General features: G+C 36.6%; 1 protein-coding gene across 1 annotated transcript; it reads left to right on the top strand.

Moving 5' to 3' along the window:
- Positions 1–24,045: 24,045 nt before the first annotated feature.
- On the top strand, positions 24,046–140,637 carry Fut9 (fucosyltransferase 9). The gene is made up of 2 exons (XM_051198666.1): positions 24,046–24,131; positions 139,548–140,637. Exon 2 carries the CDS (start codon positions 139,556–139,558, stop codon positions 140,633–140,635), a length of 1,080 nt encoding a protein of 359 aa, XP_051054623.1. The 5' UTR covers positions 24,046–24,131; positions 139,548–139,555; the 3' UTR covers positions 140,636–140,637.
- Positions 140,638–144,179: the final 3,542 nt, after the last annotated feature.

The following is a 144,179-nucleotide window of genomic DNA, read 5'->3' as shown; positions in this document are numbered from 1 at the left end:
GTGGTATAGATTTAAGGTATATACATTGGTGTTTTGTAAAATGATTACCATAGTCAAGCTGATTAAAATAGATTCTTAATTGTATTACATGTTTAAAATACTTATTTCCAAAGAACCTCAATGCCCTGGTAGCAGGACTTGTGGAAGAAGACTAATACATATTTTGTAGCAGACATAATTTAACCCTCAATAGGGTACTCATTGTATGTGGACATTTAGCAGTAAAATCAGTTACTATAATTTCATTTCTATTCAGTTGGATAAAACTCTAGTGTTCATTAAATATGAACTTTAAAGATGTTCATTAAATGTCCAATGATTTTTGTATGGCATAGCACATAATTACTATAGTGTAGGGACCAAGACATGTTATATCTTCTTGGATTTTTGTCTGCTCTTTTTAATTGATAAATAAATATGTGTATTTTACAGTATAATTCAATTATAGAAACAAGCTATTCACAAAACTATCACCTTATTAGTACTGTTTTTCTGATAGGAATTGGAAGTATTATAAAGTTGAAGTACACAGTGTATTAGAGCATATAAAGTGTTTGTTCAGATTCCATATTATATGTACTGTGGTATACAACTTTTCTTGCTCACATATGTTATAACTGCCTGTTTCTTTAAGATTTTATTTTTTTGAAATTCACATGTATATGGTATCTCATAGAACTTGTCTTTCAGAAGCTAGTATTTTGCACTTAATACAATGCCTTTGGATGATATCTATGCACACAAACACACACACACACACACACACACATATGGTTTGATGAATCACATGATTTCATTTTTCTCTCTTTGTCATACTCCATTGTAATTGTATACCACATTTTATATCTATATTTCATGAATAAGGACCATACTTGAAAAATATATACAAAATCATAGAAAATGATAACAGATTTTGATAACAGAAAACTACATACATGCAAGTGCTAAGGGTCAGGTTTGACTTTTTTTTACCTGAATATTTCCTACAAATGAATTTTAAGAATAAAGTATATTTTTTTGAGGTTTATATCAGGTAACCAACTTCCCTCCATGCTTAATCACTAGTCAATATCCATTAACAGTTTTGGCACAATGAGCCTTTGAAAAACTAATGCAAGAATAATGCTTAAAATCCTTATTTTATGCAATTTAAATCCTGATTTCAAGTCTCAAAATGTTTCAAGGGCATATAACTGCCCATAAAAATATTGCTTTACCCTCTCAGCTTTGATACATGGTGGGGGAGGGATTGTTCCTGTCTCAACATGGTATGCCAGATTTTCTTGATTCCTCAAGGTAGGCATTAGCCCCTCAGTAGTAGATGGTGGTAGTATAGGAGTGAGGCCTGGGGAGTGGAAGAGAGGGAGGGGAAACTTAGGTTGGTATGTAAAATGAAAAAAAAATGTACAACTTTTCAGTAAATAATGCAATACATTGCTTTTCTTAATGTTCAATGAGTTAGAATAAATCTTTGTATTAATCTTGCTCTACATTGTAAACAATAGAACATGTTTCAACTTTTTAAAATTTTTACTGTGAATTATATATGATCAACACAGAGTCCAAACCATCAGATTTAAAAGTTTAAATTAAGATAATATTGATATGGACATTTTTTCTCTACCACATTGTTCAAAACCCCAAGTTTTAATAGTCTTCATCAGTAAGAAAAAACAACTGTACATGAGAGGAAATATACAAAATTAACTTGGCTTAATGGTTACAGAGCATATAATTAAAGTTTCTATTAAAATCAGTGTATTTTTCTTTATAAATAACAGGAAAATATTGTATTAAATTGAATTTTTATTTTCTTAGCTTTTAATAATTGCTGTCAAGCCCTATAAGCATTATATACACTATACCATACCATGTACTTTAAAAATCATTTTGAAATAATGTGCCAAATTTTGTTCCAAATGAAAATTCTATAATGCAAAATATATAAAAATTGATTTAATTATGTGTCACACAAAGTATATAAATATAAGTACTAAAGTATTAAAATGAATCTTTCACCCAACTATTCTTTAAATGTCCATTTAATCAATCAATTGTTATGAGCAGTTTCCTGCCAGCACTTGTCCCAGGGGTTCATCAGTCCCAAAATAACACACAGAGACTCTATTAGTTATAAGGCTGTTTCAATGCCTAGAGATTCCTATTGGCTACCTGTGACTTAAACATGGTAACATTTCTATGAATCTACGTGTTTCCACATGGTCGTATCTTACCAGAGAAAGGATTTGGACCTCTTATTTCACTCATGTCCTGCATGTTGATTCCTCTCTACTGTATCACCCAGAATACTCCTTGTCTCCTCGTCCTGCCTACCTTGCTTTCCTATTGGCCAACAAGGCTTTATTCATTAACCAAAGAGAGAAACATATTTACCAAATGATATCTACCATCATCTCTTCTTTTCTGTCCAAAATAAAAAGGGCTTTAACTTTAACATAATAAAATGTAAAATAAAACAGTTATAAAATAAGAACTATAGTAGACAATATTTACTCCATTAGCATTTAACAAGGTTTAAAGAAAATATTCCATCATCTATCTTTGTGAGTCTAAAGAGTATTTTTAAATTTTTTTCTTACATATGTAATTATCCCAGTTCCCATTACCTCATATCCTACCATGCCCCCTAAGCCCCCTCACATCCAATTCTGCATCCACACTACAAGGAGGGTGAGGCATTCCAGGAGGGATCATCAAAATGTGTCACGTCATTTGGAGTGAGGTATAGGCACTCCCTCCTCTATCAAGGTTAAGGAGGATCCCTCCATGGGAAATGTGCTGGCAAAGTCCATTCTTGCACCAGGGATACAGCCTGGTTCCATTGTCAGAAATCCCTTAGACTGTTCATGCCTTCTTACTGAGAACCACTATCGGGGTTCTGAGTCAGTATATTACTGATTTCCCAGCTATCAGTCTGGGAGTCTAACAGCTCCCAGTTGATCTGGTCAGCTGTCTCTGTGGGCTTCTGTAGCCTGGTCTTGACCCCCTTTCTCATCAGTCCTCCCTCTCTGTACTGGATTCCAGGGTTCATCTCAGTGTATAGCTGTATGTCTCTGGACATTTCTCTATAGTCAGCTTTCTCTTCAAGCAATAATGGCTCCCTATATTATGGCATCTCATTTTTTACTCTTCTCTATTTGGTCCCCTACTCTGTCTTCCTGGTTCCACATGTCCTCCTAACGTCCTCTCTGCTCACTTATTAAACCCTCAACTGTGCCCAATATACTCAGGACATCGTGTCCCTTTCCATTTCTGTAAGGGACCTTGTATGAATCTAGTTTCCCTGGCAGTGTGAATTGTAGGCTGGTGATCCTTTGCTTTATATTTAAAGTCCATACCTGAGTGAGTAAATATCATGTTCCTGTCTTTGTGACTGGGTAACTTCCCTCAGGAATTTTTGCTCAAGTTCCACCCCTTTGCCAGGAAATTTTAAGATTCCATTGTTTTTTTTTCCTGCTGAGTAGTATTCCATTGTGTAAGTGTACTATATCTTCTTTATCTATTTTCACTTGAGGGGCATCTAGCTTGCTTTTGGGTTATTGTTATTACTCATAATGCTGCTATGAACATAGTTGAATAAATGTCCTTGTTGCATGGATGTGGATAATTTGGGTACATCCATAAGAGGGGTGTTGCCAGGTCCTGTGATAGACTGATTCCAATTTTCTCGAGGAACCACCTTACTGATCTCCAAAATTGATGTACAAATTTGTACTCCTAACAGCAGTGGAGGAGTGTATGAACCACTTTCTCCAAATTTTCTCCAGCATAAACTGTCTTTGGCATTTTTTATTTTACTAATTCTGACAAGAGTAAGATGGTATTCTGGGTCTTTTGTTTTTCCTATAAAGTTGATTATTATCCTTTCAAGATCGGTGAAGAATTGTGGTATGATTTTAATGGGGATTGCATTGAATCTGTTGATTGCTTTTGGCGAGATTGCCATTTTTACTATGTTTATCCTACCTATCCAGGAGCATGGGGGATCTTTCCATTTTCTGGTATCTTCTTTAATTTCTTTCTTTAGAGCCACAAAGTTCTTATTATATAGGTCTTTTACTTGTTTGGTGAGCGTTACACTAAGATACGTAAAGTTGCTTATGGCTATTGTAAAGGGTGATGTTTCTCTGATTTCTTTCTCTGCCTCTTTGTCGTCTGAAAAAAGTAGGGCTACTGATTTTTTTTTTTTTGAGTTTCTCTTGTATCCTGTTAATTTGTTGAAGGTGTTTATCAGCTAGGAGTTCCCTGGTATAGTTTATTGGGTTGCTTATGTAAACTATCATATCATCTGCAAATAGAGACAGTTTGACTTCTTCCTTTCCAATTTGGATCCCCTTTATCTCCTTTTGTTGTCTTATAACATTAGCTAGAAATTCTAGTACGACATTGAAGAGATATGGCAAGAGTGGGCAGCCTTGTCTTCTTCCTGATTTTAGAGGAATTGGATTAAGTTTCTCTCCATTCTGTTTGATGTTGGCAGTTGGTTTGCTGTATATTGCTCTTATTATGTTTTGGTATGTTCCTGTTATCCCTGATCTCTCCAAGACCTTTATCATGAAAGGGTGTTGAATTTTGTTGGAGGCTTTTTATGCATCTAGGGAGATAATCATATGGTTTTTCTTTTTCATTTTGTTTATATGGTGGATCACGTTGATAGATTCTCGTATGTTAAACCATCCCTGCATTCCAGGGATGAAGCCTACTTGATCATGGTGGATGACTTCTTTGAATTCGGTTTGCCAGTATTTTATTGAGTATTTTTGCATAGATGTTCATCAGGGATATTGGTCTGTAGTTTTCTTTCTTAATCGTGTCTTTGTGAGGCTTGGGTACCAAGGTCATTAAAAAGACTTTGGCAATGAACCTTCTGTTTCTATCTTGTGGAACAGTTTGAGGAGTAGTGGTATTAGTTCTTCCTTGATTGTCTGGTAGAATTCTGCATTGAATCCATCTGGCCCTGGACTTTTTTGGCTGGAAGGCTTTCAATGACTGCTTCTATTTCATTGCAGGTTATAGGTCTTTTTAAGTTGTTTGCCTGTTCTAACTTAATTTTGGTAAGTGATAGCTATCCAGAAATTTGTCCATTTCCTTTGAATTTTCAATTTTTGTGGAATACATATTTTCAAGGTATGACCTGAAAATTGTCTGGATTTCCTCTATGTCTGTTGTTATGTTCCCCTTTTCATTTCTGATTTTGTTAATTTGCATGTACTCTCTCTGCTTTTTCATTAATTTGGATAAAGGTTTGCCTATTTTGTTCATTCCTCCACCCCCCCCCAAAAAAAAAAAAAACAAAAACAAAAAACAACTCTTCATTGCATTGATTTTTTTTATTTTATTTTATTGTATCTGTTGAGGTTTGTTATGTTAACTAGTATGTGGTCGATTTTAGAGACTGTTCCTTGTGGAGCAGAGAAGAAGGTATATTATTTTGACTTTGGAAGGAACATTCTATAGATATCTGTCAACCCCAGTTGAGACATAACTTCTGTTAATTCTTTTGTTTCTGTGTTGAATTTCTGATTTGTGGTCCTGTCTAGTGTTGGGAGTGGTGTACTGAAGTCACCCACTATCAGTGTGTGAGGTTTTATATGAGCGTTGAGTTTTAGTAGTATTTCTGTTACGAATGTGGGTGACTTTGGATTGGGGCATAGATGTTCAGAACTGAGATTTTTTGTTGATGGATTTCTCCTGCAATGAATATGAAATGACCGTCTTCATCTCTTTTGACTAATTTTGGTTTGAAGTCTAACTTGTTAGATATTAGGATAGCTACTTCTGCTTGCTTCTTATTTCCATTTGATTGGATAATCTTTTCCCAACCCTTTACCCTGAGGTAATGTCTTTCTTTGAAGATTAGAGGTGTTTCTTGTATGCAGCAGAAGGATGGGTTCTGTCATCTTTTAGCCTTTGTCTTTTTATAGATGAGTTAAGACCCTTAATCTTGAGGGTGAGTAAGAACCATTGATTGTTGATGCTTGTTTGATTTGGGTTTGTTGTTGGCAGTGGTATTGTGAATATATTAGTTCTGCTTTCGCCTTGGTTTCTGATGTAGTTGGATTATCTGTTGCCTACATTTTTGTGGGCATAGTTACCTTCCTTGGGTTGGTGTTTTCCTTTGAATACTTTCTGTAGGGCTAGATTTGTAGATACATATTGGGAAAATCTGGTTTTGTCATTAAATATCTTGTTTTATCCATCTATAGTGATTGAGAGTTTTGCTGGATATAGTAACCTAGGCTGCCATCTGTGTTGTCTTAATACTTTTAGAACATCTATCCAGGATCTTCTGGCCTTGAGGGTTTCCATGGAGAAGTCAGGTGTAATTTTGATAGGTCTGCCTTTATATGTTACCTGTCCTTTTTCCTTCGCTGCTCTTAATATTCTTTCTTTATTCTGTATGCTAGGTGTTTTTATTATTATATGTTGAGGGGTCTTTTTTCTTTGGTCCAGCCTATTTGGGGTTCAGTATGCTTCTAGTACTTTCATGGGTATGTCCTTCTTCAGATTTGGAAACTTTTCCTCGATGATTTCGTTGAATATGTTTTAGGCACCTTTGAGCTGGGCTTCCTCACCTTCCTCCATGCCTAGTATTCTTAGGTTTGGCCTTTTCACGGTGTCCCACATTTCCTGGATGATTTGTGTTAAGGATTTGTTGGATTTATGATTTTCTTTGGTCGATGAATCTATTTCTTCTAATTTAAATTCTGCTCCTGAAATTCTCTCTTCCATCTCTTGAATTCTGTTGGTTATGGTTCTGTCTGTAGTTGCCGATTTTTTGCCCAGTTTTTCTATTTCCAGCATTCCTTCAGTTTGTGTTGCCTTTATTTTCTCTATTTCAATTTTCAAGACTTGAAACATTTCCTTCACCTGCTTAATTATTTTTTCTTAGCTTTCTGTACTTTATTTTCCTTAAGGAATTTGTTCATTTCTTCCACTTTTTTGTTTGATTTTTTTTCCTCCATTTCTTTAAGGGATTTTCTCACATCTTCTTTGAGGGCCTCTATCATTTTTATGATGGTAATTTTTAAGTCATTCCCTTCTGCTTCCTCTGTTTTGTTGTTGTGTTCCATTCTAGTTGGTGCAGATTCCCTAGATTCTGGTGGTGTCATCCTTGTCTTTCTGTTGTTAGGTGTTTTCTTGTATTGCCTTCTTCCCTTAGCTTCTTCCAGTAGGTGTTAGTGGGGTCTCCCCCTCTCTCTATGGTACTTCCCCGATGGGCTTATGTGGGTCTGAGATTCAATATCTGTAGCTCTGTGTGGTCCAAGCTCTCTAGGAGATTTCTACACAGACAGGGACCCAGGGATGGGGTCAAGGATGAGGATCCAATAGAAGATGCCACCAGGTAATCCCATTGGTCCCGCAGAGATAGGTGGATCTCTGGGAGGGGTCTGGGGCTCCAGCAGAGGTCTGGAAGTGGGGTCAGAGACCAAGCAGGTGGAAATGACAGGTGGTCCCGCATGGATACTCTGGTCTCCTTTGTTCAGAGTTGCTCCGAGGAGACTCCGAAGTATGGTGGACTGTTGGCTCCACCCTCTGTCCCAGTGCTCCACCAGAGCGGCAGGACCGTGGGTAGGGTATGGCACAGGGTAGGGGGCCAGGCTCGTGGTGGGGATGGGTGGGGGTGTATCACAGCTCCAAGGGTGCTCTCGATGGGAACAGGAGACAGGAGCAGCAGGATCAGGGGCCAACCCAGGGAGTTTAGGCAGGGTGGGGGAGAGGTTGTAGGGGACAGGCAGCCCCGATTGTGCCCAGACTCACCTCTGGCCAATAGCTGGCAGAAGAGGACATGTGCTGAGCTGAAACTTGGGAACGTTTTGCAGGATAGTGGGATCTCACTGGAAGCTGGAACTCTCCAGCTGAGGCCTCTTTCTTTAGCAGAGGCCCGGATCAAGGATCTTGTCCGCAGCAACTCAGAGTGGACCCACAGAGATAGGTGGATCTCTGGGAGGGTCCTGGGGCTCCAACAGAGGAATGGAGGTGGGGTCAGAGACCAAGCAGCTGGAAGTGACGGGTGTTCCTGTGTGGATAGTTCAGGCGGGGGGGGGGGGCGAGGTTGTAGGGGACAGGCAGCCCCGATTGGGCCCAGACTCACCTCTGGCCAATAGCTGGTGGAAGAGAGCTCATATGACTTTCCTTATTCAGTTTGATAATATGGTGGATCACATTGATAGATTATCATATGTTGGACTATCCTTGCATCCCTGGGATGAAGCCTACTTGGTCATGTTGGATGATTTCTTTGATGTGTTCTTGGATTTGATTTGCCAGTATTTTATTGAGTATGTTTACATCAATGTTCATGAGGGTTATTGGTGTGTAGTACTCTTACTTATTTATGTGTTTGTGTGACTTGCTTACCAAGGTAATTGTAGCCTCATGTAAAGGGGTTGGTAATGAACCTTCTGCTTCTAATGTGTGGAACCATTTGAGGAGTACTGATATTAGCTTTTCTTTGTATTTCTGACAGAATTATGCTCTGAAGCCATCCTGCTCTTGGTTTTGTTTTTATTTTTATTTTTTTTGTTTTGTTTTTTTGTTGTTGTTTTGAGGTGTTTGATGGCTGCTTCTATTTCATTAGGGGTGATATGTCAATTTAAATCACTTATCTGTCCTTGATTTAATTTTATTAAGTAATAGCTATCTAGAAATTTGCTCATTTCCTTTGAATTTTCAAATCTTTTGGAGAATAGATTTTCAATATGTGACCTGAAAATTGTCCTTAGTGTTTGTTGTTATGCCCCCCTTTTCATTTCCAATTTTGATGATTTGCATGTTCACCCTCTGCTTTTTGGTTAGTGTGGATAAAGGATTGTCTATCTTGTTTTTGTTACATTGATTCTTTATCTTGATTTTCTTGTTTCTACTGTATTGATTTCATCCCTCTTTCCTAGCATCTACTACTATGGGGTGAGTTTCCTTCATTTTGTTCTAGGGCTTTCAGTTGTGCTATTAATTCTCTAATGTGACTATCCTCCATTTTCTTCATATGGACACTTACTGCAATGAACTTTCCTAAAAGCACTGCTTTCAAAGTATCTATTACGTCTGGGTATGTTGTGTCTTCATTCTCACTGTATTCTAGGACATTTTAATTTCTTTATTTCTTCCTTGACCCAGGAATGGCACAACTGTGTATTGTTCAGTTTCCATGAGTTTGTAGGGTTTCTGCAATTTGTGTTGTTGTTGAATTCCAGCTTTAAAGTATGGTATATCTGTTGAGTTTTGCTATGTTTCTTAGTATGTGGTCGATTTAGAGAAGTTTCCATGTGGAGCTGAGATGAAGGTATATTGTTTGGTGTTTGGATGGAATGTTCTATATATGTCTGTTAAATCCAATTGGGACATACTTCTCTTTGTTCTTTTGTTTCTTTGTTAAGTTTCTGTCTGGTGGTTCTGTCTAGCGGTCAAAGTGGGGTGTTGAAGTCTCCCACTATCAGTGTTTTATGTGAGCTTTGGGTTTTAGTAGTGTTTCTTTTATAAATGTGAGTGCCTTTGTATTGTTGGCATAAATGTTCATAATTGAGAGTTTGTACTGATGGATTTCTCCTGTCATAAATATGAAATTACCTTCTTCATTTTTTCTTCATAGATTTTTGTTTTAAGTCTAACTTTTTAGATATTAGGATAGCTATACCTGCATGCTTCTTGGGTCCATATGATTAGAAGATCCTTTTCCAACCCTTTACTCCGAGGTAATGAAGCTTAGATGTGTTTTTGTATGCAGCAAAAGGATGAATTCTGTCTTTTTATCCATTCTGTTAGCCTGTGTCTTTTTATAGGCAACTTAAAACCATTAATATTGAAGGAAATGAAGAACTATTGATTGTTTTTGTTTGTTTTCAATTTATGGTTGGGGTGGATATTGTGAGTATATTTGCCATGCTTTTTCTTCAGCGTTCTGGTAAAGTGGAATTATCTATTGCTTATTTCTTTTAGAGTATAGTTAACTACTTTGGCTTGGAGTTTTGCTTCCAGAATTTTTCTGTAGGGCTGGATTTCTGAATATGTTTTGTGAAAATCTGCCTTTGTCATTGAATATCTTGTTTCTTTCCATCTATAGTGATTGAGAATTTTGCTTAGGATAGTAACCTGGGCTGACATCTGTGTGAACCTCTATCCAGACTTTCTTGCCTTGAGAGTTTCCATGGGGAAGGCAGGTGTAATTTTGATAGGTCTGCCTTTATATATTACCTCGGGTTTTTAAAATTTAATTTAATTTTATGTATTTATTATTTTTAATTATTCATTATTATTTATTATTATTCTCTCTTTATTCTGTATGTTATGTATTTTGATTATTATGTGGCAGGGGAACTTTGTTTTTGGTTTGTTTGTTTGTACTGTTTTCTGTTTTTTGTTTTGGTTTGGTTTTTTGGTTCAGTATATTTGGTGTTTGGTATGCTTTTTGTTCAACAGGTTCACTTTGAAATCACAGATATTTGCTTGCCTATATCTCCTGAGTTCTAGGATTAAAGGCATGCACCACCAATGCACTTTTTTTAAAACCAAATATCCTTTTTATTTTTATCTCCCAAGCTTATGCATATTTTTGAACACATTATAAAACTCTTTTAGGCTTTACTTTATCTGATTTTGACCTTACACTATATCTCTACCTTTTTTCTAGCCAGAAGACAGGTATATGTTGTTGTTCTTTTGTGGCAGCTAATGCCTAAGAAACACAAACACGAGACTTGGCGCCCATGTGGAGTTTATTGAGAGAAAGGAGAGAAAGAGGGGGTAGCTGCTGGCCAACCGAAAGCAGGAGAGAGAGGGGGTTGTGGGGCACTTGCTTTAAAGGGGGGGCTTGCACATGTGTAACTGAGTCCTCCTGCAGCCAGGTAAAGCTGGAGCTTCCAGGTAAGGCTGACATAGCAATGACACGGCTATGAGCATCCTGTCCATCATCGGGGGCAGGGGTCAGCTGGCTGCTAGTTCCTAACATATGAGAAACAGCATTGCTAAAACTAAATCAATGGCTGTTTTAATCATTTTTTCCAATATGGTGGTGGTACATTTACCACTAGCACTGAGAGCTGTGCTCATCATAGCAATGAGAGCTGGGCTCATCACTTTGTTCTATGCTGACATCGACTATCATGCTGATGACTTGGAGATGTGGTCACTGCCACTGCCAGCTGTTGTATACATCATTCAATTGTTATCAGGGCCACTTAAAAGTGCCCCATTTTTTGTTTGTTTTGTTTTGTTTATTTTTTTTCTGCTTATGCCATATTAGGAAACCTCCTTTAAAGGAGCTTCAGGAGTCTCAGCAAAACAGAGCCTGCCTGAGAAAAAATGCTGCTAATAAGAATACTTGCTTGTCCCAGTTCTTTTGTTTCTAAAACTCCCTTAAATTTTTGTCAAGTTTTAAGTGGAAGTTCTTAGTACACACATTGCAGGTGCCATTTTGCTACAAACACTTTTCCGCCAGCCTGATCCTAGATCCATGTCAACCTGAAAATATCACACAGAGACTCTTTTATAAAGTTGTTGGCCCATTAGAGCTTATTATTGGCTAGCTCTGTCTTAAATATTAACCGATTTCTATCAATCTGTTTCCACATGGAATTGCCGTACAGGAGAAAGGGTCTGAAACTCTTCTGTCATGTCCTACATCTTGATTCCTCTCTACTACATCTCTCAGAATCATCTGTGTTTCTTAGTCCCACCTATTTAGCTTTCCTATTTACCAACATGGCTTTATTCATTAACCAATAAGAGAAACACATTTACAGAATGGCATGTATGCTCTGGGCCTAATCTACTAATTTTAATAGCATGGTCCCCAAATTACATTCAAGTAAGTCTCCTGGGTAGTAGATGGATTTTTTAAAGTATACGTGTAATGGTTCATACATCATTCTTAATTATCAGATTCTCCTTAAATATACTCAATGAATGTACACTTTTAATAAGCCATCCTTAATTCTTTTCTTGTTTGTTTGTTGTTTTGTATGTTGAGATAGGATTTCTCTGTATAGTTTTGGAGCCTCTCCTGGCACTTGCCCTGTGGACCAGGCTGGCAGTGAATTCATAAAGATCCACCTGCCTCTGCCTCCCAAGTGCTGGGATCAAAGACATGTGCTACCCCTGCCGAGCAACCATTCTTAATTCTTAGGCATATTACAAATTTTCTATGTCAGTATTAAAGAAAAACCCATTAGATATTCTTTCAACAATACCAATCTCTAGGACCTGCTTTATTACTGCTACAACTTGCTCAGTATTGACAGTATTCAGATAAAATTTCCCAAAACCCAGAAAAGTCCAAACTTTGTGTTACAGAAGCCTGTCCAAAGCCTACAGGTAGTATAAGTCAGCAGCACCAGGGAGCTCCATTGCTCTGTTCTCCTCCCTTCATCTTACATTCTTTTCTCTTCTCTTTCCTTCCTTATGTCATTTCTACTTTCTTCTTTCTTCTTCTCAGTAGATTTCCCATTGTTAAAAAAAATATGGATGAAAGTTTTTCAAAGTTAATCATAATTAATTAGAAATTCAACAAAAATAAAGATATTCTAAAAGAAAGTGCTTTTAAAATGAAGGCCCTTAATTCTTTATACAGAATGAAAATGCTCACCCATAAGATCAAAGACTACACAACAACTCCCTGAGACCAAACATCAAAACCTCTCTTCTACTTGTTTGTTGAGAGAGAGGCCTATTACCATTGCTTTTTGTTGCTTCCTAGAATTTGAAGGTAAAATTCTATTGCTGAAGATACCATATACTTAGGACACAGGACTTGGAGAAATTTAACTGGAACTGACCTACAAGCCTCCTTCCTGAGTACCAGTTCTCATAGCATGTTAGCTGCCAAGAGAGAAAATCAGAAAATCAATAGTCCTAAAAATCTGTGAATCCTATAAAACACAATGATGATCTTGCAAGAAACCTCCAATAGTGGCACTTTTATCTTGGGCATAACTAACCACTGTCTAATTGCACTTAAGTCCTGTTCAATCAGGCTGAATTTATGCCTGACACTGCAAACCAAGGCAACTGCCAGTGGCTCAAGTGGTCAAAACCTTAGAGAAGTTACTACAGGGCATTTCCTTGAACAAATATAATTTCTGGTTTTATTTGAAAGAGTGTTTTTTTTTTTTAATCTACAAGTGAGTGAGTCTTTCGTCTTCTAATCAAAGAAATAACTTCAGAGCTGTTGCAAAACATTACAGAAATTCTTGTTTGATCAAAATGAAAAAAATAAGTGACTATAAGGTACCTAATTATAATGACAACATCTACACTCAACCCCCAGCTCACAGGCTAAGAGAACATCATAGAATCCAGAGGACTAGATCACATGCTATGAGATAGTGTCTTTTATATTAAACAGGAAATTTGGACCCCTGAAATTTCAGCAATATTTTTGCCTAAATATAGCCCAAATAATAAAAAAACATCCACATGCTAATGTACATGGGGACAATTCACAAACCCGCTACAGTAAGGATTCAGATAATATGCTTGCCTGCCCCATCACCTACAGAATGCTGCTGTACTCTGGCCAGCCCAGATGCAAAGTACCCCCCCAAAAAAAGACTGCTTCCCATTTATAATCTCTTTCTACTGTCTCTTTCCACTCTTTTCTCTTTCCCGTTCCACTCATTTTATTTTTTTTTTCCTGTTGTTACCCAGGGACAGACAGCACATTTCCTGTCTCTCTCTTCTCTTCTGTTCTCTCTGTCTTTGTGCTTCTTTACCTGTTTTCTTTTTTCCTTCCCTTTCCCTCCACTTTCTAATAAAACTTTTCACTTATGCTCTGTCTGCCTGCCATGTTTGTCCCTCCACCTCGGTCAATCTCACCTGCCATGGAATCTTCCCAGATACCACATGCTAAAGTTCCATACTCTTTATTCTATTAACTACCCTAGACAATGGCAATAAATAGATAATGAACACACACATGCATGCACACAAACACACACACACATACACACCATTTCTTTATTTTCATTTTCCAGTCTTAATATCCAAAATTATAAATTCAAGAATCATATAAATGAAGAGGAAGTGTCCTTTAGTCATTGTGTGGAGACACTTCAGCTCAGCCTAACCACCAGCCCATTTACCAGAAGCTCCAGGACTACAGACAAATCTACCTCTCCCAGGCCTATTTCATCGGGATTCTATACCTATCCACTCATTTAAACAATTCCTCAGAGATATAGGACAAAAAAAGAGTGTTTAGTTTTTTGTTTTTTTTTTTTACCACTTACTTTTAGAAAATACACCCTCTACCTTATGAGAGATGTAACCTCCTGTATTGTGTGCACTATATGCTGTTATTTCAGAAGAAAGTTATTTCCTTGGTTCCTTGAATAAAGCAGATGACTTGGAAAGATTCTTGTAATATGCTGTAAACCCCAGAGAGAGGAAGCTCATTGACTTAGTTTTGTGCTGTTATGTTAAATACTATGAACAAAAGTGACTTAGAGAAGAAATAACTTACTTCATGTTACAGTTATAGGTAATAATCCATCATGATAGGAAGGTAGGGCAGGAGCGTGGAGAAAGGAATAAAAGCAAGACTCATGTATAAATGTTTATTTACTGGTGTGCTCTCAATATTCTTATCTTCCAAACACCCACAGAAAAGCACATAGATATCTGAGATTTCAACGGCTTTTCTACCCTAGAGTTTCAAAATACTTTTCTAGTCTTCCACAAAAAAGGTTATATTTGTGATAGCCAAACCCCATTTCTAATATGGATTTGTGTTTTAATTACTGCCTCTGTTGTGATATACCATTGTGACCAAAAGAAACTTGAAGAAAAAGGGATTTACTTTAGCTTACAGTTCCATAGCACAGTCAATCATTGATAGAAGAATGAGAACTCATGACAGGAACCTAGTGGGATGAACTGATGAAAACCAGGCTATTTCATAGCTTGCTCAGCAGCCTTTCTTATAGCACCCAGTAATACCAGTCCAAGGTTGCCACTGTCCACAATGACCTGGGCTCTCCCACACCAATGATAAATCAAGAAAATGTACCACAGGTTTGTCCATAGGAAAATCTTGAGGTTGTATTTCCTATTGTGAGTTTTCCTCTTCCAAAATGACTATAATTGTGTCAAGCTGATATAAAATTAGCCAGCTCTCTCCTAAATTCTCTTTTCGAGTTCATCTTAAAGGACAATAGCATCCCTATCATCTCCAGAATCCCAGGCAGAACTTCATTGTGACAATAAACTGTATGTGCAAATTCAGACTAGTCAATTTGAAATACTTATTGCAACAATCACTTACCTGTGTCTGAACAAAATTGTATGTCTTGAAGTCATAGATGTTTGGAAACTTCTTATTGCTACTGCTTTCCTGTCTCCAGCAGTGAAGTACAGAATTTATCCATATTCAGAGATGCCTTTCTCTGGAGTTTCAATACTATTCCCCTGGTTTACAGGCATATTGAACGAATTTATCTTCTTTATTTATTTTTATTTAAACTTTTATTCTTCTCTAACATACTACATGTTGGCTACCGTTTTGCTTCTCTTCAAACCTTCTAGTTTCTCCCCCACATATCCTGTCTCCCATATCAATGCCTTTTCCATTTACCTTTAAAAATGAGCAATCTTTTGGAGCTGAACTTTTTTTTTCAACCATCAGTTCCAAAGTAACTGAGTGGAAACTCAATATTAAGTATACATGCTCCCAGGGATATCCACCAAACATGGTCTAACAGGTTACTATAAAACAGGGAACAAATACTGATGTCAATGCTGGACCAGACAACCCAGTAGGAGGAAAACTATCCTAATCATGGGCAAAAGATTCAGACACCCCCTCTCTGCATTCCTATTATTGGAATTCCCCCAAGAACACTAAGCTATGGAATCATCAGGTATATGAAGAGAACCTAGCTCAGACATATACTGGGTCTGATTGTCACTTCAGTTTTTGTGAGCCCCTATGAGAGCTATGCTTCCTTGATTCTGGTAGTTCTCTTAGTATATTTATTACCTCTAGCTCCTATAATCCTTCCTAACCATCTTCTCTGTAGTTCCCTTATCATTGCTTAGTGTTTTGTTATGGGTCTCTGCTGTTGGTCCCATTGGTTGTTCTATGATATTCCTCTAATGACAATTGGGCTAAGCCCCATCTATGAGTATAACAGAGTATCACTAGAAATCTTTATTATTTTGTTTTGTCTTTCACTCTCTCTCTCTTTATTTTTTATTAGTTGTTTGCTTGTTATTTGGTGTTTGCTTCTATCTGGGGTCTCTAGGCTGCCTATCTCTGGTTCATGGCTTGCCATATAGTGTCAAGCACAGACTTGCTGTCTTGCCTTGAGTCTCAAGTTGCACCAGTCATCATTGGTTAAGCACTCCAACAAGTTTTGTACCACTATTACCCTAGTATACCTTCCAGACAGACAGAATATAGGTCAAACATTTTGTGTCTAGATTGATGTCCTAGTCCCATGGGTAAAAGCCTTGCCTAGTTATAGAAGATAGAAAACTTTGCTAGGGTCACTCTCATAGATTCCAGAGATCTTCCACTGCACTAGGTTTCTACATTGCCCCCCCCCAATGCCTCTAAATCCCAGTCATCTCTCTCAGTACTCTCTCCCTCTGTCCATCTCACCTGCTGCCTTATCCGTCCTGTATCCATACCCACCTGTTCCCAACAAAATCTATTCCACTTCCCCTTCTTATAGAGACCCACGCTCACCAAGAATGAAAGAGCGTTCACCTTGATCCACATGGCCCATCACTTATGTTTTATGTCTCGGTAATTCTGACAGTTATAAGATGGAATTTCAAAGAAGTTTTGATTTTCATTCTCCTGATTGCTAAGGATATTAAACATTTCTTTAAGTATTTCTCAGCCATTTAGGATTCCTCTGTTGAGAATTCTGTTAAGAACTATCCTATACCTCATTGTTTGTACATTGAATTATTTGGTTTGTGGATATCTAATTTCTTGAGTTCTTTATATATTTTTGATATTAGCCATGTATCAGATGTGGGGTTAGTCAAAATCTTTTTCCATTATGTCTCCTTTTGGTTTTTACTAGGGATAGTGTCTTTTGCCTTTAAAAAGCTTCTCGATTTCATGAGGTCCTATTGTTCTTAGTGCCTGTTTATTTGATCTTAAGTTAGCTTTGATAAGTGGTATCTATTGAGAATAATATTAATTTCTTTTATATTTTCCAATTTTGTATTACAGATTTTTAAAAGTAAACTTTGACCTAATTATCTCTGGGTTTCCTGGTTATATGTTGCTATCTTGCCTTTTTGTTTCTGATTTTGTTAATTTGGATAGTCTTTTTCTCCCTTTTAGTTAGTTTAGATAATTTTTTGTCTATCTTGTTATTTTCCATCAAAGCCAACTCTCAGTTTCATTGATTCTTTATATTGATCTCTTTATTTCAATTTTACTGATTTCAGTCCTTCTTTCTACTCCCCTTGGGTTAGCTTGTTCTTTTTTATTCTAGGAATTTTCATGTGTGCTGTTGAGTTGCTTGTATGAGATCTCTCCTTTTTTTTATGCAGGTACTTAGTGTTACAAACTTTCCTATTAGCACCACTTTCATTAAATTCTATAAGTTTGGATATGTAGTACATTCATTTTCATTAAATTCTAAGAATTCTTTAATTTTTCTTCATTTCTTTCTTGACCCAGAGTCATTCAGAACAGAGTTGTTTAGTTTCCATGAGTGTATTGGCTGCCTGTAGTTTCCATTATTGTTGAAATCCAGTTTTAAATTGTCTAATAAATTGCAAGGGCTTATTTAAATCTTAATATATCTTATAGACTAACATTGTGACCATGTATGTGGTCAGTTTTGGAGAATATTCCATGAGGTACTGAGAAAAAGGTGTATATTTTTGTGTTTCGGGGAAATGTTCTGTAGATATCTACTGAGTCCATTTGGTTCATTATATTTATTAACTCTAGTGTTTCTCCATATAGTTTTTGTCTGCATTGGTAAAGTGGTATTCAAGTCACCCATGGTCAGTGTGATATCCTATGTGTGAGTTAATCTTTAGCTGAGTTTCCTTTACAGACATGCATTTTGGTCATAGATGGTAAGAATTGAGATGTCATCTTGGTGGCTCTTTGATGGGTATGAAGTGTCCTTCCCTGTTTCATTTTGTTAATTTTGGTTTGAAGTCTATTTTGTTAGATATTAGAATGGATAGATCAACAAGTTTCATGGTACCATTTGCTTGGAATACCTTTTTCCAACTCTTTTCTCAGTGGTGATGTCTGTCTTTGACGTTGAGGTGTGTTTCCTGATGTGCAGCAGAAGAAGGAAAGTTGTTTTTGAATCCCTACTGTTAGCCTGTGTCTACTTTGGGGAAAATTGTTTCCATTGATATTGAGAGATATCAATGACCCATGATTGCTATCCTCTTTGTATTGTGGTTGTTGTTGGTAGTGGATATGGGTGTGTGTCTGTCTGTTTGTCTGTCTGTGTCTATTTAGGCTTCTTTTTTTGGGGGGGGGGTGGGTTTGCTTCTATGAGATAATTTACTTCCTGTATTTTCATAGGTGTAGTAAACCTCAAGTTCTTCTTCGGGCTGAATTTGTGAATAGACATTGTTTAAATTTGTCTTTGTCATTGAATATCTTGTTTTCTTTATTGATGATAATTGAAAGTTTTTCCATACATACTAGCCTAGGTTGGCATGTGTGGTTCCTTAGAGTCTGCAGAACAACTATCTATTCCCTTCTTGTTTAAGAGTTAAATTCTAATAGGGGGTTAAATTCTAATAGCTCTGCCTTTATATGTTACTGGGATTTTTCACCATGTAGATTTTAATCATCTTTAATTCTTCTTTATGTAGTGTTTTTATTATTATATTCCAGGTGTGGTGCAATTGCACATTGTTCAGTTTCCATGAGTTTGCAGGTTTTCTGCTATTTGTGTTGTTGTTGAATTCCAATTTTAAAGCATGGTGGTCTGATAAGATACAGGGGACTATTCCTATTCTTTTGTATCTGTTGAGGTTTGTTATGCCACCTAGTATGTATTCGATTTTCGAGAAGGTTCCATGTGGATCAGAGAAGAAGGTATATTCTTTTGTTTTTGGATGGAATGTTCTATAGTTGTCTGTTAACCCCAGTTGAGACATACCTTCTGTTAGTTCTTTTGTTTCTGTGTTGAGTTTCTGATTTGTGGTCCTGTCTAGTGTTGAGAGTGTTATATTGAAATCTCCCACTATAAGTGTGTGAGGTTTTATATGAGCTTTGAGTTTTAGTAGTGTTCCTTTTAAGAATGTGGGTGCCTTTGTATTAGGGGCATAGATGTTCAGAACTGAGAATTTTTGTGTTGATGGTTTTCTCCTGCAATGAATACAAAATGCGCATCTTCATCTCTTTTTATTAAGTTTGGTTTGAAGTCTAACTTGTTAGATATTGCTTCTTGGTTCTCTTTGATTGGAAGATTTTATCCCCAACCCTTTACCCTGAGGCAATGTCTATCTTTGAAGCTTAGATGTGTTTCTTGTATGCAGCAGAGGGATGGATTCTGTCTTCATATCCATTCTGTTGGCCTGTGTCTTTTTATAGGTGAGTTAAGACCATTAATGTTGAGGGTGAGTAAGGACAATTGATTATTGATGCTTGCTTAATTTAGGTATCTTGTTGGCAGTGGTATTGTGAATATGTTCGTTCTGCTTTAGCCTTGGTTTCTGATGTAGTTGGAATATCTGTTGCCTACATTTTTGTAGGTATAGTTACCTTCCTTGGGTTGAAATTTTCCTTCGAATACTTTCTGTAGGGCTGGATCTGTAGATACATATTGGGAAAATCTGTTTTTTTTTCCATTAAATATATTGTTTTCTCCATCTATACTGATTGAGAGTTTTGTTGGGTATGGTAGCCTAGGCTGGCATCCATGTTCTCCTAATACTTGTAGAATATCTACACAGGACCTTCTGGCTTGAGGGTTTCCATGGCAAAGTCAGGTGTAATTTTATAAGTCTGCCTTTATATGTTACCTGTCCTTTTTCTTCACTGTTCTTAGTATTCTTTCTTTATTCTGTATGCTAGCTGTTTTGATTATTATATGTCGAGGGGCCTTTTTTCTTTGATCCAGTCTATTTGGGGTTCGGTATGCTTCTTGTACTTTCATGGGCATGTCCTTCTTCAGATTTGGAAAGTTTTCCTGGATGATTATGTTTTCGGCACCTTTGAGCTGGGCTTCCTCACCTTCTCCTATGCCTAGTATTCTTAGGTTTGGCCTTTTCATGGTGTCCCACATTTACTGGATGTTATGTGTTAAGGATTTTTTGGATTTATGATTTTCTTTGGTTGATGAATCTATTTCTTTTAGATTATCTTCTGCGCCTGAGATTCTCTCTTCCATCTCTTGAATTCTGTTGGTTATGCTTGTGTCTGTTGTTCCCTATTTTTTGCCCAGTTTTTTTATTTCCAGCTTTCCAGCATTCCTTTTCTTTGTGTTGCCTTTATTTTTTCTATTTCAGTTTTCAAGTCTTGAACCATTTCCTTCACCTGCTTAATTGTTTTTGTTTGTTTGTTTGTTTTGTTTTTTGTTTTTTGTTTCTCTGTTTTGTTTTTTGGCTTTCTGTACTTTCTTTACTTTCCTTAAGGAATTTGTTCATTTCTTCCACGTTTTTGTTTGTTTTTTCCTCCATTTCTTTAAGGGATTTTCTCACATCTTCTTTGAGGGCATCTATCATTTTTATGACGGTAATTTTAAAGTCATTTCCTTCTGCTTCCTCTGCTTTGTTGTTGTGTTCCATTCTAGTTGGTGTAGATTCCCTAGATTCTGTTGGTGTCATGCATGTCTTTCTCTTGTTAGGTTCTTGTATTGCCATCTTCCCACAGCTTCTTCCAGTAGGTGTTGGTGGAGTCTCTCCCTCTCTCTATGGTACTTCCCTGGTGGTCTTATTTGGGTCAGAGATTCAATATCTGTAGCTCTGGGTGGTCTAATCTCTATAGGATGTCTCTTTGCAGACAGGGACCAGGGATGGGGTCAGGGCTGAGGATCCAGTAGAAGATGCCTCTAGTCAATGGCTCTAGCCAATGGCTGGTGGAAGAGGACAAGGGATTCACTGAAACTTTGGTAGTTTTTGCAGGATAGTGAAATCTCCCTGGAAATTGGCACTCTCCAGCTGAGGTCTCTTTGTTTAGCAGAGGCCCTGCTTTGGCAGTCAGGGATCTTGCTGGCGGGAACTCAGAGTGGACCCGCAGAGATAAGCGGATCTCTGTGAGGTGCCCAGGCCTCCAGCAGAGGACTGGAGGTGGGGTCAGAGATCAAGCATGTGGATATTACTGGTGGTCCCGCGTGAATAAGCAGGTCTCCTTTGTTCAGATTTTCTCCATGAAGTCTCTGAAGTAAGGTGGACTGTTGGCTCCACCCTCTGTCCCAGTGCTCAACCAGAGCAGCAGGACAGTGGGCAGGGTAGGGCACAGGGTGGGAGGGGCAGGCTCACGGTAGGGATGGGTGGGGGTGTATCAGATCTCCAAGGGTGCTCTTTATGGGGACAGGACACAGAAGCAGCGGGATCAGGGGCCAACCCATGGAGTTTGGGGGGGGGGGAAGAGGTTGTAGGGGAGAGGCTGCCCCACTTCAGCCCAGACTCACCTCTAGCCAATGGCTGGTCAAAGAGGACAAAGGCTGATCTGAAACTTGAGGAGGTTTTGCAGGATAGTGGAATCTCACTGTAAAGTGGCACTCTCCAGTTGATGTCTCTTTCTTTAGCAGAGGCCCTGCTTTGGGTGTAAGGCCAGAAGCTTCTAAGTTTTAAGAGGTTCCATTTGTTTATTGTTGCTCTCAGTGTCTGTGCCCATGGAGTTATGTTCATGATATGGTCTTTTATACCTATTTGTTCAAGGGGCCCTCCTAAGAGGTTAAGTATGGCTGGATTGATGTTGAGGTCTTTGATTTATTTGGACTTTAGTTTTGTGCATGGTGATAGACATGGGACAATCTGCAGTCTTCTACACATCATCATCCAATTGTGACAGCATGATTAGTTGAAGATGTTGTCCTCTCACCATTGTATTCTTTTAGCTGTTTTGTCAAAAATCAGGTGTTAATAGGTGTGTGGGTTTATATCAGGATTTTCGAGTCAATTCCATTGGTCTACCTGTCTATTTTTGTGCCAATACCAGGCTATTTTCAGAACTATAGCTCTGTAATAAAGGTTAAAGTCAGGGATGGCGATGCCTCCTGAAGTACAGGGTTGTTTTGGCTATCCTGTGTCTTTTGATTTTCCATATATAGTTGATTATTATCCTTTCAAGGCCAGTGAAGAATTGTGCTGGGATTTTAATGGGGATTGTATTGAATCTGTAGATTACTTTTGGCAGTATTGCCATTTTTACTATGTTTATCCTACTTATCCAAGAGCATGGGAGATCTTTCCATTTTCTGGTATCTTCTTTAATTTCTGTCTGTATTTTTCAGATGATATGGTAGTCTACATAAGTGACTCAATAACCTCTGCCAGGGAACTCCTACAGATGATAATCATCTTCAGCAAGCTAGCAGGATACAAGATAAACTCAAAAAAATCAGTAGGCCTACTTTTTTCAGACGACAAGGAGACAGAGAAAGCAATCAGAGAAACTTCACCCTTTGCAATAGCCATAAACAACATAAAGTATCTTGGGGTAATGCTTACCAAACAAGTCAAAGACCTATAGAATAAAAAAATTTGTGGCTCTAAAGAAAAAAAAAACTTTTCTAAGACTACTGAGACTACTCTATGACTACTGTTAAGATTATGACAGCCATAACACCCTACATAAATGTTGCAAACTATGAACTGACACATTTCATTTTCTCATACATTTGATAAAAAAAAATTGAAAAATTTCATTTTTATAAACAGACATATCTTTCTTCATATTTGTATTTTCTTAAAATATGTTTGGGTATATATTAAAGGGTAAGTTATCCCTGTCCTTAGTATATATAACTGAAGACTTTGTATATTTCCTCACTAAGATCAGATGTTTTTTCAATACATTAATTTTAGGGGTACAAAGTTTAATATTTTGTGAAAAATGAATTCAAAAATCAGATGGTGTGTATATGTGTAAATGTAAACTCTACTCATGTATGTGTATGAATGTGTACATATCTGGATGTGTATGTAATGTTTGCGTTTGTGTGTGAATGTATATATGTGCAAGTATAAGGGTGCAAGTAATGTAATAAATAACTTTAATGGTCTCTAAGGAGAAACAACTTAATGATTGTGTAAAAAAGATATATTTTAGATATAACCTAAATTTGTGTGATACAATTTAAGGAGCTATTATGTGGAGGTGAAATCTGAATCTTTCTCCAGATATGTGTGTTGTGATAAATTGGTGGCATATACCAGTAAGCCTAGTGCTGTGGTAAGAGAGATGTTGAAGCAGAATTATATTTGAAGCTTCTCATAGCTAATCTATCTATTGTCTCTAAATTTTAAAAAGATAGTGGTTGCTTTCTCGTGTGGTTGAAATCACGCAAGTAAATTTCCCATTTTTAAATTTTTAAATTAATTGTAATCTTATTCACAATGAAATGAATAAGTCAAAAATGTGAACACACTTTCCTTTACTTATAAGAACCATGTAGTTTTGTTGACAAATATTAGCTTGTAAATGAAAGATTGTTATGCAAGTAATCGAGATATTTGGCATTTATTTTACTAAATATCCATACAATGAAAACATTCAGACAATTTAGTAACTTTCATTTATTTCATGTTTTCCTTTGGATACAATTTACACTATTAGTAATGTACATAATAAAAGCATACTGTGTGAAATGTAAATGTTATCAAGATTTCCTATTCCCTTAGAGTTTTACAATAAGTGTAATTTAAATATTATATACATACCAATTGCTGTTGGCTCCTGTTATTTTCCATGTGTTTAAAAAATGAGTAAGAGACAGAATAATAGTATAATATGCTATGAAACAATAGCTGTTTCTAAAGTAAGGTAACTGAACCATAACCATTTTTTTTTATATTTATAAATATAAATAGCACACTCAGCACACTGAACTAATCTCTCTGACTATTTACCATTCAACAGATTTAGAATGTGACAACTCAAGTATCTTATAACACAGTGGAGTAGTTCTACACCCATCTCTGCTTCCCATGCTGTTCTCTCCAGTGTAAGTATATGTTCAGTTTTTCTACTCAGCTTGGTTGTGTGGAGATTTATCCAATTTGAAATTAGAAATATTGCATATTGTTTTGGAAAAATTATGAGCTACACACTATCCAAAATGTAACACTTAGATGATCTGATCTAAGGAGATGACATGTTGCAAGATTAGACTTTTACTTTTACTTGTAGCATGAAGTAATTGTTATATAAAAGTAATTTATTTGCATTCAATGACATGTGATATCTTCATATTTCTAAACATGCTGTATCTGTGTTCCTATGAAGAAAGACATAAGCATTATTTTTCATTAATTTTCTTATTTAAATTAAAACAATCTTATTTTACATACCAATCCTAGTTACCTCTGCCTTCCATCCTCCCATACCCCCATCAATGTCTCAGCCCACACCCCATCCTTTCCCCAGAGAAGGAGAGGCATCCCATGAGGCATCATCAAAGTCTGTCACATGACTTGGGTCAGGGCCTATGTGCACCCCCCCCTTTATCTAGGCTAAAAGTGTATTGCTCAATAGAGAATGTGCTCCAAAAAGTCCATTCATGTACTAAGGATAATTACTGCTTCCACTGCCAGGAGCCCCACAGGTTGCCCAAGCTCCCCAACTGACACCCACTTTTAGGGAGCCTGGTTTAGTCTTATTTAGGTTCTCCAGCTATCAGACAGAAGTCTGCAAGCTCCCTCTTTAGCCTATGTCCTTTTGGTATGAATGTGCATAAGATTGGAGTGGCTGGGTGTAAGCATCTTGTTAGTGAACTTGTAATGGTGACCACACCTCCTTGGGTGTGGCCTAAGGCAGATGGAAGCAGAGTGTAGTTTGAGGCATGACTTTCTATGCTGGGCATTATTGGGTAATCCATACCCTAATGGCAATACTTAGATCGAAAAAACTGGGTTAATAATTAAGAAAGAAGTAGAAAATAAGAAGGCATAGTCATTGGCTAACAGATTTATAATATTAAAAAGTCTCTGTGTATTCATTTGGGGCTGATGTGGTTGTGGGTCCAGAGTAGCTGGACACAGTTATCATAACAGCTGTGTCTTGAGGTAGATAGATTTCTATTTTCCTGAGAAACCACATACTAATTTCCAAAGTGGGTGCACCAGGTTGTACTCCCACCAGCAATGGAGGAGTGTTTCCCTTTCTCCACATAATTTACAGCATAAAGCTATCATTGGTAGCTTTTGTTTGTTTGTTTTATTTTAGCCATTCTGACAGGTGTAAGATGGTATCTCAGAGATGTTTTGATTTGTATTTCCCTGATGGCTAAGGATGTTGTTCAATTCCTTAACTGCCTTTCAGCCATTTGTGATTCCTATGTTGTGGATTCTCTATTCAGATCTGTATCATATTTTTAAATTGGATTATTTGGTGTTTTGGTGACTAGGTTTTTGAGTTCTGTGTATATTTTGGAGATAATCCCTCAGTTTGGTATTTTATTGACTAGCTTCTTGAGTTCTGTGTATATTTTAGAGATAATCATTCAGTCAGATGGGGGTGATGGTGGTCAAGATCATTTCCAAATCTATAGGCTGTCTTTGTCTTATTGAATGTGCCTTTTGCCTTAAAGAAACTTCTCAATTTCGGGGGGGGGGCATTTATTAATTGTCAATCTCAGTGCCTGTGCTACAGGTGTTATGTTCAGAAAATGTTTCTCTTGTGCAATGGGTTCAAGAGTATTTCCCACTTTCTCTTATAAAAGGGTCGGTGTGGCAGGGATTATGTTGAGGACTTTGATCCACTTGGAACTTAGATTTTGTGCCTGTTCATAGGTACAGATCTATCTGCAATATTCTACATGTCAGCATCCAGTTATGCCAGAACCATTTGCTAAAAATGCTTTCTTTTTTTTCCATTGTACAATTTTAGTTTCTTTGTCAAAAGTCAGGTGTTTGTGTGTGGATTAATATCAGATTTTAGATCAATTCCATTAGTACACCTCTGTGTTGTTGTGCCAATACCAAGATGTTTTCAGAACTATAGCTAAGTAGTAGAGCTTGAAATCAGGGATGGTGCTAACACCTGAAGTTTTTTTTTTTTTTTTTTTTTTTTTTTTTTATGGTAGAGGGTTGTTTTGGCTATGTGGTTCTTTTGTTTTTCTATATAAAGTTGAGTATTATTCTTTCAATGTTAGTGAAGAATTGGGCTGGGATTTGATGGAGATTGCATTGAATCTGTAGATTGCTTTTGGCAAGATTGCCATGCTTACTATGCTGAACCTACCTGTCCAAGATCAAGGGAGATCCTTCCGTTGTCTTTCTTTGAAGTCTCAAAGTTCTTATTCCATAGGTCTTTCACTTGTTTGAATAGCATTACCCCAAGATATTTTATGCTGTTTGTGGCTATTGTGAGGGGTGATATTTATCTGATTTGTTTCTCAAATTGTTTATCATCTATATGTAGCAGGGCTACTGATTATTTTAATTAATCTCATATCCTGTCACTTTACATGAAGTGTTAATCAGCTGTAGGAATTCCCTGGTAGAATTTTGGGGGGGCCACTTATGTGAAGCATCATATCATCTACCTCTAGTGAAAGTTTGATGTTTTCCTTTTCAAATTGTATCCCCTTCATCTGTCTTTGTTGACTTATTGCTCTACCTAGAACTTCAAGTGCAATTCTGAAGAGATATGGAGAGAGGAGACAGCTTTGTTTTGCTCCTGATTTTATTGGAATGACATTGAATTTTTCTATATTTAGTTTAAGGCTGGCTGTTGTCTTGCTATATATTGCATTTATTGTGTTTAGGTATGTTCCTTTTATCCCTGATCTGTCTAAGACCTTTATCATGAAGGAGTGTTGGATTTTGTCAAAGGCTTTTTTGGCATGTAGTATGAGGATCATGTGGTATTTCTTTTTCAGTTTGTTTACATTGTGGATTGCCTTGACAGATTTTTGTACATTGAACTGTCCCTGCATCTCTGAGATGAAGAATATTTGATCATGGTGAATGATTTTTTTGCTGAGTTCTTGGATATTGCTTGCCAGTATTTTGTTGAGTATTTTGGCATCAATGCTCATGAGTGAGATTGGTTTGTAGTTCTTTCTTATTTGTGTCTTTGTTTGGTTTGAGTACCAACATAATTGTAGGCTAGTAAAAAGAACTTGACAATGACCTATCTGCTTCTATTGTGTGGAACACCTTGAAGAGTATTGGTATTAGCTCTTCTTCGAATTTGGGGTAGAATTCTACACTTGCCTTTGGCTTTTTGTTTATTCTTTTGGTTGGGTGATTTTTGATGACTGCTTTTATTTCACTAGGGGTTATATGTGTATTTAATCACCAGGCCATGACTAGAGGTGAGTCTGGGACGAATTCTGGTGGAATCACTCCTATACCCTTCCACGGAAACTCCCTGGGTTGGCCCAAAATCTCGCTGCCCCTGTGTCCTGTCCACAATGAGACCGCTCTTCGAGCTCTCATACACCCCCACCCATGCCCATCAAGAGCTTTTCCCTCCCCCTACCCTGTACCCTACCCTTCCCACTGTCCCACCACTCTGGTTGAACATTGGGACAGAGGGTGCAGCCAACAATCCAGCCACCTTCAGGGAACTTCCTGGAGCTGTTCTGAGCACACTAGATCTGCCTATCCACGCGGGACCACCCGTAATTTCCACCTGCCTTTTCTCTGACCCCCACCACTGGTACTACTACAGCCCCTGAGAGAGATCCAACTATCTGCCCAGGACCACTGTGAGTTCCTGGGGGATGGAAGCTTGACCTCCATCACAGGGTCTCTGCCAAAGAGGTCTCAGCTGGAGAATGCCAGGCCCAGGCTAGATCTGCCTATCAGCTTAAGGAACATCCTGAGTCTCAACCTTCGAGATCTTTGACTCCCATTACCAGTCTGCTGCAGGAGCCTGATCTTTGACCACCATCACCAGGCCCTGCCTATGTAGAGACATTCTGGAGAGTTTGTACCACCTAGAGCTACAGACATGGAAACTCTGACCCACCTAAGCCCATCGGGGAAGTACCATAGAGAGAGGGAAAGACCCCACCAACATCTCTTGGAAGAAGCTATGGGAAGACAGCACTATAAGACAAAACCTAACAACAGACTGACAAGCACAACAACAACAGAATCTAGGGAATCTACACCAACTAGATTGGGACAGATGAAGCTGAAGAGAACGACTTAAAAATTATCATCATAAAAATGATAGAGGCTCTCAAAGAAGATGTAATAAAATCCCTTAAAGAAATGGGAGAAAAACAAAGAAAAAAATTGGAAGAAATGAACAAATTTCTTAAAGAAAGTATACAAACCCAAGAAAAAACAATTAAACAGGTGAAGGAAATGGTTCAAGACTTGAAAACTGAAATAGAGACAATAAAGAAAACACATACTAAAGGAATGCTGGAAATAGAAAAACGAGGCAAACAGTCGGGAACTACAAATGCAAGCTAGACCAACAGATATCAAAAAATGGAAGAAAGAATCACAGTCATGGAAGATAAGCTAGAGAAAATAGCTTATCAACCAAAGAAAAATTGTAAATCCAACAAATCCTTAACAAAAAACATCCAGGAAATGTGGGATAACGTGTAAAGGCCAAACCTAAGAATAAAAGGCATAGAGGAAGGTGAGGAACCCCAGTTCAAAGGTGCCAAAAATATATTCAACAAATCATTGAGGAAAACTTTCCCAATATTAAGAAGGATATGCCCATGAAAGTACAAGAAGCATAATGAACACCAAATAGAATAGACCAAAGAAAAAAGACACTACGACATATAATAATCAAAACACCCAACATAAAGAATAAAGAAATATTAAAATCAGTGAAGGAAAAACGACAGGTAACATATAAAGGCATACCTATAAAAATTACATCTGACTTCTCCATGGGAACCCTCAAGGCCAGAAGGTCCTGGATAGATGTTCTACAAGTATTAAGAGTACATGGATACCAGCCAAGGCTAGTATAACCAGCAAAATTCTCAATGATTATAGATGGAGAAAACAAGATATTTAATGACAAAGCCAGATTTTCAGAATATGTATCTACAAAGCCAGCCCTTCAGAAAGTATAAAAGGAAAACTCCAACCCAGGGAAGTTAAATACGTTCACAGAAATGTAGGCAACAGTTAATCCCACTTCACAAGAAACCAAATGTAAAGCAAGACAAATATATTCACAATACCACTGCCAACAACAAATCTAAAACAAGCATGAACAATCAATGGTCCTTATTCTCCCTCAACATCAATGGTCTTAACTCACTTGTACAAAGACACAGACTAACAGAATGGATACGACGACAGGATCCATCATTCTGCTGCATAAAAGAAACACATCTAAGCTTCAAAGATAGACATTACTTCAGGGTAAAGGGCTGGTAAATGACCTTCCAGTCAAATGAACCCAAGAAGAAAGCAGACATGCCTATCCTAATATCTAACAAGTTGGACTTCACCAAAATTAATCAAAATATATGAAGATGATCATTTCATATTCATTGCAGAGAAATCCATCAACACAAAGTCTCAATTCTGAACATCTATGCCCCAAATAAAAGGCACCCACATTTTTAAGAACTACTACTAAACTCAAAGCTCACAGAAAACCTCACACACTCATAGTGACAGAGTTTAACACACCACTGTCACCACTAGACAGGGCCAAAAGGCAGAAACTTAACAAAGAAATGAAAGAACTAACAGAAGTTATGTCTCAATTGGCTTTAACAGACATCTATAGAACATTCCATCCAAACACAAAAGAATATACCTCTTCTCTGCTCCACATGGAACAATCTCTAAAATTGACCACATACTAGGCAACATAACAAACCTCAAAAGATACAAAAAAATTGGAATAGTACCATGTATTTAATCAGACCACAATGCCTTAAAGTTAGAAATAACCACCAAGACAAATCACAGAAACCGTGCAAACTCATGGTTACTGAACAATGCGCAATTGTACCATACCTGGGTCAAAGAATAAATAAAGAAATTAAAGACTTCCTAAAATTCAATAAGAATGAGGACACAACATACCCAAACTTATGTGACACCTTGAAAGCAGTGCTACAAAGGAAGTTCATTCACTAAATGCCCATATGAAGAAAACAGGATACTCACATAAGAGAATTAACACCACAACTGAATGACTTAGAAGAAGAAGAAGCATACTGTCCTAGAGGAGTAGATGCCAGGAAATAATCATTTTGAGCACTGAAATCATGTAAAATTGAAACCAGGAAAACAATACAAGAAATCAATGCAAAATAGTGTTGATTATTTTTTTTTTGAGAAAACCAACCAGATAGACAAAACTTTATCTAAATTAACCAAAAAGCAGAGAGAGAACATGAAAATTAACAAAAACAGAAATGAAGGGGGACATAACAATGGATACAGAGGAAATCCAGGCAAATTTTAGGTCATAATTTGAAAAGCTGTACTCCACAAAATGTAAAAATTCAAAGGAAATGGACAAATTTCTGGAAAATATCATGCACCAAAATTAAATTAAGAACAGACAAACAACATAAATGTACCTATAACCCCTAACTAAATAGAAGCAGTCATAAAAAAGCCTTCCACAAAAAAAAAAAAACAAAAAAACAAAAAACTCATGTAAGATGGCTTCAGTGCAGAATTCTACCATATATTCAAAGAAGAGCTATTACCAATACTCCTCAAATACTTACACACAATAGAAACAGAAAGTTTATTACCAAACTCAATTTATGTGGTCATAGTCATCTTTATACACAAGCCACACAAAGACATAATTAAGAAAGAAAACTACAGTCCAATATCCCTGATGAACATTGATTCAAACATATTCAATAAAATACTTGCAAGCCAAATCCCAGAATACATCAGAGAAATCATCCACAATAACCAAATAGGCTTCTTCCCTGTGTTTCAAGGATGGTTCAATATACAGAAGTCTATCAATGTGATCCACCATATAAACAAACTAAAATAAAATAACCACAAGATTATCTCCCTGGATGCAAAAAAGCCTTTGACAAAATTCAACACCCTTTCATGATAAAGGTCTTGGAGAGATAAGAGATAACAGGAACATATCTAAATATAATAAAAGCAATATACAGTAAAACAATAGCCAACATCAAACTGAATGGAGAGAAGTTTAAGGTGAATCCTTTAAAATCAGGGACAAGACAAGGCTATCCTCTCTCTCCATATCGCTTCAATATTGAACTTGAAGTTCCAACTAAATCTATAAGACAGCAAAAGTAGATCAAGGGGATATAAATTGGAAAAGAAGATGTCAAACTTTCTCTATTTGCAGATGATATGATAGTTTACATAAGTGACCCAAAAAAACTTTACCAGGAAACTCCTAAAACTGATAAACACTTTCAGCAAACTAGCATGATACAAGATAAACTCAAAAAATCAGTAGCCCTACTTTACTCAGACTACAAATTGGCTGAGAAAGAAATCAGAGAATTATAACCCTTTACAATAGCAAAAAAATCAACCTAAAGTATCTCAGGGTAAGGCTTACCAAACAAGTGAAAGACCTACATAATAAAAACTTTGTGGATTTAAAGAAAGAAATTGAAGAAGAAATCTGAAAATGTAAAGATCTCCCATGCTCTTGGATAGGTGAGATAAAGTAAAAATGGCTGTCTTGCCTAAAGCAATCTACATATTCAATGCAATCCACATTAAAATCCCAGGACAATCCTTCAGTGATCTTGAAAGGATAATATTCAAATATATATGCATGTATGTATGTATGTATGTATGTATGTATGTATGTATGTATCTCCAGGATAGCCACAACAACTCTATACAATAAAGGAACTTCAGGAGGCATCACCATCCTCTACTTTAAGCTCTACTACAGAGCTATAGTCCAGAAAACAACTGGTATTGGCACAAAAATAAACAAGTATACCAATGGAATAGAATAGAAAATACTAATATTAACTCCCACATCTATGAACATCTGATTTCTGAGAAAATAGATAAAAGTATACCATAGGAGGAGGAATGTATCTTCAATAAATGATGCTGGTCAATTGCATGATGGTGTGCATGTCTATCGCCATGCACAAAATTCAAGTCCAAATGGATCAAAGACTGCAACATATATCTAGCCACACTGAACCTCATAGAAGAGAAAGTGGGAGGTACACTTGAACAAATTGTTACAGGAGACTGCTTCATGAACATAACTTCAGTAGCACAGACACTAGGATCGAAATTAATAAATGGGACCTCCTCAAACTTAGAAGCTTCTGTAAGGCAAAGGACACAGTTGAAAAGACCAAATGGCAGCCCACAGACTGGGAAACATCTTCACCAATCCTATATTTGGCACAGGGCTGATCTCCAAAATATACAAAGAGCTGCAGGAACTAGTCAACAAAACACCAAATAACCCTATTTAAAAATGGGGTACAGAACTTTATAGAAAACTGTCAATAGAGGAAATCAAAAGGGCTAAAAGCCACTTAAGAAAGTGCTCAACATCCTTTCCTATCAGAGAAATGCAAATCAAAACAACTTTGAGATACCTACCATCTTACTCCTACCAGAATGGCTAAAATTAGAACCACCAATGACAATTTATGCTGGAGAGGATGCAGAGATAGGGGCACACTACTCCACTGCTGGTGGGAGTGCAAACTTGTATAGCCATTTTTTAGATCAGTACAGTGGTTCTTCAGGAAAATGTGAATAAGTCTACCAAAGGACCTGGCAATCCCGCTCTTAGGCATTTACCAAAATGATCCACATCCATGCAATAAAATCATGTGCTGAACTATGTTCATATCAGCATTATTTGTAATAGCAAAAACCTGTAAGCAATCCAGATGCTCCCTAACTAAAGAATGGATAAAGAAGTTGTGGCACATTTACACAATGGAATACTGCTTTGCGGAAATCTTGAAATTTGCAGGCAAGTGGATGGATCTTGAAGAGACTATCCTGAATGAGGTAATCCAGTCACAAAAAGCATGTGGTATGTACTCGCTCATGTATTTTAGACCTAGAACAAAGGATCATCAGCCTATAATTCACACCGCCAGAGAAACTAGGATACAAGGAGAGTTCTAAGAGATACATATCTTCTCCATCACAGAAGGGAAAAGGGACAAGATCTCCAGAGCACATGGGGAGTGGGTGATCAGTGAGTGTATAGGTAACTGGGAGAAAAAGTAGTGGAGGAATAGAAAGCTTGTGTGACTAGGAAGATTGAGTAAGGAGTGGAATAGATGAGGGGAAAGAGAGAGAAAGAGAGAGAGAGGGAAAGAGAGACCATAAAATAGAGCCATTATACCTTTGAAGAGAAAACTGAACCTAGAGAAATGTTCAGACATCTAAAATACTGACTCCCAAGTAAAAATTTGGGCAACAGTGGAAAGGTAACATAAATGCCCTTTCCTGATAATGATATTGATGCCTAACTTAACAACCATCATGGAGCCCTCATCTAGTAGTTGATGGAAACAGAAGTAAACACCCACAACTAAACACTGAGCAGAACTGGAACCCAGATGCATAGAGGTGGGACAAGACCAGGCTGCAGTAACCCATAGAGACAGCTGACCTGAAAAAGTGGGAGCTAATGGGTCACCAGACTGATAGCTGGGAATCCAGCATGGGCCTGACTCCGACCCTCTTTAACATGGGTCTCAGCTAGAAGGCCTTGACAGTAGAAGAGACCTCAGACAGTGGAACCAGCTGGCATTCCTGGTACACAAAAGATTTTGGGGCACATACCCCATAGAGGGATACTCCCTTAAGCTAGAGACTGGAGAGAAGTCCTAGTTCCTATTCCAAATGACTTGACAGATGTAGATGACCCTTCATGGAGTGCATCACCCCACATGTGGATTGGGAGGGGATGGTAAGGGAGGGTGGTCTGGGGACATGAGAGAGTGAAAAGAATGGAAAGAGGGAGCGAGGGAGTGAGGGAGAGGGAACCGGGGTCGATATGTAAAATAAAATTAAAAAGAGAAAATAACACAATATGCATATGAATTATTAAATTTAAAATTGCATAAATATCAGATTTTCCCTTATATTTATATCTGGCTAACAACTACCTCAAAATATTTTAAAATAAACACCGAAATGAAAACTTGGTGCTAATCAAATATTAATAAGCCTTTAGAGTCATGATGACTTTCATTCACTGTTAAAAGAAATTCAAACTGGGACAGCTACTCTAGAACATGTTTATCATAACCTCTATACCAGTGTTTCTCAACCTCCCTAATACTGTGACACTTTGTTATATATCTTCAGGTTTTGATAACCTCCCTAACCATTAATTTAGTTTCATTGTAACTTCGTTAACTGTAATTTTGCTACTGTTCTGAATACTAATGCAAATGTCTGTGTTTTCCAATGGTCATCTTTTCAAAAGGTCTTAGGACCATTTTGAAATGGTTCAAAAGGGTCATCTCCCAGTGGTTGAGAACTGCTGCTCTACACTAAAACATGGTCAAAATTCAGAATACAGTTTCTAGTATCCAAATATTATTTTTAAACTGATGTAACCTTTCTATGATCACAAAGGGATATGTCATAAGTTAGAAATCACTTTTCACATACATGACCCAACAATTCCATTTCTATGTAAGAATACTCATTTTACTTGAAATGTTTATAAATATTTGTAGCACTGTAGGATTTATTCATAAAATTTAAAAAATAGCCAAAAATGCTGTTTGGTACAGTAACACATACGTATAAGTCTTGTACTCGAGATATGAGCAAGTGAAAATATCTGAGAGCAGTATGAAACTTCAAAATAAGATAGACTGATATAGTGCAATTTGGTCCAAAGCAAACAAACAAATGCTGTATTTAAATACTAAACTGAAGAATAAACTAGAATATGAGTAGCAATGCATACTTCTATAGAAAAGAACTATTGATTTTATGACTACAATAAACATTTGTCTTTTCAATAATGAGACATAAATCTAGTGCCATGTTCCTGGTAGATAAGTACTCTGCCACTGAGCTGAAATTACAGGCATCCATGTGTAAATCCTAAATGCATTTCTTCAAATAAAACAGTGAAGCCCCTACTGTCTAAGTACTGTGTGAAATCAAGTATGCAAATTCAAATAAAAGGAAAATATGAGACAGAAAGAAGCAGATCAATAGTTGCATAGAATAACTGCTTATAAATAATTTTCTTATTGCATGGGGAAATATGGGGATACAAGTCTGTTCTGTAGTCTTCAGCTGTTGGACAAATTGTAGTAAAGGCACAAAACTCTAAAATTCAATGCTGAGTAATACAGAATACAAATAAGGAAGTGAAGAGAATGTATCTTCAAGGCAAAGGGGAAAACTGACCTCTTGTGTAGTGAATTACAGATGTAAGTTATGATTGAGGGCTGCAGAGGAAGGATATCTAGTTTAAATAATTTTGGAAAACAGTACTTGGGTCAGACAAAATCTGAACAGAATTTTCAGGTATGGTTAATAAGGTATGGTTAACAGCATAGAGTAGTCGATATTTTCCATGCCTATTGATTTTTTTCCCTCAAACTAGTATAGATATATAGTCCTGAAACTATTTTTCATGTGTTTGATAAAATACATGAGTAAAGAAAACACTGGTATATTTAACAAGGTTAATCCTGGGAGAAGATATTACAAATATGAAAAATATTGTGGCTGCTTTATAAATATGCATTTAATGACAAGTGGCTATCAATTTTTAATATGGCAAGGAGTATACTGAACTGTTTGTGGTTGGAAAGGAGAAGTGATAAAAATATGTTGTAATAAAAAAGCTAAACAAAATTAAAAATATTAAAACTAAATCAAAAATAATAAATGGCAATGTGAACTCAATTTTATTTCAATATACAGATACAGAAATATAGCCATGTGCACATATGGCTACACATACATACCATTAATTATATCTATGAAATATTTTTAGAATCAGTGAAACTGCATGGTAATAGGTATTCTGCTTGTCTGAATTTCATGTTCTAAAAAATACTTCCCCCTATTAGCCAAGCAGATTGTCAGAAAATGATGGTTGATTACTATCTGAGTAAAGAAAAGTGCAAGATAATTCTGAAACATTGCAGAGCTAACAAAGGAGAGAGAGAGAGAGAGAGAGACAGAGAGACAGAGAGAGAGAAAGAGAGAGAGAAACTTGCTGGTTCATATCAGAAGTAAAAGGGCAATCAGTAAGTCTGAGTTTTTAGTAATTAATTCTCAAGTTCTTCAAAAATAATAGGAGATTGCAGATTGCAGTTTAGCTTAGAAAACACACTTTCTGAATTCACACTCATATAAATCAGTGTACAAATAAATAAGATTCAAGAAAAATATGCATTGCATAAAAGTTGCAATTATTTCATGCAAATAACTCATTCAGTCTACATGAATGAAAGCCTAAATCCACTCTGAGTGTAGTTCAACCTAACAAATATTTCATAGAGAACAAAATATTGAAGGAATTGCTGGGAGGCCTGGCAGGCACCATGCTTTTGTCTACGTTGTTATCAACATTAACAACTTTATTGATACACCCTGTTGAAACTTTCTAACCTGGTATGATAAGGTAAGGACATCAAACTTCTGTGCTATCCTGAGTCTTTTCATAACAACAACAACAAAAGTTAGATACATTTAAATTAAAGGAAATAACCACAAAGTGACTCACACATAGTCACCTGAATTTTCAAGGGTACTAACAGGAAGAACTAAATATCACAGCTGGAGGGCACAAATAAATAGCATCACTAAATTCAATGTCATATTCTGGTCTTGGCTCTGAAAGAAAAAATTAGTCTAACAGATACAGCTGACAAAATCTAAAAGAAGCTCCTTAGTATTATTGTGTTAATTAAATTTGATAAATGTGCTATGGCATGTTAACACTGTGAGAGGCTGGAAAGTGTAAGAGAGGATGGTCTATATCTTTTTACTTTAGTTAGGATTTGCATTGCTGCGATAAAACAACATGAACAAAAGCAATGTGGGGAAAAATGGTTTATTCCGTTTTACAGTTTCACATTAGGGGCTAAAACTGAAGGAAGTCAGTACAGGAACTCAACAGGGCAGGAACATGAAGGCAGAAGTGTTACAAGTAGGTTTCCCAACTGCTGGTCTTGGCCCACCACCATGCCAACCCCAAATAATACACTTAGTCTGTATATTAGATATAAAGCGGTTGGCCTGGTGGTAGTTTCTTGTCGGCTAGCACTTTCTTAAATATTAACCTATTTCCATTGATCTAAGTATTTCCGCGTGGTCTTATCTTACCGGAGAGAGGGGCTGGCATTCTGTTTTCTCTGTCTCCATCTGGGATCTTCTCCCTACTACTTCCTCTCTCCTCCAAGTCTCCTTGTCCTGCCTATCTCACTTTCTTATGGGCCAACAATGCTTTATTCATTATCCAATAAGAGAAACATATTTACAGAATGACATCTCCCATCATCTCCTCTTTTCTGTATAAATAAAAAGCATAGCATAGCAAAATATATCACACAACAGTTATCAAATAAGAATCATGGTTAATAATGTTTAGTCCATTAATATTAGCAAGATTTAAATATTTTGTCATCTATCCTATCTTAGTGAGTCTAAAGTCTTATATGTAACTTAACTTTAACTAAAGTGTGTGACACCACACCCATCTACTCTCTGTCTTTTAAAACCATTGTATCCTGTTTCTTTTTCTCTCCCAAACCTTTAGGGGTTTTTCTTAATCTGAATCTGTCTTTACTGTAAATCTTTTATCTTTTTCTATTCACAAGTCTTTTATTTTATCTGGTAAATAATATTGCTAAAATGAAATCCAGTTGTTTTAGCTATGGTCTAGCCAAGATGGTGGTGGATACTTTTTCCTACAGCAGTGAGAGCTGTGCTCATTGCCTTGGTCTACACTGCCATCAAGCAGCATGCTGCTGGCTTGGAGATGTGGTCACTGCCATTGTCAGCTCTCATATACACCATTCAGGGCTTGCAGAGCTCTTTAAACCTTGCAGGTTTTTTTTTTTTTTTTTTTTTTTTTTTTTGCCACTTATGCTGAGTCAGGAAACCTCCCTTAAAGGAGCCACACAAATCTCTGCTTATCTCTAGCAAAATAGTATTCATCTGAGAAAAATGCTGCTACCGAGAAGACTTGCTTGTCTCTGCTTTGTTTGTTTGTTTGTTTTTAAATCCCTTCTTAAGCTTTTGTAAAGTTTAAGGTGGAAGTTTTCAGGTTCACGGTCAGCATGATTTTGTTATGAATAGTTTCCTGAATATTTTCCCACCAGCCTGGCCCCCCAGCTGTGGTAGCCCCAATTAACACACAGACACATTATATTACATATAAAGCTGTAAGCCAGTTACTAGTTTCTTATTGGATGGCTCTGTCTTAATGATTAACCCATTTCTATTAATCTAAGTATTTCCCTTGGTCTCTTCTTACTGGAGAGAGGGGCTGGTGTTCTCTCTGTCCTCCAACTTGACACTCCTCCCTATGTCTTCCTCTCTCCTCCAAGTCTCCTCGTCCTGCCTATTTCACTTTCCTATTGGCCAACAGTGCTTTATTCATTAACCAATAAGAGAAACATATTTACAGAATAACATCTCCCATCACAGGAGTTGATGCAAAATCCATAGAAGGGTGTTGCTTACTGTATTGTTCCTCATGGATTGCCAAGTCTCCTTTGTTACAGAACTCAAGACCACCATCTCAGAGCTAATACTACCCACAGTAAGCTGGGCTCTCCCACATCAATCACTAATTAAGAAAATGTCATTAAAGACTTACCAGTATCATGGAGGCATTTTCTAACTTTAAGTTTGTGCTTGCAAAATGACTTAGCCAGCTTTAATATGAATGCACATCATGGGAAAATCAGCCAGGTAGGTGTATGTAGCCATGTGAAGTTGGAGTTGCCCCAAGTTCACCTATTTGATACATTTTGATCAATTGTGGATTTATGTAAGGGTTTCTATCTGCTGTAAGAAGAAAAATTTTTGATGAGGTGGTGAAATACACAGTTAGCTATGGGCATAAGGATAAGATTTTAGGATGGATTCATGATATATACACACAGTCACATATACATATATGAGTATATATATATATATATATATATATATATATGTTTTATATATTACAAAAATAATAAAACACACATATATACATATACACATATGTATACACACACATACATACATACATACATACATATATATATATATATTAATGCATCTGTACCCCTTCTTTGCATATGCCGAAAAGACTCAGCATCCTAATTTTCAGATACTTGTCTGTCCAAGTCCATTGCCTCATCATTTAGAAAGACTATTTAGAAGAGAAAATGGAAACACCCTAAATGATCTTCAGTGGATGGTGGATAATGAAAGTGTGGTACTATACAGAATGGAATTCTATTCATCAGTAAATAAGAATGAAATTTTGGAATTTTCAGATAAATAGATGGCTGGAACTAGAAAATACTATATTATGAAATGATATATTATTTATAATTTATTAAATCTTTCCCAAGGATTGAGAAAGTGAAGTCAGCCTCAAGCTGTAGAGATAAGGAAGTGGTAACGCACCCCTTTAATCCCAGCATCCAGAAGCTAGGAGGTGGTGGTTCACACCTTTAAACATAGGACTCAGGATTAAGAGATACATGAATCTCTCTGATTTTAAGGGCAGCCAGTGACACACAAGATTGAATCAGTCTAGAAGAGTAGCAGATAACATGTTTTTAATTCCAGCACTAGAGAGGTATAAAAGATAGAAGCAACATCTTCAGTAGTTAGTATCAGGTATTGGTTCTCCAGACACACTGAGTAAAGGCAGCATTTTGAGATTTGGTGAAGAGCTCTTTCATGAATCGGCACCTTCAGCTAGAGGTGAAAGCTAGTGTCCAACTTGCATTGCTTTCCTGATACTCCAACTAATTTGAACCCTAATATTAGTCTCTAAGAAATTTATTTTTCATGTTAAAATACTAAGTGTGGTTATATAACTACAATTCCAACTACTGTTGAGTCCCAGATAGGAGGACCACCTGTGCCCAGGTGCTGAGAAAGAGTCCACAACAGTCTTAAAAAAAGTTCAAATGGCCAAACAAACATGTACATTTATCAGAGCATGCAATGAGTTCTTACATACATTGAGGAAAGCATTGTGATTGCCCTTCTTCATGGTTAATAAATGTTCCTATCTGCATTAACTTAAAAACTGAAATTTCATTCAGTCTATGCTGAAGCCTTCAGGAATACAGATTTATATTTGCTCTTTAAAAGCCTTGTATGAAGATAAATTAAAATGTAAAAAAGAAACTATAAAGACAAATGTACTATGTACAAAGTGAAATAATACAGAATAAGGTATGTACCACATCTCTTTCATACATGTTTCTTTTTTTTAAGTGGATCTAAATGTGATGTTAAAAACAGATAAGGAGGAGGGACGATGAAGAAGACAAGAATAAGGCAGTATTTGGCAGAGATGCCAAGTATAGTGTCCACAGCCTGGTGTGGAGATTAGAGTTCACCATAGCCTATCACATATATTCTCCAAAGCAAAGCCATCATAAGAACAGAAGTATTAATTATGCTGACTTTAACAATATGGGTAATATGCTTGCACTGAGATATCACATTAGATTGGGTGAATTAGATTGGGTGAATGTGTATTAAGTTCTAAGCAAAATAATATTTTAAATGTTTCAGAAGGGAGTGTAAGTGACTCTGATTTTATAAATACCCCACCTCTCTCTCTCTCTCTCTCTCTCTCTCTCTCTATATATATATATATATATATATATATATATATATATATCATGGGGCAGTAAGATTCTGGAGAAACCAAGAGAGATACCGGGGAAGGGTGTAGGGAAGAATTCCCCCCTAATTAGTCCCAGACTCACCTCTACCCAAGGCCTGGCAATGGGTGACAAAGACTGGGCTGATATTTAAGGATGTTTCCACACCTATAGGCAGATCTAGGTGGGACCTAGCACTTGCCAGCTGAGGCCCCTTCAGCAGAGGTCCTGGGATGGGGGTCAAGGATACAGCACACAGGAACTCAGAGTAGTCCCAGGGAGATAGTCAGATCTCTGGTAGGGGCCTGGAACACCAGTAGAGGAGCAGCAGTGGATATCAGAGACTAGGCAGGTTGAAATTACAGGTGGTCCCACATAGATAGTCAGGTCTCTTGTGCTCAGAGCAGCTCCAGGAAGTTCCCCGAAGGTGGTTGAATTGTTGGCTCCACCCTCTGTCCTGGTGCTCAACCAGAGTGGTGGGAAAGTGAGGAGGGTAGGGTACAGGTTAGGGAGAAGGCAGGCTCTCAGTGGGGGTGGGTGGAGTGTGTAAGGTATCCAAGAGTTCTCTCTATGGAAACAGGACACAGGGGCAATGAGATCTCAGGCTACCCCAGGGAACTCCTGGGGAAGGATGTAGGGAAGAGTCCACCCGAATTGGTCCCAGACTCACATCTAGCCAATGCCTAGTGATGGGGGAAAAAACTGGGCTCATACTCAAGGATGTCTCTGCACCTAAAGGCAGATCTAGCTTAGAACTTGGCTAGAGGTCCCACACCACATCTTAGTCAAAGAAGAAATAAAGAAAGAAATTAAGGACTTGCTAAAATTAAACAAGAATGAGGACACACCATACCCGAACTTATGGGACACCTTGAAAGCAGTGTTATGAGGGAAGCTCATTGCAATAAGTGCCCATATGAAGAAAACAGAGAATACTCACATTAGATAATTAACGGTGCAAATGAAAGCCTTAGAACAAAAAGAAGTAAAGTCTCCCTGGAGGTGTAGATGCCAGGAAATAATCAATTTGAGGGATGAAATCAATAAAATAGAAACCAGGAAAACAATACAAAAATTCAATGCAACAAACAGTTGGTTTTTCGAGAAAACAAACAAGATAAGACAAACCTTTATCCAAAAGAATAAAAAAGCAGAGAGAGAACATGCAAATTAACAAAATCAGACACGAAAAGGGGGACATAACAATGGACACAGAACAAATCCAGGCAACAAATCCAGGTCATAGTTGAAAACATGTACTCCACAAAATTTGAAAATTCAAAGGAAATGGACAAATTTCTGGATAACTATCACTTACCAGAATTAAATCAAGAACACACAAACAACTTAAATAGATCTATAACCCCCAATGAAATAGAAGTACTCATTGAAAGCCTTCCAACCAAAAAATAAAAATAAAAAACCCAGGGCCAGATGGCTTCAGTGCAGAATTCTACCAGACATTCAAGGAAGAAGTACCACTAATACTCCTCAAGTATTTCCACACAATAGAAACAGAAAGGTTCATTACCAAACTCTTTCTATGAGGCCACAATCACCTTGGTACCCAAGCAACGCAAACACACAACTAAGAAAGAAAACTACAGACCAATATCCCTGATAAACATCGATGCAAAAATACTCAATAAAACACTGGCATACCAAATGGAAGAATAAATCAGAGAAATCCAGCATGACCAAGTAGGCTTCATCCATGGGTTGCAGGGGTGGTTTAATATATGAAAATCTATCATCGTTATCCACCATATAAATAATCTGAAAGAGAAAAAACATATGATCATCTCCCTAGATGCTGAAAAAACCTGTGATAACATTCAACACCCTGTCATGATGAAGGTCTTGGAGAGATCAGGGATAACAGGAATATAACTTAACATAATAAGCAGAATATACAGTAAACCAACAGCCAAACAACAAACTGAATGGATAGAAGCTAAGGTGATTCCTCTAAAATCAGGAACAAGAAAAGGCTGTCCTCTCTCTGTATATCTCTTCAATATTGTACTTGAACTTCTAGTTAAATCTATAAGACAGCAAAAAGAGATCAATGGGACCTAAATTGGAAAGGAAGAGGTCAAATTGTCTCTATTTGCAGATGGCATGACATAAGCAACCCAATAAACTCTACCAAGGAACTCCTACAGCTGATAAATACCTTCAACAAACTAGCAGGATACAAGAGAAACTCAAAAAAATCGGTAGCCCTAATTTATTCTCCAGGCAGAGAGGCTGAGAAAGAAATCAGCCAAACATAATGTTTTAAAATAGCCACAAACAACATAAAGTATCTTGGGGTAACACTCACCAAACAAGTGAAAGACATATATAATAAGACCTTTGTGGCTGTAAGGATAGAAATTAAATAAGATATTAGACAATGGAAAGATCTCCCATGTTCTTGTCTATGTCAGATGAATATAGAAAACTGGCAATCTTGCCAAAATCAATCTACAGATTCAATGCAATCCCCATTATAATATCAGCACAATTCTTCATTGACCTTGAAAGGGTTATATTCAACTTTATATGGAAAAAGAAAGGACCCAGGATAGCCAAAACAACCATATACAATAAAAGAACTTCAGGAGACATCACCATTCCTCACTTTAAACATTACTACAGAGCTATAGTGCTGAAAACAGCCTAGTATTGACACAAAAATAGACAGGTATACCAATGGAATAGAATTGAAAATCCTGATATTAACCTACACATCTATAAACTCCAGATTTTTGAAAAAAAAAACAGCTAAAACAATACAATGGGGCGAGGAAATCATCTTCAACAAATGGTGCTGGCTCAATTGGATAATGGTCTCTAGAAGACTGCATGATAGACCTATGTCCATCGCCATGCACAAAACTCAAGTCCAAAGGACCTCAACATAAATCAAGCCACAATGAACCTCTTAGAAGAGAAAGTAGGAGTTATCCTTGAACAAATTGGTATAGGAGACCGCTTCCTGAACATAACTCCAGGGGCAAAGACACTGAGAGCAATAATTAATAAATTGGACCTCTTCAAACTTAGAAGCTTCTGTAAGGCAAAGGACACAGTGCACAAGACCAAATGGCAGCCCACAGACTGGGAAAACGTTTTCACCAATTGTATATCTGACAAAGGGCTGACCTCCAAAATATACAAAGAATTCAAGAAACTAGTCAACAAAACACCAAATAACCCTATTAAAAAATGGGTTACAGAACTGAAGAATTCTCAGTAGAGGAAATCCAAAAGGCTGAAAGACACTTAAGAAAGTGCTCAACATCCTTAGCTATCAGGGAAATGCAAATGAAAACAACTGAGATACCACCTTACTTCTGCCAGAATGGCTAAAATTAGAATCACCAATAAGAACTTATGCTGGAGAGAATATGGAGAAAGGGGAACACTCCTCCACTGCTGGTGGGAGTGCAAACTTGTACAGCCATTTTGGAGGTCAGTATGGAAGTTCTGTAGGAACATGGTAATTAGTTTACCACAGGAACCAGCAATCCCCCTCTTAGGCATATACACAAATGTTCCACATCCATGCAACAAAGACATGTGCTCAACTATGTTCATAGCAGAATTATTTGTAATAGCAAGAACCTGGAAGCCCCTCAGCTGAAGAATGGATAATGAAGATGTGGCACATCTACACAATGGAATACTACTCTGTAGAAAAAATTAATGGTATCTTGAAATGCTCAGGCAAGTGGATGACACTAGAAGAAACCATCCTAAATGAGGTAACCCAGTCACAAAAATAGGAACATGGTATGTACTCACTCATATATGGCTTTTAGACCTAAAGCAAAGGATCACCAGCCTATAATTCACAGCACCAGAGGACCTAGGATACAAGGGGTAGTCTAAAAGATTTATATAAGGTCCCTCACAAAAGGCTGGAGGGATAAGTCTCCCAAAGCACATGGGAAGTGATGGGCCAGTGAATGGAGGGAGAACTTGAAGAAAGAGAAGGGGAGGAGAGCAAAGCACGTGCAACTAGGAAGATTGAATTAGTGTACGAATAGAAGACAGAATGGAGAAAGAGAGAGAGAGAGAGAGAGAGAGAGAGAGAGAGAGAGAGAGAGAGAGAGAGAGAGAGAGAACCTAAAAAATGGAGCCATAATTGGTTTGAAGAGAAAACTGAACCTAGAGAAATATTCAGAGACCTACAAGATTGATCCAAGTAAAAATTTGGGTAACAATAGAAAGGCTAACATAAATGCCCTTTCCTGATAATGAGATTGATGCCTAACTTATCAACCATCATGGAGCCCTCATCTAGTAGTTGATGGAAACAGAAGTAAACACTCACATCTAAACACTGAGCAGAACTGGAATTCAGATGCAGAGAAGGGGGACAAGACCAGGCTGCAATAACACATGGACATAGCTGATCTGAACAGGGAGGAGCTAATTGGACCCCCAGACTGATAGCTGAGAATCCAGCATGGGACTGACTCAGATCCCCTGAATATGGATCTCAGCTAGAAGGACTGAGCATTCTATGGGACCTCAGACAATGGAACCAGGATATATTCCTGGTGCACAAAAGGACCTTGTGAACACATCACCCATGGAGGGATACTCCCTTAACATAGAGACAGGAGAGAAGTCTTAGTCACTACTTAAAATGACTTGACAAATTTATATGACTCCACCTTGATAGCATAGCTATACATGTGGAATGGGGATGGGGGGATGGGAGGGGAGGGTATTCAAGGTGCAAGTGAAGTGAGAGAGAAGGAAGGGGGAGGGAGAGGAATCTGGGTTGACATGTAAAATAAAAGAAAAAGTAAAAAAAAAATTTCAAAAAAATCTGGTAATACTATGACTAGAAAGGTCATTGTGTGAAATATAAACCTTTCTACTCATCTCTAGAAATTGTTCATTTGCTCTGTTTACCATAGTTTCTTTACAACCTCTTGTTTTACTGTTTTATATAGGTGTTCCTTTGTGACTTAAAAACTAATAATTATTAATGGTATTCACATATGTCTACATTTTATCATATTGTCTAAACTATTAAAAATTTCTGGTTCCATTCCCCTGTAGTCCTCATGGCTCTGTATTCTTTGACAATTTTGGCCTTCTGGTCAAAGAGACACACCTTTAAAATCATCATAATTGCTATTCCCTTCAGTACAGTATAAGCAATGCATCCTTTGAAGAAAATGCAGCCCTTGAAACCTTTCATCTATAGCTTGAAAAGCTAGCAGGAGAAAGGAAACAGAAGTTCTACCTGGTCAGCCCAAATGCAAATTTTACCTACTGTCTGCCAAATGCAAAACATGCTGTGCAAATAATGTCCCCCAAACCTACCTGATAATGTATTTGAATGTTTAGAACTATCAGTGTTTTTGTTTTCACTCATTCAAGCCTCCATTTCCATATTAAAACTTGTTTCATTTTATTCATGTCTTTGTTTTGGTTTCATTAAGAAAGTGCATTTTGTACTGCACTTTCCTACTCTGCTGTCTGGTGGATAATATGTACTTAAAATACTTGTGTTGAGTTTCTAATCACAATGCTGAGGGACATTGTGTTTTCAGTTAAGAAAACTGGCTTTCTTAAAAAGATAGAAATTTCATGAGTGATTGGAACCCTGGGGAGGTCTTCAAGTATGGGAGTCCTATGGCTGATACTGAGTGTTCTTTGTGTATTAGAACATAATTCCTGTTATAAAACTAGGTGGATTCCAACATTTGTGAGGCCAACCTGGTCTCAGAGCTAGTTCTATGTCAGGCTCCAAAGCAATATAGATAAATGCTATCTTGAACAACCCCTCTGCAAAAAAAAATGTAGGTGGAGACACAGACAGATCCATAGGGAGGAGGGTGTCAGTCACCATGCTCCATGCATCCAACAATATTTGCTCAGCACAATGGATATTGATGGGATTTTCAGGACATAAATTTCAGTAAATATAGGCAATATTTGTAATTGGGACAAATTGGGGGAACAATGTGAATATTATCAAAACCCATTGTTTGATAACTCTCAAAGAACTAGTAAAATTAAATAACAAACAAATGAAACCTAAATAAAAACAGGAGAAACTCGTTGAAACTAAAAATCCTGAAGTCTGATTCATTTCATAAGTAGCGAGAAAATCTACGTGACAAATATATAGTTTTAAATCAATATAGTTTTAAGCAAAAGTGGAATATTTTTATCTGCTTATACTTTCTAAAAATAGCCATATAAAAATTCCCTTACATTGCTTTCCACAGTAGGGTTTGATGACTGTGAAGTGTGTTTTTGTCTCTTTATAGTATAGCTACTGGGAAGCCATATGGTTCTGTAAAATTTTAAGATGAATTTGAATTTGAAAGTAATAAAAGATAATTTCTGAATAATCTGTTGACTAGGCCTTTCTTTCCCTTGACATATATTATAAACCATAGACACTGAGGTACTTAGAGTTGACTACTAAAATAACAAAATATCATTGAATACATAATAAATAAAGTAAAACAATACAATAGGCAGGCCTTCCCAGCCACTTTTCTCTACATTTTTTATGCCTCAATAAAATAAACTAGTAATTTCTTCATGAGATAAAACATAAATTTAACCTTAGTTGACTACCAAATATTATAGGTTTTGTGGTGTTCTCTATCTGAAGCTTTGTTTCTTAACTTCTTTAAATCACCTTTACATATGTGGCTATGATTTGCTTGTGATGTGTGTGGTATAATTAAAAATCATGTGCTTCCACTTAGTGTCCAGTATTCTTTTGTCTTTTACCCTCTTTTCCATGGTAAGTTGTGAGTCTCTGTATCAAGCAGTCTATTTGTAAACAGAAACTTCTCAGAATAGAGTTCAGAAATATGTTAATCTATGGTTATAACTAAAAGTCACTAGCAGTCAGTTTAATACTATGTCCATTTAGGAGAACAATAGAAATAGGCCTTTCTCTAAGGCCAATGACCTGCCTGGTCACACCTTTGTGGGCCAAAAAAGGTGTCTGGTATTATGGGGTGTATCTTGTGGAGCAGTGATCATATCTATTTGGAAAGTAATGGATTATTCCCCTGATGTTCATCCAACTATTTCACCACTGTGCATCTCTTTATTATATTACAGTGTTAACAGCCAGATGATTATTTGTAGAACTATAAAAGCTAGCTAGTAGTGAGGAAGTATTAAGGTTCATACCAATTAAATTCACCCATGTTCTATGATTCAGCAATGGGGCTGACAGTCCATTTACTATAAAAATCACTGTGGATGTTCCCGGAATGCTAAAAATATGATCAAGGTATATCAATCCTGAATACTACCAAAAAGACTGTATATCCTACTCTCCTATTCTGTAGAGTTATCTGCTTGTACATTATTTCCTGTACTACTCAAACAGCCAGGAAAGGGAAATATAGTAGATGTCTATTGAATATTATGTAGCTACTACAAAAAAATTAAATGATGAAAGTTTCAGGTAGAAATAATCATTCTGAAAAAAGTGACTCTGACCCAGAAAATAAAAATGACCCAAAGTTTTAACTCAACTGTAGATGTTAATATTGAGTCTTCAGAAATGTATGCTTCATTTAGCATACCCATAGGTGTCATAAAATAAACTAGGAGCCATGGTGAGGAGATTTCAAAGAGTATAGATAGAACACATTGATGTAAAAGGTTAAGGGAAATCATGGAATTGTAAGGATTAAAATGAAGTTGCTACAAAGGGTACAGGATAGAGGGGGTAATAGAAGAGATTAAGTATCATTGTGTTGGTTTCTCTTAATCTTTTTTCTTTCTTTCTTAATTTTTTAATAATTAATGTATTTTATGTATTTTATATATCCATCCCAGTGCCCTTACATGCCATTCACCCATGACCCCCACCACCAGTCAAATTCCCCTATTATTCACCCACTCTCCAAGGTGGATAAGGCCTTCCAAGAGGGATCATCAAAATCTGTCAAGTCATTTGGGGTAGAGCCTAGGCCCTCCCTCTTTAGGCTAAGGGAGGAAACCTCCAATGAGAATGTGACCCTGAAGTGCTTTTCAGCTCCAGGGATACATCCTGGTTCCACTATCAGAGGACCCATAGACTGCCCAGGCCTTTTGAGAACCAAGTTCAGGGGGTCTGGATCAGTACTATTCTGGTTTCCCAGCTATCAGTCTGGGGGGTCCATTAGTTCCCCCTTGTTCAGGTCAGATGTCTCTGTGAGTTTCTGTAGCCTGATCTTGAACCCTTAACTCATCATTTCTCCCTCTCTGCAACTGGGTTCCAGAAGTTAGGATCATTGTTTAGTTATGGGTGTCTTCTTATGTTTCCATCAGCTACTAGATGAAACCTCTAGGGTGGCATATAAGGTTGTTAATCAATCATATTTTCAGAAGGGAATTTAACATAGCCTTTCCAGTATTACTCAGATTGTTAGGTGGGGTCATCCTTGTAAGTCTCTGTACATGTCCCTAGTGCCAGTTTTATCTTCAAACCTATAATGGCTCCCTTCATTATGTCATGTGTTTTCTTGCTATCCTTCATTCCTCCACTGACTCAATCATCCTGGTCCCTTTTGTTCTCCTCTCTCCTCCTTTTGTTATTTTCTTTATGCTAACTCCCTCTGCAGTTACTAACACCCCCAACCCCTGTTCCCAATATGCTCAGGAGATATTCTCTCTTTCCCCTTCTGTGAGGGACCTTGTATGTCTCTCTTATGGTTTTCCTTTTATTTTAGCTCCTTGGGAACTGTGAAGTTTAGGCTGGTGATCCTTTGCCCCATGTCTAAATTCCATATATGAGTGAGTAAATACCATATTATTCTTTTTGTGACTGGGTTACCTCACTCAGGATGGTTTCTTCTAGTCCCATACATTTGTCTTCAAATTTCATTATCCCAATGTTTCTTTTTCTGCTGAGTAGTACTCTCGTGTCAATTTTCCACATTTTATTTATCAATTCTTCAGGTATGGGACATCTAGGTCATTTCCAGGTCTAGATATAATAAATAATGCATACATGAACATATTTGAACATATGTTTTTGTTGCATGTATGTGGATCATTTGGGTATATGCCCAGGAGTAGAATTGCCAGATACTTTGGTAGACTGATTCCCATTTTCCTCAGAAACCTCCACCCTGATTTCCAAAATGTGAGGATTTTATTTAGAATTTTGGCATCAATGTTCATGAGGGATATTGGTCTTTACTTCTCTTTCTTAGATGTACATGTGATTGTGGGGTTTGGGTACCAAGAAAATTGTAGCCTAATAAAAAAAGAGTTTGGCAATGAACTTTCTGCTTCTATTATGTGGAACAATTTGAGGAGTATTGGTATTAGCTCTTCTTTGTATTTCTGGTAGAGTTCTGCACTGAACCTATCTGGCCCTGGGCTATTTTTGGTTGGAAGAATTTTGATGGCTGCTTATATTTCATTAGGGGTTATAGTTTTATTTAAATTGCGTATCTGTTCTTCATTTAATTTTGATAAGTCATACCTATCCAGGAATTTGATCATTTCGAATTTTGTTGGTTAGAGGTTTTCAAAGTATGTCCTGAAGATTCTCTGCATTTCCTCAGTTTTTCTTCTTTTCTCCTTTTCTTTTCTGATTTTGCTAATTTGCATACTGTCTCTTTGCTATCTGCTAAGTTTAAATAAAGGTTTGTCTATCTCGTTGATTTTTCTCAACAAACCAACTCTTTGTTACATTGAATCTTTGTATTGTTTTCCTTTATTCCTTTATTTCCTTATTGTTTCTACTTTATTGCTTTTAGCCCTCAAATTGATTATTTCCTGGAGACTACTCCTCTGGGGGTAGTTTGCTTCTTTTTGTTCTTGGGCTTTCAGTTGTTGTGTTAATTCTCTAATGTGACTATCCACTGTTTTCTTTATATGGGCTTTTACTGCAATGAACTTTCATGAGTTTGTATGCTTTCTCCAATTTGTTTTGGTGTTGATTTCCAACTTTAAAGCATGGTGGTCTGATAAGATACAGGGGTCTGTTCCAATTCTTTTGTATCTGTTGAATTTAGGTATGTTGTTGAGTATGTGGTCCATTTTAGAGTAGGTTCCATGTGGAGCAGAGAAGGTATATTATTTTGTGTTTGGATAGAATGTTCTAATGATGTTCATTAAACTCAATTAATACATGACTTCTGTTAGTTCTTTTGCTTATTTTGTATGTTTCTGTCTGGCGTTGCTGTCTAGTGGTGACAATGGTGTGTTGAAGACTTCCACTTTAAGTGTGTGATGTTTTATGTGAGATTTGAGTTTTATTAAAAATGTTCCTTTTATGATTGTGAGTGCCTTTGTATTTGGGGCATAGATGTTCAATATTGAGACTTTGTACTGATAGATTTTTCCTGTGATGAATATGAAATGACCTTCTTCATCTCTTTTGATTGATTTTAATTTAATCTACACCTGCTTACTTCTTTGGTCCATTTAATTGGAAGATCTTTCCTAACCATTTACTCTGAGGTAATGTCTATAGTTGAAGCTGAGATGTCTTATTGTATGGAGCAGAAGGAGGAGTTCTGTCTTTGTATCCATTCAGTTACCCTGTGTCTTTTTATAGACAAGTTTAGACCATTAATATTAAGGAAAAGTAAGGACCATTGATTGTTAATTCTTGTTTATTTTCGATTTGTTGCTGCTGGTGGTATTGTGAGTATATTTTCCCCTCTTTTTTGGGGGGGGTTCAGTTAAAGTAGGATTATCTATTGCCTATGTTTTTGTGAGGGTAATTAACTTCCTTGTGTTGGAGTTTTCTTTCCAGAGCTTTCTGTATGGCTGGATTTTTTTCATATGTATTATGGAAATCTGGTTTTGTCATAGAATATCTTGTTTTCTCCATCTATAGTGATTGAGAGTTTTTCTGGTTACAATAGTCTGATATCTGTGGACTCTTAGTGTTTTTCAATCATATATTCCAGACCTTCTGTCCTTCAGAATTTCCATGGAGAAGTCAGGTGTAATATTGATATGCCTGCCTTTATATATTACCTGGCCTATTTCCTTTGCTGCTCTGAACAATTTTTGTATGTTAGGTATTTTGAATATTATGTGGTGAGGGGACTTCTTTTTTTGGTCATTTTTATTTGCTCTTCAGTATGCTTCTTGTACTTTTATAGACATGTCCTTTTCCAAGTTGGTGAAATTTTCTTCAATTATTTTGTTGAATATGTTTTCTGTACCTTTGAGATGGGCTTCTTCACCTTCTTCTATGCCTATTGTTCTTATGTTTGTTCTTTTCATGGTGTGCCACATTTCCTGGATGTTTTGTGTTACGGACTGTTGGATTTAAATTTTTCTTTGGTCAATGAATCTATTACCTCTAGTTTATCTTCAGTGCCTGTGATTCTATCTTCAATCTCTTGTCTTCTGTAGGTCCTGGTTGTTTATAAAGCTTTTCTATTTTCTATTTCCAGCATTCCATTAGTTTGTGTTTTCTTGATTGTCTCTATTTCAGTTTTCAGGTTTTGAACTATTTGACTTGTTTTCTTCACCTATTTGATTTGTTTTTTGTTTTTTGGTTTTTGTTATTTGGTTTTGTTTTGTTTCTGTTGGTTTTCCTTGCTTTCTTTAAGAGATTTGTTCATTTCTTGCATTTTTGCTTCGTCTTTTCCTCTATTTCTTCCAATTTTTGTTTGCTCTTATTTTCTTCAATTTCTTTAAGGAATTTTCTCATATCATTTTTGAGGGCCTCTATCATTTTCATGAAGTTGTTTTTTAGTTCATTCTCTTTTGCTTCATGTGCTTTGGTGTGTTCCAGTCTAGTTGGTGAAGACTCCATAGTTTCTGTTTGTGTCATAATGGTCTTTCTATTTTTGAGTGTTTTCTTGTACTGCCATATTCCCATCCCTTCTTCAATGGATGCAGGTTGGGTCTGTTTCTCTCTAACTTCCTCTCCCTGTTGGTGTAGCTGTGTCAGGACTTCAATATCAGTAACTCTGGATGACCTGAGCTCTCTTGGAAGTCTCCCAAGCTGAGGCCTCAGCAGGGCCAAAGATGTGGAGAGGGCATACTCCAAGGTCTCAAGTATAAGACAAAGGGGCCCAAAGGTCAGGTGAGGGCAGGCTTCCAATGGTCCAGAGTGCCAGGGCAGGAACACTCAGTCCATTGGAATAGGGGTGTAAAGATGCAGAGCTGACCCAGGAAGTTCTGAGGAAAGGACATAAGGGTAATTGACCTGGGCTGGTCACAGACTCATCTCAAGCAAAAGGCAAAGGGGCCATAAGGTTGGTGTGGGCAGGCTATAAATGGTGGAGAGGCAGGTCCAGTATTCAAGGAGCCAACCCAGGAAGTTTCAAGGAGAGGGTCGGGGTGTTGAACTCAAGCTCTTCCCCAACACTCACCAAAAGCAATACGCCCAGCAGTGCCAAGGATGTGGGGAAGGGAGGCTCCTTTCTTTTTTCTTTCTTTTTAATAGCCATAATTTTCACTATTTTTCCTTGTATGACATTTTAAATTCACCTTATTTTTATGCTTCAAAGATTCAAGGATGAAAATTTATTTTACTACTTTGAATTAATGTTATTAACTCACTCTCTCCTAAAGGCTTAATGTACTGTATTTTACATGCCTGGGTTTCCAATTCTGCTTTCAAAGTAAATCACAATTTTCTTTTAGCCTGATGGAACACCATGCCAAGCTGTACTTATGTTCAGAGCCTACACTGAAGATAGGCAATTAAGTGAGAACATATGGTTGTCTTCAACAGGAAATTAGAGGTGCTAGTGAGACAAGAAGAGTTTTAGGGATATGATAATCTGTGTTCCATAGTAGCTTCTTTGCTGTGATGTGAGATCTTTGTGCTAAAATTTGAGGCCCATCTGCTAACCTGGTGTGTGTCTTCTATGAATGTTGAGGGTTTAATGAAAAGGAAGGTTAAGAGATAATTTTCATGTCCAGTCTAAGCAACCAGAGGGAAGAGAATATTTTTGTTGGATATTTTCAGGGAAGTGCCAAGAACCCTAAATAATAAGGAATCATAACATCCCTGCAATTCTCAAAAATCTTGTAGGACATTAGAACTTTTATAGAATTGGGATGTCAGTTAGAGTTATCATATTCAGAAATCACAATTCTCTTGTTGCAATTAGCCTGTTCTCAGGCTAATTGATACAACTATATTAGAAAAAAACTTGGGGGAGGGGCTAACAATGACAAAAAGTACAGAGAAATTTACACTAGGAAATTGTAGTGGTAGAGGTAGGCTTTCCTTAAGTCTTCTGATAGAAAATGCTGTGGCAGACATCAAACAGTGAAATGAATATAGAAAGTTACTACCCAAAACATAGAGCAAATAAGAAAAGGTAAACATTTCATAAATTAATAAAGTTATACAAGAAAATTTACTTCCTACTTTACTATAAGTGTACATAAGATTTTGTTTATGGAGTCACAATATAATATGTTTCACAATATAATATATTATATATATTCACAATATATTATATTGTGAAACATATAAAACATATCTCAATAATATAATATATATATGTGTTTCACATATAAGTTTCACAATATAGCCTTGATTTCAAAGACTTCAATTGTCAGCCTTGGAAAAAGGAGGGCTTACCTGGCTCTTTATCACTTGGGATAAGTTAACTATTTTTTCTTATTTGAGAGTAATAAAAATCCAAAATGAAAGACAACCATGGTAAAACAATATATAATTAAACCAACATAAACTGTTAACATGCATACTAGGCCTATGCAAGATAGTAACTAGCTTCAGGCTAAACTGAACAACTTTCTTGGGCTAATATTCTTATTATGTGTGCCAAGGATATGTAGCTTGGAAAGGGAGAGCGAGAATTGAATTCCTGTAACCTACCACCTCTGTGTCCAGAACTCTGAGCAGAACTAATAATCACAGTTTTGTTCTTTCCTGTCCACTATAAGTGATGCTTGGAAGTTACTGAAACCAGGTTTCCTTAATACTAAGTTCTTTTAAGAGGGTTTTATTGAGCCTTCTGAGAATGCTGTAGAGTCATATCATGCTTGCCCTCACTTGAGATTACAGTAGGTTTCTTTCCTATATAAACTATTTACCCTTTTGTAGTTTTGTTCTCAAAGTCCACATTAACAACAACACAGGCTGGAGAGATGGCTTCATGGTTAAGAGTCTTTCCTGCTCTTACAGAGCAGGTTGGGTTCCACAACCACACAGTACCTCACAACATGATTATCATTAAGGAAAAAAAAGCAATTTATTACTCCAAAGGATCCTAATAACTCAGCTAGTAAATTCAAAGACAATGCAATAGGCTAAATGCTAGGTTAAGATTTCAAAAGTTTCCTAGAAAAATTATGTATTCTCACAAATAAAACACAGACAGTCAGACAAATTCATTCTGGGAACAGAAGTAGAAAGTCAGCAATATAGAGAAAACCATCCACAAAATGAATGACAATATCATCAAAACAAATGAAACAACATTTACAAAGCTTAACATACATGACAGGAGAACAAATCATGATATGTGACACTGAACTTGCCAAAAATAGGAAGCAAAGAAAAATTATTAAGGGTGATAAAGGGACTAGCTGTGATAGCTCATGACTTTAATTATAGTCCATGGGAAGCAGAAGCAGAAGCAGGCAGATATCTGAGCTTGAAGCCAGCCTTGACTATAGAGAGACTTTTTTTCAGGACAGCCAGGTCTACAGAGACAAAGCTTGTCCCCAAAAACCAAAATCAAAAAAAAAAAAAAAAAAAAAAAAAAAAAAAAAAAGAAGAAGAAGAAGAAGAAGAAGAAGGATGGGAGTGAGAAAAAAAAGAGGAAGGGAGGGCAGATGGGAGAGAGGAAAGATGAAAGAAGGAAGAATGAAAAATGAAAGAAAGAAAGAATGGAAGGAAGGAAGAATCCTAATGCATCCAACGTCAAATGCATGAGAGTATCATCTCTCTCACTAGCAGCACTTGAAACAGAAGAAGTATGGGTCAATTCATTACAAGCCCTGAAAACATATAAATGCTAAACAAAATTGCCTTATCTAAGAAAACCAGAAGGGTATTTCAAGTAAGCACAAACTAAGTCATCATAAAAGTAGCCCTATATATAATAGGAAGGAAAACATTCTCAATCACAAGACCAGAGGAAAGAAAGTTCATAATAGTAATAATGTACAAAGGAGACTCAGGAGGCCATCATCTCAATCTTAGAAAGCCCATCATCCTCCAAATATTTACAGCATAGGAAGATACATATGTTTGCTGTTAACCTCATTAAAATCTGAATCAAATCAGACCCACACCATTGGATGAATCTGTAAAAGTATTCATGGATACATCTATACCCCAAATACCAAGGCAACCACATTAATAAAAGAAACAATAATAAAACTCAAATCTCACATGAAACCTCACACAATTAATGTTGAAGACTTCAACAACCCACACTCAGCACTACAGAGGACCATCAGACAGAAAATTAAAGAAACAAATGAACGAACAGAAAACATGTACCAATTGGGTTTAAAAGGCATCATTAATACATTCCATTCAAACACAAAAGAATACAACTTTCATTACCTCATAGCTCATAGAATCTTCTGTAAAATCAGCCACATACTCAACAACAGAGTAAACCTCAACAGATAAAAAAGAAAAAAAAAATTGGAATAGCCCTCTGTATCATACCAGACCACCATACTTTCAATTTGGCATTCAACAACAATGCCAATTAGAGAAAGCCCACAAACTCATGGAAGGTAAACAATGCACAATAGCACAATTAATGGGTCAAAGAAGAAAGAAAAAAAGTAGTTAAGGACCTCCTAGAATAATTTGAGAAAGAAGACACAACATACCCACACATATGGGAGGCTTTGAAAGCAGCGTTAGAAGAAAGTCCATTACCCATATGAAGAAAACAGAGGATAATCACATTAGAGAATTAACGACACAACTGAAGCCCTAGAACAAAAAGAATCAAACTCACCCTATAGGAGTAGATGCCAGGAAATAATCAATTTGAGAGCTGTAACCAATGAAGTAGAAACTAGGAAAACAATACAAAGAGTTAGAAAAGTAATAAATGAGACCTCCTGAAACACAGAAGCTTTTGTAAGGCAAAGGACACAGTAAACTGGCCCAAATGGCTGTCCAGAGACTGGGTGAAGATTTTCACCAACCCTACATCTGACAGAGGGCTAATCTTCAAATAATACAAAGATCTCAAGAAACTAGTCACCAAAACACAAAAAATAACCCTATTAAAAATTGTGGCACAGAACTGAATAGAGAATTTTCAACAGAGGAATGTAAAATGGCTGGAAGACTCTTAAAGTGTTCAACATCCTTAGCCATCAAAGAAATGCAAATCAAAACAACTCTGCCATACCATGTTACTCCTGTCAGAATAGCAAAAATTAGAAATACACATGACAACTTATGGTGGAGAGGATGTGGAGAAAGGAGCACACTCCTGCATTGCTGGTGGGATTGCAAACCTTTACAGCCATTTTGGAGATCACTAAATGGGAATCTGTCTACCACAGGACCCAGCAATTCTCATCTTAGACATATACCCCAATGACCCACATCCATGCAACAAGGACATCTGTTCAACTACTTTCATAGCTGCATTATTTGTAATAGCAAGAACCTAGAAGCAAACTAGATGCCTTACAACTGAAGAATGGATAAAGATGTGCCACATTTACACAATGGAATACTATTCATTGGTGAAAAAAACAATGGAATATTGAAATTCAAAGGAAAATGGATGGAACTTGAAGACCATCTTGATTGAGGTAACACAGTCACAAAAAGAGGAGCATGTTATGTACTCACTCATATATGGGTTTCAGACATAAAATAAAGGATCACTAGCCTATAACTCACTCTGTCAGAGAAACTGGGATAACAAGGAGGAAAGTAAAAGATTCATACTGGTCCCTCACAAAAGGGGAAAGGAACAAAATCTCCTGAGCATACTGAGAGTAGGGGCAGTGAGTGGAGAGGGAATTAGTAGGAAGTGTAGGGGTGGAGATTAGAACATGTGGTACTAGGAAGATTAAATTGGGGGGCAAATAGATGAGAGAGAAAAAAAGAGATATACCATAATAGAGGGAGACATTATAGGTTTGAAGAGAAAACTGACTCTAGAGACATGTCCATAGACCTACAAGGGTGACCTCAACTAACAATCTGAGCAACAGTAGAAAGACTACCTTAAATGCCCTTTATCTTGATAATGGTATTGATAACTAACTTATATGCCATCATAGAGCTCTCATCTAGTAGCTGATGGAAACAGAAGCAGATACCCAAAGCTAGACACTGAGCTGAACTCCTGGAATCAAGTTGCTGAGAGGGAGCTCTGATAATAAAAAGAGTCAAGAACAGGTTACAGGATCCCACAGAGACAGCTGACCCGAACAAGTTGGATTTCACGGACCCCCAGACACTGATAGCTGTGGCTCTTAGACAATATAAGTGGAGTCAAGTGGCCCAAATTATATTAAAAAGTGAGATGTTTCTAAATAGATAAAATGGGAAGAACCTGATGGGAAAATTAAATTTTCATTACTTTCTTCAACAGCTGTCTATTCCTGCCCACCATTCATCTTGACTGTCTGATTAGCACAAAGTGTATGTATCTAGAATCACTTTTAAGAATCAAATGGACACCCATTCCCTTTTTAAAATACTGTCAAAAGTTATTGGTTATAAGACACTAATGTAATGGAGAATTAATGCAATCAATAAGGACAGGTGAAACCCAGACACTTCAGCCTATCCATTGTTCAATATCCAACCTACATTGTTCCCCTTTCTCCACATCCTCTCCAGCATGAGTCATTATTGGTGTTTTGAATTTTAGCCATTCTGGCAGGAGTAAGATGGTATCTCAAAGTTGTTTTGATTTGCATTTCCCTGATAGCTAAGGATGGGGAGAACTTTCTTAAGTCTCTTTCTTCAGTTCTGTACCCCATTTTAATAGGGTTATTTGGTGATTTGTTGACTAGTTTCTTGAGTTCTTTGTATATTTTGGAGATCAGCCCTTTGTTAGATATAGGATTGGTGAAAATCTTTTCCCAGTCTTGTACACTGTGTCTTTGACTTACAGAAGCTTCTAAGTGTGAAGAGGTCCCATTTATTAATTGTTTCTCTATGTGTCTGTGCCCCTGGAATTATGTTCAGGAAGCAGTCTCCTATACCAATTTGTTCAAGGGTACCTCCTACTTTCTCTACCAAGAGGTTCAATGTGGCTGCATTGATGTTGAGGTCTTTGTTCCATTTGGACTGGAGTATTGTGCATGGCGACAGACATGGGTCTATCTGCAGTCTTCTACACATCCTCATCCAACTGTGCCAGCACAATTTATTGAAGATGCTGTCCTTGCCCCATTGTATAATTTAAGCTGTTTGTCGAAAATGAGGTGTTCATAGGTGTGGGGGTGAATATCAGGATTTTCAATTTGATTACATTGGTCTACCTGTTTATTTTTGTGCCAATACCAGGTTACTTTTAGAACTAAAGCTCTGTAGTAGAGCTTAAATTCAGGAATGATGATGCCTCCTGAAGTTCTTTTATTGTATAGGGTTGTTTTGGCTATCCTGAGTCTTTTGTTTTTCCATATACAATTGATTATTATCCTTTCAAGTTCAGTGAATAATTATGGTGGGATTTTAATGGGGATTGCATTGCATCTGTACATTGCTTTTGGGAACATTGCCGTTTTTACTACATTTATCTTACATATCGAAGAGCATGGGAGAGTTTTCCATTTTCTGGTATCTTCTTTAATTTCTTTCTTTAGAGCCACAAAGTTCTTATTATATAGGGCTTTTACTTGTTTGGTAAGTGTTACACCAAGATATTTTATGTTGCTTGTGGCTATTGTAAAGGGAGATGTTTCTCTGATTTCTTTCTCTGTCACTTTGTCTCTGAAAAAAGTAGGGCTACTGAATTTTTTGAGTTTATCATGTATCCTGCTAGTTTGTTGAAGGTGTTTATCAGCTGTAGGAATTACCTGGTAGAGTATATTGGGTCGCTCATGTAAACTGTCATATCATCTGCAAATAGAGACAATTTCACCTCTTCTTTTCCAATTTGGATCCCGTTGATCTCCTTTTGTTGTCTTATAGCATTAGCTAGAACTTCCATTACAATATTGAAGAGATATGGAGAGAGCGCAGCTTTGTCTTGTTCCTGATTTTAGAGGAATTGGCTTAAATTTCTCTCCACTCACTTTGATGTTGGCAGATGGTTTGGTGTATATTGCTCTTATCATGTTTAGGTATGTTCCTGTTATCTCTGATCTCTCCAAGACCATTATCATGAAAGGGCATTGAATATTTTCAAAGGATTTTTCAGCATCTAAGGAGATAATCATATGGTTTTTCTTTTTAGTTTATTTATATGGTGGATCACATTGATAGATTTTCATATGTTAAACCATCCCCGGATTCGAGAGATGAAGCCTACGTGGTCATGGTGGACGATTTCTCTGTTGTATTCATGAATACGGTTTCCCAGTATTTTATTGGGTATATTTGCATCGATGTCCATCAGGGATATTGGTCTGTAGTTTTCTTTTTTAGTTGTGTCTTTGTAAAGCTTGGGTACCTACGTTATTGTGGCCTCATAAAAAGAGATTGGCAATGAAACTTCTGTTTCTATTTTGTGGAACATTTTGAGGAGTAGGGGTATCAGTTCTTCCTTGAATGTCTGGTAGAATTCTGCACTGAATCCATCTGGCTCTGGACATTTTTTGGTTGGAAGGCTTTCGATGACTGCTTCTAATTCATTGTGGATTATAGGTCAATTTAAGTTGTTTGTCTGTTCTTGATTTAATTTTGGTAATTGATAGTTATCCAAAAATTTGTCCATTTCCTTTGAATTTTCAATTTTTGTGGAATACAAATTTTCAAAGTATGACCTGAAAATTGTTTGTATTTCCTTTGTGTCCATTGTTATGTTCCCATTTTTGTTTCTGATTTTGTTAGTTTGCATGTTCTCTCTCTGCTTTTTCATTAATTTGAATAGAGGTTTGTCTATTTTGTTGATTTTCTCAAGAATCCAACTCTTCATTGCATTGATTTTTTATATTGTTTTCCTGATATCTATCTTGTTGATTTCCTCCCTCAAGTTTATTATTTCCTGGTGTCTACTCATACGGGGTGAGTACTCTTCTCTTTGTTTTAAGGCTTTCAGTTGCATTGTTAATTATCTTATGTGACTATCCTCTGTTTTCTTCATATGGGCACTTAGTGCAATGAACTTCCCTCATAGCGCAGCTTTCAAGGTGTCCCATAAGTTCAGGTATGTTGTGTCCTCATTCTCATTGAATATTAGAAAGTCCTTAATTTCTTTCTTTATTTCATTTTTGACCCAGCTGTGGTGCAATTTCTCATTGTTCAGTTTCCATGAGTTTGCAGGTTTTCTGCTATTTGTGTTGTTGTTGAAATCCAAGTTTAAAGCATGGTCATCTGATAAGGTACAGGGGACTATTCTTATTCTCTTTTATCTGATGAGGTTTGTTATGCTACCTAGTATGTGGTCGATTTAAAAGAAGATACCATATGGCCCAGAGAGGAAGGTACATTCTTTTCTGTTTTGATGGAATGTTCTATATTTGTCTGTTAACCCCAGTTGATACATAACTTCTGTTAGTTCTTTTGTTTCTTTGTGAATTTCTGATTTGTAGTCCTGTCTAATGTTGAGAGTGGTGTGTTGAAGTCTCCCACTATAAGAGTGGGAGGTTTTATATGAGCTTTGAATTTTAGTTGCATTTCTTTTATAATTTTGGTACCTTTGTATTAGGGGCATAAATGTTCAGAATTGAGCCTTTGTGTTGATGGATTTCTCCTGAGATGAATATGAAATGACCGTCTTCATCTCTTTTGACTAGTTTTGGTTTGAAGTCTAACTTGTTAGATATTAGGATAGCTACGCCTGCTTGCTTCTTATTTCTATTTGATTGGAAAATCTTTTCCCAACCCTTTACCCTGAGGTAATGTCTATCTTTGGAGCTAAGATGTGTTTCTTGTATGCAGCAGAAGGATGGATTCTGTCTTCGTATCCATTCTGTTAGCCTGTGTCTTTTTATAGGTGAGTTAAGACCATTAATGTTGAGGGTGAGTAAGGACCATTGATTGTTGATGTGTGTTAGTTTTAGGTTTGTTGTTAGCAGTGTCATTGTGAATATATTTGTTCTGCTTTACCTTTGGTTCCTGGTGTAGTTACATTATCTGTTGCCTACATTTTTATGGGCATAGTTACCTTCCTTGAGTTGGCGTTTTCCTTCCAATACTTTCTGTAGAGCTGGATTTGTAGACACATATTGGGAAAATCTGGTTTTGTCATTAAATATCTTGTTTTCTCCTTCTATAGTGATTTAGAGTTTTGCTGCATATAGTAGCCTGTGCTAGCATCCGTGTTCTCTTAATACTTGTAGAACATCTATCCAGGACTGTCTGGCCTTGAGGGTTTCCATGGAGAAGTCAGGTGTAATTTTAGTAGGTCTGCCTTTATATGTTACCTGTCCTTTTTCCTTTTGCTGCTCTTAGTATTCTTTCTTTATTCCTTATGCTAGGTGTTTTAATTATTATATGTCGAGGGGCCCTTTTTCTTTGGTCCAGCCTATTTTAGGTTCAGTATGTTTCTTGTACTATCATGGGCATGTCCTTCTTCAGATTGGGAAAGTTTTCCTTGATGATTTTGTTGAATATGTTTTCAGCACCTTTGAGTTGGGCTTAGACATCTTCCTAGATGCCTATTATTCTTAGGTTTGTCCTTTTCATGGTTTCCCACATTTCCTGGATGTTTTGTGTTAAGGATATGTTGGACTTATGATTTTCTTTGGTTGATGGATATATTTCTTCTAGTTCATCCTCTGCACCTGAGATTCTCTCTTCCATCTCTTGAATTCTGTTGGTTATGCTTGTGTCTGTAGTTGCCGATTTTTTGCCCAGTTTTTCTATTTTCAGCATTCCTCAGTTTGTGTTGCCTTTATTTTCTGTATTTCAGTTTTCAAGTCTTGAACAATTTCCTTCACCTGGTTAATTGTTCTTTCTTGGCTTTCAGTACTTTCTTTACTTTCCTTAAAGAATTTGTTCATTTCTTCCACGTTTTTGTTTGTTTTTTCCTCCATTTCTTTAAGGGATTTTCTCACATCTTCTTTGAGGGCCTCTATCATTTTTATGATGGTAATTTTTAAGTTGTTCCCTTCTGCTTCCTCTGCTTTGTTGTTGTGTTCCATTTTAGTTGGTGTAGATTCCCTAGATTCTGGTGGTGTCATCCTTGTCTTTCTGTTGTTAGGTGTTTCCTTGTATTGCCTTCTTCCCATAGTTTCTTCCAGTAGATGTTAGTGGGGTCTCCCCCTCTCTCTATGGTACTTCCCTGGTGGTCTTATGTGGGTCTGAGATTCAATATCTGTACCTCTGTGTGGTCCAAGCTCTCTAGGAGGTTTCTACATAGACAGGGACCCAGGGATGGGGTCAAGGCTGAGGATCCAGTAGAAGATGCCAGCAGGTACTCCCATTGGTCCCGCAGAGATAGGTGGATCTCTGGGAGGGGTCTGGGGCTCCAGAAGAGGACTGGAAGTGAGGTCAGAGACCAAACAGTTGGAAATGACAGGTGGTCCCACATGGATACTCAGGTCTCCTTTGTTCAGAGTTGCTCCAGGAAGTCTCCCAAAGTAGTGTGGTCTTTTGTCTCCACCCTCTGTCCCAGTGCTCAACCAGAGCAGTGGGACAATGTTCATGGTAGTGCACAGGGTAGGGGGGTCAGTCTCCCAGTGGGGATGGGTGGGGTTGTATCAGAGCTCCAAGGGTGCTCTCGATGGGGACAGTACACAGGAACAGGGGGACCTGGGGCCCACCCAGGGAGTTGGGGGGAGGTTGTAGGGGAGAGGCCACCCTAATTGGGCACAGACTCACCTCTAGCCAGTGGCTTGGGGAAGAGGACAAAGGCTGTGCTGATACTTGGTGTGGGTCTGCACAGATAGTCAGATCTCACTGGGATCTGGCACTCTCCACCTAGGCCTCCTTTTTTTAGCCGAGGCCCTGCTTTGGGGGCAAGGATCTTGTGGGCAGGAACTCAGAGTTGACCCACAGAGATAGCTGTATTTCTGGGAGGGGCCCAGGACTCCAGCAAATGTCTTGCGGTGGGGGTGAGATACCAAGCAGGTAGAAATTACTGGTGGTCCCTTGTGGATAGGCAGGTCTCCTTGTTTCGAGTCGCTCCAAGAAGTCCCCCAAAGTAGTGTGGTCTGTTGGTTCCACCCTCTGTCTCAGTGCTCAACCAGAGCAGTGGGACAGTGTACAGGGTAGGACACAGGGTGGAGGGGCAGGCTCACAGTAGGGATGGGTATCGTGGTTAAATAAGGATCAGGATAAACAAATAGGCCAAATAGATGTTTATTCAGGGAGAAATAACTTACAACCTAGACAGATGAACACCAGGAAATTCAACCCGATCCTCTCCTGTCCGAGTCACCCCAGCAAGAGAGCTTTTTCCAGCTCTCCCTCCGACTTCTTTCCACAGGTCACTTCCGCCATAGCTCCACCCCCCAATGGGCATGGTCAGTGCCACAGAAGGACTATCTCACTTCAGATGGGTGTGGTTGTATTAGAGCTCCAAGTATGCTCTCGATAGGGATAAGACACAGGAGCAGGGGGATCTTGAGCCAACCCAGGGAGTTCTGGGGAGGGGAAGGTTGTAGGGGAGAGGCCGCCCCAATTGGGCCCAGACTCACCTCTAGCCAATGCCTGGCAGAAGAGCTCTAGACCTTTCTTTAGGTTCAGTTTTCCCTTCAAACCAATAATGGCTCCCTCTTTTATGTTTGTTCTCTCTCTCTCTTCTTCTCTCCTCTCTTCTATTCCTACCCCAGCTCAATCTCCCTACTCGTATGTGGTTTCCTCTGCTCTCCTCTTTCTCATACTTCTCTCTCCATTCACTGCCCCCCCAATTCCCATTTGTGCTGGGGGTCTTGTCCCTTCCTCCTTCTGTGAGGAACTTTATATGAATCTCTTAGAAGACACCTTGTATGCTAGTTACTCTGGTGTTGTGAATTGTAGGTGGTGATTGTCTCTGTCATTTCTAGAGTTTATATACTATCCTTCTGTGGTCTTTGATGGAGTTGAAGACAGATAGTTATGGTTATAGTTTTCCTTAGTTAAGCTTAAAGATAAACTACATATAGGACTTTAACTCACCAAGATAAAATAGATGATGGAATATTTTCTTCAAATCTTGCTAAATGTTAATGGACTAAATAGTGTTAACTGTGATTCTTATTTGATAACTGTTATGTGATATATTTTGCTATGTTAAGCTTAAAACCCGTCTTTTTATTTAAACAGAAAAGAGGAGATGATGGGAAATGCCATTATGTATATATGTTTATCATACTGGGTAATAATAAAGCACTGTTGGCCAATAGGAAAGGAAGATATGAGAGACAAGGAGGAAATAGGAAGTAGTAAGGAGGAGTCAGCATGGAGAGCCTGGAGAGAACAGAACTGCCATTCCTCCCCTCTCGGTAAGACCACTTGGAAATACATAGAAATGGGGTAATAATTAAGATAGAGCTAACCTATAAGAAACTAGCACCTGGCCAACAGCATAATATCGAATACAGAGTCTCTGTGTATTATTTGGGGCTGGCGCGGCGGCTGGACAAGAACAGGCGGCGGGTGGAAAAACCCGTACTCGTTACAGGTGATCCTTTGCTCTAGGTCTAAAATCCATATATGAGTGAGTACATGCCATGGTCCTCTTTTTGTTACTGGGTTACCTCATTCAGGATTGTTTCTTCTAGTGTCATAAAATTGCCTGCGAATTTCAAGATTCCTTTATATTTTTCTGCAGAGTTGTATTCCATTTTGTAGATGTGCCACATCTTCTTTATCCATTCTTCAGTTGAGGGGCATCTAGGTTGCTTCCAAGTTCTTGCTATTATAAATATGCTGCTGTGAACATTGTTGATCACATGTCATTGTTGCATGGATATGGATCATTTGGGTATATGCCTAAAAGGGATGTCTGGGTCCTGTGGTAAACTAATTCCCATTTTCCTGAGGAACCACCATACTGATCTCCAAAATGGCTATACAAGATTAAACTACAAGCAGCAGTGGAGGGATGTTACTGCTGCCCCACATCCTCTCCAGTATAAGTTGTCATTAGTATTTCTAATTTTAGCTTTTCTGGCAGGAGTAAGATGGTATCTCAAAGTTGTTTTGACTTGAATTTCCTTGATAACTAAGGATGTTGAGCACTTTCTTAAGTGTATTTCACCCTTTTTGATTTCCTATATTGAGAATTCTTTCTTAACTTCTGTACCCCATTTTTAATAGTTTTTTTGTTTGTTTGTTTGTTTTTTGGTGTTTTCTTGACTAGTATCTTGAATTCTTTGCATATTTTGGAGATTAGCTCTCTCTCAGATGTAGGATTGGTGAAAATGTATTCACAGTCTGTGGTCTTGTCCACTGTGTCCTTTGCCTTACAGAAGCTTCTATGTTTGAGGAGGCTCCATTTATTAATTGTGGATCTCAGAGTCTGTGCTTCTGGTGATATACTCATGAATCTGCCTCCTAAACTATTTTGTTCAAGGGTACCTCCTACTTTCTCTTTTAAGAGGTTCAGTATGGCTGGATTGATATTGAGGTCTTTGATCCTTTTGGACTTCTGTTTTGTGCATGGTGGCAGATATAGGTCTATCTGCAGTTTTCTACACACCATCATCCAATTGTGCCCACACCATTTGTTGAAGATGCTTTCCTTGCCCCATTGTATTTTTTTTTTAGCTTTTTTTGTCCAAAATCAGGTGTTCATAGGTGTGTGCATTTATATCAGGATTTTCGATTCTATTCCATTGGTATACCTGTCTATTTTTTGTGCCAATACCAGGCTGTTTTCAGAACTATAGCTCTATAGTAGAGCTTAAAGTCAGGGACGGTGATGCCTCTTGAATTTCTTTTATTGTACAGGGTTGCTTTGGCTATCCTGGGTTTTTGTTTTTCCATATATAGTTGATTATTATCCTTTCAAGGTCAGTGAAGAATTGTGCTGGGATTTTAATGGGGATTGCATTAAATCTGTAGATTGCTTTTGGCAAGTTTTCTATATTCATCCGACATAGCCAAGAACATGGGAGATCTTTCCATTGTCTAATATCTTCTTTAATTTCTATCCTTAGAGCCACAAAGTTCTTATTATATATGTCTTTCACTTGTTTGGTAAGTGTTACCCCAAGATATTTATGTTGTTTGTGGCTATTGTAAATGGTGATGTTTCTCTGATTTCTTCTCAGCCTTTTTGTTGTCTTAATAATGTAGGTCTACTGATATTTCTGAGTTTATTTTTTATCCTGCTAGTTTGCTGAAGGTGTTTATCATCTGTAGGAGTTCCCTGGTAGAGTTTATTGAGTTGGTTATGTAATCTAACATATCATCTGCAAATAGAGACAGTTTGACTTCTTCCTTTCCAATTTGGATCCCCTTGATCTCCTTTTGTTGTCTTATAGCTTTAGCTAGAAGTTCAAGTACAATATTGAAGAGATAGGCAGAGAGAGAGCAGACTTGTTGTGTTCCTGATTTTACAGGAATCACTGTAAGCTTCTCTCCATTCAGTTTGATGTTGGCTATTGTTTTACTATATATTACTCTTATTGTGTTTAGGTGTGTTCCTGTTATTCCTGATCTCTCCAAGACCTTTATCATGAAAGGTTGTTGAATTTTGTTGCAGGTCTTTTCAGCATCTAGGGAGATGATCATATGGTTCTTCATTTTCAGTTTGTTTATATGGTGAATCATGTTGATAGATTTTCATATGTTAAACCATCCTTGAAACCCAGTGATGAAGCATACTTGGTCATGTTGGATGATTTCTCTGATGTATTCTTGGATTCAGTTTGCCAGTATTTTTTGAGTATTTTTGCATCATGTTCATCAGGGATATTGGTCTGTAGTTTTCTTTCTTAGTTGTGTCTCTGTGAGGCTTTGGTACCAACGTTATTGTGGCCTCATAAAACAGTTTGGCAATCAGTCTTCTGTTTATATTGTGTGGAACAATTTGAGGATTATTGTTAATAGCTCTTCTTTGAATTTCAGGTAGAATTCTGCAATGAAGTTATGTGACACTCGGCTTATTTGGGGAGTGTGGTACACTTTTGATTCCTCCTTCTATTTCGTCGGGTGTTATAGGTCTATTTAAATTGCTATTCTGTTCTTAATTTAATTTTGGTAGGTGATACCGGGGAATATTCTACTTTTTTTTCCATCTGTTGACGTTTGAAGTTTGTTATGTTGCTGAGTATGTGGTCAATTTTAGAAAATGTTCCATGGGAGCTGAGAAGTTATATTCTTTGATGTTTGGATGGAATATTCTCTAGATGTGTGTTAAACCCAATTACAACATAACTTCTGTTTGTTCTTTTGGTTCTTTGTTAAGATTCTTTCTGGTTGTCCTATCTAGTGCTGAGAGTGTGGTGTTGAAATCTCTCACTATAAGTTTGTGAGAATTTTTGTGTGATGTATGTTTCATAGCATTTCTTTTACAAATGTGGGTGCCTTTGTATTTGTGGCATAGATGTTCATAACTGGTACTTTGTATAGTTGGATTTTTCCTGTGATGAATATAAAAATGACCTTTTTCATCTCTTTTGATTTATTTTGGTTTGAAATATAAGTTGTTAGATATTAGGATAGCTATACATGTTTATTTATTGGGTCATTTGTTTGGGATCCTTTCCCACCCTTTACCGTGTGGTAATGTCTGTCTTTAAAGCTTACATGTGTTTATTGTATGCAGCAAAAGGGTGGGTTCTGTCTTTGTATCCATTCTGTTAGTCTGTGTCTTTGTATAGGTAAGTTATGGCCATTAATATTGATATTTTCCCTGCTTTAGGAGGGATTTGATAAAGTAGGATTGTCTATTGCCCATGTTTTTGTGAGTGTAGTTTCCTTCCTTGTGTTGAAGTTTTTCTCCCAGAACTTTCATTTTCTGTAGGGCTTGTTTTGTGAATATGTATTGTGAATATCTGTCTTTGTAATTGGATATCTTGTTTTCTCCTTCTATAGAGTATGAGAGTTTTTCTGGGTATAGTAGCCTGGGCTAGCATCCGTGGACTCTTAGTATTTGTAGAACAACTCTCCAGGATCTTCTGTCCTTCATAGTTTCCTTGGAGATGTTAGGTGTAATTCTTTTAGGTCTGCCTTTAAAGGTTACCTGGACTTTTTCCTTCACAGTTCTTAATATTCTTACCTTGTTCTGTATGTTAGGTGTGTTTATTTTTAAGTGGCAAGGGGATTTTTTATGTTTTGGTCCAGTCTATTTGGTCTTCAATATGCTTCCTGTACTTTCATAGGCATGTCCTTATTCAGATGGGAAAGTTTTCTTCAATGATTTTGCTGAATATGTTTTCCACACTTTTGAGATGGGCTTCTTTATCTTCTTCTAAGCCTGTTATTCTTAGATTTGATGTTTTCTGGTCTCACATTTTCTGGGTGTATTGTGTTAAGGATTTCTTGGATTTAAGATTTTCTTTGGTTGATGAATCTATTTTCTCTAGTTTATCTTCAGTGCCTGAGTTTCTATCTTTGATTTCTTGTTTTCTGTTGGTTATGCTTGTGTCTACAGATCCTAATCATTTACCCAGTTTTTCAATTTCCAGCATTCCTTCAGTTTGAGTTTTCTTTATTGTCTCTATTTCAGTTTTCTGGTCTTATACTGTTTGAATTGTTTCCTTTATCTGTTTGATTCTTTGTTTGTTTTTTTTGCTTTTTTTTTTGTTTTCCTTGCTTTCTACAAGCAATTTGTTCACTTCTTTCATTTTTTTGGTTCGTCTTTTCCTTTATTTTGTCCAATTTTTTGTTCGTTTTTTTTTTTTCCCTCTTCAATTTCTTTAAGGGATTTTCTCATATCATCTTTGAGTGCCTCTATCATTTTCATGAAATTATGTTTAAGTCCTTCTTTTCTACTTCATATGCTTCAATGTGTTCAGGTTTAGTTGTTGGTGAGACCCTAGATTCTGGTGGTGTCATAGTGGTCTTTCTATTGTTGAGTGTTTGCTTGTATTACTGTTTTTCCATTGCTTCTTCCAGTGGGTACAGGCATATTTTTTCTTTCTCTCTACCCAGCTCTCCAGGTGGGTGTAGGTGAAGCAGGCATTTCATGTCAGTAACTCTGGATGATCTGAGCTCTCTTCGAGGTCTCTCAAGCAGAGGTCACTTCAGGGCCAATGATGTGGCAAAGGCAGACTCCAGATGGTCTCAACCACTCAGGCAGAAGGCAGCCAAATGATCCCAAAGGTCATGTGAGAGGATAATTCAGGTGGCCCTGAGTAGAGGAGCAGGTCCCGTATGCTTAGAGCTGTCTCCTGAGCACTGTACTCGCAGGGCCAAGGTTGAGCTGAAGGCAGGCTCTAGATGGTGGATGATCCAGCATGCCAGGACTCAGGCAGAAGACAAGCAAAGCAGCACAAAGTTCAGGTGAGTGGAGAATCCAGATGATCCTGAGTGGTGGAGTGGGTCTAGTATGCTAAGAGCTGACTCCTGACCACTGAAGCCAGCAAGGCCAAGGTTGAGTTAAAGGCATGATCAGGATTGTGGATGATTCAGCATACCAGGATTCAGGAAGAAGGCAGACAAAAGATCCCAAAGGTCAGGTGAGGGCAGGCTCTGGTTGGTCCCTCATAGAGGGGCAGGTTCATTATGCTCAGAGCTAACCAAGGATGTTCCAATAGGAGGGTGGGGGTGTTGAGCCCCTTCTCTGGCCAAGTGGTCACCCTAAGCAGTGGGCCCAGCAGGGACAAGAATGTGAAGAAGGTAGGCTTTGGGTGATGGATGGTCTGGGATATCAGTACTGGACCACTCAAGCCAAGGTTATAGGCAAGGAGGAGTTCCAGATGTGGAGCTAATCCAGGGAGTTCCTAGAAAAGAATGGGGTGGATTTGGCCTGGGTTGTTACAAGACTCACCTCAGGCAGAAGGCAGGCAAAGGGGCCCAAGGGTCAGGTGAGGGCCGGCTCAAGATGGTCCTATGTGAAGGGAAGGGTCCAATATGCACAGAGCTGACCCAAGAATTCCAAATAGATGGTGGAAGTGTTGGACCAGCACCCTGGCCAAAAGCTCAGCCAGAGCAGTGGGCCCAGCAGGGCCAATGATGGGAGGAAGCAACTTGTCATAATTTTAAATATAAAATATTGAGGGCTTTCCATCTACTAGATGCATATTCTCTTTGATATAGAAAGGTAAGCTATTCTAAGAAATAAATTTTTAAACTAATGGGATTTAGATTTTTCAGGAAAATGATATTGTTGAAGTTGATATGGTTAGCCAACAGTGACATTATACATGAACATTATAATCTATGGTTGTCTTTTATTATGGAAGAATTAGCTTAAAAAGGAAAGTAGACTATTAGTTGTTAAGAATTCTGGAATTGTTGACAACACAAAATACAGGAAAATAACAAATGGTAAAGTTGCAATAAAGAAGGTAACCAAACTGAAATTGTAAAAGCATCAACCCATGAATGACCTTCCCAAAGTGCAGAGCATTAACGAGAAAGAATGCTGAGGGAATGCTGAGGCAAGTAATCTACAGGACATCAAAGAACATGACCAAAATACATCAAAACAAAGGCAAGTGAACATAGAGCTACAGAGGAATGCAGAACTGTATGATTGAGTTCAAGATAAGGAGGCAATAGAAGAAAGGGATATCCAGGTGAAGGGAAAAAGAGTAGATGCTCATAAGCTTGCATTTGACATTGTGAACTGGAATAGTCTTCAAAAATAGTATTGAATATAATGCAGCAGAATTAGAACCCTATGAGATCTTGGGAGAAGGAAAAGTGAAAATGAAATCCTTTCTAGGACCTGAATGCATAGACATACTCCAACTTCCCTCTACTGGGCTCCTAGGTTTTTCTTGATGTGTCTTGAATAAGTGCTTAAATTTAATTTATTTGTAACTCTACTCTTTCTGTTTGTCAGATACACTCTTCTTCATTCTCATTTATCAATAAATCCTTTCCCTACCTACCCCCAACAGCTTTCTGAAATGGTTAGTTCTAACTTTGTCTATATTTTCTATTTGTGAAAGGTTATTTTAATGGCATTACTTGGAACAAGAACATTAGCTTATATACTTGAATATTTTACTTATAAAGTTGTCAAAGAAATTATAAGATTTGTAGAAAAAAAGTAATTTCTGAGATAAAATGTGATGTAGAAAATGACAAAATATCCTAATAAAATAAAATGTTTTAGATTTTAGGTAAGTTTCGAGGTCTTAAATTCTTGCATGTGGTTTCTTCTTATGTTAACAAATAAAACTTTACAAAGTGAGGTTAATCTGTACTGATACAATTACCTCTTTTTTTGGTCATGAATTTTAAAAATACCACAAAGGTCTACTTAATAAGAGTGATGGGAGACACGTTGGTGTAAAATATTTTGTTTTAATTATTACAATTAGTGCATGTACACATGTGCATGTGTACCCATGTTCATGGTTATGTGTGAATACCTATTAATGTACCGTAATGTACATGTGGTGTCAGATGAAAAATTTGGGTTTCACTTCTCTCTTTTGACCATATGGAGTCTAGCGATGGATGTCAGGTTATTATGCTTGGTTATACGTACCTTTATCCACCCACGAGCCACTCAATATCAAATTTTATATTTACAATGTGTGAGCATCAGAGGTCTTAATATTGCCATAAGTAAACAAGAGACCAAAGACCAGAGGCTCTGTTAAGAGAACTTATCATAGTAAAAGAAGGCTTGTACTAGGAGTGACTTAAGGGTTAATCATGAATGAACATAGAAAAACTTAATGACTGCTGTCATAGACTAGAGGATGTTTGTAATTTCACATTGTCTCAATGGAAGATGAACATAGTATGTACTATGGAGTCAATATTTCAGGTTATTAAGAAAATGTTTAACTAAAAAAGTCAATAGAACAACTGTGGTACGTTATTTTTCATGTGAATCCTCAAATGTCACTAAAGTACATTACATATAAAGAATCCTTTTTCATATTAAGTAATAGTTTATATTTTCTGATATTTATTTCTTCTTCTTATTTTAGTTGGTTATTATTACCCACAAAAGAACAGCTAGCCAATTGTGTTGGCACACAGCTGTAATTCCACTTCATTAGCTGAGGCAGGCAAATGAAGATTTAGACAACAAAAATCAGAGCATCAATGCTGCAATGATAATACTTATATCTGTTGGCAAGTAATACCTGTATAACTTAATATAAAGTCTTCAATTATATGAGGCTTATTCCTGGTATTGTGGACATAACAAAACTCCTATTGCCAGAGGGATCACAAGCTCTAGAGGAGAGGCTACTACTAAAGTAGTAGAATCGATTCTAACTGCTTTCTACATTCTTGCCCTTGTACCCAAAAGATAAATGCAGCCTCAACTTTCATCAAAGATGCTTCTCTTTGAAGGAGAGGATAATAGATAAGGAACTGGTCAATATTCAGATAATTAATGACCTTAGGGTACCCAGCCCCAAACGGGATATCTAAAATAAACCCCTTTACCTAAGGCTCAGGGAAAAACAAGCGAGAAGGACCAGAAAGTTTTGAATGGCCTGAGAACAGTGACAATTTTGGTAGATAATGTCTTCTGGAAGGACAAAGACATTGAACTCATGAATCCTAACAGCATGGCTGCTTGCACAAGACCAATGAACAATACACCAGTGATCATGCCAGCACAGATGCAGGGAGATTTTGCAAGGTCTGAATCCTAAATGGTGAGCTATAGGAAGTCAGTGGCTGTTAAGAGATAGAGAACCATTATTCTTAGGTTTGAGAACTCAATCCTAAGTGGTCAACTATGAACACATGTAGAGAAGGCCAACATTAATTGTATTCATAAGTATCTCTCTTTCTCAACAGAAATGTTCTATATACAAATATGTGTGTATAACAAAACTAATCATAGTAGAGAGATCATGAATATAAGAGGGGTAAAGGAAGGTATGAGAAAAGAAGAAGAGGGTGGAAGTAATAAAAATACTATGTATTTGCCTATGGCATTCTCAAATTAATTGTAGAAAAATAAGAATTGGATCATAATTGGCCACATGCTGAGACATTGTCTCAATAGCAGTGAAGGAGCAGAGCTATCTGAAACAACATATAATATCTCCATATTGAGTTAGAATGATTATTTAAATCACATGGTAGAATTTTTTTCTTATTTTACCTATCAATCCTAGTTCCCTCTCCCTCCTACACTCCTTCTCTCCCTCCCTCCCATGCCCCTCAGACCACCCTCCCATCCCATCTACCCCTCACTCCACAGTGAGGGTGATGCCTTCTATGAGAGATCAACAAAATCTGTCAAGTCATTTGGAGTAGGGATTAGGCCATCCCTCCTGCCTCTAGTTTAGGGGAGTATCTGTCCATGAGGAATGTGCTCCCAAAGTCCTTTCATGCACCAGGAATACATCCTTGTTCCACTGTCAGAGGTCCCTTAGATGGCCCAGGCCTTCTAACACAGACCCATGTTCTTGGGGTCTTAGTCGGTATATCATTCTGGGGGTCAATTATCTCCCACTTGTTCAAGTCATATGTCTCTGTGGGTTTCTGTAGCCTGGTCTTATCTCCATTTTCTTATCATTCCTCCCTCTCTCCATCTGGATTCCAGTTCAGCTCATTGTTTAGCTGTGGGTGTCTACTTCTGTTTCCATCAGCTACTAAATGAAGGCTCTGTGATGGTAGATAAGTTAGTCATCAACGTGTTAGAATTTTTTAATCATTTAGATATATCATGTGATCTACATAAGCACTTGTGCCTTTTGGCAAGCAAATAAATCACCTGCATTTCTGAGCAAAAGAAAAATGGCACCTCAAGAAAATACAGAACTGTTTTTGTCTGAATTCTTATGGTGCCAATTTGACAAATACACTGAAATCCAACAATTTTATAGTTCATGATATTTTAAGTGAGACCCTAGGAGTGAGGTGACAGTCAGAAAGGTAGAACCATCAGAAATCAAATTAGGATCCTTAAAGTAGGAATCTACTGTGCCTCATTTTGCCTTGTGATGCCATAAAAGAATGGTGACCCTACCAGACACCTAAACTGAAATGTTCTTGGTCTTCAACTCTTCAGTGACCATAAGAAGTAAATTTCTGTTGTTTGTTGAGAAGCAACAAAGTTTATGGCATGTTGTTGGAACAGTTCAAATAGACTGAGACAACAATCTCTTCTTGCTAACATAACTTGTAAGTGACTGAGTTAGAAAGAAAGCCCTGATCATTTAACTCTAAACAATAAATTCTTATCTACAACTTCCTCTTTAACTGCATATTCTTTGAAATTGCACAGCCCCTAACAAATTACTTTACTTTTCTGTATTTAAGATCCCTACCTGAAAATCCAGATGCTTATATGATTTTCTATGTATGTATTCATAAGGATGAATATTATAATAAATTTGATTGTTCATCACAGTGTGAAGTAGAAAAGAGGACCTTAAAGAACCATCTTGTTCAGCTACTTTTCACATGAAACATCAGGAATGCATGTGATATGCTGAAGAAATCCACCACAGACAATTTTATTTTTCTGTAAGCATATATGGTGGGCATTGCCTTCGGTATTGGGAAGCAAAAACATAAATCATAAGAGCTTTCTGATCCTAAGAATGAGAGTATTTGTGTAGAATAATACTCGCTGAATAACATTCAGTCATTAATTTTTTAACAGGGGAGTGTGATCTGGGAATGTCAAGAGGTTTAGGAAATATCCTCTGTAATGTGGTATTCCAGACAGGAAAAGTATGAGATGAAGCAATGAGAGACACTGACCTTTGATGTGCTTAGAAAGTTGAAGCTTATTTGACAAATTTTGATTTCTTGAAGATCATAGTATCATACTATATTTCCTCCTTCCTTCTTACTCCCACTCTTTCTTCCATTTCTCTTCTCCCTCCTACTTTCACTTCTTCTCTCCATTCTCCTCCTTTCTTGCATCATTTTTTTATTCATTTCTCAATCACAAACCCTCAGGAATTCTATATTCTGATTATATGTGAAGTAACTTCAAGGTACTTACTTATTTTTAGAACTATCAGAGTTTATCCAAAAAGGTCATTTTAAAATATTAAGATATGAACTTGGATAATGAGCTTAGAATCAAAGACCAAGTCATTATCTCTTTTGAACAAAATGGGAAAAGTGCCTTGTCACACACTAGAAATTCCTACGATACAGGGAAGAAGGAAGGATAATCATGTAAATTATTTAAGATGATCTCACAACCATCTACTTAGTTTTATGTTTGTTTGTTGTTTCTGCACCTGTCTTGGAAAGACAAAGTCTAATAGTGCCCTAAGCAGTCTTCCTTAGTAAAAAAAGAAATTTATTGTGTCATCCACCTGTTCTTTCTCTTCTCACTTCGTCTCCTGTTCACCATTCTCATTTAATACACTTAGCTGGTTGTATTCTCAAGATGAACTTGTGGACTACACACACACACACACACACACACACACACACACACACACACACCAGTGGGAGCCAGGTTATTATATAATTCATGATTATTGCTGTATAGGAAATTTCTAATTTCTTTTGGTTAATGTTTTCTTCAATTATTGAGTGATTGATATTTGTTTGTGGCTTCCAATATTGTCTACAAAGAACAGTAGGTTTTCATTCAGGAAGAGTATGTGATTGATGTTCTGCAAGGCTATAATGTATTTTTCTGCTGATTTGAAAGAGGATATGCCCAAATGAAACAACAGGAAAAACAGATTGCTAAATTAGAGGTGAAAATGTAATTAATGATCTTTACCCTCCAACTACTGTTTATTATTAGAATCATTTGAGCATGTACATAGTCCAATATTAGCTGGCCAAACCACAGAGTCCTTACATAAGTTAAATAGGTTTTTATTGAAGGTGATAAAGAGAGAAATCTGCTTATTAAATTGATTAAGAGTCTCTGTTGCTTCAGTAATTAAGATTCTAAATAGGAGGCAGTTAACTACAAAAGGATAAGTCAATTTCATATATAAGTTCTATCATAAAAATACTTTACTTTCTAATTACGGGCTTACTTATAACAATTATACATATATTTTCACAGTTTCTCAGAAAATAATACACTTCTGTATCAAATGGGAGGATTATAACAGAAAAGTAGTACACTATAAGTACATACTGTGAGAGAGACCGTTTTACAGGAAATAGACTGGAAGAACTTCCTACTGAAAGTGAGTAGAGTGCCCTTTTATCCCTTACTTTCTCCATGACTTATTCTAACAGGGTTATTACAAGACACATTTTGACTTTATGTATATTAGCCATCTAGATGTATATCTAGATACATACTATTAGCACATACTGTATGATATGCAATTTGAGGAAATTTTGGACATCTCAAAAATTCAGGAGACTTCATTTTAGAAAAGGAAGAGGTTAAAAGCATGTAAGTCTGATCTATAATATACTAGGCAGTATGGAAATTGAAGAAGAAACATACAGAGGTAATACCCAAAATATGAGTGGAGCTCATTTTAGAAACAGCGGTCAAAGAAACTCACTGAAAAGAACTTTAAATAAAGATCTGAATTATATGAATGGGATGACCTTGTAAAATCTGTAGAAAACTTTTTTTTTACCAGATTCGCTAATGTCCTGAGTCAATGGACATGAGAAAGCTGGAACTGAAAATGTAAATCACAAGAAAGTCAGGGATAGTACTCAGGAATGCTGTAGGCCAGACCCATACAAAGGATTCTGAATTCAAATCACACTTAGAAATAAATCATATTACTGGCTTTCAGCAAAAGAATGAATGGTTTCCCATCTGAGAGCTTCTAAATGGCATGCACTGCTCTGGACAATGTAGCTCTTTGTATTTTCCTACACTATGTGTCCTTACACAGCACCTCTGACATAGAGCTCAGAAAGACTACTTAAATAATTGCAAAAGCAACTACAATTTTCTTTCTTATTTGTAGTTATTATTTGTAGTTATAAACCATTCTTTTTGATATTTCATATGCCAAATCTAATATAAATATCTAATTTATATTTGACATACAAATTTTTATATTGAAAAGGAAGCCATGAAGGATTATATCTTTGCATTCCAGTATACACTCATATTTCACACACACACACAAAAAAAACAAAAATACAGAGAGTACACTTTGTGGTGACTGTCATGGAACCTTCCCCAGAGTTGATACAATGTCACTTTATTGGAGTATACTAATTCAATAAAAGAATTTAAAGTTGGTTTTGCAGAGTAAAGGGAGAAGACCTGAGAAGGGTTGGGGGAGGAAGAGAATATGAGTAAATATAGTGTGTGAAAAAGGTACCTTTTAATTTTTTTCCAAATTACTATAAAACAGCATTACAACTTGGTAAAAGTTTTACTCTACAGTACTAAAACAAATGTTGAATTTATTTCACAGTACATCCAAAGCCAGCTAAGTATGCTCACAGTTATGCTCCAGCCACAATTTCATTACTGTTAATTGATAATCCTAATTACATTGCAGTAAATTTGGAGATGAAATTTTACTATCTTTGAAAAGCAGAAATTTAATTAAGCTAACTTTAGCTTCCTTATTATTTCATAATGAAATATAAAGAATCTTATAACCAAATGCCTTTCTTCCAGACACTAAATAGAAAGCCAAACACTCACAGCCCAGAATAAAAGCCAGTGCAAATAAAACAGAAAGCAATGCAGGTCTCTTCAAATCCTTGTACTATAATAGTATATATCATATTATAGTACAAGGATATATATATATATATATATATATATATATATATATATATATATTATCACTATCCTTTTCCCAACTAGCATATATGCACAGTATTATCAGGCTGATTATAAAGAAAGTTTAAAACAGGGGGGATACTATGGGATACAAAATATTAACACTATTACTGTCTATTCATTTTAAGCCTAAAGACAGACATACACCTTCTCATGTTTCAGATCAACATAAAGCTTGCCATGAGTAGCAGATATAGTAAAGAGTTCTGGTCTTTTTACTTCCTTGCAGTTGGTTCATGTAGTGTCTCAATAAGTGCTCTTTTCCAGTGAAGAAATGTAACTACACAACTCATAAAATGAAAGTATTTAATTGGGGTTTACTTATATTTAGAGGCTATCCCATTATTGTCATAAGAGGAAGCATGGATACATACAGGTAGACATGGTGTTGGATAGGTAGATGAGTATTTACACACAGATGGGAATGTAGCAAGAAGAGAGAGAGAGAGAGACAGAGAGAGAGAGAGAGAGAGAGAGAGAGAGAGAGAGAGAGAGAGAGAGAGAGAGAGACTCTGGGCGTGGTTTGAGCATTTGAAACTCCAAAAACTCCTCCAGCAAGGCGACACCTCCTAATCCCCGTCAGTCAAGTATGAGTGCTCCCAATTGACAAAACATTTAAATATGTGAGCTTTTGGGGGTTATTCCTATTAAAACCATCACATCTAGTTAGGGTGGAATCTGTCTGTCTAATTAATCCTCAAATGTTCTCTGAAGATAGCAGGGGCACGTTGATAAAAGATATACAGGACCAAGATGAAGTCAATATTTTACAAGAATAAAGTACATTTAATACTATCCTACAGGACTATGAAGGTATAGATGTGCTGTGCATGGGATAAAGAATACTGGAGGGAAATGTAGTTTTAAACTCTACTATATGAAGACATCTTAAAAGAAATATTTGTGTTTTGAAAAAATAAGAAATTAATCAAGTACAGTCCACTAAAGGCCATTCCTGCATTAGAAGCAAATTTCAACCTTTGAAATAGCTTACAAACTGCAATAATCATGATTATTTTCTAACTGCTATTTGCAGCGAACTATTCACTGAGCTAGGGATGGAAAATTAGTAATAAATGATTAAATGATCTTTAACTCAGACCATTCATAGACTCAGATTCTTATCCACAGAACGGGAAAGGGGTGAACCACAAGAACTCTTACTGTTTCCAACATTCTTGGTTTTGTGGACTCTATAGATCTCTGGGTGATATGGATGACAGAAACCAGATAAAAGCTATCATTAATAATAGATATAAGCATGTAATCTGTTGTGGATGGGGTATTTAAATTAGTGAGTACTCAATAGGGCATCAAATCAACCCAAACTGCTGAGCTTTCAAACTTTATAGTTTTGCTTCCGTTAAAATTACACAGTAGGATGAGAATTGGAAACATACAATGAAGGATATTTATTGCTGGGTTTTCTACATTTATACTGGCCTTATTAATTCAGTTAAATATTCCAAAGCATGGAATTGGTATGGGAGAGTTTAAGTTGCAAAAATGTTATATTGCTCAATATATATGAGCTTTCATAAATATATTTTTAAATGTTTGAGATTATATAAAAATAAATATGGAAATCACGACTTAAATTTTAGTATAAGAAATGAAAATTAGAACATGTATTTTCATTGACTCTAAATATATACAAACCATCTTTTAAAAGTCAGTTATTTGCCTGAAATCAAGTATAACATTGTCTGATAAATATATACCTGTAGATTCTACCAAAAGTAAGCATTTTTACCTGAATTTTCACTAAATGCATGTGTCACACAAAAAATATATGATTTGTTAACATGAAACTTGTTCTCTGGATAGATAAGTCAAAAAACAAAACAAAACAAAAAACATATAGGAATAGGGAAATGTTATAAATTAAAGACTTAGATAAAGTCCTTTGAGAATTCAACAGATTTTAAATTCACATGGAGTGTCAAGACTATGGAAGTCATCATAGAGAAAGCAATCTTCTGATGCCTGAACTTTAAAACATGGAAGTTAAGGGTAGTGAAAGAAGAGTTGCACATGCCAGCAAAAGTGAGCAATGTGCATATGTAACAGAGTCTTTTAATGTATAGAAGGATATACTGACCAGTAGGCATTAGAGACAGTTTTGACTGCCTGGTGTAGACAGGCGTGGGGAAGACTTGCAGAACTTTATTTTACTACAGGGATAAGAGAACTTGGGCTGTTTTCAGTTTATTCTGGCAGCCTTGTTTATACATGAACTAAAGAAGGTTTGATTGCTTACACAACTCCTTAAAGTAGAGAAAACTTACAGCCACATGCACATATGCCATTGGAAGTGGACTGATCATTCCCCTTAAGTATATATAGCACAGGAAGACCATTCCCTCATTCTACAGGAACCACCTTCTGTGGAGAGTTAAAACATCTGGAAACAAGAGTTGGGTAGAGCTGGCCTCCTACACAGATAACTGTAAGGAAGACACAAGAGACCAGCATAGTGCCTGAATTCTCTCCGTATTCTCTTTTGCATCTTACACAGCTACTTAATTTATACAGAGGTGTGGATTTGGCTACTTGTGTACAGCAAGCAGAAATAGGAAAAGTGTCATTGCATATTTTAGTTTGCAGTTAGAATGCTACGTATATTTTGGAGGTATTATTTCCTAAGTTGTTAGACTTCATAACAACTACAAATGTTTTACTATAAAGTCACTTTGGAATGATATCTAAACAATTGTTAATTTTAGGCTATGAAGAAAAGCAAGGAGATCTCTGTTTGAGACTAAAATCCATTGATCAAGGTTGATAGTACTGTTAAGCCTTAAGGTAACTGCTACTTCATAGGCCAGATGTTTATAGTTGCATATAATAGAATCCACCAAATATACTTATACTGTGCAAAAGAGATAATCTTATTTTTAAAAAGAAAAGAAAACCCTGTCAAAAAGAATGTAAGAAATTCTATTTTATGTTATTTCTTTGCTGCCTAAGGTGAATTGAAATTGTTTGCTAGTTGTCAGATCAAGTTCACATACTTTGAGAAGATAAGCTTTCCTATCAGCCTGTTTTCCTACTTCCTTCACCTCTCTATACATGGCCTAAAAGCACATTCATATGGTTAGCATAATCATTTCCCACCATTAAGCAGAACAATGCTCCCTTAAATTCTCAGGAGACAGAAAGCTCTGACCAGCTTTCTGTACAGATTCTTAGTCCAGGTGGGATATTTTGGGCCTAAGGAATATATTATCTTTTCTCTTTCTGAGAGGGCAACCTTGCAATATAAAAGATGTAAATATAAAAGGAGTTATGTAATAAAGACATGGCTGTGGGCTTAGAGTATATTTTGCATCACCAGAATCAGCTTCTTTTCATAAGATGATCTCTCAGTCTCCACAATTTTGGGTGAAAAAGATAAGAAATTTAAGGAAATATAAGGAATGACTTTAGAAATTAAGAAATATTAAAATGAGGAACAAGAAGACACCTGATTAACACCTCCAACTGAATCGCAGGTCTGTAAGGGGAAAAGTAGAGATTTTTTAAAAAAAGTAAAAACAATTCACTGCCAGCCCCACCCTTCCCATAATCAAATAAGGAGAGATCACTGTGATATTGTGAATCACCACAAGGAAGGAGATTGTCACTTAAAGACAAACACTACACAGTATTCACCCACATCACTGGCTCTTCTAGTCTCTTATTTTTCACTGGGTTGCTTAAATAGGCACTGGTAATGCAAAACAAGACAACAGATTCAGCCAAGACATCCTTGCAGTTCAAATTTGAATAATGACCTAGATTTTACTGATGGACATCCCTCCTGCAGGCAACTGGCAGCAACCCTGGTTTCCAGAGTGTTTTGCTCCACTTTTAGCACTGAGTATATGCCTCTCTCCTTTCTCTCATTGGCCCAAAATCCCTGAGATACCAGGTCCATTTTGTTCTTTGCATGCCCTAATTTTATTACAAAACAAATATTCAGTAAATAAGCATTAATAAATAAACAAATAGAGTTTGTATTAAATAAATTTGGATAACTCACTATATTTCATAAAATGTCCTTCTCAAGCAATGTTTTTTTCTAGATACCATATTTGAGATGAAGAGACTGTATATCTAGTGTGCTGAGGCTCACAGTGTCTGATCTACCAAGTGGAGTAATTTTGCATGACATGCTATATTATTGTACATGATTTGCATATTATGCTAAGTATAAGTAATTCAGTATTATTGGTCATCTCATTGGGGGAGTTATAAATGTAAATGTTACAAAAAGAGTGTTGCCAAAAATTCATGTACCTTCAAAACCTGAAAAGCATAATATAAAATGTGTATATATTCCTACACATGAAAGCTGAGCTTTACTTCACATAGTACATGCAAAACACATTTGGCCAAGCAGTGAAGGGACTGTAGAAATCTAATTGGGAGCAGCACTAATGAGCACAAAATTTCTAGGTAAGAAAGGAGAAGCCATTAATTATTGTCATAAAGTGGGATGGCAACAAACAAACCCATCTTCTTCTTACTCACTTATACATGGATTCTAAACCGAGCCACTTCCAAAAGTCCTTGACTAAAATAAGTAATTGACAGGATATATTTTCTATTCTATAGTATAACACATGTGAACAATTTCTGATCAACATTGAATTGGACTATTCAAAGTGTGGTTCCTTTCATAGGCGTGTGATTTGTTCTGTCCTTTCATGGTACATGGCTTCACTTCTACCTGGCCCCTTTTCTTGAAGCCACAAGGGACATTAACAATTGACTGGTGTCACACATTGATCTATGTTTAGAAACTAATAAACTGATTATAGTTTACCTTCTCTTCACTCCTCCTAGTTCCTCATTTCCCAATCTGGCCTTTTCTATGTCTCATTAGAAAAGAGTAGGTTTCTAAGAAACAAGAGCCAAATATGACAATATAAAATATAATTAACCTGAAGCAAAAATATCATATTAAAGTTGGACACTGCAAAGCATCAGAAGGAAAAGTGTTTCAAGAGCAGATACCACTCATTCTCACAGTCAGGAGTCCCATAAAAGTACCAAACTCATAGCTATAATATATGTTCAGAGGACCTGGTGCACACCTGTGTAAGCCTGCACTTGCTGCTTCAGTCTCTGAGCTCATATGAGCCTTAATTAGTTGATTCAGAGGTTCTTCTCCTGATGTTCTTTATTTCCTCCACTATACAAACTTTCTGACTCTTCTGCAAGATTCCCTGCAGTCTTCATGGAAGAATCTTATGGAGATCTTCCATTTTGACTCACCATGCAATGTATGTCTCTAGGTCTGTTCCCATCTTTTGCTAAAGGAAGCCTTTTCTGATAAATGACTCATTAGGAGTCATTTAATTGATATTTTAAAGACTTGTATAATATAGCTTTATCCTAGGTTTCTGGGATGTCTAGCTTCTGGTTCTTGGTTACCCAGGCAGTGCTGGCTATAGGTTCCTTCTTGTGGAGTGAGCCTTAAAACAAATCAGGTATTGGTTAGTTACTCCCATAAGTTCTGCGCCACCATTGCCCTAGCATATTTTATAGGACAGATTGCAGGATTTGTGCTTACATTGGTTTCTATGTTTGTCTTTTAGTATCCTGTAGAATACTGTCACTCACCAAAGAGACTAGAATGTAAAAGTCAAGGCTCCACGTAGGCACTGGCTCAACTTCTCCAAGTTAAATGATTTTGTGTATATTTTCCTCATCAGTTGAGCCCTGCTTCCAGTTTGCAGAGAGCAACACTTTGTCTCCACAACAGCAAACTGAGTGGAACACAGTCCCACCACTACAGCATCTCCTAGCAAGAAGAGATGCCTTGTTGAGACTCCATTTCTCCCAAACTGGGAGTACTTATTAGGATCATCTTCATTGATAACAAGAAGTTTCCACTGTACTGGATTTCTACATCTTCCCACAAAGGCCACCCCAATTACAGCTGTCTTTTTCCACATTCTATCTCCACTTCCTTAACTCTTAACTCCAGTCTATATCTGCTCTCAGTACATTGATAAAATCTATTCTATTACCCCTCCCAAGGAGATCCATGTGTCCCCTGCTGACTCTTCCTCTTTAACTAACTTCTGTGGTTGTACAGATTGTAGCTTGGTTATCATTTATATAATGGCTAATATCCACTTATCAGTGAACATGTACCATAGGTATCTTTCTGGATGTGGGTTACCTCACTAAGGACAATATTTTTTCTTGTTCCATCCATTTATCTACAAATTTCATGTCACCAGTTTTAACAGATAAGTAATAATCCATTGTGAAAATACACTGCAATTTCTAAATCCATTCTTCTGTTGATAAACACCTATGATATTTCCAGTATGTGGCTATTATCAATAAATCTGAAAGAACTTTATTGAGCAAGTGCCCTTGTGCTAGTATGGAAAATTCTTTGGGTATATGACAAGGAGTGGTACAACTACATCTTGAAGTAGATCAATTCCCAATTTTCTGAGGAACTGCCACACTGATCTCTATAGTAACTGTGCAAGTTTATTCCTCCACCAGCAATAAAATGAATGTTGCCCTTATGTTTGACCAGCATGAGATGCCACTTGTGTTTTTCATTTTAGCCATAAAGATAGTTACAAGATGGATTCTTAAAGTAATGTTGATTTTCATTTTCTCCATGGATAAGAAGTTTGAACATTTCTCTAAGTGTTTTCAGCCACTGGAATTTTCTGTTTAGATCCATACTCCAATTTTTGATATTTACTTTCTTGAGTTCTTAATATTTTGGATTTTAGTTCTCTATCAGATGTGGTGTCGGCAGAAATATTTTCCCATTCTGTAGACTGCTGCTCTGTCCTATTGGTATCCATTTTCTTATAGAAGTTCTTCAGTTTCGTGAGATACCATTTATTAATTGTTGATATTGGTACCTAGGCTATTGGTGTCCTGCTCAGAAAGTTATCTCCTACACCAGTAAGTTCAAGGCTATCCCTGCTTTATTTTCTATCATGTTCACTTTATATGTTTTGTTTTGTACATGTTTTTTTGTTTTTCTTTGTTTTTGTTTTGTTTCTTTTCTTTCTTTTTTTTTTGGTTTGTTTGTTTTTGTTTTTGTTTTATTTTTTGGTTGAGGTCTTTGATCCACTTGCATTTAAGTAGTGTGCTAAGTATGAATGTACTTGCATTACTTTATATGAAATCATCAGGTTGAAACAGCACTATTTGTTGAAAGATGCTATTTCCAATGTGTATTTCTGGGTTCTTTATCAAAAATCAGGTGTTGATTTATGTCTGGAACTTCAACTTGATTCAATATTCAACATGTTTTTAAGCCAATAAAATGTAATTTTTATTACTGTTGCTCTGCAGTAGAACTTGAAATTTGGAAAGGTGATACCTCCAGAACTTCTTTTAATGCTCAAAATTTCTTTTAGCTATATCTTAAGTTGTCTTTTTCCTTTTTATTATTTCTTTTTCTTTTTTAGTTTTTTTATTATTATTTCTTTTTCTTTTTTCTTTTTTTTTGCATTCCTTATAATTTTGAAAAATTTCCTTACAAGATCTGTAAAGAATTGTGTTGGAATTTTGATGGGGATTACACTAAATTTGTAGATTGCTTTTGAGAGGATGGCCATTTTTACTATATTAACTCTACTAATACATGCACATTGGAGATCTTTTTTTTCATCTGATATCATCGTCAATTTCTTTCTCAAAAGGCTTGAAGTTTTTCTCATACAAATTACCCCAAGATATTTTATATTATTTCAGGTTATTGTGAAAGTGTTATTTCTCTCATTCTCTAATTTCTTTTTCAGTATATTTGTCATTTGTATATAGGAAGGCTACTATTTTTTGTATGTTTGTTTGTTTTTGTTTTTGTTTGTTGGTTTGTGTTTGTTTGTTTGCTAATCTTGTATGCATCTTCTTTGCTGAAAGTGTGTATCAGTTGTTGGTGTTCCACAGTGTAATTTTTTAGGTCACTTATGTATACTATCATATCATCTGCAAATAAATTTGCCTTCTTCCTTTTCAATTTGTGTCCCCTTGATCTCCATTAGTTCTCTTGTAACTCTAGCTACAACCTAAAGTACCATATTGAATTGATGTTGAAAAGAATTTAGTTATATTGCTTTGAATTTCTCTCCATTTTATTTGATGTTGGCTTTAGGCTGGCTGTCAATTACCTTCATTCTTTTCAAGAATATTCCTGCATTTCCTAACCTATAAGGCAATAATTTATCATAAAGAGGTGTTGGATTTTGTCAATGCTCTTTTCTGGACCAATTGAGATTATCATTTGATTTTTTTTTCCTTTCAGATGGTTTATATTGTGAATTACAATTACTGTTATATATTGACGCATCCATGGGATAAAGCCTACCTTGATCTTGGTGGATGATCTTTTTGATGTGTTCTTTGATTTGTTTTGGAATTATTATATTGAAAATTTTTGCATCTATGTTTGTGAGGGAAATTTTTCTGTAATTCTCTTTTATCTTTTATCTTTATGTAGTTTCTACATCAGGGTAACTGTGAACCCCTAAATTGAATTGGGCAAAATTTCTCCTGTTTACATTTTGTGGAACGTTTGAGGAGTATTTGTGTTACCTCTTCTCTGAAAGTTTGGTAGAATTCTGCACTAACACTATGTGATGTTGATCTTATTTTGGTTGTAAGATTTTTAATGACTGCTTCTATTAAAATTAGTTATCTGATCCTAATTTGAATTTGATAAGTCAAGTAAGTTCTATTGAGAAAATTATACATTTCTTTTAGGTGTTCCAATTCAGCCAAGTATAGATTTTAATGTATGTCCTTATGATTCACAATATTTCTTCACTATATGTAATGTCCACCTTTACATTTCTATTTTTTTTTTTTAAATTTGGATATTCTCTATTTGCCTTTCAGTTAGTTTGGATAAGTGTGTGCCTATCTTGTTGATTTTACCAAAGTACTTTACTCTTTGTTTGACTGATTCTTGGTATTGGTCCCTTTGTTTCTACTTTATTTATTTCAGGCCTCAGTTAGACTTGTTTCCCATCTACTAATTTTGGGTTCACTTATTTCTTTTGTTCTAGAAAGTCATTCATTTTTATTTCTGTCTTTACACATTTCTCTTTTGGTAGAGAGTTATCCAGTTTCCATGAGTTTGGAAGCTTTCTCTTGTTTCTGTTGTTGATATGTAGCTTTAATCCATGAAGGTCTAAGAGAATTCAGGGATAATATTTTAGTTTTCTGGTATTTTGTGTTAAGTTCCATGATGTGCAAATAAGATATATTCTTCAGTGTTTGGATGTAATGTTCTATAAACATCTGTTAGATTCATTTTGTTTACTAATTCTGTTAGCCCGAGCATTTCTACTTGAGTTTTGTCTAGATGGCTTGTCCATTGTTAACAATTGAAGTCACCCACTCTCGGTATATTAGGATGAATATACAATTTCAGGTGTAGGAGCATTTATTGTATAAACTTGGTTGCCCTTGTTTTTGAGGCACAGACGTTAAAAATTGAAATGTAACATGGTTGGATATTTTCGTTGATGTTTGTGTAGAATTATAACTTATAATATCTGTTTTAATTAGTTTTAGTTTAGAGTATGTTTGTTAGATATTAAATCTGGCTACCTGTGACCATCTACATGGGATATCTTTTCTAACCATTTACCCTGATGTCTATCCTTGACGTTGAGGTATGTTTCTTGGGCTCAGGAGAAAAACGGATCCTGTTTTAACACACATTCTTTTAATCTGTGTCTTTTGGGGAGGAAATTGAGACCAATAGTATTGAGAGATATAAATGACCAATATTTTATTATTTCTGTTTTTTACTTTTTTATTGCTGTTGTTGTTGTTGGGTTAGAGTTTTCCTTCTCAAACTTTCTGTAGGACTGGTTTTGTAGGTAGATATTGTTTAAAGTTAAATTTTTATGGAATATTTTTGTTTTCTTCATCTACAGAGATTGAAAATTTTGCAAGGTTAGTAGTCTGGATTGGCATCTCTGGTCAGTCTGTTATTACTGACACAAACCTTTAATCACAACACTTAGGAGGCAGAGGCAATTAGAACTCTGAAACCCAGGCCAATCTGTTTTATATAGTGAGTCCTAGCATAGGCACACCGAACAGTTGCATTTCTTGAGAAGAAGAAAAAGAAGAAGACGGAGAAGGAAAAGAAGAAGAAGAAGGAGAAGGAGAAGGAGAAGGAGAAGAAGAAGAAGCAGGAGAAGGAGAAGGAAGGAAGAAGGAGGAGGAAAGAAAGAATGAAAGGAAGGAAGGAAGGAAGGATGGAAGGATAGAAGGAAGGAAGGAAGAAAGAAAGATTATTCTCTAGCTGCTTGGATTCTTCTCCTCCCTCTATTCCACTTATTCTTAGTTTCAAACGTTTCATTATGTCATGGATTTCCTGAATGTTTTGTGTCAGGAGATTGACAGGTGTATTCATTTCTTCTATCAAATCTTCAATACCTGAGATTCTTTCTTGCATTTGTTGCATTCTGTTTATGAAGCATTCCTCTGTAGTTCCTGTATGAGCTCTTAAAATTTCCATCTCCAGAAATCCCTCAGTGTTTGTTTTGTTAATCATATTATTTCCAGTTTTAGGTATTGAGTCTTTGAGGAAATCTATCATCTTTGTTTTAAACTTAATTTATTATTTTACATGTACATCACAGTTCCCTCTACCTCTGTCCCTCCCTCTCTCCATCCCTCCCTCCCTCCCAAACTTTTACCCTCTCTGCCAACTCACATGCACCCTAACAATCCTCCCTTTCCATCCCCCCACCCCAATTCCATATGTAGGGCAATTCCATCTAGGTGGGGTCATGTAGATCTGACAGGTCATGTGACTAGGGACAGGGATTAGGGCTTCTCTCCTGTCTCTAGGTTAAGGCAGCTATCCCTCCATAGGGGATGTGTATGCAAGGTCCTTTTGTGCACCAAGGATATATCCTGGTTCCACTGTCTGAGGGTCCTTAGTGTGCTCAGTCCTTCTGGCTGAGACCCATATTCAGGGGGGTTCGAGTCAGTCCCCTGTTGGCTTCCCAGCTATCAGTCTAGTGGCCCTTAGCTCCTCCTTGTTCAGGTAAGCTGTCTCTATGTACTTCTACTGCATGGTCTTGTCCTCTCCCTCTGCATCTGAGTTCTACCTCGACTCAGTGTTTATGTATGGGTGTTTGCTCCTGTTTCCAACAGGCATTAGTTGAGGGCTCCATGGATAAGTTAGTTGTTGATCTCACTCTCCGGGAAGGGTATTTATGGTAGCCTTTCCACTGATGCTCAAATTGTTAGTTGGCAGCAGCCTTGCAGTTGCTAGACTATTCTTTGTGTTCAATATTTTCTTCAACCAAGATTGGCTCCCTCTTTTATGTTCTCTCTCTGCTCTCTCTGTCTCTCTGTCTCTCTGTCTCTCTCTCTCTCTCTCTCTCTCTCTCTCTCCTTTCTTCTATTCCTATCTGGACTCAACCTTCCTAGTCGCACGTGTTTTCCTCTCCTCCCCCTCACTTTCACTACGTCTCTCTACATTCGCTGCCCCCCCATATCCCCTGTGCGGCTGGGGGACTTATCACTTCCTGGTTCTGTGAGGGACTTTATATGAATCTCTTAGAATACACCTTGTATCCTAGTTCCTCTGGTGGTGTGAATTATAGGCTGATGATACTTTGCATTATGTCTAAAATCCAAATATGAGTGAGTACATACTATGTTCCTCTTTTTGTGACTGGGTTACCTTATTCAGGATGGTTTCTTCAAGTGCCAACCACTTGCCTGCAAATTTTAAGATACAATTATTTTTTTTTCTGCAGAGTAGTATTCCATTGTGTAGATGTGACATATCTTCATTATCCATTCTTCAATTGAGGGGCATCTTGATTGCTTCCAGGTTCTTGCTATTACAAATAGTGCTGCTATCAACATAGTTGAACATAAGTCTTTGTTTCATGGATGTGGATCATTTTGGTATATTTCTAAGAGGGAGTACTGTGGTAAACTAATTCCCATTTTCCAGAGGAACTGACATACTGACCTCCAAAATGGCATATGAGTTTGCAATCTCACAAGCAGTGGAGGAGTGTTCCCATTCCTCCACATCGTCTCCAACATGAGTTATCATAGATGTTTCTAATTTTATCCATTCTGGCAGGGGTAAGATGGTATCTCAAAGTTGTTTTGATTTGCATTTCCCTGATAGCTAAGGATGGGGAGAACTGTCTTAAGTGTCTTTCAGCCTTTTTGATTTCCTCTATTGAGAATTCTTTCTTCAGTTCTGTACCCCATTTTTTAATAGGGTTATTTTGTGTTTTGTTGACTAGTTTCTTGAGTTCTTTGTATTTTTGGGAGATTAGCCCTTTGTCGGATATAGGATTGGTGAAAAATTTTTCCCAGTCTTGGGCTGCCGTTTGCTCTTATACCCTGTATCCTTTGCCTTACAGAAGCTTCTAAGTTTGAAAATGTCCTATTTATTAATTGTTTCTCTCAGTGTCTGTGCTCCTGGATTTATGTTCAGGAAGCAGTCTCCTATACCAATTTGTTCAAGGGTACCTCCTACTTTCTCTTCTAAAAGTTTCAATGTAGCTAGATTGATGTTGAGGTCTTTGATACATTTGGACTTTTGTTTTGTGCATGGCAAAAGACATGGGTCTATCTGAAGTCTTCTACACACCCTCATCCAATTGTGCCAGCACCATTTGTTGAAGATGCTGTCTTCACACCATTGTATAATTTTAGCTCTTTTGTCAAAAATTGGGTTTTCATATGTGTGGATGAATATCAGGATTTTCAATTAGATTCCATTGGTCTACCTGTCTATTTTTATGCCAATACCAAGCTGTTTCCAGAAGTATAGCTGTAGTAGAGCTTAAAGTCAGGAATGGTGATGCCCCCTGAAGTTCTTTTATTGTATAGGGTTGTTTTGGCTATCCTGGGTCTTTTGTTTTTCCATACACAGTTGATTATTATCCTTTGAAGTTCAGTGAAGAATTGTGGTGGGATTTTAATGGGGATTGCATTGAATCTGTACATTGCTTTTGGCAAGATTGCCATTTTAATGAAAACATGTGGAGTCCTTCCAGATTAATGTGGTTTAATCAAGCCATACCACCTGAAACATAGTACCAGATGATCCTACATTCAAAACAGTTGGACAAAACAGCCTTACAGACTACAGTCAGGATTTCTGAATTTTCTTTGAATTACCCATGACAGCACCCCTTACCAGCAGGAAGTAGTTTAGAAAGAACAACGCCCAAATTCTGAAATATTGTCTATAAAGGTTTGTTTTCATTTAAATGGACTTGGTTATATAAAATAAATTAAAAAAGAAGGAAAAATAAAGATTGCCATTTTTACTACGTCATCCTACCGATCCAAGAGCATGGGAGAGCTTTGCATTTTCTGGTATCTTCTTTAATTTCTTTCTTTAGAGCCACACTGTTCTTACCATATAGGGCTTTTATTTGTTTGGTAAGCATTACACCAAGATATTTTATGTTGCTTGTGGCTATTGTAAAGGATGATGTTTCTCTGATTTCTTTCTCTATCCCTTTGTTATCAGAAAAAGAGTAGGGCTACTGATATTTTTGAGTTTTTCTTGTATCCTGCTAGTTTGCTGAAGGTGTTTATCAGCTATAGGAGTTTTCTGGTAGGGTTTATTGGGTTGCTTATATAAACTATCATATCATCTGCAAATAGAGAGAGTTTGAATTCTTCCTTTCCAATTTGGATCCCGTTGATCTCCTTGTGTTGTCTTATAGCATTATCTAGATCTTCTTATATGATATTGAAGAGATATGGAGAGAGAGGGCAGCCTTGTCTTGTTCCTGATTTAAAGGAATTGGCTTAAGTTTCTTTCCATTCAGTTTGATGTTGGCATTTGGTTTGCTGCATATTGCTCTTATTATGTTTAGGTATGTTCCTGTTATCCCTGGCCTTTCCAAGACCATTATCATGAAAGGGTGTTGAATTGTGTTGAAGGCTTTTTCAGCATCTAGGGAGATAATCATATAATTTTTTTTTTCTGATTGTTTATATGGTGGATCATGTTGATAGATTTTTTTATGTTAAACCATCCCTGCATTCGAGGGATGATGCCTACTTGCTCATGGTGGATGATTTCTCTGATGTATTCTTGAATTAGGTTTGCCAGTATTTTATTGAGTATTTTTGCATCGACGTTCATGAGGGATATTGGTCTGTAGTTTTCTTTCTTAGTTGTGTCTTTGTGAAGCTTGGGTACCAAGGTTATTGTGTCCTCATAAAAAGAGTTTGGCAATAAACCTTCTGTTTGTATCTTGTGGAACAGTTTGAGGAGTAGTGGTATTAGTTCTTCCTTGAATGTCTGGTAGAATTCTGCACTGAATCCATCTGGCCCTGAACTTTTTTTTCGTTGGAAAGCTTTCGATGACTGCTTCTATTTCATTGCGGGTTATAGGTCTATTTAAGTTGTTTGTCTGTTCTTTATTTAATTTTGGTAAGTGATAGTTATCCAGAAATTTGTCCATTTCCTTTGAATTTTCAATTTTTGTTGAATACAGATTTTCAAAATATGATCTGATAATTGTCTGGATTTCCGCTGTGTCCCTTATGTTCCCCTTTTCATTTCTGATTTTGTTAATTTGCATGTTCTCTGCTTTTTCATTAATTTGGATAAAGGTTTGTCTATCTTGTTGATTTTCTCAAAAAACTAACTCTTGGTTGCAAAGATTTTTCTTTCTTTATTTTTTCTTTGACCCAGGTGTGTTGCAATTGCACATTCTTCTGTTTCCATGAGTTTGCAGGATTTCTGTTATTTGTGTTGTTGTTGAATTCCAATTGATTAATTTTTGTTTGAAGTCTAACTTGTTAGTTATTAGGATAGCCACGCCTGCTAGCTTCTTGGTTCCATTTGATTGGAAAATCTTTTCCCATCCCTTTACCCTGAGATAATGTCGATCTGTGAAACTTAGATGTGTTTGTTGTATGCAGCAGAAAGATGAAATTCATCTTCGTATCCATTCTGTTAGCCAGTGTCTTTTTATAGGTGAGTTAAGACAATTAATGTTGAGGGTGAGTAAGGACCATTGATTGTTGATGCTTGTTTGTTTTAGGTTTGTTGTTGGCAGTAGTATTATGAATATATTTGTTCTGTTGTAGTTAGATTATCTGTTGCCTACATTTTTATGTGTGTAGTTACCTTCCTTGGGTTGGAGTTTTCCTTCCCATACTTTCTATAGGGCTGGAATTTTAGATACATATTGGAAAAATCTGGTTTTGCCATTAATATCTTGTTTTCTCCATCTATAGTTACTGGGAGTTTTGCTGGGTATAATAACCTAGGCTGGCATCCAAGTTTTCTTAATACTTGTAGAACATCTATCCAGGACCTTCTGTCTTTGAGGGTTTCCATGGAGAATTCAGGTGTAATTTTGATAGGTCTACCTTTATATGTTACCTGTCCTTTTTTCCTTCACTGCTCTTTGTAAGGTGTACTGTTTTTCCTCCCGCCGCCAGTCTTGTCCTGCCACAGCGCCAGCCCCGATTAACACACAGAGACTCTGTATTTCATGTAATTTTGTTGGCCTGTTACTCGTTTTTCATCAGCTAGCTCTGTCTTAAGTATTTACCCATCTCTTTGTATTTGCACGTGGTCTTACCAGTGAGAGGCGGCTGGCAGTTCTGCCTTCTCATCACTCTCCATGTTGACTCTTTCTTACTATTTCCTCTTCCTTCCTTTACTCCTAGTCCCTCCTATCTTCCTTTCCTATTGGCCAAAAGTGCTTTATTTATTAACCAGTATGACAAACATATACAGAATTGCATCTCCCATCATCTCCTCTTTTCTGTCTAAAATAAAAAGAAGGGTTTTAACATTAACAAAGCAAAATATATAACACAACACTTATCAAGTAAGAATCACAGTTAACAATATTTAGTCCATTAACATTTAGCAAGATTTGAAGAAAATATTCCATCATCTATTTTATCTTTGTGAGTCTAAAGTCCTATATGTAACTTATCTTTAATCCTAACTAAAGAAAAATATAACCATAGCTATCTGTCTTCAACTACTTCAAAGACCACAGAAGGACACATATAAACTCTAGAAATGACAGAGACTCACTGCCTGGTCACCTGAAGTTCTTTTGTAATCAATCATCTTTAGCACATAGGCCATAGTGTATCTTGCAGACTCTTTAGCAAAGCAGGAAACTTTAAACTGTCTTCTTGTATTGGAAGTTTGTCAGTCACTTTTCTGTGTCCTGCAGACTGTCTGGCAGACTCTTCCATGAAGCAGGAACTCTGTAGCAATGTCCATCTTATATCAGCAGTCACTTTTCTGTGGGTCCTGCATGTCCAGTTTATACAGCATAAACTCAAACAGTCCAGACAAGAGCAATATCTTGTCCAAATGACTAGTCTTGACATATTGGAAGTAAACTCCATAACGAGTTTCTTCGATGTCCATCTTCTTTTTTGAAGAAGATGGTGTTGTCAGGAGCATTTGTGCCTCATTGTCAAGAAAAACCCTAAACCATTTTAAATGCCATATTCTGTAGGTCTTTGAAAGATTTGAAGAATGTCTATTCACCTTAAATACATGTCTGTATATCTAGAAATCCTAACTAACTTAATTATAAGTTTTGACTATTATGGGTAGCTATCTAAAATCTGTACTAAATTATACATTACATTTCTAAATAACCACAATATCTAAATAAGAGGAGAAATATACATATCACAAAATTGACCATAAATTGTATCAATAAATGAAAATCCATTTCAAAAAAATATTCATATCTATACCATAATCCCTTTTTTACCTTTAAAAAGAATTTGAATGTGATCATTAACCATTTATAACCAACCCCATTTAAATGAAAACAAAGATTTATAAACAATATAAAATGTAAAATCTGCTGGCCTTCACAGAACAGTCTTGTGGAATACCAACTGTAAATTGCCACAGTTTAATTAAAAGATTTGAAAAATTTACATTAGCAGATTTCACTTAACAGAAATAAATATTTTTTTCTTTATTTTTTTCCTTTTTTTATTTTATTTAATTTTACATAACAAAGTCCAATTAAATGAGAGCAAACATTTATACACAATATTTGGGAATTTGGGCGTCGTTCCTTCCAAACTACTTCCTGCTGGTAAGGGGCACTGTCGTGGGGGATTCGAAGAAGATTCAGATATCCTGGCTGTAGTCTGTAGGGTTGTTTTGTCCAGCTGTTTTGAATGTAGAATCAGATTGTACTCTCTTTCAGGCGGTATGGTGTGATCAAACCACATTAATCTGGAAGGAATCCACATCTTTTCATTTTCTGAGGAAACAAAAATAGAAATCCTTTTCCCCAGTAACTTGTCCTTCAACTTAAATTTTTGGAGTCAAAGCATTTATTTTTAATTTAATTTATTATTTTACATGTCGATCCCAGTTCCCTCTCCCTCCCTCCTTCCCTCCCTTTTACCCTCTCTTCCCTCTCACATGCACTCTAAACACCCCCCCTCTCATCCCCCACCCCAATTCCATATGTAGGGGAATGCCATCCAGTTGGGGTCATGTAGATCTGGCAGGTACTGTGAAGTAGGGACTAGGGCTTCTCTCCTGTCTCTAGATTAAAGCAGTTATCCCTCCATGGGGGATATGTTCGCATAGTCCTTTTGTGCACCAGGGATACATCCTGGCTCCATTGTCTGAGGTCCCTTAGGCTGCTCAGTCCTTCTGGCTGAGACCCATATTCAGGGGAGCCTGAGTCAGTCCCATGCTGGATTCCCAGCTATCAGTCTAGTGGCCATTAGCTCCTCCTTGTTCAGGTAAGCTGTCTCTATGTGCTTCTGCCACATAGTCTTGTCCTCTCCATCTGCTTCTGGGTTCTAGTATGGGTGTTTGCTCCTATTTTCAACAGGCATTAGTTAAGGGCTCCATGTAGAAGTTAATTGTTGATCTCACTCTCCAGGAAGGGCATTTATGATAGCCTTTCCACGGAAGCTGAGATTGTTAGTTGGGAGCAGTCTTGTAGTTCTCTCGACCTTTCTTTGTGTTCAATTTTATCTTCAAAACAATATTGGCTCCCTCTTTTCTGTTCTCTCTCTCTGTCTTTCTGTCTCTCTTTCCTATCTTCTATTCCTAAACAGGCTCAATCTTCCTGGTCGCATCTGTTTGCCTTCCTCCCCATCATTTTCTCCTACTTCTCTCTCCATTCGCTGTCCTCCCCCATTTCACCTGAGCTCTGGGGGACTTGTCCCTTCCCAGTTCTGTGAGGGACTTTATATGAATCTCTTAGAATACACCTTGTATCCTAGTTCATCTGGTGATGTGAATTATAGGCTGGTGATCATTTGATCTAGGTCTAAAATCCATATATGAGTGAGTACATACTGTGTTCCTCTTTTTGTGACTGGCTTACCTCATTCAGAATGGTTTCTTCAAGTGCCATCCACTTGCCTGCGAATTTCAAGATATCATTATTTTTTTCTGCAGAGTAGCATTCCATTGTGTAGATGTGCCACATCTTCATTATCCATTCTTCAATTGAGGGGCATCTAGGTTGCTTCCAGGTTCTTGCTATTACAAACAGTGCTGCTATGAACATAGTTGAACAGATGTCTTTGTTGCATGGATGTGAATCCTTTGGGTATATGCCTAAGAGGTGGATTGCCAGGTCCTGTGGTAAACTAATTCCCATTTTCCTGAGGGACTGACATACTGATCTCCAAAATGGCTGTATGAGTTTGCACTCCCACCAGCAGTGGAGTAGTGTTCCACTTTCTCCACATCCTCTCCAACATAAGTCATCACTGCTGTTTCTAATTTTAGCCATTCTGGCAGGTGTAAGATGGTATCTCAAAGTTGTTTTGATTTGCAGAGAAATAAATAATTTTAAAGCCATTTGAGTTGTTAGAGAGACCAGGCCAGGAGGGCTGCAATGAAGTACCATACAGTTTGCATATCTTAAGGATCATTTCTAATGTGAAGAATGGCATCAGGACATAAAAATTAAAACTTGTGAATGGCCCAGTGGTATCACACTTTGCTATCAGTGATTAACTTCCAACCTCCAATCTAACTGCCTCTGAATAAACACACAACTCCTCAGTGAAAACAAAAAAGAATGGAGTCTTGAGAAAAGACCAGTTTTTCACCTTTGCTAGGAAATAACAGAATGGGTAGTACACACTGAAGAAAGATAACTCCAAGAGATCACCAGAAAGTTTGCTAAAATTCACAGTAGAGAAGCTGCCTTGATGATGCAGAGAAGATCTGCTAAGAAATGAAACCTCACTACAAATTTCTGTGATTTTGAAAAGGACCTAAGCCTCACCCTCCCTGAGCAGTAGATGGGGGATGAGGTGGGGCTATTGTGAGAGTAATGGGAGGACAGGAACAGGGATTAATATGTAAAATAAGATGTTTTTTAAGTTATATAAAAATTAATTAATTAAAAAGAAAAGGACCTAGATGTTTGATGAAAAAAGCAAACCAGAACCAACTTGCTTGTAGTAGAGATCACCAGAAGATTAACTCATTAATTAATTATGGACCTTCACAACCCAAATCACCTTCACAATACCCCTACCAGCTAGATACCTAAGAGGCTCTTGGAGGCATTTCCTGTGTAAACTGTATGAAGGAAAGAATGTAATGACTTCACTATACCCAAGATAAATGATAAGTGGGTGTTAATTGGGAAACACACAGAAAAATACAAAGAATCTCAGGCGCATTTCTCTGCCCTTCCACCCAGATCCACTGGCCCACCAGAAAGAGCCCACAAAGGAAAGATTCCCAAGCTTTCTTCTTTCCATTTCCATCTCCCTGAGGCCAAGCCCAAGGGGTGTGTGGCCACTGTTAAAAATTCACTACAAGACAATGAGACTGGAATGGTTGTTTCTAACTGTTCTCAAGAATCAGGTTCAGGTCAACATGTAAAATAATAAATTAAAAAAAAAAAAGAATCAGGTTCAGGACCAGCTCTCTGACAATAACTTCTAACGTTCACCTCTCTTATATAATATGCCAATAGTATTTGAATAAAATTCATGCACACTGTCTTTTATATTTTCATTATGCCTGGATAATTTACAGCTAATACAGTGTTTATGTTTTTGAGTCAATGAAAATAACATGCAATCTTTTCCAAGGATTTCTTAATCTTGATTGGTTCAATGTGGAATCTGTGAATATAATGACTGATTTTCACAAATTCTGTGCGTAATCTATTTTACACACATCTAGATATAAGGGGAAATTTGGTGGGAGGTGGGCTTAGAAACTTGAGCATGTCTGTCCATGAGAATGAACAGGAATTGCCTCTCTTTAAACTTCCAGGACATGCCAATATAACCAATGTTATTTTGTATATCCAGACCAGATATACTCATGATACTTAGCAGTATGAAATATAAGTGATTAAAGAAAAAAGCAACATGGAGGGATTTTAAATTTCATGGAATAGTATAAGAGTTTTCAGATTATTCTTCATGGATATGACCTTGGTGTTGTACAAGATATAAAGGAGGTTAAATAGGTCTAGCATATGGAATGAGATTCAATTCCACTATCACATTTTGATCAGCAAGTAACTAAGACCCTATTGCTCAATACAGAGGGCACTAGCCACAGGTGTTACTGTATTCAGGCTAATTAGATTGTTAACAGTTTCTACTTGTTTTCTCACCTGTTATTGAAGCAGGAAAGCTAATGTCTCTGACTGCATGAATGGTCATGTCTGTTTTTCCCTAGCAAACATTGCCTTATGTACTTTGATGATCTGTCATTGCTTACATGTGTAATTTTTTTAAATTATGGTATAGACATGAATACTTTATTTTGGAATGGATTTTCAGTTATTGATACAATTTAAGGTCAATTTTGTGATATGTACAATAGCTCACTTAGAAATGTAATATTGCAGTTAAATTAGAATCAGGACAAACAAATAGGCCAAATAGATATTTATTTAGGGAGAAATAACTTACAACCTAGACATATGAACATCAGCTAGTTCCACCGGATGCTCTCCTCTCCATGTCCTGCCAGCAAGAGAGCTGTGGTCACTGCCCTGGTCAACGCTGCCATCCAGCAGGCATGCTGCCTGCTTGGAGATGTGGTTATTGCCATTGCCATCTCTCATACACACCAATAAATTGTTAGTAGTGTTATTTAAAAGTCTTCCAGTTTTTTGTTGCTTATGTTGAGTCAGGAAATTTCCCTTAAACGCATAATTATTTGTTGTCTCTAGTAAAGCAGAGTCCAACGAAGAAAAATGCTGATACCAAGAAACCTTGCTTGTCCATGTTTTTTTTTTGTTTGTTTGTTTGTTTTACCCCCCCTTTTTAAGCTTTTGTCAATTTTTAAGTGGAAGTTATTATTAGCCACGTGGGCGCCATATGTAAGGAGTAAGTTTTTTCCTCCAGCCGCAGATCTTGTCCCTCCACCACGCCAGCCCCAAATAACGCACAGAGACTCTGTATTTGATATTATGCTGTTGGCCAGTTACTTGTTTCTTATTGGATAGCTCTGTCTTAAGTATTAACCCATTTCTATGTATTTCCACGTGGTCTTATCTTACCAAGAGCCGGTGTCCTGCTCTCTCCAGACACTCCATCTTGACTCCTTACTACATCCTCTTTCCTCCTTGTCTCCTAGTCCCTTATATCTTCCTTTCCAATTGGCCAACAGTGCTTTATTCATTATCCAGTATGAGAAATATATATACATAATGGCATCTCCCATCATCTCTTCTTTTCTGTGTAAATAAAAAGAAGGGTTTTAACCTTAACATAGCAATACATATCACACAACAGTTATCTAATAAGAATCACAGTTAACAATATTTAGTCCATTAACATTTAGCAAGATTTAAGAAAATATTCCATCAATGTAATATATAATGTAGTACAGATTATAGATAATTACCTATTGTAGTAAACTTAGAGTTAAGTTAGTCAAGTTTTTCAAGATACACAAAGATGTATTTGAGATAGATAGGCATTCTTCAAACTTTTCAAAGACCTACAGTATATGTCATTTAAAATGGTTTAGGGTTTTCTTAACAATGAGGCACAGTTGCTCCTGGCAACACTATCTGCGTCAAAAAGGAAGATGGACATTGAAGAAACTCGTTATGGAGTTTACTTCCAATATGGCAAGACTAGCCATATGGACAAAATACTGCTCTTGTCTGGACTGTTTGTCTTTATGCTGTATAAACTGGATATGCAGAACCCACAGAAAAGTGACTAATGATTCAAGATAGACATTGATACAGAGTCCCTGCTTCATGAAACGGTCTGACCATCAGCAGGACACAGAGAAAAGTGACCGACAAACTGCCAATACAAGAAGACAGTTTAAAGTTTATTGCTTTACTGAAGAGTCTTCAGCCTGTGGGCTGAACACAGAAGATTACAGAAGAACTTCAGGTGACTGACAAGGCAAGATGTCTCAGTCATTTCTAGAGTTTATATACTATCCTTCTGTGGTCTTTGAAGGACTTGAAGACAAATAGTTATGGTTATAGATTTCCTTAGTTAGGCTCAAAGATAAGTTACATATAAGGCTGTAGATTCACAAAGATAGGATAAATGATGGAATATTTTTTTCAAATATTGCTAAATATTAATGGACTAAATATTGTTAACTGTGATTTGTTAAGGTTAAAACCCTTCTTTTTATTTTAGACAAAAAAGAGGAGATGATGGGAGATGTCATTCTGTAAATATGTTTCTCACACTGGTTAATGAATAAAGCACTGTTGGCCAATACGAAAGCAAGAGAGGAGGGACTAGGAGACAAGGAGGAAAGAGGAAGTAGAAAGGAGGAATCGGCATGAAGAGACTGGGAAGACCAGATGCAGGCCCCATTACCCATGTATATCTATGTATGTATATCCATACATAGATTACCAGAAATGGGTTAATACTTAAGACAGAACTAGCCGATAAGAAACTAGTACCTGGCCAACAGCAGTATATCAAATACAGAGTCTTGATGTATTAATTGGGGCAGGTGCAGCGACAGGACAAGACCAGGGGTGGGAGGAAAAACCATACTCCTTACATGTAATATTTTTTTTTTAAATTGGGTTGACTCAATTGTGCAATGTTAATATACTACTTCACATGTTTTGGGTTTTTTTAAGAATATTGCATTTAACATAAAAATAGATGTTTTGGCCTCATATTATTCACAGTGAGCATAGCTTGTCTTTATAATTTTAATTTTAAAACACTCGCATATTTATATTTAAATTAGAATTTAAAAATTGAATTAATATTTTATAAGAAGTATTGTAAGCACATTATTTCCACTCATTTGGTCCTTTCAACTATTCCTGCCCTGACCCTAACTGCCATTCATGTTGTGACCTCTTCTTCTATAATCATTATTGTTATGTACACATGAACACATGGTATGCTTTTTATGAAATTGAGTGTATTAGAATTTAGTGCATATATATTTAAGATTATAGTGTCTTTTTGCCTAATTGTTCTACTAATGAGAATGAAGTGTCTTTACCTGTTTTAATTAATTTAGCTTGGTATAAATCTTTTATGGATATAATGATAGTAGCACCTTGTTATCTTATGGTCCCAGGTACTTACACTACCTTTTCCTCACTCCTTTCACTATAAAGTGGTTCCTAACTGTGGAAGATGACAATCTTGTAGACAGCAAAAATAGAAATTTTATTTCTAAGTCTACTCAAGTAATTGTGTCTTTTGATTAGTTAGCTGAAGACGTTAATCTTAAAATTATTAATGAAGGCCCAGCTACGGTGGTGCATATTTTTAATCCCAGCACTTGGGACATACAGGTTACACCAAGAAACCCTGTCTCAAAAAAGCCAAAAGAAAAATATTGAAAAGAATGAATTGATTGCTGTATTTCTTATTGTGCTCATAGTTCCAATGTGTGTTTTAGTATTATAGCTTCATTTTTCCCCCATTTGGTCTATTTAATATTATTAGACTAGATATTAAAGATTCCTCTCTTTAGTTCAAGGTATTACTTTCAACATTCTCTATAAACTGTTTCCATGGACATTGATTGATTGTTTTAGCTTGCTTACAAGATGGGAAGGTTTCTTTATCGAACTATGGTAGACAGTTTTGCTGGGTAAAAGTACTCTTTGTTGACATCTGTTTTCGTTTAGGTGTTGGAAAACATTGATTCATTCCCTGCTGGTTTGTAAAGTTTCTATGAGAAGTTAGCTCTTATTTGTGACTTGTGATTTTTCTTTTGTAACTTAACAAAACACCTTATTTGATCTGTACATTTTGTGTTTTGACTACAATATGGCATGTCTATTTGTTGGTCTGTATACTTTGTGTATCTGTATGGAATTGTTTTTTCTTGATTTGTGGAAATTTTCTTCTAGGATCCCATTAAAGATTTGTTCTCTACCATAAACATGATATTCTTTTCTGTACTGATAATTTAGATTTGTTTTCCATTGTATCCAAAAGTTCCTACATATTCATGTATTTTGTGCTGTTTGCTTTTGTTTTTTAATTTGTCACTTTCTCTCATTGACTGGTTCGATTTCTCTATTTTATTTCAAGTTCTAATATTCTGTCATGATCATTCCACTGGTTAGATTTTCCCCTGAATTTTCTAATTGAGTCTCATAATTTTTCAGTTGGTCTTCGTTTTAGCTTGATTTTGTTTGGTATTTATTGAAATTTTGTAGTGTTTTTGAAATTCCATTTAGACATTTGCATGTGTTTTCTTGCACTTAAATTAGCTAATCTTCTTTAAGTTCTTCCAGATGATTGCATTAGTCCTTTTTTAATTCTCTAGTTATAATTTTTCTTTCAAATTCTAAGTTACAAATAAGCTTCATTTATGTTCCTGTGTTGTTTTGAATAAGAATGGTTCTTTTAAGCTTATATATTTGAATATTTGGTACACTGTTGGTGGAACTGTTTGGGAAGGATTAGGAAGTGTGGCCTTATTGAAGGAGGGGTTTCACTAGGGGTGGGCTTGAGTTTTAAAAAGCATTCCAACAATTACTAGTGAATTCTCTCTGCCTCCTGTTTGCACTTAGAAATGTGTGGTGTCAGCTGTTCCTGACAGCATGCATTTGCTCAACCTTTATTGCAAATTATTTTTATTACTTGAACTTGTTCATTATTATTAAATTGCTTATCTCAAGTTTCTTAATTTACCTCATATTCCAGTCAATAATATGTTACTCTTGAAACTACTCCCCAGTTCTTGAAATTCTGTTCTTTTTTTCTTTACTTTTTTTATTTGTATTTCAATTTAGGATATTTTTTCAAGGTGTGTTTACATGTGCATTTGTCAGTTACTTGTTCTCAAATTTCCTGTCTTGTTAGCTCAGCCTCCTAAGTACTCTAATTGCAGATATGCACCATAACAGTAACTTTTCAATTTCAGAAAATCCTTTTTATTTTTGAGATGGTATCTCATATTGCCCAGAATGGCTGTGAACTTGTTTTGTATCTTTGATGATTAATCTTATCTATTTGATGAGATTTAGAATCACCATGGTAACAAGTCTCTGAGAATATTGAGGGAATATTTCTACATTAGGTTCATGGAGATAAATAACATGATTCTGTGACTATGCTTGTGATTGCATGGATGAAAAAAATGTGCATTGAGCACTGGCATTCATCTCTCTTTCTACTTCCTGACAGTGTTTGCAGGGTGACAAATTGTCTCAAGCTTCTGTTATACTGGATTCTTCACAATTTGGAACTCTATCTTAGAACTGCAAAAAAAAAAAAACAAACCCTTTCTCAAAAAAATTACACTTGTTTATTTATTTATTTATTATTGATATATTTTCTCCATATTTATACATGTGTTTCAGGTGCTTAAACTCATGGCAAGATGGGGTCAGATCCCCTGAAACTTGTATCTGAAGTTAGAGATAGTTGTAATTCAACACTTTGGTTCTGGAAGTGATCCAAGGGTCTCCATAATAGCAATAAGTGCTCTTAACTGCTGATTCCTCTCTCCAGTCTCAGTTCTCCCATTTTAAGTTGATTTTTGTCAGGTATTTTATTGCAGCAACAACAAGAGTCAATACTACAGTAACTGAGCTTGTCCTCAAATTCCACATCCATACAACTCTACTTCCCATTGCTATGATTATAGGTATGACCTAATGTCAGGCACTAATTTGATCCTATGATTTGCTGAGTTAACAAAAAGAAATGAGTATTAATAAAAAGTAGCATACTTAATGCCCTGTCAACTTGACTCTAAGCTACATCACTGCAAAGCATAAGCTTCCCTGCTTGTTTTTCCCCAAGATCTTGTTAATATCACAATGTAAAATGGAATATAACTTTAAAAGTTCCACAGATTTAAATTTTTCAAACATTTTAAATGTCCAGTCTCTTTAGAGTATCCAATGTTACGTTTGAAGTTTGAAGTCATCCTTTAAATTGAAAAATAAGCCACATACTTATTATCCCAAAAGGAATAAATCTGGACACAGACATGATTAACTCAAAACAACCAAAACTCAAGCAGTGCAAATTAAAATCTTCAAAAATATGTTTTGTATCTTTGAATCATGATATGTAGGGCATCAAGGGGCTTAGACAACTCCATTCATCTACAGCACCCATAAACTTCTTTCTATCCCAGGCATCCTCAATTCCAGACCTGCTATCATCATTGGATAATCGCCCAACAGTCCTGGCATCTTCAGTACACTGAGTCTTCACTGCAATTAAGGCTGTACTTTCACCAGTGGTCTCCTATCATTTCATGGTACCATGTCTCAGCTTCTATTTAACCATTTAACCATATAACTTTCACATTAAAACCATTGCCATCTTGGCGATTCATCACACTTTATGTTTTAGTCCAAGGTCTATATTATGTAAAGGATTAGAAGAAATTTACTTAAATACTTGGTATATGCCCACCAAGTAGTCTCAGAAGCTTGGTTATATCACTGTTGTCAAATGGGTTAATTGCAAGTCAGTATAATGAGCATCAGAATTAGGGGAAGTGCTTAGGTTAAATGTTTTGGATGCATTTTAACTCCTTATAAGTATTATAACAATAATTTGGGATGCCTGAGTGGCAATGAGTTTTGTTCATAATTTGGATAACAATTTAGTTAGTCTTTAACCCTATGTAGCAGTGTATCTGGGAGCATAGTGGCAGAGTGAAAGACTCTTCCAGGTGAAGATAATGATCTGAGTAATTCGTGAAAGACAGAATACCATTTGTGAGCAGGTTATTGCTTGGGATTCACTATTGTATATAAAAAAAAAGTCAAAGGGAACTTGTAACTCATAAGGAAAGTGGATTTCTATAAACCATTGAAGAATCATTTACCTGTACAGCCAACAATGGTTTGTGGTGAATTTGGTTTCAAGAAAGGGTTTCTTGGCCATCCTGGAGCTTACTTTGTAGACCAGGCAGGCTTTGAACTCACAGAGATTCCCTTACTACTGCCTCCCATGTGCTGGGAATAAAGGTGTGTGCCATCATTCCCTGGATTGACATTTTTCTTTTCATTTAATGCATTCTTATTGATCTCAGAAATAATTTGAGGTGTATCTGTGGAAAGATAAATGGAAAGACTGGTAGGTATCTTGATGCCTGAGACTAGATAGCATGCATGAATGATCTGATCTGCAGATGTACATGGTATTATTGTGTATATATTGATTTAGCAAAATAAATTGGAAATGCTGGGTACTAGTTTTTGGATACTGGGGCCCTGAGATATTGAGGATGGGTAGAATAGGAAGGACTCGGAAAATAAAAAACAGTAATAAGATATGGTTTCTTGAAGGAAAGTTTATTCAAGTTTATGCTGGAGGTGAGAAGTAAAGATAACAATGTTTTTTATAAATAAAGCAAATGCAAAATAATGATGATGAATTATCAATGGAATTAGCAAAGTAGAGAAGAATTTTATGAAGCAGCAAAAGTAAATGCAAGGTTATAATGGATTTAGTAGAATTAGGAACAGACAAAGGAAGAATGTGAAAATGCAGAATAGTTCTTATGTGACTACAATCAACAATACAGGAATAAATGATGATAATATAGATAATAAAAATTTGAGTGATGTTAGTAATGAGATCAATGAAAGGTGGTGGAAATAATTATTTAATTAAAGAATTAGTATTCGTAAGAATAATGTTCACTTAAGAAAACATACACTTAAGAAAAAAGGCAGAAAATGCTAGCATGCTGCTGTGTTGACTTCCCTGTGTATATTTTTGATCTAGTGTTATAGCTGTTTCCTTTGAACTGAAACATGCACCTGTGGACAGAGTAGGAGATTCATCAAACTCAAGAAGTAAATGAAATTTACAAGGCTCTGGAAGCCTGTTAAACTGTTCAAGATATGGGAAGTGACATCTGATATCATAAAAGCAGTAAACAATAGCTACAGAGAAAGACCAACTAAACAAACCCCCTACAGCTAGTACAGGAAGTTTGAGAATACAACTTGTGTGAGTCATCTACCATGTAGGAGTAATGCATCTGCCTTTGAGTCACACCTGCTCTTATAAGTAACTACAGTGGACATTTTATTTCATCAAACTACATGTGGGTAGATTTATGTCTTTGGTCACTCATCAGTACCCTCTGTAGAGTGAGTTCTTTTCTACCTAGGCAAAGCTACACAGTACAGTTAGTACCCAAACTCCAACCTATAGAACCAAAGATTAATGGGAAGTTGTAGTTGCATGTCAACTACATGAGTGATGATATCTGCAACTGAAGATACTTGAGTACAGAGACTCCTGTGAAGACAATCGAAAAATGTAATGAAGTAGTGGCAGTTTCATGCTCCCTTCAATATGTGCTAACATACATAATCAAGACCAATGTATCTGATATTGGAGTGTCTTTCAAGGGAATTACAAGGTGGGACATCTTCTCTATGCAGTGGTGGCATAAAGACATATATTCATGGAGAATGAGATGGATACCATAGCTGATTCCTTGAAAGTTTATATTGTTAGTCGTGAATGTTATATGTTTAGTACCCAATTATAATCAAGCTATAGAATCAATTGGTTTTTCTTGAGAACAATACAACAAGAAATCTTCTAAAAAAACAAAATTCCCATATGAGGGGAAAAAAATCAAGAAATAAAATGCAGGTTCCATCCACTGCATTAGCCTCTGATCACCAGCAAAAGTGAACAAAAGAATGAGATAAAAGTGTTGATGTACTGCTTCTGAAGGTTAGCTGAATTCAAGCAAAAGAGAGTGTGAAGTAGGAGTCAAGCAAAGGCCCTTTCATGGGATCCCAAATCTTCAAATCTAGGGAAAACAAAGCACAGATATGAGGAGATTTTTAAAAAATAATAGAAGTGATAGATGATATCCCTCAAGTCTAACTTCTAATATAGAGAAAGCAGGAATCCATGAATGACAATAAGTGTGGGATCATTAATAATGGCTCATTACAGGAAACTATGACAACCAAGAAATACTTACCGGACATCTTAACTGATTGGGCTGGGAATGATTTTATGGAGTAAAAGAGCTTCTCAAAGAATGGCTTCAGAGGCTACATGTCATGGTGGGAGGTGGTTTGTGAAAGTTGAAAAATTGGAAAATAAAACTTCTCATCTCTCTTTGAGGTAAAGGCTGAAATCCTTGAAGAAGTGTGAGAGAAATTATTCCTAATGGACTGATTCTTATGAGAAATTAAGGACACTTATTCATTGCTGACTGAGACTAGCAATTGTGAATACTCTGATCTGGAATGCAATATAGAAGAGCCTGGAATTTTTAGGGAATCAGCATAGGAGAGGTTGCTTCACAAATTAACTCAAAATGAAGTTGGTTCAGCAAAGTCCATGGGACTTATAAGGGTTTGATGATTTCTAAGAGCCTCATGGTGGAATACAGTCAATGAGAGATTAGGGAGGGTCTACATAATTTTGCACAGTATGAAAATTATCCTCCTCAATTGCTGAAGTAATCAAGGAGGAAAACATAAAAGAGACAAAACATACAAGTAGTCACTCAAAGGCAAATGTGATAAAATTTGTGTTCCTCTGGGGTCCTTAAAGAAAATCTTAATGGAAACTCAAATACTTATTTGAGGAGCTGAGAAAGTGATAAGTGATAAAGCTGTTCAAATTCAAAAAATAGGTGTCCTAGGATTGGACATTTATCCTCCAGCCTTTGTTGTCGACATATCCTGTAATCCCCCTATACAAACTCACACACACAAGAAAATATATCATCTGTGGAGATTATTCATTCAGCCAGAAACCTTTCAGTTTACATGTGTGGCAAGTGAAAAACAAGTCCCACAGTGCTGATTAGGAGTCATCCAAAATGGAGAGTCATCTCCAGTACAAGCAAGGAAGTCTGAGTCACAACTTTCTTCTCCCCAGGAACTTAGTTGGGCCAAGCTGTACCCAAACCATAGGGGTTGGAAAAATGCACTGTGATGCTGAACAGCATCAGCATTAAAAATGAGAAGGCAGAATGGCTCATGAGGAAATAACTCTGGATAATGAAATGACAGGAAGTAACACCTCCTATCCATGTGACTGTGTCAACATAGTTCTTTTTTTTCCCTCCATTGTTTTTTATTTTTTTAATTTTTATTCTCTACTCCCACCCCAACAATAGGAACATAAGGAGAGTTGAGAGGTAAGAAAAAGAGGAGTGGAGAACATGAAAGATCAGGAAGGTCAAGTTGGGGGAAACACAGACAGGGAAAGTAAAGAAAGAGATATCTTGATAGAGGGAGACTTTATGGGCTTAATGAGAAACTTGGAGTTAGAAAAAATCCCAGGAATCCATAATGTTGACCACAAATAAGAATCCAAGCAATAGTGAAAAGGCTATCTTGACTGCATTTTACATTCCAACCATGGTTCTCCATCACTCCCTCTTACTCCCCCACCCCCAACTCCTCTCAACCCCCTTTACATCCCCCCTATCCCACCACCAGTCCACTTGTCACAGGAAAGATCTCCCATGAGGAATCAACATAGTCTGCCACAATAGGTTGTGGCAGAGCCAGTCCCTTCCTCCATGCATTAAGGCTGAGCATGGCATCCCACCATAGGGAATGGGCTCCAAAAGCTAGCTGGTATACCAGGATGATGCCATGTTCCTACTGCCACTGAACATATGGTATCACACTCTAAATTGATATAAGTGAGAAGATGCTTACTCACTGTATTGGGACCTGCTAAGATGTATTTTAGAGTATCTTCTTAGCTACAACAATAGTTGGCACTTACTTAGAGTAGGTAAAGGGTGCATTCAGAGATCCTCTATAAAAAAGAAAGAAAGAAAGAAAGAAAGAAAGAAAGAAAGAAAGAAAGAAAGGAAAGGTGTGTAATGTCAAGCCTTGAGTGTTTTACAGATCTGTGAAAGATTATAGGAAAGCTTCCTATAAGAATGGAAAATGAAACTCCCAGGAGACATTAGGTTGCTGATTGTACCAAGATTGGAAATCTTTTCTAATTCTTTACAGCCAGCCTCTCTCCCACTACCTCAGAAACTATATAGATAATGTCTTGATATTGGCTGCATGCCAGAGTTAGGTGGTATTACTCTGTTCAAAAGGACACCTTTGACTACAAGACATAGAAAAAAACGAAGAAGGGGATGTACTGGGAGGAATATCCCTCTTGTATGGTTTTCCTAGTATTGATATGCAATATACAGTCTGCTGGTAAAGGGTTGCCACTGGCAGTTCTGCTAATTTATATATTCTAGATGTTGTAGTACCAACATACCAGGTGTGGATGAGAAATGCCTCTCATAGTTTCAGACATTAGATAACTTGGTTTCCAGTTGGTAATTGGGTTTAGAGAGGCTTAGGAGGTATAACCTTGTTAGAAGAAATAGACCACTGAGGGTGCTCTTTGAGAGTATATAGACTAACCTCTAAATTCATTTGTGCTCTCTGATTTATGCTTGCAGTTAAAGATGTGATCCCTTAGTTTTCTAATGATTTGGCTTTTAGTTGTCCGTGCTTCCATAATTAAATTCCCAAAAGCTCATTGGTTCACTATATTACATTTCTTGCATGGGATTATTTCTTTGGTTTTTCATTGATTTCTAATCTGGGATGAATAGTCAGATTTTAAATCTCACCAAGAAAACTTATGTAATATATAGAAAAAGAGATGAAACAGGTCATATTCAACACAGGAGAAGTCCATCAGTACAAACTCCCAATTTTGAATATCTATGCCCCAAATACAAAGGCACCAATATTAATAAAAGAAATGCTCCTAAAACTCAAAGCTCACATAAAACCTCACAACTCATACTGGGATATTTCAACACCCAACTCACACCACTAGACAGGACAATCAGACCCCCCCAAAAAAATTAACAAAGAAACAAAATAGCTACCAGACATTATGTCTCAATTTAGTTTAACAGACATATGTGGACAGTCCATCCATACACAAAAGAATATACCTTCTTCTAAGTATGGAATATTCTCTAAAATTGACCACAATCTTTGCAACATAACAAACATCAACAGATACAAAAAAACAATCAGAATAGCCCACTATATCTTATTAGACCACCATGCTTTAAAGTTGGATTCAGCAACAACACACACTGCAGAAACCCTACAAACTATGGAAACTGCTATTTCCATTCCTGGGTCAAAGAAGAAATAAAGAAATTAAAGATTTCCTAGAATCCAATGGCAATGAAGATACAACATACCAGAACTTATGGGACACTTTGAAAGCAGTGCTACAAGGAAAGTTCATTGCACTAAGTTTCCATATGAAGAAAGCAGAGGATAGTCACATTAGAGAATTAACAGCACAATTGAAAGCCCCAGAAGAAAAAGAAGCAAACTCACCCCAGAGTAGTAGATGCCAGGAAATAATCATTTTGGGGGCTGAAATAAAGTATAAACAAGGAAAACCAAACAAAGAACCAATGTAACAAGAGTTTGTTTTTTGAGGAAATCAACAAGATAGACAAAACTTTATCCAAACTAACCAAAAGCAGACAGAAAATATGCAAATAAAAAAATCAAAAATGAAAAGGGAGACAAAACAATATACACTTAAAAAATTCCAGATAATTTTTGTCATACTTTAAGTCTATACTCCACAAAATTTGAAAATTCAAAAGAAAAGGAAAAATTTCTGGATAGCTATCACCAAAATTAAATCAAGAACAGTTAAGCAACTTAAATAGACCTATGACCCCTAATAAAATAGAAGCAGTTATCAAAAGTCTCCCAACCAAAAAAAGCCCAGTGCCAGATGGCTTCAGTGCAGAATTCTACCAGAAATTCAAAGAAGATCTAATAACAATACTCCTCAAATTGTTCCACACAATAGAAGCAGAAGGTTCTTTTTAAGAGGTTACAATTGCTTTGGTACCAAAGTCACACATACACACACACACACACACACACACACACACACACACACACACTAACTAAGAAAGAAAACTACAGACCAATATCACTCATGGACATTGATGCAAAAGTACTTAATAAAATGTTGGCAACTAGAATCCAAGAACACATCAGACAAATCATCCACCATAACAAAGTAGGCTTCATCCCAAAGATGCAGGGATGGTTCAACTGAAGAAAATCTATTAATGTGATCCAAAATATAAACACACTGAAAAAGAAAAATCACTAGGTACTGCAAAAGCCTTTGACAAAATCCAACATTTTCGTGATAAAGGTCTTGGAGAAACTTGGGATAACAAGAACATACATAAATATAATAAAAGCAGTATACAGTAAAACAACAGCCAACATCAAGCTGAGTGGAGAAAAGCTTAAGGTGATTCCTCTAAAATCAGGAACACGACAAGACTGCCCACTCTCACCGTATCTCTTCAATATTATACTTGAAGTTCTACATACAGCAATAAAACAACAAAAGGAGATCAAGGGGATACAAATTCAAAGGAAGAAGTCAAACTTTCAGTATTTGCAGATGATATGATAGTTTACTATGATGAGGACTTGAAAAACTCTACCAGGAAATTCCTACAGATCGTAAACACATTCAACAAATTAGCAGGATATGAGATTAACTCCAAAAAAAAATCAGTATCCCTACTATATACAGACAATAAAGAGGATGAGAAAGAAATCAGAAAACATTACCCTTTACAATAGCCACAAACAACAAAAGTATCTTAGGGTAACGCTTACCAAACTAGTGAAAGACCTATATAGCAAGACCTTTGTGTATTTAAAGAAAGAAATTAAAGTGGATACCAGAAAATAGAAAGATTTCGCAAGCATTTGGATAGGTAGGATCAACATAGCAATCTTGCCAAAAGCAATCTACAAATTCAATGCAATCCCCATCATAATCACAGCACAATTCTTCACAGACATTGAAAGGACAATATTCAACTTTATATGGAAAAACAAAAGAACGAGGATAGCCAAAACAACCCAGTAAAATAAGGGAATGTCAGGAGACAACACCACCCCTGACTTCAAGCTCTACTCTTGATCTATAGTCCTGAAAACAGCTTGGTATTAGCACAAAAATGTAGACCAATGGAGTAGAATCAAATATCCTGATATTAACCCACACACCTACGAACAACTGATATTTGACAAAATAGCTGAAATTATATAATGAAAAGAGGAAAGCATCTTCAACATATGGTGCTAGCATAACTGGATCATGTTGTATAGAAGACTGCAAATAAAACCATGTCTATCACCATGCACAAAACTTAAGTTCAAATGGGTCAAAGACCTCAACATAAATCCAGCCACACTGAAACACTTAGAAGAGAAAGTTGGAGATACCCTTGAACAAATTGGTATAAGAGACAGCTTCCGGAACATAACACCAGAAGCACAGACATTTAGATCGACAATTAATACATGGGACCCTCTCAAGTTGAGAAGCTTTTGTAAGGCAAAGGACACAGATGACAAGACCAAACGGCAGCCCACAGACTTGGAAAGATCTTCACCAACCTCACATCTGATAAAGGGCTGATATCCAAAATATACAAAGAACTCAAGAAATTCATCACCAAAACACCTAATAACCCTATTAAAAAGTGGGGTTAACAAAATGCTCAACATCATTAGCCATCACGGAAATGAAAAATTAAACTTCTCTGAGACACTATGTTATTCCTGTCAGAATGGCTAAAATTAAAAACACCAATGATAGTTTGTGCTGGAGAGGATGTGGAGAAAGGGGAACACTCCTCCACTGGTGGTGGGAGTGCAAATTTGCACAACCGTTTTGGAGATCGGTATGGCGATTCTTCTGGAAAATGGGAATCAGTCTACCACAGGACCTAGCAATTCTGCCCTTGGACTTGTACCCAAATGGTCCACATCCATGCAAAAACAAAAACAAAAAACAAAACAAAACAAAAAAATGTCTGTTCAACTACATTCATAGCAGCATTATTTGTAATAGAAAGAACCTAGAAGCAACATAGATGTCCCTGAACTGAAGAATTAATAGAGAAGATGTGGCACATACATTTACACAATGGAATACCACTCAGCAATGGGGATAACGGGGCAAATAATGGAAAATTGAAATTCGCATGCAGATGGATGCAACTTAAAGAAACCATCCTGAGTGAGGCAACCCAATAACAAAAAGAGGAACATGGTATGTACTCACTCATATATGGATTTTAGACATAGAACAAAGGATCACCAGCTTATAATTCATACTTCAGAGAAACTAGGATACAGGGAGGAACCTAAGAGAGTCACACAATGCCCCCTCACAGAAGGGGAAAGGAAGAAGATCTCTTGATCATATGGGATGGGGCAGTTGTGGAGAGGGAATTAGGAGAAAGAGAAGGAATTATGGAAGAGAATTTGGAGAATGAGAACATTTGGACCAGAAAGATTTTGTTGGGAGATAAATAGATGAGAGCTATAAAAAGAGATAACACAATAGTAGGAGCCATTATAGATTTAAAGAGCAAACCTACCCCCAGAGAAATGGCCAGAGACCTACAAGTATGGCCCCAACTGACAATGTGAGCAAGAGTGGAAAGACTACCTCAAATGCCCTTCCCTGATAATGAGATTGATAACTAATTTATATTCCATCATAGAGCCTTTATCTATAATCTGGTGGAAACAGAAGCTGACATCCACAACTAAACACTGAGCCCAACTCCTGGAATCAATTTGCAGAGAGGGAGGAGTGATAAGAAAAGTGGTCAAGACCAGGCTACAGAAACCCACAGAGACTGCTGACCTGAACAAGGGGGAACTCATGGACCACCATACTGATAGCTGGGAAACCAGCCTTATACTGACTAAGACCCCCCTGAATGTGTGTCTCAGTTAGAAGGCCTGGGAAGTCTAATGGACCTCTGACAGTGGAACCAGGATGTATCCCTGGTGCATGAAAGGACTTTGGGAGCACATTCCCCGTGGAGCAAGCCTAGAGGCAGGGGGTAGGGCCTAGTCCCTATTACAAATGACTTAACAGATTTTGATGGATGGCATCACCCTCCCCATGGAGTGAGGGGGGAATGGGATGGGAGGTGGATTGGTTGGCATGAGAGGGAGGGAGGATAGGGAACTGGGATTGATATGTAAATTAAGAAAAATAATAAATATAAAGATAAATACTATTTTAAAAGAAAATCTAAGAAGAAAAGGACAAAATGTTTCAATATTTTAGCATCAGCCTGTAAAAGGCCATTTACTTCTGCATACAATATAAAACAAATACTCTTGACTTAATGAGATAAGTCAACCCAGAAAACAAATAGGAATCATTTGCAGCTCAGTCTAACTTTGATATTGAAAAATGCTTATATTCATATAGATTTTGGAGTATCTAATGAGATTTTAAAGTGTTTCAGCGTAACAAACACACTTCCACTTGTAGTTTCTCATATCCATGTTTAAGTGATGTGAAATTATACAGGATAATTGAGTTTGCACCCAAATCTCACTGGATTAATATGCTTCAAGGGAATTGATTGTAGTGTACTGTATGAACTGCAGACCAAATAGATATTTTGATCCCTGAGAGTTACTTTTTTTTTTTTGATAAATGTAAACACTCAGTTTTGAATATCAGAATTTTAAAATATGTTCTATGTAATAATTAATGTTAAGAGCAGTTATTTATACTAGCCACAAGCCTGAAAAAATGTACTTTAACACATCAAGATCAGAGTTACAGTATGTACAAATCGTATTCTTTTTGTGGTTGAAAAAATAGTTTATACAAAAGTCAAATTTTCAAACTTTAAATGTTTTTCATATACATACAGGTCTATTTACATGTACCTATGGTGATATTATTATCATTACTTTATGTGTTTATGATAATGGTTTCTGTCAATATTTTTATGAATCACTAAAAGTCAATAAAATACAATAATTGCAAAAGAGTCAATGTTCTTAGATGAAAGGAAATTTGTCCCTAATCGTATGTTCTTATAATACATTTCAAACATTGCAGAATGGGGTCATTGTCCCAAGTAAAATGAAAATAGAAAGAAAATTCCAGTGATCTAAAAGTTTATGATTATCCCAGTTGCACATGTTCTAATTGGTCTTAATAATAAGAACCCTGAGTCAGATGTTGGGGTAAATGCTGAAAGATCAGAGAAACAAAGGAACTAGCCACAGGTCACCTTACTTCACCAACTTCTCAGCTGAAAAGATAGCAACCTCCTATCTTCTCTCCCTTTGTATCCCTCTCTCTGCTTAGCCATATTATTTCCTGTCTGTGTCTATAGACCTCAAGACCTCTATGGTTAACTAGTGGCTGTTCTTAACCTCTGATCTTCATGCAAGCATTGTTTGTTAGAGTTTAAACAATAATCCACATGCATCCCTGTAACTCAAAGGAATGATTGAACATAGAAATGAAGTAACTTTTCTATTTGTGGGAATAGGGTGTTAAATATGGTACATTACTCTGGCTATTTTCATTGTTTAAATCCTTACTGCTTTGGTTTAGGTTAGAGTGGTGGTGGATAACCCTATAAAGGAAAAGTGAAAGGCTGTGGGGACAGGTAACTATTTCTGGGATATGTTATTAAGCTGGCCAACATACAGTTAAGTAGCAATCAAACCTGTAGCACTTTCTAAAAGGCCCTTAAGAAATTGAAGATGAAAGACAAAAGCTGCTTGTTCCCACTTGGGTTCAGACCAGGCTAAGGAAGCAGGTATTAACTCGCCAGCACCTTTTCTTCGTTCATGAATGAATTAATTGGGAGGGTTCCAAGACTAGTCCATATTCACCAGTCGACGAAGACTCAAGAGAGTAATTAGCTGGCTTATTGCCCAAAAAAATTTACTCTGGCGTCTATACCAGGAGCCTACCAATTTGAGTCAGGAGTTAGGGTTGGAGGTGGGGTTCATACCATGGAGAAAAGTGACACTAAAGTCAAACACCCATCTTTCCCATATAGTCTTGGCACGTAATCATAGCTGATAAGGTCCACTGGAGCAGTAGTTACACCATGTCCAGAAGACATTGTTATGCTGTACATTTCATTATCCTCTCACTCTTGTATTCTCTTAATGGCCCTCTTCCACATGTTTTTCTGAGCCTTGGTAGAGTAGTGAAATATGTGTTCCATTTATGACAGAGCACTCCTTTATCTCTGCATTTCTGCCATTCATTGAGCACTGCCTACTGTAGTTAGAAGCTTCCCTGATGACAGTTTCACACAGCACTTATCTATGAACATAAATATGAGTGTTTATAAGGCAGTTGGGAAACATGACCATTTATCAAAAACAGTACAAGTAGGTCCCTGCCTATGAAAAGCTAAGGGCTTTTCATCGGCTTTGTAGAACCAGGTTTGAATTCCATGTAATAAAGCTGGCTTCACATTCAACCAGAACATTTGTGTTTATTTTATTCCATCTGAAATGCCTGCTATGTATGAATCTAAAAAGTATTTCATGTGACTTTTTGCTATCTATTTCTGACAGTCAGACTTTTATGTATTTGGTGTAATGGTGAATTCCTTTTCTGCCTCAGATCAAGCTGCTTTTGGCTATAGGAGGGGTTTGAACAATCAGACAAAGACAGTGGAGCTGATGGTTGCTCCATAAATCTCTAGAGATTTGAAAGTTTACCTAGTAATTCCTGGGAGATTGGAGGGAACCAAGTCTTTTTCTTAAGTCCTCTGACTTAAATTGTAAGATGAAAAAGGCATTAATCTTCCTAGATGCTATTTTCCCTATCGACCTATCAAAGAGCTTTCTGATTCCTAAGCTTTTTCAATGCTTAGAGATGGACTCAGAAAGTACAAAATTTGACTGTGAGTTGTAGAAAAGTAGGGTAGTGAAAGCATCATTTCTTGTTTAAAAAAATGAACAAGTACTTGCAAAGATATACATAAATATTTCTCATTTCCCTCAGTTTTTCTTTGTTGCTTCTTCCTTAGTGGTTATGAAGCAGACTCAAAGTCAAGTCTTAAATACCAGATATCATAGCTTTTATGCTAAGAAAGGAAGGTCTCTCTCTCACTTACTCTATGTCTCTCTCTCTCTCTCTCTCTCTCTCACACACACACACACACACACACACACACACACACACACTATGACTTATTTTCTTGGTAGAATTTGCTTCAGCTAATACTGTCTTACATTCTTTATATTTTTCCCATCTGCCACTAAGAAATTAGCTATGTGCGAAATTAGAACCTGTTTTGTTTGTTTGTTTGTTTTTGCTGCATTGGAAGAAATGTGTAATTGTGTAATGTGCTTGAAATGAGATTCGTAGCCAATCACTTATTGAGCATATTAATAGATTATCATGAATGACTTTTCCTCTCCTTTCATGGGATTTTAGACTTGGGTATGTTCTTCTATCAGTTCTCTATAGTTGTTCTAGATTCATATTCTTGCTTCATTTAAGTCTATTTAAAAAAAAGATAAAATTGCTGAGTGCTTCTTGAGATAGAATAAATAGTCTCTCATCTATCCGATAAATTTGACAAATGGAGCACCTGAATTTTTACATGCAAAATGCAATTACACGTGTATTATTGATATTTAAAAAATCTCACAAAATTTGTTTTTTATTCTTTGGAATTTAATAGCAATTGCTATATTTTTATAGCACTAGTAAGAGCTTTCAAATGAATGTGACTGCCAAATGGTTGTGAGTACACCTTTTTAAGAAATCTTTGGCATAGAAAAATGGTTAGGTTTTCTTTTTTTAAAATATTATTTCATATTATTTTTCTTTTTATCATGTTTTCTTATTTGACATATGAATCCCAGTTCCCTCTCCCTCTCATGCACCCATGCCCGCCCCAAATTCCCCTTCCATCCCATTTCTCATCTACTCCACAGGGAGAGTGAGGATTTCTAAGAGGTAACATAGAAATCTGTCAAGTCATATGGAGTAGGGCCTAGGCCCTCCCTCCTATCTCTAGATTAAGGTAGTATCCCTACATGGGGAGTTTGCTCCAAAAGTCTTTTCATGCACAAGGGATACATCCTGGTTCCACTGTCAGAGGTCCCATAGACTGCCCAGACTCTTAACTGAGACCAGTATTTCAGGGGTTCTGGGTCGGTCCAATACTCATTTACCAACTACCAGTATCAGGTACATGAGCTCCTCCATGTTCATGTCAACCATTTCTGTGGGCTTCTGTAGCCTGAATTTGACTCATTTTCTCATCACTCCTCCCTCTCTGCAACTGGATTCCAGGAGTTGAGATCAGTATTAAGCTGTGGATGTCTGCTTCTGCTTCCATCAACAACTAGATGAGGACTCTAGGATGACATATAAGTTAGTTATCAATCTCATTATCAGGGAAGGACATTTAAGGTAGCCTCTCCAATATTGCACATTGTATGTTGGGGACATCCTTCTAGGTCTCTGAATATTTCTTTAGTGTAAATTTTCTCTTCAAACCTATAATTTCTCCCTCTATTATGGAATCTCTTTTCTTGCTCTTCTCTATTTGTCCCATGACTCAATCTTCCAAGTCCTTCATGTTCTCCAGTCCTAATTCTCTCCACTCACTGCTATCCACCCAGATCCCAATATGCTCAGGAAATCCTGTCCCTTTCCCCATCTGTGGGAGAGAATCTATGACTTGCTTAGGGTAATCCTTGTATCCTAGCTTGTCTGGTGGTGTAAATTGTAGGCTATTGATCCTTTGCTCTATGTCTAAACATCATATATGAGTAAGTATATACATACTGTGTTTGTCTTTTTTGTGACTGGGATAACTCACTCACGATGGTGTCTTCAAGTACGATCCATTTGCCTGTGAATTTCAGCATTCCATTGTTTTTCTCTATTGAGTAGTATGCCATTGTATAAATATACCAAATCTTCTTAATCTATTCTTCCAGGTTCTATATACTACAAATAAGGCTGCTATGAATATAATTGAACAGAAGTTTTTGTTGCATGAATGTGGATCTTTTAGTATATGCCTAAGAGTGGAAGTGTCAGGTCCTGTGGTGGATGATTCCCATTTGAGGAAGTGCCATACTGATTTCCGAGTTTGCACTCCCACAAGGAATGGAGGAGCATTCCCCTCTATCTACACCCTCTCAAGCATAAACTGTCATCAGTGTTTCCCATTTAGTCATTCTGACAAGAGTAAGATGGTATCTCAGAGTAGCCTTAATTTGTATTTCTCTAATGGGTAATGATGTTGAGCACTTTCTTAAGTATCTTTCAGCCATTTTGGATTCCTCTAATGAGAATTCTTTATGCAGTTCTGTACCCCACTTTTTAATTAGATTATTTGGTGTTTTGATGACTAGCTTCTTGAATTCTTCGTATATTTTCTAGATCAGCCCTCTGTCAGATATAGGGTTGTTGAATATCTTTTCTCACTGTGTGGGCTGCCATATTTTTCTTATTGACTGTGTCATTTGCCTTACAGAAGATTCTCAATTTGAGGAGGTCCCATGTATTAATTGTCAATCTCAGTGTCTGTGCTACTGGTGTTGTGTTCAGCAAGCAGTCTCTTGTACCAATTTGTTCAAGGGTACCTCCCACTTTCTCTTCTAAGAGGTTCAGTGTGGCTGAATTTATGTTCAGGTCTTTGATCCATTTGGACTTAAGTCTTGTGCATGGTGATAGTCATGGATCTATCTGCAGTCTCCTATATACCACCATCCAGTTATGCTATCATCATTTGTTGAAGATGTGTCCCACCTTCCATTGCATACTTTTAGCTGTTTTGTCAAAAATCAGTGTTCATGGGTGGGTAAGTAGGTATCATGAATTTTTATTCATTTCATTGGTCTGCTTGTCTATGTTGCACTAATACCAATCTGTTTTCAGGACTATAGCTCCATAATAGAGCTTAAAGTCAGGAATGTTGATGCCTCCTGAAGTTCTTTTATTTTACAGGATTGTTTTGGCCATCCTAGGTCCTTTGTTTTCCATATAAAGTTGAGTATTGTCCGTTCAAGGTCAATGAAGAATTGTGCTGGGATTTTGATGGGAATTAAAATGAATTTGTAGATTACTTTTGGCAAGACTGTCATTTTTAATATATTGATCCTACCTATCCAAGAGCATGGGCGATTTTTCCATTTTCTTTAATTTCTTTCTTTAAAGACACAAAGTTCTTCTTATATAGGTCTTTCACTTGTTTTATTAGCATTACCTCAAGGTATTTTCTCTTGTTTTTGGCTGTTGTAAAGGGTGATGTTTCTCTGATTTCTTTCTCATCCCCTTTATTGTCTGTATATAGTAGGCATACTGATTTTTTTAAGTTAATCTTGTATTCTGGTACTTTGCTGAAGGTGTTTATTCGATGTAGGAGTCCCCTGGAAGAGTGTTTCCAGTCACTTATGTAAACTCTCATATCAGCTGTAAATAGTGAAAGCTTGACTTCTTCCTTTCATAATTGTATCCCCTCAATCTCCTTTTGTTGTTTCATTGCTGTGGCTAGAACTTCAAGTACAATATTGAAGAGATATGGAGAGTGGAACAGGATTGTCTTCTTCCTGATTGTAGTGGTCTCACATTAAGATTCTCTCCATATAGTTTGATGTTGGTTTTTTGTTACTGTATATTGCTTTTATTATGTTTAGATATGTTCCTGCTATCCTCAATCTCTCCAAGACCTTTATCATGAAAGTGTGTTGGATTTTGTCAAAGGCTTTTTCAGCATCTAGTGGAATGATCATATAATTTTTCTCTTTCAACTTGTTTATATGGTGGATTACATTGATTGATTGATTGATTTGCCTATGTTGAATGATCCCTGAATCCCTGGGATGAAGCATATTTGGTCATGGTGGATAATATCTGTGATGTGTTCTTGGATTCTATTTTCCAGTATTTTATTGAATATCTTTGCATGAATGTTCATGAGGGATATTGGTCCATAGTTCTCTTTCTTTTTGTGTGTTTGTGTGGCATGTTTACTATAGTATTTGTAGCCTCCTAAAGAGTTTGGTAATGAACCTTCCGCTTCTATTGTGTGAAACAATTGAGGCTTCTTGAATTTTTGGAAGATTTATGCACTGAAATCATCTTGCTCTGGGCTTTTTTTGGTTGGGAGACTTTTAGTTACTGCTATTATATTTGATCTATTTAAATAGGTTACCTGTTCCTGATTTAATTTTGGTAAGTGATACCTCTCCAGAAATTTGTCCATTTTCTTTGAACTTTTGGATTTTGTGGAGTACAGGTTTTCAAAGTGTGACCTGAAGACTCTCTGGATTTCCTCAGTGTCTGTTGTTATTCCCTCTTTTCATTTCTGATTTTCCTGACTTGCATATTCTCTCTTTCTCTCTGCTTTTGGGTTAGTTTGGATAAGAGTATATCTATTATTTGCTGTGTTGATTTTCTCAAAAAACCAACTCCTTGTTATATTGGTTCTTTGTATTGTTTTCCTAGTTTCTACTTTACTGATTTCAACCCTTAAAATGTTATTTTTGTTCTAAGGCTTTCAGTTGTGCTGTTAATTCTCTAATGTGATTGTCCTCACTTTAATTCATTTGGGCACTTAGTACAATGAACTTTCCTCTTAGCACTATTTCAAAGTGTCTCCTAAGTTTAGGTACATTGTGTATTCATTCTTATTGATTTCTAAGAAATCTTTAAATTCTTAATTTATTTATTTCTTGACCCAGGAATGCTGCAATTGCACATTGTACAATTTCAATGAGTTTGTAGGCTTCTGCAACTTGTGGTGTTGTTGAATTCCAAATTTGAAGCATGGTGGTCTGATAAGATACAGACGTTATTCAAATTTTTTTTGTATCTGTTGAGGTTTCATATGTTGCCACGTATGTAGTCAATTTTAGAGAAGGTTACATGTGGAGCTGAGAAGAAGGCATATTCTTTGATATTTAGATAGAATGTTGTACAGATTTCTGTTAAACCCAATTGGGACATAACTGCTGTTAGTTTTTTCGTTTCTTTGTTGAGTTTTTCTCTGGTGGTCCTGTCTAGTGGTGTAATAGAGAGTTGAAGTTTCCCACTATGACAATGTAAGATTTTATATGAGATTTGAGTTTCAGTAATTTTTCTTTTACCAATGTGAATGCCTTTGTATTTGTGACATAGATGCTCATAATTGATACTTTATACTGATGGATGTTTCCTATGATGAATATGAAAAGACATTCTTCATCTATTTTGACTGATTTTGGTTTGAAGTCTAACTTGTTAGATATTAGGATAGCTACACCTGCTTGCTTCTTGGGTCCATTTGACTGGACGACCTTTCCCAAAACTTCAGTCTGAGTTATGTCTGTCATTTAGTCTGTGTTGTATTTCTTGTATGCAGCCTAAGGATGGGTTCTGTCTTCATATGTATTCTGTTAACCTGTGTCTTTTTATAGATATGCTAAGGCCACTAATATTGAGGGAAAGTAAGGACCATTGAATGTTAATACTTGTTTGTTTTAGATTTGTTTGTTGGCAGATGGTATTGTAATTATATTTGCCCTACTTTTTCTTTTGGATTCTGGTAAATTGGAATTATCTATTGCCTATGTCTTTATGAGTGTGGTTAACTTCCTTGCGTTGTAGTTTTCCTTCTAGAACTTTCTGTGGGGCAAGATTTCAGGATTTTTATTGTAAAAAATCTGATTTGTCATGGAATATCTTGTTTTCTCCATCTACAGTGATTGGGAGTTTTGCTGGGTATAGTATCCTGACCTGGCATCCATGGACTGACTCTTAGTGCTTGTAGAATATCTATCCAGGACCTTCTGGCTTTCAGAGTTTCTGTGGAAAATCAGGTGTAATTCTGATAGGTCTGCCATTATATGTTACCTGTCCTTTTTTCTTCACTGCTCTTGATATTCTTTCTTTATTCTGTATTTTAGGTGTTTTGATTATTGTGGTGAGGGGACTTTTTTTTTCCAGTTTATTTGGTGTTCTGTACGCTTCCTGTACAGAAAGTTTTCTTCAATGATTTTGTTGAATATCTTTTCTGTACATATGAGCTGGGCTTCTTTGCCTTCTTCTATACATATTACTCTTTGGTTTGGACTTTTCACAGTGTTCTGCATTTCCTGGATATTTTGTTTGAAGGATTTGTTGGATTTAAGATTTTCTTTGGTCAATGAATCTATTTCCTCTAATATATCTTCACCACTTGAGATTCTCTCCTCAATCTCTTGTGTTATCTTGGTTATGCTTGCAGCTGTAGTCCCTGATCATTTACCCAGCTTTTCTATTTCCAGCAGTCCTTCAGTTTATGTTTTCTCTGTTGTCTCTATTTCAGTTTTCAGAACTTCTTCTGTTTGAACATTTTCCTTCATCTGGTTTTTTTTTTTTTTTTGCCTTCTTCTTCTTGGCTTTTCTTGCTTTCTTTAATAGATTTGTTCATGTCTTGCATTTTTTGCTTTTCTTTTCCTCTATTTTTTCCAATTTTTTGTTTGATTTTTCTTCCACTTGCTTAAGGGATTTTTTTTTTCATATCATCTTTGAATCATCATTAATGGACTATATCATTTTCATTAAGTTTATTTTAGGTCTTTCTCTTCTGCTTCAGCTGCTTTGGTGTAGAGTTCCTAGATTCTGTTGGTATCATATTGGTCTTTCTATAGTTGAATATGTTCTTTTTCTGCAATCTTCTCATCCCATTTTCAGAGAGTACAGGTATCACTCTCAAGTCTTCTTTCCCAAAGGGAGAAGGTGGGTCAGGACTTCAATGTCAGTAACTCTGGATGATCTGAGGTTTCATGGATGTCTAAAGTAGAGGGCAAAGGGGCTCAAGGATCAGGTGATGGCAGGCTTCAGATGGTCCCATGTGGAGGTGTGGGTCCACTATGTGCAGAGTGGAACCAGGTATTTCCAAGGTTAGGATGGGGTGTTGGACCCAAGCTGGCCAAATACTTACCTCAGGTAGATGTCACAGCAGGGCCAATCATCTGAAAGTGTTTTTTAGAAAACTACTTTTACCTTATATATTAGTAGTCAGCCAGCCAGAATAAATAGATAAGTAAATACAAGGATTAAATTTAAAATAAAATTCAACCTGATGTTTTTCACTCTCATGGTTGTAAATGTTTTATATGAATCATAACAAGTATTTAGGCTTGCATAGATTTTAATCTGATGGTCAAACTTAGCTACAAAATTGATAGGTTTGAGTATTATGCACATAGTTGAAAAACATTGAACATTATTTTTCTCAATATCTAGGTTCATGTACCTGGAGGAGAGTAATATTTAAATGAAGTGAAAAGTAAATCTACCATCACTCAATATGGCAAGCAACATATTATATATGGATGGTCCTTGTCTTTTACCCTTGGCCCTCCAAGATGGAGATATTCCTTAGTTATATTCCCAAATTTCTTTCCACATCCAGACTGTCTCAAAATTGCCTTGGTTGTAAATCAAATATTCAACATGTAAGAATGTAGGGTACACAACTTGACAAAATTGAAGAACTCTTTTCAGCCCTTACCTAAAGCCATAAATTGGAAACAGCCTACGTGCCCCTCACTGATAAGTGAGCAATGAAAACATGGTACATTCATATATTGATGAATATTAGGAAAAACTAAGTTTTTTTAGGTAAATGCATGGAGTTAGTTATCCTTAGTGAGTTAACTCAGACCCAAAAAAAATAAACATTGCTTCTTTTGTCTTCCATATATATATTAGATTTTAAACTTTAGATATTGACTTTCAATTTGAATAGCCACAGACTTTAGAAAGCTAATAAGGGACCAAAGGGAAGAGGGGATCTTCCAAGGAGGGGAGAGTAGAGGTACATTTTTAAATGAATGAGTTGTTCCCCCACACTTATATATTTAGTACTTGTATCACTTGTGTTTATGAATTCCTTAAGAGATTTTTCTTAAGGCAAGTGTGGTGGCCATTGATAATACAAGATTATGAGCATATGATCTGAAAAGAAGTAATAAATATTTCTCTTATGAAAAGTCTTACTAAGTTAGTTTGTTGGGTAAAAGTGGAGAATCAAATTTAAGTATTTAAGAACACTCAAAGTTAAGAGAATAAAATTAAGTGGAAAATTGCTTACTCCCAAAGGGAACATATGAAAAGATATATTTGCATAAACTGGAAGTCCATGCTGAGCAAACCACATCAGGGGAAATTATTTTGCAAATCTCATGGAGCCCAATTTGCCTATAAACACACAGTTTATGACAAAATAATTGTCCAGAAATTATCCTAAAAGGTGAAACAAAATCAAATTCATATTGAGCAGAATAAATTTTGCTTGGGACCAATGACACCTTAATGATGCAAGTAGTGGTATTTATTTGCAAGAGGTGACATATTATTTCATAGTTAAGTGACAAGGTTAATTGTTAAATGTCTTGGAGCTCTGTCTCAGGAATGGTGCACTTTTTTTAAATTGCTACTGCTAGATTTTGCTATTTTAAATTTAAAAATTACAGTTGTGTATTTTGTCTTTCTGAGTGGCACATGAGCTAATTTGATTGGAGCCCATTCACTATAAAGTAATGCCTTACTCAGCCTTAACTCAGGGGGAGGGGAGGGGGAATGTCGGTCCTGCATGTAGACCAATCCACATCTACTGATGGAATTTGACTTTTAATGTATGAATGGGTGAAGAGCACTCATCCTCTGTATGATATAAAGTAAGACTAAAACTGGTATCTTTAAGAGTAACATATAAATTTGGATCTCAGAGAAGTGAAATGAGAACAAAATCACAATATATCATTGATGTTGGTTATTGCTGTTACTTTTTAGGGAGTACTATATACAAACAAATATAAAAAAGTTTAGAAGTTGATGCTATGAGTAATTATCAAAAGACAAATTGTTAAAGCTCACTCAAGTGATATGATATAAATAAAATATATCAAAAATGTTATAAATGCATCAGAAATAGGAGATATGGTTCAATCAAAATTGTTCTAATGGAAAGGTGGCCCTTGTTAAAAAAAATGTTTTTTGAAATATAACATAATACATACAATGGACCCTAAAAACAATATTAGCATTAATGTTGTACTTCCAATTTGTTTTAACCATTATGATGCCTCTGTTATTTCACATACCACTCTATCTATGTACCTTAGCAGTAACAGAAAAAACTAAGGGAGCTTCTGTAGCAAATTACACATGTATAATATTAGTAACATGTATGCAAAAAATTCTATACCTAAATTCGTAATTGGTATGAATTTGTTCAACAAGATTTTCATGCCCACATTTCAAGAAAAGTATTGAAGTCTAATCTTGTTATTTCTTCCATACCCCAGTAAGGCAAAATACACCCAGTAAGTTGACAAAATAACTCCACCTTGAAAAACACAAATAATATGAAATTGTGCCTCACCTGTGCCACAATAAAAAGGAACTGGGATCGACATGTAAAATTAATTAATTAATAAAATAAAGGAAATTGGTTTTGGTATTGTAAGGCTATTGAGGAAAAAAAAAATAAATGTATGACTAATACTGAATTGACTTAGCCAGCCTCAATACAAGGGGAGGTGCTTAGTCTTAATGCAACATGATATGCCATTATTTATTGATAACCATTGGGAGCCTGCTCTTTTCTTAACAGGCACAGATGAGGAGTGCATGAGGGGAGGTAAGAGGGAGGGAATGCAGGAAGGAAAAGAGGGAAAATTTCACTGAGGACATAAAATGAATGAATGAATTAAATAACAAAAAACACAAGAAAAGAAAAGAAATATACTCATCCTATAGAAATGTTCTCCAATTGAAATTACTTTGACAAATGCCAGTATACAAATTTTCAATAGCAATCCTAAGTATAGTCAAGTAATTGAAGAAGTTTCAAAACATGTAAACAAAGAGCATAGTGAATTTAAAGGAAAGAGCAATAAACACCTGAGCAAGGGCCAAGGCAAGACAAATATGGAGCTGAATGAAATGAGATCTATATCAGAATTAGGGAAGTGAATTCAGTAAAGAAAGAGAAAGACTGAAGAGAACTAAAGCTAAAATTAAGATGGAGTTGAAAATCTCAACAACTAGAAAATATTCTCCATGGATTGCATTTATGGTAACATTTATGTTAGGAAGAAATTGAAAATAACCACCATAGTGGAAGTTGAAAAACAGTAATATAAAACTTGTAGTATCACATCAGACTCACTACAGTCAGAAATTAGGCTCTAATCACTTAAAGAGATAAAAGGGGGCAAAAGAGAGAAAAAAATATCCAGAATAATTACCACCTCTGATCCAGGAAAACAAAACTCCCCCTGGGATTCACATACCCTTCCAGGTGAGGGTATGTGAATGACTATATGGCATGCTCCAGGATAGCATACCTCATTAATCTCTGGAACCTCAGTTTTGTTTTCAGCAAGCAGCCCTAAACTAAAAATGTATGCAAAGTATTTCATAGATGAGAAGCCTCCTCCCAACAAACTTCATTAGTCTGTTTGCCTGGAACTCCATATGTTACTTCATTTACAGGTAAATTAGACCATGTCCCAAATTCCCTTCCCTCTTCTCCAGAACTTTCTTAGTCACCAGAAAGAATCAAAGAGTAGATGTAGCTCCTACTATACTTAATCATTTAAAACAAGTCATGTGCAGTGCTAGTGCATGCTTTCAACCCTGGCATTTCCAGGCTGAGTTGGATGAGTTACAAATTTCATGCCAGACTATCTTACATAGTGAGTACCTGTGTCAGAAAGAGGGACAGAAGGGGGTTCACAAAAAAGTGGAGGATCAAGCAGTTGGTTTATTGTGCTCTCATTACTGTCCAATATAAACAGAGACAAAGCATCTAATTATCAGTGGATAGAGGGTGAGAAATTAGGGCGGGGGGTCTTAGAGAAATTCTATCATGTCTATGAACTCAAAGCTGCTACATTTGACTTAGGTGGCCAGTTCCAAAAGAGCAATAGAAACCTAGCCACAAGAAGGTTAGAGTTCAGTGGACATCTGGAGTTAAGACTCAGGATCCACACATTCAGAGGATATGGGCAGGGATGAGGTTGTAGATGTGGATTCACAAATCAGTGGCAGCCAAATAATAAGCAAGGAAACAACTGAGGAGTGCACAGGAAAACTCCACTTAGCCAGCTTGCTGAGGAATGAGCCACCATGATATTGTCTTTTAAAGCATATGAATTTATATGGTAAGATCCAGATGAAAGCCAAGAAACTTGATAGACATTTTTATTTAGTGTTCATTTTAAGAAAGAATAGGGTTTTTGCTGCTCCAAGTAATGATTACACTTCCTATGTGTAAATCTTTCAAGTATTATCTGATGGCACTGTGTGGAAAATTGATGTATAAGTGAAAGTTTTATTTAACCTCTTTCTTTTTGCTACATAGATATATATGCACAGACAATCTGAAATTAGTTAATATTTAAAGGTGCAGAAGACAGTAGCAGGGAAAAGGTTGTCAGAAAGAAAATGTGGCTAGCAGAGAAGAGTGGTAGAAGCTTGGAATCAACAGCTGTCCATTGATGAGGGAAGCCCTTCCATATATATGTTTCTCTTATTGGGTGATAAATAAAACACTATTTGTCCAATAGCCAGTGGAGGGAGGAAGATAGGCAGAACTAGGAGATAAGAATTCTGGGAAAGATAGGAAGATTTAGACTATGAAGAGGATGCCATGTAGCCACCAACAGAGAAATATGTCCGGCCATTCTCCGGTAAGCTGAGACCTTGTGGAAATACATAGAATTATAGAAATGGGTTAATATTTAAGATATAAATAGCAGTAATAAGCCCTAGCCATTGGTAGACAGATTTATAATTAATATAGTATCTCTGTATGTTTACTTAGGGCTGCAGAAAGGTGAAAATAAGCTGCAAATACCAGCAACAGTCCAAGAACAGTGAACATTTGCTTTTCCTTAATTGCTTTACAAATAGCCAGACAATAAAACAAACTAAGGCTTCTTCCCCACTCTAATTGACATTCCTGTACTTCCTCATAAGGAAAAGGAGAACATTCAAAATGTGCAACACACCTACTGTTCCTACGACTAATGGCTCTGAGAATGAAAGCTAAGGGTAATCTTCTCATATGGAGTCTATTTCAATGAGCAAAGTTCCAGAGTAGCATGCTATGGAAGGCTTTCTTTAATATGATTCATAATATGACAGTTTTGAAACTATAAACTAGATTCTCCATTCTCACTGTTTATTCTTTTTTATTTTCCTTTTTTAAATTTAAATTTGAAACAAGGTTGTTTTACATGTCAATACCTGTTACCTCACATTCCCTTCTTCCCCTATCACCCCAACAAAACCCCAGCCCATCCCATTCCTGTTCTGCAGGGAGGGCGAGGCCTTCCAAGGGGAGTCTTCAAAGTCTGTAATATAATTTGAGGCAGGGCCTAGGACCTCCCCTATGTGTCTAGGCTGAGAATTTTTTCCCTCTATGTGGGATGGGATCCCTAAGTCCAATCCTATACTAGGGATAAATATTGATCCATTCCAGAGGCCACATACTCTACCCAGGCCTCCTAACTAACGCCCACATTCAGGGAATCTGGGTCAGTCTTATGCTGGTTTCCTAGCTATCATACTCGGGTGCATGAGCTCCCCCTTGTTCAGGTTATCTGATTCTGTGGGTTTCTTCAGCCTGGTCTTGACTTCTTTGCTCATTACTCTGCCCTCACTGAGATTAGATTTCAAAAGTTTGGCTAGTGTTTAGCTGTGGGTGTCTGCTTCTGCTTCCATCAACTACTAGATAAAGGCTCTAGGGCAGCAAATATGGTAGGTATCAATCTCATAATCATGGAAGGGCATTAAAGGTAGCCTTTTCACTACTGCTTAGATTGTTAGTTGGGTTCATCCTTGTAGATCTCTGGGCATTTCCCTACTGCCATATTTCTCCTTAAATCTATAATGGCCCCTTCTATTATGGTATCTCTTTTCTTGTGCTCCTTTATTCTTTCCCTTTCTCAGTCTCTCTGTTCCTTAATGCCTACCTCTTCCTTCCTCTTCTCCCCTTCTCTCTTTCTCCTAACTCCTTCTCCCCTCTGTCCATGCTCCCAATTTTCTTGGGAGATCTTGTCCCTTTCCCCTTCTTCAATGGACCGTCTATGACACCTTGATATTGGCACAAAAAATTGAAAGGTAGGCTAAGGAAATTGAATGGAAAACCCTGATATTAACCTGCAAACTTATGAACAACTGAATTTTGATAAACAAGGTAAATACAATGAAAAAAAAGAAAGCATCTTCAACAAATGGTACTGACATAATTGGATGCTGCTGTGTAGAAGAATGCAGATAGATACATATCTATTGCCATGCACAAAACTTAAGTCCAAATAGATCAAAGACCTCAACATATATCCAACCACACTGAATCTCTTAGAAGAGAAAGTGGGAGGTACCTTTGAACGAATTGGTACAGGAGACCATTTCCTGAACATTACACCAGCAACACAGATACTGAGATGGACAATTAATAAATGTGCCCTCCTGAAATTGAGAAGCTTCTCTAAGGTAAAGGATACAGTCAACAAGACAAAATGGTAGGCCACAGAGTGGGAAAACATATTCACCAACCCGACATCTGACAGAGGACTGATTTCTAAACTATACAAACAACTCAAGAAGCTAGTAATAGAAACATGAAATAGTCCAATTAAAAAAGTGGGGTAAAGAACTAAATAGGGAATTCTCAATGGAGGAATCCAAAATGGCTGAAACACACTTAAGAACATGTTCAACATCCTTAAGAGAAATGCAAATCAAAACAACTCTGAGATACCATCTTATTCCTATCAGAATGGCTAAAATTAAAAACACCAAAGATAGTTCATGCTGGAGAGGACGTGGAGAAAGGGGCACAATCCTTCACTGCTGGGGGGAGAGGGAGTGCAAACTTATATAGCCACTTTGGAAATCAGTATGGCGGTTCCTCAAGAAAATGGGAACTAGTCTACCTCAAGCCCCAGTAATTCTACTCCTTGGTATATACCCAAAAGAGGCACATTCATACAACAACGACATCTGTTCAACTATGTTCATAGCAGCATTATATGTAATAGCCAGAGCCTGAAAGCAACCTAGATGCCCCTCAATTGAAGAATGCACAGAGAAAATGTGATACATTACACAATGGAATACTACTCAGTGGGGAAAAAAAAAACACAATGGAATCCTGAAATCCACAAAGAAATGAATGGATCTAGAAGAAACCATCCTGAGTGAGGTAACCCAGTCACAAAAAGACACACACAGAATGTACTCACTCATGTATGGAATTTAGACATAGAGCGAAGGATTACCAGCCTATAGTTCATACCACCAGAAAAGATTTTCTTTTATTTTTATTTAGAAACAATCATTTTACATAGCAACTTCCTCCCATTTCCTCCTCCTTCCAGCATGCCATGCCCCCTACCAACTCCCCCAACCCACTCCTACCTCCTCCCTAAGGATGGTAAGGTCTTCATGGGGGAATCATGAATGTCTGTCACATCATTTAGAGCAGGGCCAAGGCCTTCCTCCATGTATCTGGGCTGAAATAGTATCCATCAATACTAAATAGGCTCCTGAAGTCCATTTGTGTACCTGGGATAAATACTAGTTCTACTGTTAGAGGTTCCATAGGCTGTCCTGGCTGAATAGGCTGTTCAGTCCAATGCTGGTTCTCCAGCTTTACAAATGGGATACCTGTGCTCTCACTAGGTCAGGTCAGCTGATTCTGTAGGTTTCTCCAGCACAGTCTTAACTCCTTTACTCATCTATACTCCCTCTCTACAACTGGGTTCTGGGAATTCTGCTCATTGTTTAGCTGTGGGTTCCTCTTTCTGCTTCCATTAGCTACTGGATGAAAGCTCCAGGATGGCCATTAAAGTAGTCAGCAACCTCATTATAGGAGAAGAGCATCAAAGGTGGCCTCTCCACTATGGCCTAGATTCTTAGTTGGGGTCATCTTTGTGGATCTCTGAACATTTCCCTAGTGCCAGATTTCTCTTTAAATCTATACTGGCTCCCTCTATTAAGATATCTCTTTTCTTGCTCTCCTTTGTTCCTTCCCTGTCTTCCTGATCCCTCTTGTTTTCCTCCCCCATCCTTTTCCCTTTTCTTTTACCCTCCTTTCTTCCTTCTCCCCCTGTGCTCCCAGTTTTCTCAAGAATTCTTCTTCCTTTCCCCTTCTTCTGGGAAACATGTATTTTTCTATTAGTGTCCCCTTTGTTTCCTAGTTTCTATGATGGTGTGAAATGTGTGTTGGTGATCCTTTGCTCTATGTCTAATGTCAATATGTGAGAAAGTACATACCATGTTTGTTTTTCTGTGAGTAGGTTACCTCACTAAGGATGTTTTCTTCCAGTTCCATCCATTTGCCTGGGAATTTCAAGATTTCATTGCCCCCTCACCAAAGCCTCACTGAGTAGTATACTCAATTGTGTAAATGTACCACATTTTCTTTATCCATTCTTCAGTTGAGGGGCATCTAGGTTGCTTCCAGGTTCTGGCTTTTACAAACATGCCTACTATGAAAATTTTTAACATATGTCCCTGTTATATGAATGTGCATCCTTTGGGTATATGCCCAAGAGTTCTTAAAAACAAAACATTCAATCACTTGGGCCATGGGGGTAAGATCTTAGCCAAAGAATTGCACTTCTGTCTCTTCACCTGAAAAACCAGATGCTGTATGATTTGAAAGAATTGATATTTGTGAACTTCTTCATATGCTGCTTGGTACTTAGGAAGTGACATTTTAATAATTAAATATTTTTAATTATTTTGGGATGTTAAAATATAATGACATCATTTCCCATTTCTTTTACCCTTTGATCCCTGCAGAACTTTTCATGTACTTCCCTTATTCACTTTCAAATTCATGACTGCATTTTCTTTCATTGCGTTGCAATACATGTCTGTGTGAGTATCCCTAGATATATAAATATGACCTGCATAATGTTACTTGCATGTGTGTTTTCAGGTCTGACCATTTAATATTGGTTAATTACCTGGTGTGCTCTTCCCTGGAGACTATTTCTCCTGCTCTTAGCATTTCTTAGTTTCCTGTTCTTAGCAGGGTTGAGTCCTCATGATGTCTATTTTTTTTAAAAAATGACAATTATTTTTCCTGACAACTAGATGACATCATATATTTAAAGGGCTAACCTGGAATATTACACAGTATAAATGCTCTGAATAGTTAATAGCTATTTAGTGACTCATGAGACAAAATGTTAAGAGCAAAACTAAGCTTTGTGATTTAGAGCCAAGGAATTAAAATCTGAAAAATAAAGGGACATCTTTGCCCTGTGAACCTACTTTCTGTTGGACAGGGACATCAACATCAAATATACAAACATGTTCTCTTGCTCCTATAAAGAAGTGCAAATATGACATGAGCTATAAGAAAGTATGTGCTTTAGAACTCTTGTATACTGTGTTAGGAAATGTCATCATCAGTCTCTTCCATAAGGACCTTTGAGTGTAACTTAGAATTAAAACATGATAAGCAGTAACTCAGAAACAGAGGTGGGAAACCTTCCCAGGCAACATGATAGCCACTGTGATATAGGGACAAGCAAGGACATGCAACAGATGTGGCAATGGCAAGAATGAGGTTAGAGCCACAGTGCCATCATCATCAGCTGTCTGTGGAACATATTGCCACTTTGAACTTCATCTTAAAATCCATTATAATGAAGAAGTTGGAACCAAAAATATCCTTGATTAGAGGTTTTAGATGTCAGTCTGCTGCAGTAGTGCAGGAGTACTTTAACTTCATTGTTCACCAAGACTTCCTTTAGGGATTTTGAAAAGATTGCTGAATAAAGAGAGTGATTAAGAACTAGTGATCGAGAAAGCATATGAAAGAGCAACAGAAAGAAGGTTAATATCTGAATTGAAAAAGAAATTCAAATTATTATATAACTTTTCTAGATATTACTAATCAGTTATATTATGAACTTACAGAATTTTGTGTGGATCTACAGAAAAATTACAAACCATCTACTATTGTGAGAGTTTTGACTAAGAACTCTAACTCCTGATTTGTCACCATAGAATAATAGCATAAAAACAAATATGTAATTTTCACACTTTACAAGATTTCAGAAAGAATAATTTAAAGGATCATCTGACAATAACCATTTTTTCCTCTTTTTAAAATTTAAATTAGAGACAGTCTTGTTTTACACATCAATTCCAGTTCCCTCTCCCTCTCTTCCTCCCCTGTCCCCTACCGACCCCCATCCCATCCCCTTTCTGCTCCCCAGGAAAGGTGAGGCCTTCCATGGGAAATCTTCAAAGTCTGTAACATCTTGTATGTCTAGGCTGAGAGAGTATCCCTCTATGTGGAATGGGCTCTGAAAGTATTTACTGATCCACTACCAGAGGCCCATAGACTAGCCAGCTAAGCACTGAGCTGAACTCCTAGAATTAAGTTGCAGAGTGTGGGGGGGGGGGATGATGAGCAAAGGGGTCAAGACCAGACTGGGAAAATCCACAAGGGCGAGCTCATGGACCCCAGACTGATAGCTGGAAAACCAGCATAGGACTGACCCAGACGCCCTGAATATGGGTGTCAGTTAAGAGGACAAACATATTTTAAAACTATTTTCAATTTTCAGTTTCTTTCCATTTTAAAATAAGTATGAGTATTAGCTAAAACAAACAAATAACAACTCACACATAAAAGCTTTCTATAGAATCACTAGGGTCTGAAGAAGCTCCCATCTCCCTTTCTTTCTTGTTTCTCCTCCCAATATCCACATATCACTATAATTTGCAAATTACCATGTTTCATATTTTCAGTTTCCTTTCATTTTTTTTCAGGAAAGGATTTCTCTGTTTGGCTTTGTACACAAAACTGGCTTCCAACTCACAAAGATCCTCCTGCATTCCAAGTGCTGGGATTAAAGTGTGAGCCACCACCCAGCTCCTTCCATTTTTGAAATCATGCCTTAGAGAAGTATTGAAAATTAGGATTAGGTTCTTAATGGACAATATTTCACTACACCAAATCTTAGCAAGCAATATTTTTACCAAAGATTCTGTGATTTTCTTTAAATCCTAAGTCATTGCCATCTCTCACATTGCATAAGGTCATTCCCGAACAACTGAAAAGTTTCATTGATATGATTTATGGCTACTATTTTCCATATTCTATGTATTCATTGCTGTTGCTGGAGAGAATTTTATAACGACTTTGCTTAGAGGCTTTAAAAATACAGGTTGGTTTGATCGACAGATCAAAACAGGGTTTTCACCTGAATTTCAGTTATGAGGAATAAGTGAAACTGTTCCTGTCAAATGTCAACATGGCTCTAGGAGGCAAACTTTTTGGCAATCCCTGTGTATGGGAGGGGCTACTAGATGACTACCCCATTGTTTTATAAGTGACCTGACAGCAGTAAAATTAGAGGTAGAGAGTATAAAGAGATGAACAAGCAATGCAAAAAGCCCAGGAAACGGAAATAAAACAACAGCAGTGTTGTTCATACCTAGTGACCAAATCGTTTTCACTGAACTGAAGAAAAGAGGAGGGTAAATATCAACTGTATTCAAACTAACACTGAAAAGGGACAAAATTCCAAACCAAATTTTACCCAGATATTTTCCATCAGCTTCAATGGTTTTCACTTTCTACACAGCATATATGCTTCATTCATAGAGAAAACTAGTAAACAAAAATACACACTAGGTTGTGTTTGCACCTTCTGACATGGTACCTTACACTTGTGTGAAGTTCCATAGTTCATTCATTCAATCACGTAACACAAGGTGCACTTATTAAACACCTGCCCTTACCAGATGCTAAAGGTATATCAGCAAATAAAGTGATGCCTACCAAGGGGCTGACTCTATTATCACTAAAATGATTGCATATTCTGCCTGCAGTGACCAAAATGCTAGATCATTAAATCTAAATATCAAGTGTTCATACCCTATAGCCGGCAGCCTGCACTGGAAAGTGTACTCTGTTCCTTCCTAGCTGACTAACCTTGGGCAAACTGCTTGTTAGCCATTTTGCGACTCAGTTTATTTCTTAGTAAAATGGTAATATGAGGTAATTGTTGTGCTGATGTATATGAAAGAGTTTTGATTCTTTTATTAGTCTCTGAAGGAATAAGCACAGTGTGTGGGGTATTGTTTGATAGGAGAGATAGATCCACATTTAACCTGTTAACAAAGATAAATGATATAGATAATGTAACCCAAGGTAGTATAATAATGGATTATTGACATATTATTTTGCTTGCTGTGGATTATAAAAGCAACTCAGGGGGTTAAGCTAGTTCTTAAAAAAGAGACAAACAATGACAGTTCTATGAGGATTGGCAGAAATGGCCCATGCCAAACTGCAACAGTTCCAGAAGATTAGGCACTTAGAGGCTGTTGTCACTGTAACTTGATAATATAGAATGAGCAGCCAGTTATGTCACAGGAGATTATATTAGCGTAGTTTAGCCTGATTGTCATGAATATTTCTTCAAACAGTTAAATATGTGTTGACTCCATGACTCCAAGACCCCTGGTAAATGTACTTCCATAAACCTATTCTGCAATGGCATTCTGTTACATTTACAAATCTTTCTTTTGCTAAAGTTTGTAATTTTCGTCTGTATTTTTAATTGAAATTGACATTTCAAAATATCTTCTCTGATATATTTTGTTAACAAGATTGTAATTGTATTCCTATAATGATTAAATTGCTTATTCTTAATTGATTTCTAAAATGATTCCTTTTTTAAAAGTATGATAATAATTCCTATCTAAAGAATTACCGGTCTAACTCCTTTAGTGCGATGTAGGTCTATTGCTTGTAGCCAATTTTAATTTTAATCTACATTCAGTCATTCTTACCCTTTTGATATTTCACCTAGATTTCTTTGTTTCTATCTTAGCTTTTCTATTGATAGTTGAGATATTTTGATGATACTAATAACCTGAAATTTAAACTCTTAATGTCAATGAGTTCTTATATTTATTTTCTGTTTTGCTATTATTGTTTTGTTTTGTTTAGCTTTGTTTCATTATTCTTTGTTGTGCTTCTTGCATTGATCAAATAATCAATCCTGGAAACTGTCAAACCTGTAACATTCTTATGAGTACTGTTTACTTTTCCATATACCATAAAATTGGGAACATAGTATCTGCCATGTTGCTTTATTTGCAATATTAAGATTTTCTTTATAAGTCCTTCCCAATTCTCTCAGTACTCTACAGTAGTGCTAATATCTTAGATATATTATATATGGCTTTTTGTCAATTTCTTTGATTACTGACTTTGAGACTGAGGCTAGGATTCAGAGAAAATTGTAATTTTTTCCAGCAATTCTGTACAGGGAATGCTCTATACTTCAATGTCTGCAATTTTTATATCAAGCATTATAGCTTACACAGCATTATATTATTTAAAAAATTGTGAATAAACTTTGAGTGTGATTTTTTTTGAAATGTTCACCTAAGACTCTATATTTGATCAAGATTTCAAGATATGTCGTCAACTGATATTGATAAATAATGTCCCTTTTGAAAAAACAATATGAATTTCAGAGAAATGGTAAGAATTCTGTTAAGAAATATTCTTGTAAATATATATAATATTTCTATGTCCATATTCCTACAGAAACACAAATGTAAAAGAAAAACTTTAAGGTCACACACCAAAAAACAAATGATTCATTGCTAAAGCCTCAAGCTATTAAAACTGAATGAATTAGCTTTATTCTCAGTGAAGTCTATCTTTATTTTAATAATCTTATTTATGATATTATTTAATTCCAAAGGATAAGCTTGAAGCCCTAATATCTGACAAATGGGAGTTTGTTCTAACAACATCAGTGAGTTTGATTATTGAATACTGATAACTTCTGAGTTCACTAAAAGGTTATTTGAAACAAAATTGTCAGATAGATGTGAAATGCATACATAAAATATAGTAGATTTATTAATGTGCTTATTTACAAAAAGACATCAAGGGTTACATTTTTATTACATGATTATCTTGTAATAATTTATATATAAAGAGTAAACAATAACTTTTCAAAACTTTAATATTTTCTTGGCTTCACTCTGATGTCAAAAGTATGTTACTTTATTCATTTACTTTTTATGTTTTCTTTGTTAACTTCATGCAGAATAATTTACCATATTCATTTCTGTGTTTCAACCCCTTCTATATCCCCCTCCCTACCCATCCAACTTCATGTTATTTCTCTTCCTTAAAAAAAAGTTTTTTTTTTTTTTGCATAGTTGTGAACAAGCAAATGTGTCAACTAGGAAGTATTTACAAATCACATAGAGTTACACTGATAAGCTCAGTAATGGTTTTAATAATGGTGATCTGTTCTGTCAGATAATTTACAAACAAAACCAGAACAGGTATAGGGATCATTGAAGCTGTGGGTCCAGGCCAGACCTTCCATTTAAAAGCAGTTTGTGACTAAATGAAACCTGTTTCTCACAGTCATTGAAAGAAATTACAGTTGATTTCATAATTACAACAGTCTATTTCTCTTAAATTGTATTCATAATTTCCTCTTCTGTTCCTACCCTTACCTTCCCTTGTCTTTCTCTTTTCAGCAGAAAAAAATTATGACATCAACATCCAAAGGCATTCTTCGTCCATTTGTAATCATCTGCATTATCCTGGCCTGCTTCATGGCATGTCTACTTATTTACATCAAGCCTACCAACAGCTGGGTGTTCAGTCCAATGGAGTCTGCCAGTTCTGTGCTGAAAATGAAAAATTTCTTCTCCACAAAAACTGATTATTTTAATGAAACCACTATTCTGGTTTGGGTGTGGCCATTTGGGCAGACCTTTGACCTTACATCCTGCCAAACAATGTTCAACATCCAAGGGTGCCATCTCACTACAGACCGCTCACTGTACAACAAATCCCACGCGGTCCTGATACACCACAGAGACATCAGCTGGGATCTGACTAATTTACCTCAGCAGGCTAGGCCACCCTTTCAGAAATGGATTTGGATGAACTTAGAGTCACCCACTCACACACCACAAAAGAGTGGCATTGAGCATTTGTTCAACCTGACTCTAACTTATCGCCGTGATTCAGATATCCAAGTGCCTTATGGCTTCTTGACGGTGAGCACAAATCCCTTTGTGTTTGAAGTGCCCAGCAAAGAGAAGCTGGTATGCTGGGTTGTGAGTAACTGGAATCCCGAGCACGCCAGGGTCAAGTATTACAATGAGCTCAGCAAGAGTATTGAAATCCATACCTATGGGCAAGCCTTTGGAGAATATGTGAATGATAAAAACTTGATTCCCACCATATCTACTTGTAAATTTTATCTTTCTTTTGAAAACTCAATTCACAAAGATTACATCACAGAAAAGCTCTATAATGCATTTTTAGCTGGCTCAGTACCTGTTGTCCTGGGACCACCTAGGGAAAACTACGAGAATTATATTCCAGCTGATTCGTTCATTCATGTGGAAGATTATAACTCTCCCAGTGAGTTGGCAAAATATCTGAAGGAAGTTGACAAAAACAATAAGTTGTACCTTAGTTACTTTAACTGGAGGAAGGATTTCACTGTAAACCTCCCACGATTTTGGGAATCACATGCATGCCTGGCTTGTGACCATGTAAAAAGGCACCAAGAGTATAAGTCTGTTGGTAATTTAGAGAAATGGTTTTGGAATTAAAGTTTCCAATTTTCAATTTTAAAATTTAAGGAAATATATTAACGTGAAATCATTCAAGTTGTGAGGACAAGAAAAGAAACACAGCTTTTTCTCATAGTTTATTTTTATTGCCTTCCCCAAGTAACATGTATATTTTGGTGGAAATTTTTAAGAGTTCAGAATTAGCAATCACTCATTTGGTTTTAAATTATCCTGTAAATATGTGATGATAAGCACTGAAAATAATTTATCCTCCATTCTTATTTGTAAATATTCTTTTTTCATAATTTATACATTTTTCTACATAAGATCTTTAATCTGTTTGGGAAATGGAAATGGATATCCTAAAATATGAAAGATTTTTACAAAGTATTATAATGTCTAGATTCAAGCTTGCATAATGGTAACAAAGAAGGATTAGAGTATCACTTACTTCTTAACATCTCTGAGTTCACAGTTGACACTGTGTGTAACTTATGCAGTTTTTGCCTGTTTACACATTTGTGAAGACAGCTTATTCATGTAGTAAATAAGGAAGATATGAAGCAGAAATATTATTAGACTTCATATTCATTTTCATTAAGTTGTTTTGCAAGTGAAGACTTTCAATGTTGTTAGTTAAAAGTATCCAAGAATTTTGAGACATATAATTTTATGTATTATCCTTAATGCCTAATAGTACATGAAAGAAGCCCATTCAAATCTTGAGCATACTCATTGTTGTAAAAATAAACAATTTCCTCATATCACAAGGAAAATGATATCTGCAAATAAAATAAAATATATAAAATGTACCATTTATATAATTTTAATTACTTTATCCATTTTAAATATTTTCCAAAGCATCCATATTTAAGTTTCACTTTTTCATATTTGACAAGGAATAGATATAAAACTTGAAATATCTAAACTTTCATTAAAAAAACTAAACAAAATTATTATCAATGGGTCTAATATGTCTTTGAATATAATAAAGTGGAAACCTTCAAGAAACAGACAGTACTGACATAGGGTAGGATTTCAATATGTATTTATTATATAAATTAATTAACAGATCGAAAAGTCATGGGTAACTTTTGTTTCAATAAAAAAAGTTCTAGCCTATGACTATTGATTGAAAATTATTTTTTATTCCATTTTCAAAAATTATTCATCATGTTGCTATAATATTCAGGGCTTTACAGAACCAATATAAACTTACTATTGCACTGAATTTGGGGGCATTTACCCATGAACTTTCACCTGCCTGCAGAAATTCTCTTCCATAACTTTAGAAGAGATAGATGGGCATATGCAATTACCGTGGGTTAGAAAAATACTTAAGACAGAATAAATTATTCTCCAAAGAATTCCTAATGCTTTTGTTCTATTCTGGTACAAATCTACAGAATATGTGATGTTCAAATTACATCCAGCTAGATCTTCTGTGGCTCATTATATTTTTCCTAGTACCTGTTACCATCAACAGAAGTTATACTCACTCTAGATTATAGGGAAGACAGAGATCAGTTTAATAAGCAGTTGCTGTATGACTGTGAGAAAATGGGCTCTCCTGGCATGGGGAGGATTTGAGCAAAGAAAGACTCCAGAAGTAAACAGAGGCTTTGATCCCATGTTCATTTTTCTAAAGGCATAATTACACAGGTAATGCAGTCAGCCCCAAACTAACACAGAAATAAAAATTAAAATATATTGTCATTGCCTTAAAGGGGCTTGTGACACAGAACTTCTGATAAGTTCCATCTTGTATGACTCTCAATGGAAATTTTATGAATCATTGCTACCTTAATGAAAAAGAAAATCTACTAGTAAATGTATCCATTTGCTTAGCTACTCCACCTGTGTTGGAATTTCATGTTCTTTCTCTTCATTTGACCCAACATAGATCATAGATTGAATTTCTTCTGTCCACACATTGTTTCATATATGTGTGAAGCCTAGACAAAAACTGGTGAGGTGCAAAAAGATAGATTTTTAAAGAAATTATTTGTTGGACATTTAAATGCTTTATTTTAATTATATATTAAATAAGAGAGGAACAAAATATCATATAACAGAATATAAATCACTGAGAATTTTTTTTGTTTTGTTTTGTTTTGTTTTTTTAACGTGTCTATGTTCAGACTAATTACACGGTGGTTACTCATCCAGGAAGTGTTTGGTGTGAATTAATCTTTCATAAAGTTAAGCTGCACGTGTTTTTACTTTGTGCTTGATCATGTCTGTTGGCTACCCTGAAAGCTAAACTCAAGGGAAGCAGATAGTAAAATTTGTAGGCAAGCTACTGGATATAACAGACTTTAGAAGATAAAGGATAAGTAGTTCCTGATGAAGGAGGGTTACTAATAACTGCCTAGTAAAAGGTTACATCAATGAAATTAGTGAACATGAAAATACTTTTATTGTAGTTGAAATACCTTCTTTTCTGGTCAAATGGAAATAATCTTTGTAGTAACATTACTGTTAATATTGCTCTCTGGATAGAGTGAATAGATAGTATAAATTCTTCTTACTTTAAGGACCCAGAAGAAGGTCTGGAGAGATGTCTCAGTGATTAAACCATTCCAGACATCCTGAGTTCAATTCTCTGCACCTATATGTTGGCTCACAACTATCTGTAATAGGATCTGATGCCCTGTTCTGGCATGTAGGTATACATGCAGAGTACTCATACATGAAATGTAAATATACAAAATTTAAAAAATAGTTCCAGAAACTAAAATGTTAAGAAATATAAACTATATTTGAAACTTGGTGTTCTATTTTAATATCAATCATTCACCAACAGTTTTTAATAGAAATGAAAACATTATGCAAAGAAGATACAAAATGAAGCACTATCAAATTGTGAGAAGAGAAAACAGTTTTACCCTTCATCCCTTGTTAATTGCTTTTGTTCTATTATGAAGGTAGGTGATTTCCCATTGTGGACATTTCTCCTCTGGAGATTTTATGGCACTTTGAAAATGGGTAAGCTCCACTACCATCCAAAGTATGGTCCTTCTTTGTTATTCATATTCAGTGAATCCATATTTATAAGCAGCTAATAGAATTTAAATGGGACACACTGTTAAACTAGGAATATAAGTAATTCTACCCTAGGCTATCATTATGATAAATTATATCCTAGAGAACGTCGCTTAACCTCTCTGAATGACTACATCTGTAAGGATTCCTTTGGCACCACTTGTCTTTAATATAAGGCCTGAATTGGTATGTCCATAAATTTGAATTTCAAACTTCCTTGCTTATCTAAAAATATTTTTGGAAATTAATACTGTGAATATAATTGCTTCTCATTTCTCTACAACAATATATAAATATTTAAAGCACTTAAACTGGTTACATCAATGATGGAAAGAACATAATCTTGGTTCTTTACTGAAACTTACAATGTAGCATGTACTCAATTAACTAATCTTTCTCCTTCATACTCTTACTCTTAGATCTTCTCTTAGAGGCCTCTGAGAATTTGATTGCCTCTAGAAAATCAACCATATGTTAAAACCTATTCTGAAAAATTTCAGATATTTCTGTAATATTGAAATTATTATAATAATAAAAC

Source organism: Phodopus roborovskii, unplaced genomic scaffold (genome assembly GCF_943737965.1).
Source record: "Phodopus roborovskii unplaced genomic scaffold, PHOROB, whole genome shotgun sequence".
NCBI classification, from domain to species: Eukaryota; Metazoa; Chordata; class Mammalia; order Rodentia; family Cricetidae; genus Phodopus; species Phodopus roborovskii.
This window is presented reverse-complemented; position numbering and strand designations above follow the sequence as displayed.

Coding starts and splice junctions, on each gene's coding strand:
- Fut9 (XM_051198666.1), top strand. CDS start 139,556: ATGACATCAACATCCAAAGGCATTCTTCGTCCATTTGTAATCATCTGC.